Source organism: Eurosta solidaginis, chromosome 5 (assembly GCF_040869045.1).
Source record: "Eurosta solidaginis isolate ZX-2024a chromosome 5, ASM4086904v1, whole genome shotgun sequence".
Classification (NCBI taxonomy): Eukaryota; Metazoa; Arthropoda; class Insecta; order Diptera; family Tephritidae; genus Eurosta; species Eurosta solidaginis.
In genome coordinates, this window is record NC_090323.1 from 50,643,058 (window position 1) to 50,787,236 (window position 144,179).

General features: G+C 37.6%; 1 long non-coding RNA gene across 3 annotated transcripts; it reads right to left on the minus strand.

The window, feature by feature from the left end:
* Nucleotides 1–42,290: 42,290 nt before the first annotated feature.
* Nucleotides 42,291–100,884, minus strand: LOC137234022 (uncharacterized). Of its 3 annotated transcripts, none has more exons than XR_010947659.1 (5): nucleotides 100,660–100,884; nucleotides 43,349–43,490; nucleotides 43,220–43,285; nucleotides 42,498–42,707; nucleotides 42,291–42,413 (listed from the first exon to the last, which is right to left on the minus strand). It is a non-coding gene; the product is annotated as an uncharacterized lncRNA (long non-coding RNA). The 3 variants fall into 3 exon arrangements; XR_010947658.1 differs by having other exon boundaries at nucleotides 42,300–42,438; XR_010947660.1 differs by lacking the exon at nucleotides 100,660–100,884 and adding an exon at nucleotides 75,202–75,331 and having other exon boundaries at nucleotides 42,300–42,438.
* Between the last annotated feature and the right edge of the window lie 43,295 nt (nucleotides 100,885–144,179).

A 144,179-nucleotide genomic window follows, 5' to 3' on the forward strand; every position in this document is an offset into this window, starting at 1 on the left:
ACTTTTTCACATATCACTCGATCATCTACTTGAAAAGTGCCCTGCTTAAATATTTTATAGCGACGAGCTGTTCATGTGTATTAGGCGGACTATTTTGCATCGGTTATGCCGCAGCGTCGGCACGAAGAAAAAGTATTTAAGCAAAGTGTTTGTGAATCACACTTAGTGATGGTCGATACAGCGATTTTGAAGTATCAGTGAAAATAGTGATGGATATTTTTGAATCGCGGCTATTTTTTATAGCTATAGCGATCGCTTCAATTTATTTTTAATAAGCCAATGTGCAATTTTTATTCTTGGATATAAAAAAGGAATGTTTAAGTTTGTTTACCGAAGTAGATTGAATGTTATACATTAATTTAGTTTAGTATACAGAATATATGAACCATATTGGAATAAAAAGACAAAAATATGTACCTTTTATTGTAAACTGATGTAATGTGAAATTCTAATTTTCTGAGATATTACGGTACAATATTATTAACTGGCTGACGACATTATGTTGTCTCGTATTACACTCAATGAGATGAAACTAGCGGAAATAGATGTCTATGAATCTTTGTTTTATAAATTTTGCTAATTGAAAATGCTTTGATTTTTAAATGTAAGATGAATCAACCCGAAATAAATCTGTTTATGTAACACCATAAAAACATGATTTATTACTATTATTTTTATACTACGCCGATGTATTCAGAAATACTCCGTATGAATTTATTCTGAAATTTGTATTTGGCTGCATAATGTTTTTATAGTAAAGTGGATTAATTTTTAATGAAAAATGCAGAGGAAAAATATAACAAATTCTTCAAATTATTTTAAAAATATTCTTTGACAGAAAATTAGCCACCCACTTTATTGCCCTAGAAATGAGCCGGAGAATTCAACCATATAACATGACAAAACTTGAATTGCGTCCTCCCAAAAAACTTAAATTTTAAGTTACATCTGTTTACAATCCGTCCTAAGAGTCATCCTTACATACAGTTTTGTAATAAATTCCATTTAAATATTGGCATCGTAAGAAAATTTTGTCTACGACTGATTCAGACCACGTGTAATGTTTCCACTAAAGAGGGGCGTAATCAGTATATAACTACGCCTCCTTTTTATTTATCAAATATTTCTCATTATAATAAACCCAACGGATTAATACCCTCCAAAGCCCGCCCAACCGATACGAGGGGCGCATCCGCATGACGCATGGATTTTGTTTTTGCCGAGTTGTTGATAGGCGGAGGTTTTTTAAGCGTCGAGATCTAATACTGCACAGCTACAGAATAAAAATCATCAGCTGTGTAATATATATAGATAACAGTTGAAAATTATACATATGTGACCCGGCCTATGACCTTTTTCTTATGACTCAAAAAAGAAATTGCGAGAAACAGCTGTTAAAGATAAACAATGCATTTCTTCAGGACGTTTGTGCTCTTCTTCTTTTTTGAGTCATAAGCTACACTTTCGTAGGCAGGATTGTTAAATAAGTTAACGCTTTTATCATATAGATTTTTTTTTATTTTTTTTTTTTTATTTTGTTACGAGTTAAGACAGGATAGGACAGTTTTCCTTATAGTAAAAAGTGAATCCGTTATATCAAATGAATTCGAATGAGAGTTAAAATCATGACACAAACACCGAAAAGGTTCATTTAATTCGAAATTTGTTCTGCACTGGCTCGAAAGAAGAGGTTTGTAATATCTTGACGCACGTGATGGGACATTGAAGTTTACTTCGTTCAAAATAAAGGGGCTAGAAATTAGTCGATTCAGTAGTTTAGCCATAAATAATACGCCTAGCATTTCTATATGACTAGCCAGAGTTGGAAGATTGACAAGCTTTAACCGACTAGCATAAGGTGGAAGATTATACGCAGAGACCCAATGAAAATTCCTTAAAGAAAAAAGTATTGACTCAAGCCTATCTGCATGAACTTGATATCACGGATTTCAGACTATTGATCCGTAATCTAGTATCGCTCTAACTAATGTGGTAAAAAGGATTTTGGTTACATATGGGTCACTAAATTGTTTAGACCATCTCTTCACGAATGATAGAGCAACTCTAGCCTTATTGGCAGTAGTCATAATATGAAGGTTGAAACTAAATTTAGCATCCATCGTGACTCCCAAGTCAACAAAATAATTTACTGGTACAAGACAAAAATTATCAATGACGTAAAAGGCAGCAAAGATCTCCAAGAGAGGCACATGAATTTACATTTATTGATGTTCAGCGGCATTGAATTCGCGTTGTACCAAGCAACTAAGCAGTTTAAAGCCGCCTGAAGCAAGGGACGTTCTTCAATAGACGCATATGACCTAAAAAGTTTCACATCATCAGCATATATTCACATTTTGGAATATTTTATTGTGGTACATATATCATTAATAAATAGCAGGAGCGGAATTGGACCGAGATGACTGCCCTGTGGGACGCCAGAGGAAATATTAATGACATCTGAAAGAGTATTTTGAAAAATTACTTGTTGCATTCTACCGCAGAGATACGAAGATATCCACTGGGTGAGACCAGGTTGAAAGCCAAGTCGATCCAGCTTGTGGATAAGCAAGGAGTGGGAAACTTTGTCAAATGCTTTACTGAAATGCAGTGTAAATAACATCGGTGTGAAGATTTCCTCTAAATCCATTAGAAACATGAGTTGTGAATTCAAGTAGGTTGGTAATGGTAGATTTGCCTTTACGGAATTCATGTTGAGAATCTGCAATCAATGTAGAATGGAAAATGTTAGCTGATTGGTAACAATTGCTTCAAATACCTTTGGGATGGCAGACAATTTTGCAATTCCTCGATAATTTTCTACACATGACCTACTGCCCTTTTTGTGGGGGGTACTAGAAAAGATTCCTTCTAAGCAGCAGGAAAACACCATGTTTTAGGGACATGTTGAATAAATCAGTTAGGGGCTGATAAATGTGTTCAGAGCATTTTTTTAGAAAACATGTGGGAATCAGAACCGTTTTTATAAGACTCCTTCAAAGACGTTAAATATGTAAGAACCTCCTCTGGAGATATTGCTGGAATATTAATTGCGTTAAGTGAGTTAAGTTGATACGAGTATTCACTAGACAAAGAAATTAATTCAGCGGAATAGTTAGATTTGCAAAATTGTGCAAAGAAGCTAGCAATATCTTGATCGTCGCTAGAGAAATCATCACGGTATTTCATGCCAGAAGGAAAACCTTTAACCCTACGTTTAGAGTTCACGAAATCATAGAAAGCTTCCGGCTTGCAAGTTATTTTCTTTTTCATCGCACAGAGATAGGTATTGTAACACTTTTTATTTAATTCGAAATATTTACGACGCAATTTAGAGTACTTCAAGTAGTCGGGTGTGAACCCGTCTTCTTGTACAGATTGAAGGAACGCGATTTTTTGTTTTTAAAGATTTCAGTTCTTTGGTGTACCATATTTGTACTAGTTCAGTGTAAACACGTTTACGCTTGCCAGAATAGCGTGAATTATGCAATTGAAGTCAGAAACGTTTTTGTCAATATCAGCACCATATTTGGGCGAAAGCACTGTAGATAAAATTTGGTTTAATTTATTAAAATTAGCCTTCGTGACTTCAAATCTAAAATAGAGTCGTTTTCCGTGGTAGTGCAACTCCGAGAACTTTCTTCCAATTCGTAAACTGTTTCCAGCGAAGGATGGTAAGGGTACTCAGGTAAAGTAAGAGGTTCCCCCCTCCTAAGAATGGATTTTGGTGTATCATCAACAAATACCAAATTAAGTACCCTCTCGAACATGTTTGGAACTATATTTATCTGTCTTAGGCAAAGTTCAGTTATTTCGGCTAAAAAGTCGATGCTGGACAATTTTGAAGAAGCCGGTACAATACCATGGTCGGATGTGGTGCATGATTCGTGCGGAAGATTAAAGTCACCCAAGAGAATTATCGAGTCAATAGGCTTCAACATTGAATTGATATCTTTCAGTAACGAAATATGATTCATATACACCGAGGGCTCTGAAGATGGTAGCAATATAGGTAAAACCTATTCCTAGCTGGATTATAATGCACTTAAATTCCGTAGCTTCTATAGTAGGTAAATTAACCTCAGCGGAAGGTATAGAAGAAAGTACCGCGAGCAAAACTCCACCTCCAACTCTGTTCAAGCGATCATTTCTATATATTTGGTAATCATTGCAAAGAATCTCCGAATTAAAAATATGAGGCTTTAACCAAGTTTCAGTTAAAGCGATGATATTGTAATTACAGTTAAATGATTTCAAGTACAGTTCAGTTAGTTTCTTGTTAAGGCCTCTTACATTTTGATAAAATATATTAAGGACAGATCTAATATTTAGTTCTTTGTAGCATTATTGTTATGAGGAACGGTAGCAAAATTACGAATACGCAAAAAGGCTCCGGGTGGCCAAAATGTGTTATTCAAAATTGTTTCAAAATGTTGTGCGGATACCTCAATCATAAATGACGAAATGTCTCTAGGGTAATTAAAATTAAATTTACGAATAGTCACATTTTCAGATTTAAGTTTACTTATAATGTACGACTTCAGGTTCTCTTCTGTAGTGTCTCTCTCGAATCTGGACACGAAAATCTACTTTTTAATTGGGACAGTAATCAATCTACTAGCCGGCGATTCAGATTCAGCAGAGGGGGTTTTTTTAGTGGAGGGTACGGTAGATTCAGCTGAATGAGCCTTCGATGTCTTGAACTGCTAAGGGACTCGGTGAGGACACATTTGTAAATTCACTAGTGGGGGTTGGAAGAACTGGAGGTGGCCTTGGAATCAGCATCCATAGTCGTAAGTGGAAGGGAAACATCGATAGGCTTACGATTATTATCCGGAATTTCAATAAAGTAAATAAAGGTACTCTCTTCAAATTTGGCACATTGCACATTCTCTGTATAGTGCTGACTCAATCTACAAACAAAAAACTTAAAAAATGGGCGCGGCAACGCCCACTTATTGAAAGAGGTTTTGATCGGCTTACGGTATCGATAACTACAAAATGCATACATAAATACATGTTTTTAGCGCACACAAAACGTAAAGTCTGCATAAAGCTATTCTCGTGAAGAAGACTTTAAGTACGTATTAAAAAAATTCGTTGAACTTTCTCGTTAGGACGACTTAAAGTACGTATTAAGCAAATTCAAAAATGGGCATTCCGACTTTTACTTAGGCAGATCAAACATGTTTTGTGCGACTTTCGGTACCGATATCACGAGAACGGTTTAAGCTATGGTGACGAAATTTGGCATGCTATTTTCTTTATGACAGGAGAACCGCCCCACAAAAATCACGAAAATGTGATTATAGCCTCGCCCATTTGCTGTTTAACTAATATACTGCATAAAACTCATAACACAATCTTCTGCAGTACTTGCTCTCGTCAATTCATACGGGTCCATAAATCTTTAATTGAATTTTCCATTCGAGAAACATAACAACCTCTCATCTTATGTTGTCCGTGACTTTTAGAGCTTGCGGAGAAGTGTATTTTCTTTTCAATTCCCTACTTAGTCCAGTACCCAGTTAAAGTCCTTTACTATTTCGAAGTTATGGCAGCCAACATTAACTTGGTTATCAAGCTGATATTTCGACGACTCTTTGCATAACGACTTTACATAACATAACGTAAGCCTTATCTCAGATAGCTTAGCTTATTGCAAAATCTTTGAGAGCATCCGCTATCTTTCTCCCATATTTGATAGATAGCCTGAAAAAGAATTTCTTATAAATCTGTGTACCTTAAGTTGTATAAAAACATAGCCAATGCGAGTTCGCAGGCGTCGCTGTATATGTGATATTGGTACACTCCGGTGGAAGCCTTCACTACATTCGTGTAAGTAGGTCAATAACTCTTTATTTTTGGTCTATTCAATGAATGTCAGCTATTGCTAGGAAGAGGTTTCTGATATGGCTTTTTGTGGACGAACTAAATTGCCTCTACCAGCATTTTAAAGACTTTCACCACTATGTCAAGTCCCTCTGGCGGGTATAAGAATTGCATCTGTACAATATTGACGCCTGTTGTAGTGCCAATGATCTGCCGCCAATTGTTGGTAACTTAGTGCTTTATGTAACTTTCTGCAAATCGCGTGGACTCATACCCACTTCGTATTCTATTTGCGGTACTCGCCTCTCCTCTCTTAACGAGTTAAAGGAATCTGGGGTAGGTTTCGAATCGAAATTTTCTTTCTCGACTCATTTGAACTCTACCATCATATTCCATAATGGCTTTTTCCACTATTATAACTCAGATTTAAGTGATCCTCTTACCTGATGCTGTTGTTAACGGTGCGCAGACTCTTCCGCCATCGATTTTCTCCCACTAAATCCTATTTTCAAGGTAATGCTCACTGATCGGTGAGCACACCACAAATCGGATAGTTCTATACGCTCAACTCAAAATACATCGAATTGCATATAATCCAGTACAGTTCTACAAAAGAAAAGAACATATGTCTTAATTATGTAATTTTATAATGAAACTATATGCCAGCTTATCTGTAACCCTCAGAAATTGTGAAAATACTAATAAATTAAATTTGCAAATTATATAATTTCAAAACCTCACAAATAAATTGCAGCAAAAGCATTTGCACTACAACCCCAGTCACAATTACTTACACCCAATTGAATGAAATTGTACAAAGTGAAAAATGTCAATTTAAATTGTTTAAATTTGGCAATTTCGATGATTCTGAAGTATTGAACATTTAGCAATTTATGCGTTACATGGGTAATAACACGTACGTAGAACATGAGGCACAAATTTGATACGCCTACAGGCAGAGACTTTTTGCGTGTGCAATTTTTTCGCAAATTTTTTATAGTATTTTTTTTTTTTCTAACATAACTTGACATCGATTTTCACGTTTTTTTTTTTTTGTTTGTTACGAAAGGGTTAACACAGGCTTCACGGGTCTTGGCTAATGTCTGTTACGTGCCACATTATCAAGTGCTCTCATTTTATGTAATAATTTCCCTTTTTGATTTTTTTTTTGTTTCGCATCTAAAAACGTGTTTGTGACACGCGCGTGAAAATTTTTAAAGTACTTTCGCGGAAGTGATAATTTGTAATTTATTATTATGGCAAATCAGTGAACTAACATTTGGGTGAACTGTAGTAGTAAAAGAGCGTTTCAATAAGAAAAAGGGTTAAAGTATTTTTTAGTGTAAAATACAGTATGAATATAAACGGATCCTCACAGTTTCGATATGGTAGTGTGTCGTGGCTAAAGAATTTGAAAATTTAGAAAGGACTCTGAATTTCCTAAATATTTCTAAAACGTAGTAGACGCGGCAGACATTGTCCTAGCTGAACATACCTGCTTAATCTGAAAATATTTCAAAAACTTTATATCGCCCACTCTTCCTCGCATATTATCCTTCTCCTGCTACTTCTTCCTCGGCATCTTTATACTTTACTTCTCTTTCTCGTTCGAGCACAACTTCATACCTCCATCCATCTCCACCTGTCAGGAATGATAATGACGACCTGGTATCCGACGTACAGAGCGTGAATAATATAGGGAAGGAACACGGGTTTTAAATCTATAAAGCAAGGAACTAAACAAACCAGAATGCATGCCGGCAGAATATACGGTTCGTTACCCACCTGTGACGACGTAAGTATGGCAATATTTAGGCACTAAACGAAAGACTACCGCTAGTGATTTTCAAGCGCTAAGACGAAGAGTTTGTAGAGAATCAACTCTTAACGGAATATTGCTTGCCACCTCTACGCATAAGCTAGGAGGTTTGCAGGAGAAACCTTTTACCAAATATAAAGGAATTTCTCTGGACAGTAAATTGTCGTGGAAGATGAACGTAGTAGAGAATGTGAAGAAGTCCTCGACTGCACTGTATGCATGTAAAATATTGCCTGGTTATATGGGGGCTCTATCGCCCTCTCTCTCTCTCATTGGATAATTACAGCGATTGTATAGCCTTTCTTATACTTTGTAGTCATTGTCCTTGTTGTTGCAGAAAGAACGTACCTCAAAAAACTATTCCGTTGGCTGAACTATGTGCTATTCTTCACATTTCACATGTAGATCTTGTGACGGAGAACAAAGCGTTAACAACTGAAACGAGACTCAATGCAACGGGGCAGCTTGAGCGCAGACCATGTGGCCATAGTAGTATAGCGTCATCAAATATTGGACGAACTACCTAGTTTCCTACACCCACATCGATGGGCCCCTTAGAGCCACAATAGAGGTGGATGGTTGCCGAAAGGGTAACCAAATGGCAGACGAAACCATTCAAGTGTACCCCGATGGTTCCAAAGTAATGGAAGGAATAGGGTCTGCGGTATACTTTATTGATCCAGAAATAAATAGATATTACAAGCTGTTTTTCATGCTGAAATAATAGCCGTAACCAAATCATTACAAACACTTGAAAAATATATCTTAAACTTCAGCCGCGTCAATTTTTTTATTGAAAGCTGAACTGAAATTGGGGCAATAATCGCGCATAGTAATAATCGGGATAGGGACAAATATACACCTATAATGTTTCGAACACAAACGTCTTAGAGCAAGAGCCCGTGACTGCCAGACCTTCGTCATTTTTTTAAAAGCCGAAATGTAGTTGTTGTTGATTTAGCGATAAGGACAATTTCGTCAGCGCATACTTAAAACTGAAGTAGGAATATTGGCGTAGTATGAAGCTTTTGACTAAAGCTGATATCGAGCATAAAATGGCGAGACAATAGAATTAATATAGCTGAGCTCTGCAATCGATTAGCACCAGTTCGGAGATAAATATAAAACCTCTAGGGCAAAACTGTCGCTTTTTGTTACTGTCTCCCATATTTGCTCTGGTAATTTGTTTAATATTTTGAGCTGGATAACAAAAGCGGTCTTATTACCTACAAAAACGGCCATTTCGCATAGCGCCTTATAATTAAGTTTAAAAGTTAGATTTTAAGAGGGCAGCATGAGGGTAGAAGCATGGACCATGACAACATCAGATGAAGCGACTCTGGGAGTGTTCGAGAGAAAAGTTCTTCGAAAGATTTATTGACCTCTACGCGTTGGCGATGGCGAGTACCGAAGAAGATTTAACGATGAGCTGTACGAGCTTTACGCAGACATCAACATTGTCCAGCGAATTAAAATGCAGCGGCTGCGGTGGCTAGCCATGTAATTCGAATGAAAGATGGCTCTCCGGCTAAGAAAGTATTTCTATGGGAACCCGCCTATGGAAGCAGAGAAAGAGGGCAGCCCCCACTCCGTTGGAAGGACCAGGTGGAAAACGATTTAAGCTCCCTTGGTATGACCAATTGGCTCCAGGTGGCAGAGAGAAGAAGCGACTGGCGCGCCTTGTTGGACGGCCATAACTGTTTAAACGGTTAAGCGTCAATTATGTAAGTAAGTAAGCATGAGGGTACATGATTTTAACCTGTTTTGTTTCATTCATTAAGTGAGGCCGAAATTAAACCAGAATAATATGTACATTAACCTGGGTCGATTTGTATGGCCGAAAGTTAACCGATATCGCTCCAAAGATTTTTCGATAGGATTTGGGATCAGGAAAAAAAGTTCCACTACGCATATCCAAAAAATAATTTTCGAGCCTGCAAAAAAAAAATTACGAAAGAGTAAATTTTTCGACCAAAACACTCCCCAAAACCCAAAAAATATTTTTTTTCTTCAAAAAACAGTTGTAAAAACATTGGCGATAACAGTGTTTTGAAAAAAAAATATTTTTTGGGTTTTGGCGAGTGTTTTAGTCGAAAAATTTACCCTTTCGTCATTTTTTTTTGCAGGCTCGAAAATTAAATTTGGGTATGCGTAGTGGAACTTTTTTTTTCCTGAGCCCAAATCCTATCGTAAAATCAATGGCGCGATATCGGTTAATAAATCGACCCAGTGTAATGTACATGCATATATACATACGCGTGCTAACCAATTCTGAAATTTTCCAACATTTGATCGAACTCAACATGTGATGTGGTGGAATGCTGGTTTGAGTGTTTGTTTCACAGCGAACAGACACACAAATAGTTTTTTTTTTAGATGTAACTTTTGTTTAGTCAATAGTTTAGCATCAAAAATTTTAAAAATAGTTGATTCATTTCTAGTATGTACAGGCAAAGTTTGATTACTTACTTAATTGGCGCTTAATCGTTTAAACGGTTTGATTGCATAAAAGAAATATTTCAATCGATTGAAGCGATTTTGATTAACTGTTTTGTAGACAACAATTTTATGATTTTTACCTCACTTTGAGGGAAGGGGATAAAGGAATTGCCAGTGTTGAAGGCAGCACACCTTAGGCGCAAACAAAGAGAAAATTTGAAAATTTTCAACTAATAAAGCTTAGCGATAGTGAAAGAGTACCATGGGCTGCGCAATATCAAATGCCACATCGCCAGACTACATATATATATGGCGAGAACGCAGCAGAGCAGTACACTATGCCAAAAACGAACTATTCTAGCTCTCTTTGAATGCAAAAAGCATAGCAAACATATCAGTTATATCAAATTGACTTAAATTTCGATTTGTCATACTTTTATGAACAAATGTAGATACTTATTTGCATAACCGTATGACCACCCCTTATGAAAATTTAGCTTTGAATTAAAGCTTCATTCCCACCTTAGAATGCTAATTTCTTCATACTCGAACATATGAGTCAAATCGAACATTCAATCAAAACCTGAATTTGAATATATTTAATGTTATTAAACCAAAAAAAAAAAATACAAAAAAACAAATAAAACGATATGAAATTTAAATAGCGTCAAAGCTATGAAACAACAGAAAGGCAATTGCAAGGCAACAGCTTGAGCCAAGCAAAAAATTAGTTCTCTTTTTTGAAATCGGAGGAAATAGAAATTTCATTGGAAAAAATGCTGTTGAATAATTCAAAGCACTATGATAGAGGTGTGAATATCCATCACGTAACGGTATCTAAAGGTATGAGCATGGACGAAAAAGAAAAAAGAAGATAAACATTTTTTAAGTACTTCCTTTATATCATTAGACCAAAAGAAACGAAAAATGTATGTTTAAACAAAGACGTAATCTTGGTAAACTTCGATATTCTTATTTTAACATAACCACTTAAAAAATTTTTATTAGGAACAAAAATACGAAGGTTGAGGGCACATTGCCGGACTCAGGTGAAGACTAAATCCAAAGGCTATTTATTACACTCCACCCTTATATTTTTGCTCCTCATATAAATTTGCACAGTGGTTATATAAAACTTGAATACCAGAGATATCTCATTTATTTTGGTCCATTTATATAAAGGAAGTACTTGAAAATTGTTTATCTCTTTTTCATTTTCTCCTTTTGTTGCATTTCCAAGGTGACCTAAACTATATGTTAGGTTTCCTGTTTGTAGCTCAGTTTCTAGAATTATGGATGGACTTTTAAGTACCTCTTAATATCTCAATCACTGTCCCATCTAGACAGTTCTTTTATCGTAAATGTTACAAGGTCACAGGGAACAAGGTTTCGTTTAAAGTTCAGGTCTCTGGGTTGACGGGAATTTCTTTAAAACGCAAAAGCGAAATTTCCAAGTTCGGACGAGTTTTTTGAATTCTGGTCCACCCAACGAAAATTTGTTTCCTCATGTTGCATTGTCATGGGTTTCTGAAATAGGTTTTTGGTTTCAATATGTCGATGCCTGTCCCATGGAGAAAACTTTTTATACTCAGTTGAGCAGAGCTCACAGAGTATATTAAGTTTGATTGGATAACGGTTGGTTGTACATATATAAAGGAATCGAGATAGATATAGACTTCCATATATAAAAATAATCAGGATCGAAAAAAAATTTGATTGAGCCATGTCCGTCCGTCCGTCCGTCCGTCCGTTGACACGATAACTTGAGTAAATTTTGAGGTATCTTGATGAAATTTGGTATGTGGGTTTCTGAGCACTCATCTCAGATCGCTATTTAAAATGAACGATATCGGACTATAACCACGCCCACTTTTTCGATATCGAAAATTTCGAAAAATCGAAAAAGTGCGATAATTCATTACAAAACAGAGATAAAGCGAAGAAACTTGGTAGATGAGTTGAAATTATGACGCAGAATAGATAATTAGTAAAATTTTGGACAATGGGCATGGCACCGCCCACTGTTAAAAGAAGGAAATTTAAAATTTTTGCAAGCTGTAATTTGGCAGTCGTTGAAGATATCATGATGAAATTTGGCAGGAACGTTACTCCTATTACTATATGTACGCTTAATAAAAATTAGCAAAATCGGAGAAGGAACACACCCACTTTTAAAAAAAAAATTTTTTTTAAAGTAAAATTTTAACAAAAAATTTAATATCTTTACAGTATATAAGTAAATTATGTCAACATTCAACTCCAGTAATGATATGGTGCAACAAAATACAAAAATAAAAGAAAATTTCAAAATGGGCGTGGCTCCGCCCTTTTTCATTCAATTTGTCTAGGATACTTTTAACGCCATAAGTCGAACAAAAATTAACCAATACTTTTGAAATTTGGTAGGGGCATAGATTTTATGACGTTAACTGTTATCTGTGAAAATGGGCGAAATTGGTTAATGCCACGCCCAGTTTTTATACACAGTCGTCCGTCTGTCCTTCCGCATGGCCGTTAGAACGATAACTTGAGCATAAATCGACATATCTTTAACGAACTTAGTTCACGTGCTTACTTGAACTCACTTTATCTTGGTATGAAAAATGAACGAATCCGACTATGACCACGCCCACTTTTTCGATATCGAAAATTACGAAAAATGAAAAAATGCCATAATTCTATACCAAATACGAAAAAAGGGATGGTAAAGTAATTGGATTGTTTTATTGACGCGAAATATAACTTTAGAAAAAACTTTATAAAATGGTTGTGACGCCTACCATATTAAGTAGAAGAAAATGAAAAAGTTCTGCAGAACGAAATAAAAAACCCTTAAAATCTTGGCAGGTATTACATATATAAATAAATTAGCGGTATCCAACAGATGATGTTCTGGGTCACTCTGGTCCACATTTTGGTCGTTATCTGGAAAACGCCTTCACATATACAACTAAGGGCAAATCCCTTTTAAACCCTCATTAATACCTTTAATTTGATACCCATATCGTACAAACTCATTCTAGAGTCACCCCTGGTCCACCTTTATGGCGATATCTCGAAAAGGCGTCCGCCTATAGAACTAAGCCCCACGCCCTTTTACAATACTCATTAACACCTTTCATTTGATACCCATATGGTACAAACATATTCTAAAGTCACCCCTGGTCCACCTTTATGGCGATATCTCGAAAAGGCGAACACCTATAGAACGAGGACCCACTCCCTTTTAAAAATACTCATTAACACCTTTCATTTGATACCCATATCGTACAAACAAAGTCTAGAGTCACCCCTGGTCCACCTTTATTGCGATACCTCGAAAAGGCGCCCACCTATAGAACTAAGGCCCACTCCCTTTTAAAATACTCATTAACTCCTTTCGTTTGATACCCATATTGCACAAACGAATTCTAGAGTCACCCCTGGCCCACCTTTATGGCGATATCTCGAAACGGCGTCCACCTATGGAACTAAGGATTACTCCCTTTTAAAATACTCATTAACACCTTTCTTTTGATACCCATATGGTACAAACATATTCTAAAGTCACCCCTGGTCCACCTTTATGGCGATATCTCGAAAAGGGAACACCTATAGAACGAGGACCCACTCCCTTTTAAAAATACTCATTAACACCTTTCATTTGATACCCATATGGTACAAACATATTCTAAAGTCACCCCTGGTCCACCTTTATGGCGATATCTCGAAAAGGCGAACACCTATAGAACGAGGACCCACTCCCTTTTAAAAATACTCATTAACACCTTTCATTTGATACCCATATGGTACAAACATATTCTAAAGTCACCCCTGGTCCACCTTTATGGCGATATCTCGAAAAGGCGAACACCTATAGAACGAGGACCCACTCCCTTTTAAAAATACTCATTAACACCTTTCATTTGATACCCATATCGTACAAACAAAGTCTAGAGTCACCCCTGGTCCACCTTTATTGCGATACCTCGAAAAGGCGCCCACCTATAGAACTAAGGCCCACTCCCTTTTAAAATACTCATTAACTCCTTTCGTTTGATACCCATATTGTACAAACAAATTCTAGGGTCACCCCTGCTCCACCTTTATGGCGATATCTCGAAAATGCGACTACCTATTCAACAACCACCACTTCCTTTTAAAACCCTCATTAATACCTTTAGTTTGATACCCATATTGTACAAACACATTTTAGAGTCACCCCTGGTCCACTTTTATGGCGATATTTCGAAACGGGGTCCACCTATAGAACTAAGGCCTACTCCCTTTTAAAATACTCATTAACGCCTTTCGTTTGATGCCCATATTGTACAAACAAATTCTAGGGTCACCCCTGGTCCACCTATGTGGTGATATCTCGAAACGGCGCCCACCTATGAAACTAAGGATTACTCCCTTTTAAAATACTTATTAACACCTTTCATTTGATACTCATATCGTACAAACGCATTCTAGAGTCACCCCTGGTCCACCTTTATGGCGATATCTCGAAAAGGCGACCACCTATACAACAACCACCACTCCCTTTTAAAACCCTTATTAATACTTTTAATTTGATACCCATATCGTACAAACACATTCTAGAGTCACCCTGGTCCACCTTTATGGCTATATCCCTAAATGGCGTCCACCTATAGAACTATGGCCCACTCCCTCATAAAATACTCTTTAATGCCTTTCATTTGATACAAATGTCATGCAAACACATTCCAGGGTTTCCCTCGGTTCATTTTTCTACATGGTGATTTTCCCTTATTTTGTCCCCAAAGCTCTCAACTGACTATGTAATGTTCGGTTACACCCGAACTTAACCTTCCTTACTTGTTTATTCTAAATATAATAATGTATATAGAGCCCGAAGCTAAGTTCATCGGGAAGTTACTTAAAACTCGAAAGCAAAACTTCCAAACTAGGATTTTTTTTTTGAATTTTCACGATCTTTGGACCATCAGCAAAAATTTGTTTCGCAATACATTTTGTGGAAGTGGAGTTTCTAAATATCTCAAAATATCTCGATCACTGTCTCATCTAGAAAACTCTTTTATCCTAAATATTACAAGCTAATAAAGGCAAAATCTTTGTTCAAAATTTCAGATTTCTGAGTTATCGGGAAGTTCCTTAAAAATCGAAAGCAAAATTTCGAAGTCCGTACGTTTTTTAAAATTTTTAATTTCCCTGTACCAACTAGCAAAGTTTTTTCCCTCACAATAAATTTTCATCGGGTTCCGATGGGTTCCGAGTTTCAAAAATCTATATCTCCGGGAAAAATGGATTGGAAAAGTCTCCAATGGAAATTGGCGGAAAACATCAAACGAAACTAATATAAAGGAAGTAAAATGCTGCATGCCACAAGTCAGAGGCCACAACAAATATTCATTCACAAAATTCTCCGTAAAAAGTGAGAATTACATCAAACGAAGGTAGAAAGTAGAATTCACATGCCTCTGCTCTATTACCCAGATGAAGGGGTAGTTTTGTAATGATTTTTTTAGTCTATCGTAGCGGAATTTCGAATATTTTTTTGAAATATTTTTTGTTGGTTTTTTTCCTTGTTGAAGACAATCGATTTGAATTTGAATTTTACCAACGCGGTTTTGACTGTGGCTTAAATGCTTAATTTAAATGCATAAGTTTGTGATTGGTTTTAGATGAGTTGAATTGGTTGATGTTTGGCTGGTTGGGTCTGGTTAGATTGGCTGCTTGCATTCGTTACGCAACTTGTTGGCTTTTTTGTTTGTAGATATGGAGGCACATTTGTTGATGACAGAGATTGATGATGCGACTGATGCAAATGAACACGTGTTTCCGTTTTATTTTAAGTGAAACACAACAAAACATATTTGCTAGATTTGAAAATTAAAACGATAATAGAAACAGTTGAAGTTGGCGCAAAACGAAGATCAAGACTCACAAAATTAAAGGCGTAAGAAGTGCGGTGGAGATATTGATTTTGAATTAAGTAACTTAACATCGTTCTTATTAACCATGAGATATCAGCTGAGTTGAGGGGAGCGAGAATCTGTAAGCAGGTATGTAGAGGCTCACCACCACGTGGGGTGCTCTCACCTCTACTATGGCTCATTATCATAAACGATATTCTAGCAAAACTCGACACAAATAGTATGAAGTTTGTGGCGTACGCTGACTATGTGGCTATTCTAATTTCGGGTCCATTCCCATCAGCATGGAGTGAAAATATGGAAACAATGTTTGCAAAACTAAGTAGCTGAGCACAGTTTAATTTTAGGCTAAATTCAGAGAAGTCTAATACTCTTCACGTGGAAGTACAAACCACCCAACTTTGCATTACCAAGGCTAAGTCGCTATTAAATAACCCTATCAAGTAGTACGAAAAGTCTGGAACTAACAATGGATTTTAAACTCAACTTGAAAACGTGCATCCAGAAAGAGGTGCGAAAGGTCTGCATCGCTTTCTACTCCTGTAAAGCGATGTTTGGTAATAAATGGAGTATCAGGCCAAAGATGGTGCTATAGCTCTACACGGCAGTGTTGCGACCAGTGTTGACGTATGTCTATATAGTGTGGTGGGAAGCTCTTAGTAAGAACTACTGCATGTGTTGATGCCACCGGAGCCTGCTGCACCTACCATAAGACAGCTTTGGACCACTTGTTAAACCTGCTTCGTATTGACATAACCGCATACAGAGTCTGATAATCTGGTTATCAACGATACTCAGAAAGGGTGTAGCGGTATCTTTAATTTACCTCCACGGGGAACTTTAAATTCCGAAATAGATTATTATCTCGTAAGTAGGAATATTTGGAAGAGGGACACGGTTCCAGTTAATAACAGCATACTAATCTAAACCAATGACTTCAACATGGACTAAGTGGACTCAGGTATTGGGCTGGAATCGATTCGTATTCTGTAGAGATTTCTACGTTTCTCAAACTGCGTCATACTGTAATTTTTTTCAAGCAGTAGTCCTCCCGATTTGGCAGGCTTGTAAAACACTCGAAATCCGGAACCTAACTGGTGAAGTATTTTCCTTTTGTGGCAGCCAAGCAAAAATAAAGTCGCAAGCAGGACCATACACTAGTTCAAACCTAGTAAGGGCATGCAAGCATCTTAAAGCTGCATTAGGCGACACTCGGGAAATATCCATTACCTCGGTTCCGGTTCTTAGAAGAATCGAGGGAAATGAGATGACTGATGATATGGCACGTCGGTTCTCAGCGGAACGAGGAAAAGTTGTATAGCCTTCCCAATTAGCTTCTTTGAAATTAATAAAAGTCCGCCTTTCAGACGTGATGATATTAGCTGATCGCTGTATTGAAAGTAGTATGGGCAAGCATCGGCTGCTATTTAAAGTAGTTTATAAGTCGTCCGTTATAGATGGAAATGTTTGCCGATCTGTGACAGCTACTTGGGATTCTGCTGAGGACATGGGGCCGGCAGTTTTGCTGCTGGCATGTCCGTTGTTGATAGCTTGGGACTTGTGTTTTGGCAGCACTGTGCAACGAATGGATGCGTCGTAGAGTTGGCCAGGCATGAGCTACATTGGACTGATGCCTCAGTCATAAATATACTTAGCTGGCTTGCTGCGCAGCGCTGCCATTAGATGATGGCAAAGAAATGCTTGAGCGTGAACCTCGACGTCCTTGTGCGCGAATAGCAGGGAGCCACACAATTTTTGTAAAAATTTCGGAGCGAAAAAAAATTTCGAACGATGCAACCATCCTTTCCACGTGATACACTGACAGAAGTATGACCGTCTGAGATAAATTCTGTTCGAAAATATGCGGCAGAAAGACTTCCTAGGACCGGGGTCGGGTTCACTACCTTCCAGAAGCAAGAAAGTATGTATCAGTTCAGCTGTAAGGAATGATAATTTGTGGGAAGGATGCAAGAAATTAAATGGGGTAGCACTGAAAAATAAAGCCTTTCGTCGGGAAAGAAACATCTCGAGTCACTACGATACATGGTTAGATTAAGTTAGAGTGGCCATCGGTGCAAGCACCAGTGCATTTAAGCCCAAAAATGTCCGATTGTGACACCATGTGGATCTCTTCCCTACTCAAACCAACAGGTCGATTCAGCAAATGTCAGGAATTTCGTAGGTTCCAACTTAGCCAGATCACAAAGATCATCAAAGAAGGGAGATACATAGAATCGGCTGTCTTAGGAAGCGATACGAGAACGTTTTTCTTCTAATCATAGATGGGTAGAACACTCTTCCCCTTCTGACGAACCTATGATTAGTTATACATACATGTATCCTTTTGTGTGCGTTGTTTTTTAAAAAAATTCCCATAAACTCAAATATTCATGGGATTTTCAGGGTAAACGCAGTGGTCGTCATTTGGTTAAGCTTACGAAGTTGGCACAATTTGGGAAAAAACCACAACCAACAAGGAAATGCAGCCATAAATCGATTATCACTGCATATTGATGGAATAGAAAAGTGGCTGTGGATCCACAATAACTTGGGATGAATAAAGTAAAATAAATGAAGTACAAAGTTCATTCTACATACACACTACAAAAAAAAAAAATAATAAATGATTTAAATGGCGAATCACAATTGAAAATAAAGAAACAAATCAAATACACCAAAACAAATTGCATATTTGTGGTGGGAAACAAAAAACAATGCGATAGAGGTGAAAGTAATCTTAATATACATGAGCTAAAAAAATTTATATATTTTAGAAAATTTATTTATCGAAACACCAATAAAATTTTCATATACTTAAGTAGTAAGAGTAGGAATCATTTCTCACACCGATTCCAGACGAAACTTAATTGGCTGCGCATTGTGGTGTGGTAAATATCGAACTAATTTGCATATTTTATTACTTTGGAGTAGGGTTGCCGTTTTGTTGTGATTAGACAAAAATTGATATTTTTATTGGCTGATTTATACTAGGTTCAAACACACACCAAATTGGCAATTTATACTGTTTGGGCAATTTATTACGCAATTTGTCATATAATAAATTGTAATAATAAATTGCCAATTTAAAAAAAATTGCGTAATAAATTGTTTCAACCTGCAAATGCAACATTGTAAAGTGTGTTTATTGAGTATATTTAAACGTCACTTACGCATGGCTGAACTATATGGTTGGCTCATTTCATCAGCTGATTTTATGTCTTTCATTTCACTGGAGTAGAGACTGTCAAAAGAAGATGGCAAAATCAAAATGAAACCAAAACATTGAACACATTTTCTTACAACACACAAAAATTTCAAAGTTTTATGTTTTCATTCCATTCCATTCACCTAATACCAACACGCACATTTTGACAGTCTCAACAGAGATATGTTGTTACTGTAGAGATGAGCCAACCAGCTATCAAACTACTATTGTGTAAGCTAAATAGAGTTGTATGAACACCACTCAATTTAAATCGAAATAGCCTCAATTTATTTTTCTGTTTGAACATAGTATTATGGGCTGAGAGTAATTTAGACCGAGCATATTTTAAAAATACTATAGAGGTCTTTATTGAATTCTAACTCTATTTGAAAAGTTAAATGATGCTGACTGCGGATCGATTTCCGGATAGTGGCTCTCAATATCGATTTATTCGAATCAATTTGAAATAGTTTTTGAGTCGCTGTCATTGCGAATAGTTTTTATACTCAGCTGAGCAGAGCTCACAGAGTATATTAACTTTGTTCGCATAACGGTAACCCGTAACGGCATAGACTAATCGAGATAGATATAGACTTCTATATATCAAAATTATCTGGGGGAAAAAAGAAATTAATTTAGCCGTCCGTCCGTCTGTCCGTGCGACTGTAAACACGATAACTTGAGTAAATTTTGAGGTATCTTGATGAAATTTGGTATGTATGTTCCTGGGTGCTCATCTCACTATTTAAAATGAACGAAATCGGACTACAACCACGCCCACTTTTTCGATATCGAAAATTTCGAAAAACCGAAAAATTGCGATAATTCATTACCAAAGTCGGATAAAGCGATGAAACTTGGTAGGTGCGTTGACCTTATGACGCAAAAGAGAAAATTAGAAAAATGTTGGACAATGGGCGTGGCACTGCCCACTTTTAAAATAAGGTCATTTAAAAGTTTTGCAAGCTGTAATTTGGCAGTCGTTGAAGATATCGTAATGAAATTCGGTAGGCACGTTACTCCTATTGCTATATGTACGCTTAATAAAAATTAGCAAAATCGGAGAAGGACCACGCCCACTTTTAAAAAAAAATTTTTTTTAAAGTAAAATTTAGCAAAAAATTTAATATCTTTGCAGTATAAAAGTAAATTATGTCAACATTCGACTCCAGTAATGATACCAAATACAAAGATAAAAGAAAATTTCGTCTAGAATACTTTTAATGCCATAAGTCGAACAAAAATTTACCAATCCTTGTGAAATTTGGGACATAGATTTTATGACGATAACTGTTTTCTATGAAAATGGGCGAAAGTGGTTGAAGCCACGCCCAGTTTTTATACACAGTCGACCGTCTGTCCTTCCGCTAGGCCGTTAATACCATAACTTTAGCAAAAATCGATATATCTTAACTAAACTCAGTTCTCATACTTATCTGAACTCACTTTGTATTGGTGTAAAAAATGGACGAAATCCGACAATGACCACGCCCACTTTTTCGATATCGAAAATTACGAAAAATGAAAAAAGTTCCATAATTCTGTACCAAATATGAAAAACAGAGATGAAACATGATAACTGGATTGGATTTTTGACGCAAAATATAACTTTAGAAAAAACTTTGTAAAATGGGTGTGACGCCTACCATTTTAAGTAGAAGAAAATAAAAGTTCTGCAGGGCGAAATCAAAAGCCCTTGAAATCTTGGCAGGAATACTGTTCGTGGTATGACATATATAAATAAATTAGCGGAACCCGACAGAAGATGTTCTGGGTCACCCTGTTCCACATTTTGGTCGATATCTCGAAAACGCCTTCACATATACAACTAAGGGCTACTCCATTTTAAAACCCTCATTAATACTTTTAATTTGATACCCATATCGTACAAACACATTCTAGAGTCACCCCTGGTCCACCCTTATTGCGATATCTCGATAAGGCGTCCACCTATAGAACTAAGGCCCACTACGTTTTAAATAATCATTTGATACACATGTCATACAAACACATTCCAGGGTTATCCTAGGTTCATTTTGCTAAATGGTGATTTGCCCTTATATTGTCTCCAAAGCTCTCAGCTGAGTATGTAATGTTCGGTTACACCCGAACTTAGCTTTCCTTACTTGTTATTTCTATGGTCTAAAGGTTAGAGTTCTCAAACTGAAATCGCGAGATTGGCGGTTCGAATCTGTCCAGAACTTATTTTTATAAATGTTAAAAAAAAAATATACGTATCCCTTTGAGAGTTGTGGCGAATACTAGCAGTTTCGACATGCCACCCTTCCGCAAGTAATAATTGCTGGACAACATAAACAACAAGGCATATACACACATATACATACATAGAAGACAACAGAGAATATTTCAAATACATGTATGCAGCAGCTAAGAGTGTAGAGAATGCTTCACACGCATGTAGACATCAGTAAAGAGCGCATATGACCTCACATAAACAAGAGATATATGCACATTAGCCAAAGCCAACATGAGAAACAGAAACGAGAAATGAAAAAACGACTATGATATGCACAAACGAGAAATTAATAACCAACTATTCGAGATGGCTGTCCGCGAAAATCTAGAGCCTGGGAGAGGTTGATGAACGGAGAAAATTAGAGCAGCGCAAGCTAAGGATTAGCCAATAAGTTTGATTTTAAAACGTTTTAAGTAAAGTATGGCAGTAATTTGATTGTAAATTACTACTGCCATAGTAGTTTTGTAAATAAAAAACATTTTACTATACTGAGTAATCCAGTTTTTTATTCGATAGTTCAGCGATTCGAAAGATAACAGAGGGTACAGAATAACTAAGAATTTACCGAAATTCTATACTATGAGTCAGGTTGTGGAGCATGACGTCAAGGACCTGGTAGATTTCATCAGGTCCTCAAAATGGTTCGAAGAGGAGAGGTAACGGTGTTTTTCGTGGTATCACAACGGGCCTAGTACTACTGGCCTAAGTGTGCCCTCGGGCAGCCACCCCAACCTAACCTAACCTACCGAAATTTCCTACAGTAATTGTCCCTAACTGCAAACCCTGCTACACGAGTACATGATTGAGTAACTTAGTATAATGGGAGAGAAGGGTGCGAAGAACAGATTAAGTAAATCCTCTCACAATATATGACAGAATTAAGATTTCCCCGCTCTTGAGAGCCTTGGTCAATATAACCAACTGTAAGACCGAACCATCTATTTGAATAGTGGAGATCAGTAAAAGGAAATTCTTAGCTTCATGATCGCGATTTTGAAGCAGATATCGAGTGAAACGTTTCCATCCTTTGATTCAGCAGGGTGTTACTATGGGATCAAGTTGTTGGCATGCATGGGAGTTGTTCCTCAACGCAGGGCAAGAGAGCTCGGTTTGAGATGGTAGAAAGTGCGCAAACCCCAAAATATGAGAAATCAATGGCATGCGTGGTGAAGTTGGAGGATGCGATGAGCTATAACCCTAATAAATCGACCGATATCGATTTACGAAGGAGGGTCACCACCACATCATTGAAATAAAAGAACAATAGTGCAGTCAGTATTTATTTAGAATACCCCTAATGAGTCTACAGTTCTCTCTTTTTAATGATAATGGTAACTTTTTTAGTCTAAGGTTGTAAGAGCTAGACATGATCTTCCACACTTTACAGCACCGCGTTTGGGTCCACGGCTTTCCGGCTTGTGCAGTTCTTGCCTTCTCTCAATCTCGCCCAATCTAGTGTGGACGACCACGGGGCAAGCTTCAAGGGATACGCCCTTTTTAGCTACTTCTTCCGCTTTTTCATTCCCATCTATTCTCATGTACCCTAGGATCCAATATATATGCATGCTTGTCCTGTCTTTCCAGGAATTTTTTCCACTCTAACACACATATAGATGCTGTGCTATGCGAGATTATTGCCGTAATTGTTGCTTGGCTGTTAATATAAAAGTTGAAACGGCTGCAGTTTAAGTTATTGTCTTTTAGAGTTTCTACTGCTTTGTTTGCGGCTATCACTTCTGCCTGAAAAAGGATAAAGTGATCTGCCAGCTTGTAGCATATGTTTATCTCCGAAAAAGCACAGTATGCCGCAGACCCTACTCATTCCACTACTTTGGAACCATCCGTGTAGACATGTATCGGCTCATCCCCCATTTGGGCTCCCTCGCGCCAACCATATCTCTATTGTGGATCTAAAAGCTCCCTAAAAGTGCGGATATGGAATCTGGTAGTATGTTCGTCTTGTATTTGATGACGCTATACCACTATGGATGCATGGTCTGCGCTTAAGCTGCCCGAGGCTCTGAGCCTCGTTGCAGTTCTTAATACTATGTTCTTTGCTATCATATAGGTGGAATGGGCGTTGTTTTTAGGGCTTCCGTAATGCCCAGCATTGATAGCCATGCAGGTCTCTCTAATTTTCTGAGGTAGGTTCTTGTATCTGTCCACCAAACAGTGTATGATAAATGTTCTTCGAAGCTAGCAAAATCCGTAGAATGCGAATGTTAAGGTAGAGCAAAGAAAGTGTCGTAGAAAAGTTTATGTGAATAGAATTCTCTGTCCAAACGGCGAACTTAAGTAAAATCGTATCCATGGGTAAAATAGTCCAGAGTGTGACAAAGAACGAGAGCGGGAAATCGGCACGTGGGGATAAATTGATAATATTTTTGGCACTAAAAAACCAAAAAGGATGGCAACACTAATTGATGGCTACTACTTGAATCAGAATAAAATTAAATTTGCATAAAAGACTGAGTCATTGGAAAATTCCGAAAGCAAAAAAATGATTGCGCAATTTGTTATGGCCATGCAGGAAACATTCTAAAATAGTTAGAAGGTAAAAAATGGGCCTCCATAAATATGTGAAAACAAACATTTGTTGCACGCTAAATCATGATACAATACCATTCAGCAATAGTTATCGATATATAGTACGTGTGTTTGTGTGTTCGTGATAATGAAAGTGCAGATGATTTGCATCCCCTGAGAGCGCCTATAGGTACATATGTATGCAACTCTTCTTCAACTTGCAGCTCATTAATTTTCAACGGGCAAAGTGACAAGTCAGACGCTTCTGCAACCAGCCAGCATCAGGAGAAAATCATCATCAACGATGCGCTGATTGATGATGTGTCGCTGAGGGAATCCCTCCATAAGCGCGATACACTTACACATACACGCTCGTTTTAAATGTCATTTCAATGAATTTATAATTGGAAATTATGTGATTTTTCTTACATAATATTCATAGGATCGAGTTTTTTTATTGCTTCTATTGCGTAGCTTGTTGACACCTCTCAGTCTATGACGTTATTTTGAAAATGCTCTTTGTTGTTGACTTTGACTGTTTACATTTTGTATGCTTCGGCGCTAAATTGGCCGTTTGTTGTTTGCGCTACTTTTTTCGCCAACAAATTTGCATATTCTCATTAAAGTCGTTATATGTTTACGGAAACAACGGGTAATTTTTTTAATTACTATTTATTCAATATACCCAGTTGCACTGGTAACACATAAAGATGTATTACGGATTTGTTCCTGTATAGAGTATCTGCGACTACAGATTCCAATACCGGCATCTGGAGACTTGATCTCTCGTTAAAGGAATTGCAAGTTCTTATGTGAAAGCAAAGGTTCAACATAGATTAGAAAAGAAATAAGGACATTCGCAATGGTCGCAAAGACTTCCAAGTGGCAGCCGGACAGTTTTTTAACGGAGCTTTTCAGTTTGATTAGGGTTGTGAAATTATTTATTGTTAACGTTCAGCATGACTATTGTAAGGGCAGATCAACGGTATCGGCTCTGCACTCGATTGCAAATCAAAGACAATTTAGTCGAGGGGCTCTGCTTGAATTCATTAACAAACGTGTTTGCAACAGAATTGTTGAAGCCAGTGAAGAGAAGTCACATTCCAGGGAAATGTACGCAGAGGTACACCACAGGCGGTGTCATATTTCATATTATACCTTAGCTCTGCGTTGTGGTAGTAAACGATCTTATAGATGGAGCTAGAAGACAATGGCTGCCGTGTGGCGGCCTATGCAGATGATCTGACAATCATTGTCAGAGGAAAATTCTCGGACAGGACAGATAAGGACTCGGTGACTAGGTCAGTTGAGTCATGTGGGCTGACAATGCTTACTTACTTACTTAATTGGCGCTTAACCGTCTAAACGGTTATGGCCGTCCAACAAGGCGCGCCAGTCGCTCCTTCGCTCCGCCAACCGGCGCCAATTGGTCACACCAAGGGATTTTAAATCGTTTTCCACCTGGTCCTTCCAACGGAGTGAGGGCCGCCCTCTACTTCTGCTTCCATAGGCGGGTTCCGATAGAAACACTTTCTTGGCCGGAGTATCATCATTCATTCTCATAACATGGCCTAGCTAGCGCAGCCGCTGCATTTTAATTCACTGGACTATGTTGATGTCTGCGTACAGCTCGTACAGCTCATCATTAAATCTTCTTCGGTACTTGCCATCGCCAACGCGTTGGGCTGACAATGAACCCTGAAAAAATGGAGATGATTCTTTATAAGAGGAGATAAAAGCTCTCCGCTTTTGAAACAAAAACGAATGGGGCATACCGTTGGTACTTCTGATGGGTTTAATGGACTGGAGGATAGAGCTAGGAAGGCGTCGGTTGCCGTTTGGTGCCCAAAAGAGCCATCGATGAAAGACACTCACTCACTGGAGACACTAGCTAAAATTAGTACACTAGTTTTGTGAAATGGTAGTATACCGCTCTTGCTCTATGGCATAGTGGACCGGTAGAACGCAATTAGCAAGGCGAGTATTACAAAAATGTTAGTGTCAAGTACATCGTTTAACGCTCGTTGGTATCAGAGTTGAACAACAACTACCTTGGTATTTAATGTCATACTGAACACACATCCGGTGGATGGTTGGTTGGTCGCTGTGCCGCCCGTATACCAAAGATCCGGAACCAAAGTGGCGCCTCACTTTAATGCACATTCTCCTGAAACCAATTACTGCGGTTTAAGTATGGATAGTCGATGCTCGGTTCAGACAATTTGATACGGACAATGAATCTACGACATCTTTTGTAGAGTATTTAGCTACTTTTTGAAGTTCTGACAGTATATAACTGCCCATAGTAAGAAACGTAGTGTTTGCTAGAGCTGGGCTTTTACACTGGTATTGTGCAACAGTTTCTTTGCTTCCCCCCATGCTGCAACTCCTTCCTTTAAAAGGTATCTCCATTTTCTCAGCATGCAGGCCATGTAGCCAGGATCCCATGATTGTGGCAGTCAGGCTAAAGATTTCTTTCATCACCTTATGTAATAGGTCCTTTGTTCTCCTACTTTCGCAAGTCGTCCAGGTTTTCTAATTTATTTTGCAGGTGTCCGATGAGTACCAGTAGGATACCGATAATTTCTTGAATTTGATTTGAATGTTTCGTTTGATTGATGTAAGTGGATGATGCAACTCACCCGCCTCCGCATCATGCAGTAGAGCCCCTGCCTTTGCAGATCGTCTGCCTTCTCACTGCCCTTAATTTTACTGTGATTTGGTATCCATATCACAGTTATGTTTGTGAAATTATAGCTGCAGCTTGAAGCGAACTCTTGAAACTGCTTAAGATCTTAGACCAAGTGAGTTACACACCATGACGGCTGCTTGGCTATCTGAGTAAATGCATAACATCAGAAGAGTTGTCCCCTTGAGAGAGCAGTGGGAAATCGAATTGATATGGGACAGTGGATTGGCTAACATGTGGATCGATCGAAGTTGGGCGGGAAGGTTGGAGGAAGGGATCTCTGCCAGGAGCTAGATGTAAATATAAAGTTTAAATGTAATGATAACTGCAGCGTCTTTCAATCGACATTCTCACAAGAAGTCATATATTTACTCCGATAGCCAGGCGGCTACTAAAGCCTTAAGATCAACTGTAGTTAGGTCGAGTGTTTTATGGGATTGGATGCTAGCGGTTGCTTCGAACTTTTTTAATATTAATATCATCTGGAGTCCGGGTCATACCAATATACCTGGCAATTATCAGATGATTCTCCTAGCGCGCATGTAGGCATCTGAACTGGATATAGACGACTGATGGGAATACGGAGTACCCCTAGACAACAGTGTTATGCTCTTGAAGGTAAGGAAAAGCTGGGCGGACACTGATTCTTGCGAGGTGGCGAGGTACTTTCGGCCGAAAGTGTATAGTAAACAGTTTCCTGAAATTATTGAATTCGCCGAGGTTCAGCTATCAGTGGTGATTACGGTTTTGACGAGTCACTGTGCAATGGAAATCCATGTGGTACATCTCGTCATACTGGAAAAAACTTCTTGGCGCAGATATAGGAAGGATGACGAAGTGGAATCATAAGGACACTTCATGCTTTACTACCCAGCTTTAGCCATAACTAGGCAACTTGGCTCAGTACGATCTCCGAAGAACTTATCCAGTGTCGAGATCGGTCTAATTGGAAACAATATCCACCGTTGTCACGCAACGGTTTTGTTGTTTATCTGTTACTCAATGAGTGCGACCACTTAAAAATTGTCATCAAAATCTTTTAACAGAAGTCCGAGGAAACTAGCAGTTTCAATAAGAGTGGACCGTAGAAAAGCTGCTATTAGAGGATTACGTTTCACATTGCAATTGAAAAAGTAGTTGGTGTCACGTGGGGACACATCGCATGCAGCACAAACATACATTACATATGTCGGGGTTATTTCTGGATAAGCGAGAGTTTAACCTGTTACATTATCCAGAACAAAGTTTGGCCAAGGTGACTTTTGCCTCCCTTATTAGTTTGCTTTCTTCTGCAAGATCAGGATGGTTAGGGTTCACCGGGCGTGACCTAACTAAAGTGTTTACCAATACTGCGTGGATTTTGGTTAGGGCCTCGTTATGCTTAACTGGAACAAACGGCTGCGTCGGCTGGTCCCTGATCTCATCATAATGCTAACGGGGATTCTTATCTTTACTACGTCACAGTTGTCTTATGAGGTAAAACAACGAACCTTGTTGTCCAAGTGAGCTTCCCTCGCCGGGGTGGCCACCACTCATCCTAACCTTACCTTACATCTGGGTATATAAAACCCATTACCCGTCGAACTTTGCGTCGAACTTTGACTTGTTAAATGTTTTATATATCGTTTTTTTCTGTGTCTATTTTGCATATTGCTCGCGTATCCTTTTTGTCACTGTTGCTTTGATGTTCTTGCGTTAATTAATGATGTGTAGTGTAACTCTTTTTTTAATTTTTTTGTTGCTTGCTTCTTATTTGTTTATTTATTTTTTTGACTGCTTCAATCTGAGCTACTTTGCATACCTTAGCAGTAAGCAATTTTTTTCTCATGATCCAAACGCATTTACATATCATTAATCAGTTTTACTTATTTTCTCAATTTATATTGGTTTCGTATTTTCGCGCCACATTGGTTTCTAATTGTTTTTTATATTTTTGATTTCAATTAATTTAAAGATTCTTGCCACTGTTGTCATTTCGTCTTATTAACCCTTTTGTTCAAACTTGACTTTTGTTGCTTCTTTTTTTTTTTGTTTCCTGCAATAAAGGATTATATAAATATTTGCTTTACCACTTCCATGTCTGACTCTCACTTTCTTCCTTTATATATCACATTTGATATTCACCTTTTGTTATGTGAGAATTTTGCCATTTCCACAATTCTTAACGTTTTGTTTTTCTCTAATCATAAATCCGCTAATTAATGATGTTTTTACTGGCTTGACATTTGGTGGCAACTTCCAGTTGTGTTTAATCCTTTTAATTAGATTTAATAATTAATTTAAAATTTTTTCTAGCCAAAGACTAAATGGAGTATATTTCTATGTATCATTCTTGGTATGCATTTGCATATTGATTAAAAGTGATTTTATGCTTCGCAGAACTTCGTGCGCTGCGCGTATGTTTTTTAGTGCAGGATATTGCGCTGTGTAAAATGGGTGCAATTAATATCGCTGGGAGAAAAAATTTTGAGTTTTTTTTAAACTTAAATAAAGATATTAAATTTACGGTATTATTATTTAGCATACCGTCGTCAAGTAGCATTCATTATCATCAAAAATTGGCGCCTAACCGCCAAAGAGAATTTGCCAATTTTGTAACAAGTCACTTTAGCTTTCCATGAGCACCAAGAGAGGTAAGTTTTCCTGCTTCTACTACGGTATCAACTGAAATACTTTCTTGGTCAGTTCGGATTCGTCCATTCGCATAAATTGGCCTAGCTACCTTTTACTCGCTGCACTATCGTCTTCTCTGCGTAAAGCCCATACAACTCATTATTATATCTACTTCGATACTCTCCGGACAGGACAATAAATCTCACGGAGAACTTTTCTTTCGACAACACCAAGATCCATTTCATCTTCTCCCGTCGTAGACGATAATTGCGAGCCATACATCAGGGCAGGTATGATGGGCGTCTTGTGCCATGTGATTTTTATTTTACTCAATCCAAAGTAGCACTTACTGGCAAGGACTATTTGCTTCTTTATTTAATCCGAAACTCAGTTTACGCCAGGTTTTGTATGCTCATATAAGACACCAGCATATCCGGCAGACGTTGTCTTGCCATGTATTTAAAAAGTGGGAAATCCACTCTCACTCCCTATATCACTCTCTATATAATCCAATAGACTACTACTTTTTCGAACATTTCTAATTCTTATTCCTGTTCTTTCTTTTTGACGTTATGCCTACTTTCTTTTCATTCTAAATCTCCCTCTCAATTCACACAATCATTCCCACTCCATCTCTCATTCCCATTCCATCTTTTACTCCCTCTTCCACTCTCTATTCCTTCCTTTTTAAATGCTTCATATATGGAATTCGGTATATGAATATAAAATACCCCATTCAAATAAGTACTGAGATATCGCGAATTAACTTATTTGTTCCACCCTCACTCCTGTTGCCACTCCTGTTGCCTCTACCCATCCTAAATTACTCCATATATAGAATCTACATATACACCAAATATTGTATACCCCTTCAAATATTTACTTAGGTATAGCGAATTTAGATATTTGTTTCACTCGTACTCCCGTTCCCCCGACCAATCGCGGTTTCACTCCCAAGACCTGTACCTCATTCACTTGAATAACCTCATATATAGAAATTAATATCAAATATCGTAGAGCATCTACTCCGAATTTCATTCTCATTTTCACATCCACCCTCACTCCCACGTTCACTCCTTCTACCTCTCCCACCTACATAACCTCATATACGGAAAATATATCTATATATATAAAAAGAAGTGTATATTTTGATTGTCACTCCATAACTCGAGAACGGATAGAAAGATTGCCATGAAATTTTTAGAAAAGATACAGGAAAGCGAGATGATGGTTAGTTGATTTTGAAATCCCAAATCGGTTTAGCCATTCTTGATTTATGATTTTTTTTTAGAAAAAATTCAAAATCTATATATATAAAAGAAAGTGGTGTTAGTTACACGACGCATAACTCAAGAACGGATGAACCGATTTGGCTGAAAATTGGTGGAGAGGTAGCATAGAACCAGAGAACGGACATACGATACTTTCTGTCCCGTTCTGGCTAGGGTCTTGAGATCAAAACGTGGACCTGGGTAATCCTCAGATGTGTTTGTACAAAATGGATATCAAATGGAAGCTGTTTATTAGTACTTTGTTACTGGGTATTTTTCGTACCCCTGGGTGACTGGGGTCTCATATGTAAGCCAAAACGTGGACCCGGGCACCCCTAGAATGTGTTTATACAATATGGATATCAAATGAAAGCTGTTGATGAGTGCTTTAGTACAGGGTAGTTTTCATACCAATTGGTGACTAGGGTCGCGATATATAGGCCAAAACGTGCATCAGGGTAACACTAGGATCTGTTTTTAAATTATGGATATCAAATTGAAGCTGTTGATGTGTGCTTTAGTAAAGAGAAAGTTTTACATCGCTTTGTTAATAGGGTTTGGAGATATAGGCCAAAACATGGACCCGCATACCCCTAGAATGTGTGTGTATTATGGATATCAAATGAAAGCTGTTGCTGAGAGCTTTAAAGTAATTTTCATTGTGATATTCGATTTAGTCGCATCAACCTGGCAAAACTGATAAATATGCATGCGAAGCCGAAATAAAGAAATGAGTTAATAATACCCACATACCTATTTACATACGTCCTATTCGATTTGCCTAATATTTGGTATATAAATTTGCCTATATTGGTAATTACGATGCGTTTTTACACGAAGTAGACCAGAGACGGACAGGGACTGTGATTAGGACTAGGACTGGGACTGAGACTGAGACTCGGAGTGGGACTGGGATTGAGATTCGGAATGGGACTGGAACAAAATAAATACCACCCTCTGGGACTGGTAAAAAGATATTAAGAAGAATGAGATAATCTTGAGAGAAGAGAAAAGAGAGAAGGAGACTGCGAAAGAGATATAATGAGACGAAGATGGAGATAGATGAAGCGAAATATACGGAGGGAGGAGTGAATACAAAGATTACGAAAAAGTGTAGAGGGGTGAGGGCAGAGTTAGATGGAAAAAGCTTATTAAAATGTATGCAGATAGACCAAATTTAGGGCAGAACAACGTCTGCCTGATCTGCTAGTACCAGATAAATCTAACGAGCTTAACATTTTTGTTCCACTCCCACTCAGTCTAACCACCACTTTCACTCTTGCTCCTACTTTGAATTGTATATAATCAGAAAAGTATCGGGTGACCACGTAAACCTACTGTGAAAATTTTGCCAAGATCGGTTGAGTAATTTGGAAAGTCATATGTCACACACAAATACATATTAATTTTTAGTTATTATAGGGAAAATACTTGCTTTTCATTTATTTGCAAAATACATGTATATTTTACAACGGTGCTACCGTGCGATCATCTGCGAGGCTCCAAACAGATATAAATTACAAATGCATATTGTTCGCACTCTAATAAAATATGATTTGATAAACAAAACTTATGGTAAAAGAGGGTTTATGGCTTAAAGCTTATTATTCCTCATAATCATCATTAATTGGCATTTTACCGTCTAAGCGGTTTTGACCGTTTCGTAACAACTCACGTCAGCTTTCTCAGTGTAAGATTTCTGCCATTTTGACATTACAGAGATACATATATAGCTTTGTCGGGAAAGGCGTAAAATAATTTTTGCCTTTCCTCTCCCGCTGCATTTACTACAGAAAAGTGCAACCGGTAATTTCCCAACAGTATGGCAAATTTGACATTAAAACTTAATTTGCTGACGTGTTGGCAATTTATTTTCGTTTGCCAACTGGCGCCCCATAAATTAATAATAATTAATAATTAGATACGGCAACAGCGGGATTTGGTTTACACAACAAACATGTAAAAAATATTTCTCCAGCCTTAGAGAAATATATATCTAGTTTCGGAGCTGATATCCAACATCATGTTCTAATTATTCTTAGTTATCAAGCTGATATCCAACTGATATCCAATCACTATCCAACCTTTGAGAAATTTTGTAAAATGTATAGTTCTCGAGTATATCTTCAACACCATTCTCAAATTATTTTCCGATCTTTGAAATATTTTGAGAAATGTACAGCCCTCAAATGCATATTCAACACATTTCTCCAGTTTATATCCTAAATTGGATATAGAGTTGAGGTGGGCTGAAAAAAATTTTCCTCGAGGTGGCACCACCAAGCCAACAGCTGTTAATTGTGAGAAATAAACACCTGGTTGAAACGGTAGAGATAAGTTGTTAAATAAAAATAAAAATAAGTTGTACATGTTTTATTTTATTTTCGTAAAAATACTGTGGCATTGGAATCATACAACAGATTTCAGTTAGAGAACCACACATAAGTACAAGTTGGTACCTATCTTTTTACCTATCCTAATAGCATTTTTTGCTTTATTAAAAATTTCCTTTTTTACTGGAAACATTATGATTCTCAAGTTGAGTCACTGTTTTGAACAACTTTTAAAAGTATGCCTTGTTATCAACGCCATTGCCAACGAACGCTGATAACTGATAGCTTAACTAGAGTTTAACCCTGCCAGATCGCGCCCTTAAGCTCACCGTTAACTTTAGTTAAAATAGACTGAAAGACTGCAGAATAAGTTTAAGCGTAGTTGAACTGCCAAACTGACTTGAACTTGTGCTGAAAAACCAGGCCATGTGACATTATGGAAACGCTGTTGATTCCAACTGCCCAGCCAGTCGGCTTGAGCAGCTTTCAATGGTTGTCATTTTGACCTAATGAACCAAATATTCTTCCGTTAGATTTATTGCAGAACACTGAGTATGTACTTGCGATACCAGCAACTATCTGGAGAGTAATAATGTAAAACTAACAAATTTCAATAAAGCACTCAGCTAGTGTTGGTATAGAGGCTTCCTTCCTTCGAAAATTCATGATTATAGTCAATTTACACAAACAAAGTAAGATTTGATATCCGGTGGCGTAGTGACGTTTTCTTGCGCCAGGTGAAAAATATATTTTTGACACCCAAAAAAAAAAAAGTTCTGTTCCATCGAAATCTGTATTATAAAATTCACCCAAGTTCTTACAATTTCTTTCTAAGTCATTATTATCCTTGTTTAACAAATCTCCAACGTCTAAGAGAAATCCAAATTTAAAATTAAGTTCATTTAGTCGTGTCATTCTTTTTGGGGAAGACCGAGAACACTTTTCATAACGGCAGAAATTGCACATTCTGCGGAAAGACGAACATCTCTACTATATCAATATCCGATTTTTCACAAAGAGACTTCGCATTTTCTTTGGCTTCTTCACAGAGAGTGTCTCGAATTTCGGATAGTTCAGTCGCTAATTATTTAAGATCAGGATACGCTTCTCTAAAATTCATCCTCGGATTTTGTAAACAGAGCTGCACACGATCAATCCTCCTTAAGATTTCATACCGGAAATGAACTAATGTTATGAAACTAAAATTTCGTATATTTTGCAACAGAATTTTAGTTTCGCTTCTGGTGTCACTTGTGGTGTTATTGTCCTCTGCTAATGGTTCTAAGTGTTCTACTACATTCTCTAGCCCATCGACGATAACGCGAACCGCTTGTATTCTGGTAACGCTAAACGTGAGAAAAAAGGTATATGCTTTCAATTATTCCACAATCTGTCGCAAGTATTCCTGATATATGCATGCATTTTTTAGTATGGAAAATATTTTCCAGAAATCAGTTATAATAAAAATACAAATTATACACGAAGTTCTGTTTTGCGGACCATTTGGCGCCATCTGTAAGTAGCGCCCAATACAAGATGCCCCCGCTCCCCCTCACTTCACCACTGTTAATATCACATCACAAGATATCGGTTCAGGGTTTCCCCGAGCATTAGCAAGCACACTGACCTATTATGTGCACGTCATTGCTGCATGTCAATTCGCTACACATTTGCCTCACAGACACAAAATTTGCATTTATTTGTTATGTAATTTTGATGCAATGGCAACTTTTCGACTTTTCTATATACTATTAATCCTTTTTTGCTTTGAGAGAAAAATACATTTTAACTAAAAAATGTGTCACAGCATTTCCACCCTCTTAAAAGTCTACATTTGCCTGTCTTGCTCTCACATTTTCAATTTGATTCAATATTGTACTAACGATGTATTTTTATTATGTTCGTATGTTTAGCTATTTATATTATCCACATCCTTTTTGTCTATGATTAATCCATATGCGCTTGAATGACATGAACTAATCACAAAACGTGACGTCATTCGTTATACCCCTTTATTATGATTTTTATTAATGATTCAACAAAGATTCACTTTGCTTTTAAATACGTAAATGTGAAGAAAAACTTGTAGTTAATTCATGTTATGAAAATGTCAAAATTCATTAATAATTTTTTTCTCCTTTTGAAGAGTTAGAGCTACTTTTCATTGCTGCCACTCTAACCATGCATGTTTGTAGTTGCTGTACACTATTAATTTATTTTATTACATTGCCTGACCACAAGACGTACTGTCACTTAATTTTTTGTCTGCCAGTTTCGTCACCACCATTATGACCAGAGCTTTTCAATTTTTCTAAACCAATTTTATTAGATTTGCAGTCAATTACAAGTTGTAATCGTATCGACCGTTGTAATTGACCCCTTTCATTGACAAGGGAAGATGTTCCTTTTTGTTACGTGTCACTCTTTACAGCTACTTACCCTTTTTAATCTTTCAAATTTTTTTTTTTTTTCGTTATTTTTTTTAACTTCGGCAATTTAGATTAATGGCATTGAAGAAGTCCAATTTAGAACTTTTCTTTTTTATCATCTAGCAATATTGAGATAAGCACTTTTGCTCTTTGCCCTTTATATTGAAGTTGCTTTCCAAAAACTTAAACCTGACAGCCGATTCACTGTTCGATTTATATTATGACTACGAAAGTTCTTTAAAATATAATTATCAGAAACCATACCGTAGTGTTTTGCAAACGAGTTTGCCAGTTGAAGTGAACCCTGTGGGTGAACGGACTGCAGGTATGCCTGTCGTAAAGGCCGACTGAAATTCATATTCCAATGCAGGGTTATGCGCTAGCCTTTGCACCCAATAACTAAAAACGCCTTGCTGTGAAACATAAAAATAACAAGCGTCCGATGAGATCTGTTTCTTCCGATGACGAGAAAGGCAAACGATTCACATGATATGAACAAACGCGGAATTCGCAAATACTTACAATGACTGCCCCCGCAATGACATTAAAATCATGCTGGCCGACTTTAACGCCCTTACGAGCAAGGAAAGAGTCTTTAGTTATACAGTAGATAAATTTAGCGTCCATGATGTTCTATATCCTAACGGAGTGAGGCTGACTGACTTCGTTGCGACTCGACATAAATTATATGGGTTTCATGGTTATACCAGGTTCCAGCATAAAAAAAAGATACATCAAGCTACTTGGCTGTCCTCTTGCCGAAGTTAACGAAACCAAATCTACTACGTTGTGATCGACGGCAGTCATAGTTCCAGTGTGCAGGATGTACAACTCTACGAGGTTCAAACATCGACTCCCACCATTGATCAGACCTCGAGGCAACCAAAATACGTACAACTCCCCAAGGCAGTGGAGAAAATGCGCGCAGTGACACAAGGATAGTTTTCTGTTTTATAGCTGCTCACAGACAGCTGATGACTACTCGCAGAGAACCATTTTTGGCCTCATAATGTAGCCTTGCAGTGGCAACAGAACTTTATAAAATAGAACCGTCGCTGCTGACATCTTAGATTGCTAGCAAGCGCACAAAAATAACTGGTACAATGGGAAAGGACGCGTTGCTTCGAAAAAGAAGGGCGCTGTTTAAAGGGCTACGCGGACGTGCGCTGCAACAAGCGGTTTAGTGGAGCATTCCCGTGACGAGAAATATGAAAGGATTCGCCACGGCAAGGCAGAGACTCTCCCATCTAGTAGTGTGACTCTTAATCCCTATGTGATATGGAGTAAAAAGCCTGAAGAGGTACTGAGAGATATTAAAAGCCAGCACATACAAAATTTGGCTGAAAGACTGGGAAAAATTTAGCGAAATAATTAGAGCTCATCTTAGCGGCTTCCTACCTGATAAATCTCCAATCAATCAGATCTTCACGATACGACAGATCCTGAAGAAGACTCGCGATAAGAGAATAATCAAAGCAGCCTTTGATGGATAGAGAAGTGGTTATTCGTACGCTAGTATGTCTGAATTTGGGTTTCCCGCAAAGCTACTAAGGCTTACCAAATGACACTGACCTCTGTGACATTTTCGAAATCAAACAAGGGACTCTCTATCATACGATTTCTTTACTGCAATGTTGAAGAAGATAATTCTGGCAGCAGATTGAAACCGTCATGCTACAATCTATTGCCCTCAACAAATGCGCCGCACGTTTTACACTCTGAGGCAAATTGGATCCTGCAGTAAATGACGTTGGCTTCTAAGCTGGGGGAGGTAGTTGTAGGAAAACTTGATCTGTTATTGCCAAACAAGGATTGGTGACGTGCCTTGGTACGAAATAGCGAAAATCGCTTAGGATTATGATCATGAAGACATTATAACTTTTCAATAGGACCTACTTTCGAATGGTAAACAATTTATTACTGCTCTCTTTGTTTATTATTATGGCTATTAGATTTCATTTGAACTTCGAAGAATGCGCAAACCCATAACACTGGTATTTTTTTCTGCCGTCGATCACCACTTGGCAACTTGGGTTCCGTATTTTCTGATCAAAAGACAGCCACGTTGATTAAAAAAAAATTTATTGGTGCGGATTTTTATGCTCAGACTCGGTAGTGCAAAATACCATATGTCGAAGTCTAATTGCCTCAACCCAAATTTTTTGGTATTTCGAACTTAATCGAAAAGTTTTAATGAATGAGATAGTTCGAAATATAACCAACTTTACACTTATTTCACCGCTAAGAAACCCGAGAAGACATTGCCGCTTTTTTTTTGCTATTCTTGTAGACACGACCAAAAATACGCGGCTTTCACAAATCATTAAACCGAGTTAAGCCAGCGAGGCCAGAGGGAAAGAACTGGTTTAAAAGCACCAAAACGTGAACAGTTGTTGAGACAAGATATGAATCTTAGCAAAAAAAAAGAATATTAACATTAAATAAATTTTAATAATTTCCGAGCAATATGACCGTTGGTCATAAATATTCAAATTATACGCAATGAATATATTGCAAGAAGCAGCAATTAAAGGAAGCATCACAGCAAAGGGGGACGAACTTGCAGAGGAATTGCTTTGGTGTGAACGCATCAATCAAAATATTTTCCGCACTTCCTTCATAATTTTTTTCATTTTTTATGTCTCATTAATAGAGCAGGCTTTTGTTTTGCGGAGATATATATACAGAGAAACCACTCCTAACGGACATCTCTATTAGGCGGACATCTCTCTTGGCTGGACAGTTTTTCATTCACCAACGTTTCTTCCCTGCTTCCCTTCCTCTTGCATGCGCTCTCTATCGTTCTAGTTTGTTTTATTCATAACCTTCTTCTTTACAGCGCTAGTAGTTTGATTCGGATTGTTTCGCTAACCACTTGTATGGCTGGTCCTGACTACTCTCAGAGCTGATGTTCGCTGTACAGCTGTTAAAAGCTTAAAAAGATTCTTCTTACGAAATGTGTTTGCCACCCCAGTGGGTTAGGAGGCTTAGAATATACCCGCGCAGGTGTGCCTGTCGTAAGAGGCCTGTCCACCGGCTTATACGAGGATGGCATCTTCCGATATTTCCGCTTCCTTGCCCCATCCTTTCTTTTTTTTGTTCTAAGATCTCAACCGAAACACAAATTTACGTAATTTTTAAAGCAGTTTAATATAAAACATTAGTTGGGCAATTCACTAGAGTGTCATATTCATGTAAAATTTTAAGATATGAGTTGTTTTCATGGCTTCCAATATACAATTTGGTTGAAGCATACTACTTGTGGCGAATAGGAGACCTTGTGAATTGCTTAAGTGTTTGAAATAGAAGGTTTTGGGAACTACATATGTAAATCTATCAAATAATTAATACATTTTAAAATAGCTACTCACTCCTAAAAATTCTATAAAAAAGGAGCAAGAAATCCAGAGTGCCGATATTGACCTTTGGGAATTGCCTTTTAGAATAGTAATGCCTACAATTAAAGAGCAGAAATCTCAGCAACCTACATGCGCGACAACAATGAGAATAAGGGCCGATACACTTTTTCCGGAACAAGATTACCGAACTTATCAAAGCGAGGACCTAAAAGGTATAGAAATCCCACAAACAACAGAACAGGAGGTACTGGATGCAACACAAAGAGTTGCCGCTAATAAGTCCCAAGGTCCCTATGAAGTGCCAAATATTACCTTAAAGCAGCAAAAAGGTCTAAAATATAAATATTGACGAATATTTTCAACGCCTGTAACCAGGAAGATGTATCTTTCCGGTCATTGAAACGTCAAAAGTTGGTACTTTTGCTGAAACGTAGTAAGATGACCAGCAAACCATCCTCATGCAGGCCGCTTTGTATGCTGAATTCGTTAGGAAAAATTATTGAGCGTATTATTAGTGAGCAGCTACAGCCCAGGTGTGCTACAAATCGACCTTCCCGGAGGCACACAAATTTTCGGCTCCACCTAATGTTTCATTACCCTCAATTTCACGACAAAATATACTCTGTTTACCAAATTTTTGGAGAGGTACCTTCAACAAGGAATTTAGTTTCCCTAATATGAAGACACATATGTACATTTTTGGACTGCTGTGAGCAAAATGGCCTTTCTGATTATGACACAACTGGTGCAAGCTGAAAGTGAGCGCAGAGAATGCGCATGCGAAGCAGTTGCGATTAAATCGGCAATTCCACCCCGTGACGTTATGCCTAATGGCGGTCCCATGGGGTGTGGGCACGTGAGATGAATTAGCCTGGCTTCATTGGACCACTTGAGTGTTGTGCGCTATCCCAAGGTCCAAAAAATAAAAAATAGCTTTCCACTTCCTTGAGCGGACACCACTCTTAGGCGGACAAAAGGTTGGTTGACGCTTAGTGTCCGCTCAAAGAGGCTTCACTGTATCGATATGTATTAGTGTGCCTTTTAAGCACAATTAAACACATTTTTTTATAAGATGTCCTTTATTTGGTTAACTGTTTCGTTCTTTTGCTCAATGCCTTGACAACTTCCTGCGCTTTTTAAAGAAAACATTTGCATACGAAAGACATTGAATGCTGTTGAATTGACTGAGCAATCTGCTTAAGCACTTCTTATGCATACTTAAGTAATGCTCAATTGTTACTCCTTTTTTCTTACTTCAAGTTAATGCTCTAAAGATGCGCGTTAGGTCCTTTTTGCTACTGACGCTGGCCATGTGACCATGTGTGGCAAGCATACATAAATCGCCGATATGTGTCCCATTAGAGTTGTTTATTGCATTTTACATGTGACAAAGGATGTAGCGTAAATAACACTGCTTATATGCTTATTTGCTTCTTTGGCGCGCATCCACAATTATACCCTCCAACTTTTTTTTGCTTCTGTGGACTACTAATCGCTTATCATCTACAGCTATCCGCTGGCTACTTTTGAATTCAGAGAGCTTGGACAGATACACAATCTATATCGCAGCTTCATGTACAACAACTCTGCAGCATCACTTTCTCATACCCTCTTCCAGCTTCATAATCATTTTATCCTGCTCGTAGCTATAACATGTTTAACAAGGTGTTAATATACTCGAGGATACGCGCATATTAAATACATTCGCATACATACAAATACTATACCCCATGTCAGTATATTGTCAGGGTTGACACTAATGGGCCGCATTACAAAATGCTAAGCAATTTAGTTTAATGTGTCTACTTTTGTCAGCTTTACTTGCTAGTTCAACAACTTTGCCGACAACTTACATCCTTAAAGCGTTCAAAAAACATCTCACCGCCATCTCCTAGCTTTCATTCTTCTCGGCTGTACACTCTTCATTGCTGCTTAGATTTATATAAATTTGCATACACTGTTTTATTTTATTTTTTTAAAAACTCATCAATTGCAAAAGGGTTAAAGTCTGCACCCTTCAGTGGTTGCTGTTGTTCTTAGTGTTGTTAACAAGTTGATTCTTACTTGCAACGTTTTCATTTTTTCGACTCTCTAGCGTGTGAAAAGGCTTTGTTGTGGCTGTTGTTGCTTCTTCCACTTTTTTTTTGTCGAAAATTCCAATACAGGACTATCGAGTCGTTGAAAAAGAGGGTTGATCGCACGCTGGGGAAAAATAACAATTTAATTTTTTTGTAAATTTTATTTTTATTTTGTACATTTTTCCTGTGGTTTTCAGCTCATTTAATTTTGGTTTTATGCCAATTGATTGTATTAAAAATTTTAACATAATTTGCTTTCGTAATGAGTGGCCTTTTTTGCGGTTTTGGTGAAATTTTTGATAACATTTTTTTTACCATACAATTTTAATAATTTTTTTTTCTTTGATGATGTGAAAGGGGTTTTGGAGGTAATGAGATATATGTTTGTGTTTATAATTATTTAAGTAGAGTCAGTATGCCTAAATGAAGATTTTCGAAACATTACGATTCACTCTTTAGAGGCGCACTTGAGGTACTTAGATACATCGATTGAAGCTCAGAATTTGTTGCTGCGTATATCATAAAGCTATTTCTAGAATCTGCAATAGTGGGCTTTACTAAATGTTTCTTGTTCGTTTGCTTGCTCCCTTTATATTTTCGGCTGGCTGGAACTAAAACTGAGAATCCGTTGCGCCTGAAATTAATAATTTGATCAATAAAATAATTAAACTCATTATTCCATTTTAATACCTTGGTTAATTTGTTATTCCTTAAAAAGCTTCCAGGTTTCTAAACTGTGCGAGTCTTTTATATAAATGTTAAATAGATGGCGTAGTGCTTGCGTAAAATGGATCAATTTTTCAAACAACAAATTCTTCTTTCCTGGATACAATTTGTTAAAATCAGCCTCAATCTATAATTCAAATATGAAAGTAATATAACTTTACTCTTATGACTTACATTCAAACACATTGGGCCTCATGCCATAAAGACGAGTATTTGGTCAGATTCGACTTGGCTTATTTTTGGTAAAACGTGGACTTTAAAATACATAATCTCTTTTTAAGCATGAGGCCCAATATATTATGAGTTATACCAATAAATGTCCAAAACTCTGCTTATATATGGGCCATTCTTGCAAAATAAAATCAAGGGTTGTATCAGCCTCCATCATTTGATTTCTCTCCTCAAAAGTCAATATCCATTTGGTTTCCACTTCATCAAATGGCTCGACGTAGTATTTAAGCCACGATTTTTCTTCAGTGTGGTATGTTAATGGAATAGTTTAATTTAATTTATTATAAGCGGTTTTTTTCTACGAGTATATGTATATTAATGTTGAAATGAACAGTTTTGTTGCAGTCTCACCCGATCAAATGGTAATAAAATGGTGAAAGATATTACATATAAATTTTGGTCTTCATTGAAGACACTCCTTTACCGTCTCTAATCAATGCAAAAATTTATATGTTATATTTCTCACCATTTTATTACCGCTGGGACGGGTGAGGCTGAAAAATTCGTTTATCTAATTTTTAAAGATCACCTTCCACACCCACTCTGAATCCCTCTAACACTCCCCGTTCCTAGTTACATGTACAGGAGTTCCTTGCCTTTGAGGGTTGTTCCTTTTCATTGGGCTTTTTAGAAATAACCCCATCAAGCCGGAGTTTTGATAAGGAATTGTGATATTTGGTACATAAATACCCGCCTGGCTTCTGGCCTTTTTTATGTATGTAATATATATCCTGATAAAGGCAAGAAAATTACATAAATTTTTAAAATATTACGGATTTTTATTGTATACCTTCGATTCGCTTAAAAATAAAGATGCGATCTGATTAGCAAGTGACTCAAATGTTTTTGGATTTGTGTTTACACCGGAGGATATCAAATAGGCTGCAATAGTAGCTGCAAGCAATTTCCTATATTTCGGATTGAGAACTTGTTGCTTACTGTAGTACTCCAAAATATGTTTTCCGTCGACCGATTTATTCAAAATGTCTTCCAGTGTTTTCTAAATGTATGTATGTAAATAAAAAAAAAATAGTCCTAGTTATGACGAGATGCAACAAGTGATGGAGAATGTCGAAAACCATCCAGAAATTATGCTGGGATGGACTCCAAATGATCCCGCAAAAGTCCCGAAATGACCCGGACGGCATCCCGGACTGATCCCGAAAACCATTCAGAAATGATGCCGAAAGGGTCCCCAAATGATCCCGTATCAGTGGAGAAAAAGTCCCAAAATGACCACGACGGGATCCCGGACGGATCTCGAAAACCATCCAGAAATGATACCGGAAGATACCCCTAATGATCCCATAATACATACATAGACCATTCTCCACTTAATGTTCCGCCAGAAAATAGTGCATCAATAACCGCAAAAGGGCCAGAAAAAGTGGCTAATACAAATTCCTTTCTTAACGATACATCGTTTCAATCTGATGACAATGACGAAGCAATACCATATTTATGAATGCAATCTAGCACTTGAATTAGTTGTAGATACATACAAGTACATACCTCTGTAATAATCGAATCCCCCAATAATGCGGCCCCTCCACATACAGTTGTCTGCAAATTAACACCCTAGTCAAAAGAAAAAAATATAAGAATCTAAAGTATAAGTAAAATGCATTATATGTATATTACATTTTCGTTTTGCCAATTTAGAAGATTATGTTCAAAAATTACCCTTTGTCCATAATTTGCTGTTCCGAGAAGGGTATCCAAATGGCTTGACTTCAACAGCAACAAAGATTCCTTGGTAAAGCCGGCGTCTATATGTATGTACCTAAATGTAAATGAAATAATAAAACCATTTAATAAACCAATTAATTACCACGGATAACGTCAATGAACAAGTCTCCACGTAATTGTTTTACGATTTTGTCCAATTCGTCCATTTCTTTATTAATTTTTGATAATTTGCACAATTTTTTTACCAGCTGCAACAACTTCTTACGCCAAAAATTATAGAGTTGAGTAACACATTCACATGGCATGGGGCATGGGGGATTATCCCCGGACCCGGGGTTTCTGAGGGGGCCTACGATTTAGAAGTACTAAGACATTTTTTTTAATTCAGGAGAGTCTTTAGTTGTTCCATGTGCAATTTTTAAGCCGAATTTCAAAAGCAACGAATATCTGCATTTCGTTTTAATATTATAGTGAAGTGTGAAAAATAAAAATCTATATATATAAACGGAAAGGCTAAAATGTGTGTTAGTTGGTCGCCGGTGTTTGAAGAGATGCGTAGGTCGATTTTGTTCAAACGTGGACCCGGGCACCCCTAGAATGTGTATATATTATATGGATATCAAATGAAAGCTGTTGATGAGTGCTTTAGTACAGAGCAATATATTATACCGCTTGGTTACTAGGGTCTAAAGGTATAAGCCAAAACGTGGACCCGGATACCCCTAGAATGTGTATGTAATATGGATATGAAATGAAAGCTGTTGCTGAGAGCTCCAAAGTAATTTTCATTGTGATATTCGATTTAGTCGCATTAACCTGGCAAAACTGATAAATATGCATGCGAAGCCGAAATAGATATATGAATTAATAATACCCACATACCTATTTACATACGTCCTATTCGATTTGCCTGAAATTTGGTTTATACATTTGCCTCTATTAGTATTTACGACCTTTGTTTTCCGGGAAGTAGACCAGAGACGGACTGGGACTGGGATTAGGACTAGGACTGGGACTGAGACTCGGAGTGGGATTGGGACTGGAACAAAATACATACCACCCTCTGGGACAGGCAATAAGGGCGAGAGAAGAAAAAAGAAAGAAGGGAAAGGAGACTGAGAGAGAAATAGAATGAGACGAATATGGAGATGGATGAATCGAAAAAAATGAAGGGGAGAGTGAATTAGAGGATCAGGAAAAAGTGAAGAGGGTGGGGGGAGGGTAGAGTTAGATGGAAAAAGCTTATTTAAATGTATACAGATAGGCCAAATTAGGGCAGAAAAACGTCTGTCGGGTCAGCTACCATATATATAACATCTCAATATCGATTCAGTTATGTCGGTGTAAAGTACTCTTAGCCGAATAAAAAAAATATATAGTCTGCCAGCTTTGCTCAGCTCAGTATAAAAATTTGGTAGCTCAAAACGATGTTGCCGCCAAGTACTGGTAGTCTGAGCTATGAGCAAACTTTCCGCTGCGTTCCGCATCAAAGTAAGTTTCTACAACATTACACTCGCTCTCCCACGTACGAAAAGTGGAGTCACGGGGCGGAATTTTGTGGTTAGAGCCCAGCACTGACTTTGATGTTTTCGATGCTTCCTTCTCTGAAAAAAAGAATGCGCCAAGTAGTTGATCTTTTCCATAGAAATAAATAATAATTTCGGAACTTGCGATGTGTTGATTCCCCGCCAATGAAAGTTTTCTCAAAAGCTCTGTGTGGCATATGTATAACGAAACCCGTTATGTTTGAAACTTTTTTGATAATGTCTAAATTAGAAAGGGTAATTATTTCGGTTGTCTCTGATGGTAATACATAAAGGTAATAGCAGGAATAGTAAGTCGTAAGCAAACACGAAAATTTTCTACTGCCTAATCCGAAGTGTTTAAGGGCAAGATTATGAATGATGAAGTGAGACTTTGAGTCAAAGTCAATCGTATTCACCATTCAAAAAGGCATCCAAGTTTACCGTCCCTCACTGAAGTGAGTGAAGGCTCATATATAATACAAATTTTGGCTAACATGAATGATAATTGGCGCCGCGTTATACATAATTTGTACCTAAAACTGGGGACACGTCAAAACCTTTCGTCTCCAAACGCATTCAATAATTAATTTGTTTATTTTTTACCATAAATACTGGGAAAATAAGGAAAAACAAAGAGAAATGTGTGAAATGAAAAATGAAATGCATAATTCTCGCTAAAAGCCTTTAATAAACTTATAAACATGCAATCATTGCACATTGGTATTTATGAACTTATGTACATATCCGAATATATGTGAGCGTTAAAAGATCAGAAGCTGTTATAGACAACCGATTATGATTGAAAAGTAATCTATCAACGCTGTGAAGATGGCTGTAAATATGCATAAACATACCCAGCATAAGTGGTGTAAGCGATTGTAAGCAGTAAAGAATAATACAGTAGTGCTACATGCTCTAATGAGCGATATCCCAGCGATGTTGTGGCAAGGTCTCTTGCCTTGGTACATTCGGGTAAGAAGTTCCATTAAGGTGCAATCACGGCTATTTCGGAAACGATTTATTAAGACCACATTGAAGCTTCTAGACCATTTTTCCCTTAGTCGCCAGAGCCTCGGCTGCTAAAGAAACACGATTTCCTACGGGTAAGTGAAGCTGAAAATTAGGTTGACGAAGCCGGGTATATTCGAAGCTTTCAAACCTGCTGAGAGTACAATTGGGTTAATCTTTACTATATGCTTTTAATGCAAATTGTTGGGATAACTTTTGACTCGTTCAACAGAACTTGATCAGTGACACTGGATTTATTATTGCCAATGTGGGAGTCCTGAATGTAAGCGTAAGCTATTATCGCAAGCGTGGTCTTTGGAGGAGCTTATATGACCTGAATTTCATAGCAACGTCACCAACGTACGTATAAATTAAAGTCTCTGTGCACATACCAGAAAATTTTGGTGCATGCAACTGCAAGAAGAATTGTATACATTACTGTTTTATTGGAAATACTTAGCCAGAGATACAATTCACAAAATGTTTACAAAAACAAAAACAAGTTTACCGATTCTGAAATACACTAAACCGCGTTCTTTATCTACAACATAAGATGCATCTTTTGATTCTACGTCAAGTCTGTTTATAAACCGACAAATGAAACTGCAGCTTTATGATATATTGCGCGATCCTATCGGTCTGTACGGGAATATTCCCTTCCATTCTAGGATGACTGCTAGATTTCAAAAAATGCGCATAGAACTTCGCCGGCTCAGAGAACCATCCCTGGCGTTTCTGAGAGTAACGTTATGACATGTTTTCAATTTTGTGACTTCGTTTTACTCGAACCCGGAAACTATAAAAGCAACGAATGGTTTAAAGGCCTACGTAATTGTTGTAATTAAATAATTAGTTTGCTTTTCTTGAAGAACTCCGGGCTGGAAACATAAAAAAAAAAACATAAAAAACTATGGAAAATCAATTCAAAACAAATTCAATGGACTGCCGTTAGTTTGCCAACATCAATTGCATGAATGTCGATCGATTTCTATACCGTTTGTTTTGAATGTACGCCAGGGCTTCAGTAAAAAATTTATGATTGTTGTGAGCTATACAGACATTATTTTTAGAAAAAGTAATTAAGACCGACGTAAAAAATATTTACTTTATCAATGTTATAACATTTTGAGACATTAAATTTTTAAGAGATTTGAAAATGGAGAACTTTTTTGTAAGTCATTTTTAAAGTAGTCATCATAATTTAGCATAATGCAGGAACATGCAAGACAAGGAAAGGTGAGCTTTGTTGTGTGTTATCGTTGAGGTGCTAACGAGCTATCGATTTGTTTCCGATCGATCAGTCAGCGATTTGTTATTAAAAAGTTATCGAATATTTATCAAAAAGTTATCGATATGTTATCAAAAGGTAAAATAAAAGTTACGTGTCATCAAAAAGTTATCGATTTGTTATTAAATTTTATCGATTTACTATTTACTAAAATTTATTGGCCATGAACGAAAATCATAAAAATATTGTAACGAATTTACTGCAATTTCCCTTATTTGAAATCTTCTGCCAACGTTCGTATCGCTAAACTGTTGGATAAATAACTCCAATGTTTCATAATGCAAATGGCCTTTATTAAAGTACTTCACAATAACACTTAAACTTTGCAACGAATAGCTTGCTTAATAACCAAACTGATTGATAGCTCAAATGAAACTTTACTATTCAAAATAATGCTGCACTTGCTCGCTAGATAGCGTCTTAATCGAAATCTCAAATCAAACTGAATTCCAGCGCCTCTAAAATTGCCGCCTTTTATACTCTCGGATTTCAACATTCGCATCTTCTAGGCGCTTCCAGAATCTAATAGTCCAGCAGCTCTCAAACTTCTCAGCTGTAACTACAATTGCATGATTCTATAGTTTTTCTAATCGCATACTTTCAGGAGTATCTCAGATATATGCACGTGTTTGTGCATTGACTCTCCGCTGCTCGTATACGCACATGGTACATATGTGTAGACGCAATTATTGTTTCGTTTAAGTAGATACATAATGATTGATCTATAGATGTGAATTCACGTCACTGCTTAGCATCGGCTTAGAGACGATAGCATCGCTCAGTGCTGCTAACATTCGTTACAAAAAAAAATTAAAAAAAAATGTATCGATTTTAATGATAATTTTTCGATTTTCTATCGAACATTTATCGATTTTTTATTGATTACAAATTTGTTATCGACGTGTTATAGAATTTTTTATCGAAGAGTTATCGGTTTGCTATCGGTGTGCTATCATTTTGTTATCAGCGTATTATCGACTTGTTATCGGTTTGTAATGTAAAAGTTGTCGATTTGTATTCAAACTCTTTGAAATGCCGATTTTTTAATGAAACGTTATCGATTTCCTATCAAAAGTTTACCGATTTGCTATCGAAAAGATATCGATTTTTGTATGCGTATTTCCAAGAGTTATCGATTTTTTATCAATTCATAGATTTTTCATCAAAAATTTTCGATTTTCTATCGGAGTGTCACCAATTTGCTATCAGAATATTAACAATGACTTTTCGGATTCAATAAAAAATCTATGAAACTTCTTCAAACCGTTGATAAAAACCCAATAAGAAGCCGATGCCTCGGAGATAATAATTGGCTATCGATAAAGGGATATCGATAATAGGCCGATATTAATAGAATGACTTGTAGGTGTCGCTAGTTACCAATATTATAATATTATTAATTTCTGTTAAAGTTGCCCCTGTTTAGTATTGACATTAGTTTTTTAGACGTATGTTGGCACATCGAACTTCATGAGTATTTGGTACTTACGCCTTTTTCCTGGTGGGTATCAGCATAAAAGGTGCATAGCTTTTGTAAGACTACTGTTTGCTGCCACACCAACAAAAACGCCTATAGATGGCTGTAAATTTCCACTAAAGTAGCTTAAAGACACTTGAAAGTTAAGGAAAAGAGGCGAAAAATGGAAATTAGCTTAGAAGAGTTTATTGCCCAAGTAGGCGCATATTGTAGTCTATGCATATTATGCGTTATGCTTCACAATGTTGCACGCAAACATTAAATGTTTATGTATACAATCATAAGAAGAGTAGCAGGCGGCATTGGTGGCAATTACAATTAGACGGTAAACAATAAACTGCCATGCAGCATTCGTGGGCATTCGGTTGTATGTGGAAAATTCATGCTAATTATAAGCTGAAGATTATAAGAAATTCTTTTTTTTTTTTTTTGCCACGCTTTTTTCTATGAAAATAAGAATTTAATTTAAACTTTGTGGGGGACATAATAGACCCCCTGCGGTGCACTTAAACACATGTGCATACTTATGTATGTACATATTCACCCACTAATCGTACGCCTACTAAATGAGAAGGTACATTGACTTATTGAAGTGAATTGTTGGAAAAATGTATGCGCTTTGATGTGCCATAAAATCAAATAAAGCCAAGTGTGCTGGCATAAACAAAGCTGTGAAATAAGTGATGCAGTGTAAGGGGCAGATAGAGTTAAAAAAAAGGAGAAACAACAAAAATAATCAAACAATGTTGTTGAACAATTTTTGTTAGCTGGTGTTGCTGCTAGAAATTTGTTGAGGCAATATATTTAATGAATTATATCGATTCGATACTTCTTTTCATATTCGGCTCAAATATATCATCATCATTAATTGGCGCTTAATCGCTACGGCGGATTTTGGCGGTTCCGTAACGAGTTACGCCAGCTATCCCTATTTTGCGATAACTGACGTCGATTGGGAGCACTAAGGGAGGTCTAGTCTTCCCTCACCTGCCTCTCCCAACTCACTGGAGGTCTCCGCCTTCCTCAGCTTTCAAACTATTGAAAGTCTTGGACGTAGCGTCATCGTCTGTTCGTGAGAAAAGTTCTCAGGAAGATTTATGGTCCTGTCTGTGATGCCGACATCGAGTTGCGAAGGAGATATAATGATGAGCTGAATGAGCTTTACGCAGATATGACTATAGTCATGGACAGGACCATAAATCGTTATGAGAACTTTTCTCTCGTACACTCCCAGATCCATCTCATCTTCTCTTGACAACGTAGATGAGTCCGCGCCATAAATCAGAACAGGAATCATGAGCGACCTGTAGAGCGTGATTTTTGCTCGTCGGGAGAAAACTTTGCTTTTCAATTGCGAACTCAGTCCAAAGTAGCACTTGTTGGCAAGAGTTATTCTCCGTTTGATTTCTAAGCAGACATTGATTTTGCTGGTAATGCTGGTTCCCAAATTGACGAAATCCTTCAGAGTCTCGAGTTTATATCCGCCAACAGTGACGTTGCTGTCAAGACGAGAACGCTCTTATTCTTTCTTGGATGACAGCAAGTATTTCGTTCTGTTCTCATTTACCGCAAGAAAAACGTATTTGCTTATTTATCTTATCCCGAGAAAGCAGAATCATTAGCCCAAATATATTGGCACACGATAATATCAAAGCGAAAATTGTGGATAGTCAGTCCCAACTCAGTGAACGTCTCCTCTTCCTCTACTTCCAAATACGTGTGTCGATAGAAGTTCTTTGTTGACTCAAGCGCCGTCCGTTTGCATAACATGACCTAGACACCGAAGCCTTATATATGTAAAGCTCATACAGCTCATCATTACACCTCCTCGATACTAGCTGTAAGCATCATATACAAAAATTTTCCGGAGAGCTTTTCTGTCGAACATTTCAGGTGCCATCTTATTATCTTTCTATGATTCCGAACCATACACTTTAGGATAGATCAGATGAGCGACTTGCTGTCGAAAAATGTTTTTACTTATTCATTTTCCTACGCAGTACAAAGTAGCACTTGTTGACAGGCGTTATTCTCTGCTTGCTTTTTAAGCTGATATTGTTTTCGTATTTAATGCTGTTTGCCAGATAGACGAGGCCCCCCACAGTCTCGAATTTATATTCGCCAACAGTGACGTGGCTAACGTGCTTCGGGTAAGGGGACTTAAAATATAGCCACGGTTGTGTTGTCTTAGTAAAAAGTGACTAAAATCCAAATCCCGTATCTGGGACGCAAGTTAGGCCTTGGAATGTGTCATGGTAAAACGCCTTCCAATGAAAAATGTAACCTAAAACCTTGGGGATTATATCATACTCACGGCAGGCGTGCTGTGTACTCGATTCGAATGAGGTGGAAGATTGAACTGGTAGTAAAGTCTGTCTCTTAATTTTTCAAGAAGAGTGAGAATGTTGAGCTTTTTTCATCTTCTCCGCACCTGCATCACTTTTAATATCAGCGGAATGCTGAATTTATGACAGATGATTTAAAAAACGAACACCTGAGCTACTTGACTGAAAAACAGTGCATTGTGAGAGTACAAGTGTTTCACACAAGATTTTCAATGCTTCTTATCCAATTTTCCTAAAGGATAAAATTGCATTCATTACTCCTTTGATTTGCTCAATAGGTGTGACATATTCGTGGTAAGTTTGGGAATTTGTCAATTTCATTATACAAAATGAGATTTTCAGCTTTCCCAAAAAGCTTGTGTGAATTTTTACACCAGCAACTGAGTAAAAATCATTTTATTTTAGCTTGTCTTGACACATTCCACATTATTTTAGTTTCCCCTCTACTACCTATGAATTTATCTTAGAATGCATTGAAAAATTCCTTTGTGTCGCCACAAGAAATCGTTTCACATTTCGCTCTTTGACAGCTGTCAATAGTTGCAGCCAAAGCATATTTTTACACCAGCACCAATGTCATGGCAACATGCCGTCGACACAAGTCATTTGAGTGGCGCAAAAAAAAGAAGAAACAACAAATTTAAGGTGTGGTGAGGGTGAAGGCCCCGCAAGCTTGCACACATGTCTAGCATCAATGGTAGGTGTACTTACAAGTGTTTTATTTGATTGCATATGTTTGTAAATAGTTGATGACGTCTTGCTCACAAATGAAATCACTCGCTTGAGCTGTTGACATTTAGCTGTTGCCACGCTTAAACTTTTCAATGTCATCAAAAATATTTTTTATCGTCTTAATTTTTTATCATTCACCCTCAACATTGCTCATCTTTCTAAAATAGCGTTTATTCCACTTTAAACACATATGTGGTGTCTTCATAATCTTGTAAGATCACTAAGAACGCGAAAAAACATTGAAACGCGTTTGTTATGGTGTAACCAGATCCAATACGTCACTTACTTGGCGAACAAGAAAGAAACTGACTGCAGAGTGGGCTGTGTTTATTTTAAGCTGGAGTCATTGGTGTCGTTTGTCGTATCGCTGTAGTCGTATTCCTAACGTAATCACCTGTTTATCGTTACGACGGTAAACTAAAACCTAATTGGTTGGCTACGATACGGTTACGACCTTAGCGGCACCAATAATCGATTGCATTGATTCTCATAAGGTTGGTCGAATCAGCTGTTAAAAGGTTACCGATACGGTTACCGATAAAGCACCAATGTCTCCAGCTTTAATGGTAAACGCCAAATAGACAAACTATCAGTAATCACATCCGTCATACTTTGCCAATTTCTAAAACATTTATAGTTTTACGTCAGCGATAGCGTGCATCACTCTACGCAACGTATTACGTTCTGTCAGTGGAAAACGGCGTACGTCGTGACGGTGACGGACGGATTGTATCTGCGGAGCTCATTAGTGCTTGTGGTGCATGCGATACAACATTAGCTTTGATTCATATAAAAACATCGTGTTTGTCAAATTGAGCTTAAAATATTTATTTATACTTTCTCAATAGTTGCCATATGTTCCATAAAATAAAATTTAGTTTTCATCTGTCAAATAATTTTCAACTGTGCCCCACTTGATGTTTTTTATGCGAATATAAAACTTTTCAAGTCTCTTCTTGTTATTGGTTCAAAGTCATATTCTCGCCGTCAATCGATGGGACAATTGACAATAGCGCTTCAAAGTTTCTAAATACTTGAAAGTCAGTTTTTTGTAGAACTTTTATTTCAGCGGCCACATCGTCATTGGATTAGCAAAAATATATTAATCTGAATTTTATGTCATTTATACTTGACTTAATTTCATTTCTGACATTGAATTCACAAGTGTCAAACTCTTGACAGATTTAAAAAAAATTATGAATTTGACACTGGCATTGAATTAAGAATTCAGATGTTTCAGACGTTTTTATTGACCTTGATACAAATATATTACAGACCAGCAATTTACGCCGTAGTGCATATTATACAGTGCGGCCAGACGTGTCGCATTCCATGCCATGATATGTCATAGTCTGGAAACATTTTGTTGGATATCACTGAGGACCCCCTTGTTGATGTTATTGGTAAAGATGGCCTGTACAATCCAGCTTTGATTTCTGCCTTCTCGGGATTAGATACAGAAGCGCAAAAAGTGGGTCTTGTCTTAAATGGGGACTAGATGAAATATTTGATGTCTTCTAAGAAAGAATCGGCACATGCGCAACTTGGCAGCGAAGTCCCTCTTGATAAATATAAACTCGAAACTGTGAAGGATTTCGTCCATTTGGGAACCAGCAAAAAAAAATGTCAGCGTAGAAATCAAACGAAGAAGAAATTTTGTCAATAAGTGCTACTTTAGACTAAGTAGGCAATTGAAGAGAAAAGTACTCTCTCGACGAAAACAAATCACGCTCTTCTAGTCAGTCATCATACCTATCTTGATGTATGGATCGGAATCATGAACAGTGTCGAGAGATATGGGATGGCTTTTGGAGTGTTCGAGATAAAATATACCCGGAAGATTTATGGCCCTGTCTGTGACGCCAACGGCGAGTATCGTGGGAGGTATAACGATGAGCTCGTTAAACTTTACGTAGATATGACGATGGTGAATCGAATATTAACCCAAAAACTTCGCTGGCTAGATCGTATTATGCGAATGAACTAAGGTCTTCGGCCAAGAAAGTATTTCCGTCAACACCGCAGGCCGTCAATTGGTTTGTAAGTGGTAATGAGTATTCCTTCATCTTTACCTAATATGCTGCCAACAAGAGATTATAGGAGTTTTTTACTGGTCTGGATTTAAGGTACAATTACAGATGCATACTCGCCAAAATTTAGATCTTAATCTTAATCCTATAAATATAATATAGTTGACATTTCTTTTGTCAACGTTTTTAATCCACCGATGATTTGGTCGGTGACAGTGTCAGGTTTCGCGATCTAAATATGCTAGAAAGGCTAATAAGAAAGTTATGTATTTTACTGCATAGCTCATGAATGGGTGACCGGGACCTGTTTTTATTATCGTGTAGTCATCGGCATAGGTTACAATACACGTGATGCAAGGAGCTTTGATGCACAGAAAGCTAACTAAAGCAGGGATGTGAAACCACCCATTGGCACCCCTTGTTCAATTCTTTTACGTTAGGTGTTATATTCCTGAATTGCACCTACGCCTTTCCTCCAGACAGATAATTTGCAGTGCACCTTTTGAGTCTCGGAGGAAGGATGTATCCTTCCTTCGTTCTTGATTCAACCCGTAATTTATCTTTGTGCTGATGGCATTTAGTGCGTTGATGGTGCTATGTTGCTGACGATTGGCAAGTCGCATGTTTGCGGGGAAAAGATGGGCTTCCCGCGGCAATCAGTTGTATGTAGTGGAGCGGGTCGGGATATTTCTCGACGAAGGGCTGCCATTTCAGTGTAACCCGAAGAGTTACTCTCCAAGTCTGTTGGGTTGACCTGGTTCTATACGCCAGCTAATTCTTAATGCTGTGCGGTATTATCGAAGGGGTCCTTTACTCCAGCTAATCTGTACTCTTCTCCATTCTCGTTCTTCATTCTGCCGTACTATCACGGAGGTCGTTGAATTCTCACTAATTTGGCCCTCCAAGTCCAACGCATCGTTTGTAACGCTTTTGTTTTATTTCGTTTTTGACTCTATTCGCCCTTTCTACTTCCTGTTTCCAAGACAGGATATCGATAAGGTTTGCATTGAAATACCAACGGGTATACCCTCTGACTGCCAATCATGCAATACACACAGTCCTTGATCGCCGAAATCCTGTCGCTTTCCTATGAAGCAGAACGGCGAAAATTAAACTCCCTAAAGCAATCAGACATAGTCGAGAGCTATGGAGTTCGGCTTAGCATTCACACATCGACAAGGTGCCTACCCTAGTGAAAGACTTCAGTAAGTTAAGAGTAATAACAGATGAAAAAATGTGTTTCGACAAGTTGAAGTGAATAGGATGATAAAATTTTCCACATATTTTATATGATGTCGGCAAACATAGCCTACGGGCTGAATGGTGGTGTCTTTTCAAGTAGGGTCTGAGGGTCAGCAAATAATAGAGGGTAAGGCAAATGCTAGTTTAAATGATTTTGTACACTCAATCGAATTAGAATTGATAAATAAGGAGCAACTGATATCTTGGGGCCTGCTGTTTAGGTAATTTTTATTTTATTGGACTTTTTTTTGGCTAATTTGCTACAAATGTAGACTAGCGGTTACACAAAGGTTAACTTATACCTCTCGACTAAATTTGGCAGCACTCAGCGATTTTATCTGTTAAATCTCTTTCATTACTTTTCTTCAGCGAGTACTCATAAACGAAAACCCAAGCGCATAACCGAGTCTGAGTTCATTTAAGGGGCGCTATATCATACGTGCTCAGCCTGTTAATCAAGTTTTCTGTCCCATGAAATATAATTGATTACTTTATTTTAAAATAACTTATTTGCAGACAGTTACTTTTAACAGCTTTGTACAGTTGACGACCTTTGCAACTTTCAAAAGTTTACATCCCATGTGTCCCTTAAGCAAATAGCAACTCTCAAGTTGACCACAGCTGCAGCTATGAATATTTCAGAAAAATTAGTATGAATAAACAAGAAATCTTATCAAAAACTTTCTTGAATAAATAAACTGGAAATGCAAAGTGACCACTACCACTTACACTCATATCGACATAGCACAGCATCTTTAAGCAGATGCGTTTTATAATAATTTAATTTAATGATTAATCACGCAACAGACGTAAGCGTAAGTAAGAAGTTTCAAAATTATTTACGACAAAGAAAGTGACCACATCAAAGTTTTTTAACAAAATCTCAGCAGAAAAAATTTCTAGGTACAATTACAGTTAAAACGTTAAAAAAAAAACTGCTCGATGCACCATAGAAATTGCTTGACATTTTTCAGCACAAATTCACATGCATTAATTAAATAAAATCACAATGAAAATGTAGAGAAACCCATTTGCTATTTTTTCACATAAAAATGTTGTTGATTAATGATGAAATGTCGCCGCAGGCATGTAATGAGCAGTTTGCAATGTTGAGTGTTGCTGCAGTCGGGTTGGATGCTGAGGTGCCTCCACTCACACATGCACGCGCACATATCAGCCATTCACAACTGGTCAAAAAGTTGACATGTGAAAACAAATATGCGCCCAAAAGTATGCATCGTTTTGAAAAGCTTTCAGTTGCGGATTTAAGGAGAGACCACATAGGCGGTGACTTAGGGGCGGCGGATATCCAAGTCGAAAAATTTACTTTTTAATCAAACTACATGCGCCCTGATTCAGTTACTTTTGAATACTGTTTCAATCGCTCTGTGCCTCTATCACACCCGTATTGCGTTTTACGGTTCGTGACAGAGACAAATATTTTAAGCCATAATAGCTCTGAAATGGTAGATCTGATTAATGGCATATACGAACTAGCGTAATATGGAATTCGCTAGATCCATGTCGCCTGAGATGCCCTGGCATGCTACCCAACCCTTTGTTGATTACTCTGTCTAGCGTATTCCACCAGAAAAGAGCTCCAAACGTTAGTATCTCTCGAATGAAAGGATGATATGCAGGGACAGTCCCCCCCCCCCCCCCCCCCACCACAAAAATCCCATGTGCAGGTGTAGTGTGCTGCCGTACTTTGATCTTACCTGAAGGTCCTTTGTCCAGTTTAATTTGGAGAAAGTCGAGTATCATACGAAGATATCTGACTTCAGACGGGTTATTTACTATTGTGCCGTTTAGCCTTCGTAAGTTAAAAGAGAGAAACATTTTTAAAAACGCACAGGTCACCATATAAAAATGTGTTGAATAGAACAACAAAATATGAAAGCTCCACCAATATGCAAAATGAATGCGGCATATTAGTCAGACAATTAATCACCATCACTGCGAGATTCTTCGAATGTAGAGCTCCGTTCTTCTATGAAAGGCTACTCACTAAATCCTAGCCTACCACGGAACGCACAATTCTCCGCACCTGGGACTCCATTTAGCATCAATTTTCTCGTTTGTTGTGAAGTATATATGTGCTGACCGTATTCCATCTGTTGCTTCGGCAGGTCATGCAATTTATGACACTTCCCAGGGATAGGTCGCAAAGTATCTCTTCTATTCTCCCTCGCTGTTCGGCGAAGTGCTCGCATTCGAAGAAGGGCTGGCGTACATCGTAAAATGTTTCACAGTACAGGCAGTTTGGGTTTTCATCTTTGCTGCGTCAGCTAAAAGTCGTCCCCTCGGTGTTGTTGGATCAACCACCAGTTCAGTTCAGGAATCACCTCTCTAGTTCACTTGCCTACGGTGCTGTTGCTTCACTGCATCGGAGTGATTCTTCTCGCACCTGTATGGCAACAGCAACTCTAATTGCTTCCGATCCACTGTCGTGTATTGCCCTTTTTCATCTGCGAGAAAATATATCGACCAGGACGGCTTAATCCGAAGTTTTTGTAGCGCTTCTTTGCTTTGGACTGAGATGAGGGCTATTCAATTATTCCGGTATTTCGTTGCATTTGCCCAGTTCTCCGCACAGTATAAGAGTGGCGGCCGCCGTGATGTGGTGGTAGCGGGCTCTGCCGACCACACCGAAAATCCTAGATTTAAAAGGAGCACAACATAAATTGGAAGAAGTTTGGCCTAAAATCTCTTCGGAGGTTATCGCGCCTTACATATATTTTGCATAAGAGTGTAAAATCTGAGGTTGATGCAAGTAGCTTTTTTGTACATGGCCTTGGACCGCCTATGTTTTCCATTAATCTACTCAAATTCGCGATTGTGTGCGCAGATCTTTCGCAGGCTCTTTGTTTGTGCTCCGTGAAGGTGAGCTTACTATCTAGCTTCAACCCCAGATATTTCGCTGAAACACCAGTTTGTATTGGCTAGTCCTCCACCGTCATATTCCTGATATTGGAAATCTGCATTTTTGTGAGTATGACGATCTTTGTTTTTGCTGTTGCTGGCGGAGACCGTAATCAGCCATCCACATATTTACACTACACTTGCCTGGATTCAGTTTCAGCTGTGTCAGCTCGCAGCCTGGTGATGTTATCATAGCTGTCACCTCGTCTGCATATTCGACGAGGAATGTGCTTTCTGGCATGTCCAATCGAAGAAGACTGCCACAAGTTATATTCCAGCGATCGGGCCTAGTGCCGACCCCTGGGCTGCTCCGCCTGTTATTTTTACGTTTTTTTTTAAACGTGAGTGGTTTCTTACATTAGATACCTATATTTTAGGTAGCTCCTGAAGATTTATAGGAAATACGGCGTTACCTCGACAGAGTACTTCACTTTTCAGTTGCCTGTTTAGTTCAAAGTAGCCTTTATTCTCCTAACATTAAAAAAAGGTGATAAAAAAATGTACTCCTTATCGAAATGCTGCAATAAGATGGAGAGAATTTTGAATTAGTAGTTCGCCCCTAACACTTCCATTTTTTTTTACCAATTGCAGATAAAATTGCTGGCTAAAATGTTCTCTTCCAAATATTAATGGTTACAAATTTGTAAAGTCAAATACCAAAACAGACAGTTCGAAAGTTTGGACATGTAAGATATTAGAAAAGCCTTGTGAAGCGCATTGACAAAACTCCAGTGCATTTTAGCGACAAACGTGTAAATCCGTCACTGGTAACTTCTCCTCTCATATTATTTACAAACGGTTTTGTATTGTCGCTTGGTTCTTTGATGCTGACAAAAACGCATTCAAGTTGTCTGACCAGCCGCTTCAACAAAAAAAAAGGACTAAAATTCATTCATCTTCAACGACGAGTGAAGAAGGATCACATCAAAGGGTCGCTACGTATTTATTGAAGATCTTTTGTAATTTTATTCATGATTTTTATTTACCTACATATGTTAAGTGTGTATGCGTTTGTATTTGTGTTGGCTGCTGCGCATAATTCATGTTTCAATTAATTGAAATTTTGTAATTTTTAACACGCTCATTGAGGTATGACCAAGTCTGGCTGACCATTGTCCTTGCGCATACTTCGTTCCCTACATTTCGTTTTTTTTTTGTCGTTTTATTGTTTTTTATTTCAAGTGCATTTGAAAGGATTACTTTGTAAGCATGGCCGCTTTTACGGCGTTTGACATATTTACCTTTGGCTGTGATTTTTAAGGATCTTCTCCTACTATTTGTATATGAGTTGCTGTGACGACACTTTTTACTGTTCAACATTATGTGTGTGTGTGTATGCCTATTGTTTCACAAACTTCCACATGGAAATTCTTTGAAAAGACGGTTGAAAAAAAATTTGTTTAAGTAAAAAAAGCAAAGCTTTGAATGAAGCTGTCTTTTGTAGTGGCGTTGCTAATTTTTTGACTTTTTAATTCATTTTATTCTTTGCTTCATATCACTTTCGACATCTTCAATCCATCTGACAACTATTTGACGTTTTGATAAATTTACATGCCACAAACTCTGATAAGCTTTTGACAGTTTGTTGATTTTTACGCGACTTTTGATAAATTTATCTTAATGGTGTTTTGTGGCTCTGCATTATAAGAATGGATTGGTAATATAGAGCTTGCAGATGCTATACTCTGTATTAATAGCTATATGACATTGTACATGAGAGCATTAAAAACTGTGTTTAGATGCCAAAATATGCTTCTAAAAGTATCAGGGCTTAATTTCATTATTACGGTGGTCGCAATGTTCCAAACAAATTGCAAGGAAAAAATCAGTTTCATATTAAGACTGTGTCCCCACCTAAAAACTGTTTTTGTTATAATTGTATAAATCATGGAATCAAGAACGCAAAGAGCTGTTCTTGTAGTTGTAGCCGTGCTTTGTCCCATCCAATATGTGTGGCCACTGTCATCATTGTCATGAATGTCCTCTAAGTCCGTAGAAACTTGCAATTTCAACAGGATTTAACCAGTAACCCGGTTGAAGTTGAGTTAGAGCGACGCGCGTCATCCCTTGGAGGTTGCTTTCCTCAACTAGAATTTTATGATTTATGTCTTTAATAGCGAGGTACACCGTGCATCTTCTGGCATAATAAGCCGACGAATTTTTGTGGATTCTCTGTAGGGGTTTTCCTGCTTCTTTACCTCATACCGCTGAATTTAAGTGCCGCATTTTATTAAATTGCTTACGGAGATGACTTCTTAAGATCGGGATTCAAGCGGTTGATAAGCGCAATACAAAGCTTTATAGCTTGAAAGATTCCGCAACACAATTTTCAACCTCACCTACGCGAGGGAATCCTGTTACAAATATGAACGTATCATACACATATTTAGCAGGCGAGGCTCTGGTAACCCCAAGTTCCTCATGGAACTAGGGGAGCGGGATGGCCCAGAAGTTTTAATGTGGTCATATTAATCGTTCCCGAGATGGTCGGGCTTGTACCTTAATAGTGCTTTGTTACCGTAACGTACCGGATCTATATCCGGCAAAGAACCATCAACATCGATATCACTCCTCAAAACTTACGGGGAGTATCTTTGTCGCTAATACAGCAACAACAACTTCTTAAGCTCCTGGGAGGTAAGGCCTTTTCAAACAGGTGCTTTTTTTGATGCACCCAGGTTTCTGGGTATTCAGCAGAAACTGTTTACTCAGTATTTAATTTCTCTCCTCTATGGGAAGCGTTCTCTCCTCACTGAGTAGATGATATTCCGAAGACATAAGAGGTCAACCCTGTGACAGTTCTGATCGCGGTGTTTTGACAAGCCTGCAGTTTTCTCCAGTTTGTTTCTTTTAGTGTCGGCTACTATATTGAAGACGTGTAGCATACAAGCGGCTGTGCAATTGCTTTATAAGTGGGTAGAAGCGTTCCGCTATCTTTGCCTCAAGTGTTGCCGGCAAGAGATTTGACGATTTTGTTGCGGCTCCAAATTTAAGGTACAATTACGGCTGCAAAAAAATGTAGGTCCTAAGCGAACATCATACCCTGTATTTTTGGGTGTAGGACAGCGGATAGCGTAATGACATCAATTTGGAAGTAAGGTTGCCGAGAAGTTGGGCGGTAGCAGCACCAGATTGTGCGAGGCGTACAAAATGTAAATACTAGGGGGTAGTCGCTAGTTTTATTACGTAGCTCATCAATGGATGGGTCGTGGCCTGTTGCCATTATCGTGCAGTCATCCTCGTAGCACAAGCCCCGGCCAATCCATTGATGAGTTACGTAATAAAACTAATGACTATTCCAGTGAAAACTTCTTTTGGTGGGAAGGGGAACTTAGATATGAAAAGTTACACAAAAGTGGGGATAGGACAACGCCATGAAGTAGCCCTTGTTTAATTCGTCAGAGTTTTGATGTTACGTTCTTGAATTGCACCCAAACCTGCCGACTAGAAAGATAATTTGGAAACCGCCTTTTAAGGCTGGAATGAAAGCTCGACCCATCCAAATTTTGCAGTAACGTGCTAGGATTGCCGTTGTCAAAAACTTTTGCTAGGAACATCGCTGGTGGGTGTGTAAATTATATTTGGTGGAAAAATTATATCTTGTTATTTTGGTATCGATACTTTATGTACCGAGTATTTCTGTTTGGTATTATCGGGTACACCATAGTTCTAAAGCGACACTTGAAATGAGCGCTGTATAGATACTTTCCATTCGATATCGTGTACCTACTTCAACTCGTTTGATGGAACGTGCTACACTTTCACGCGAATATTTAAACAAAAAATATATACATAAATATAGTTACATGGATATGTAACTAGAAAGAACTTTCAGAAATATTTTTAAAAAAGTTGCCGCCTCTATCCCGCCTTTATCCCACCCATCATTTGTCGCCAAACACATGGTCAATGAAAAATTTAGGGGACTTTGTGACAGTTCAATTTACCAAAGACATTGAGCGCATGCCATTTTTCAGAAGTGATATTCAAAGATAAATTTTGGAATACCCAAGCATGCCACAAATGTATAAAAGTCTTAGATGAACGACTAAGAGCTGTGGGCGATCTAACACTAATTCTATAAACAATTCATGCGTAAAATAATTTTTTGTTGTTCCTAATTAATAACATGGTATTTTGACTTGTAGTGTGACCCCCTCCAAAAATCACATACAAAGGGCAATAGTTACACTAGTCTACATATCTAGCGTAATATTATGCATAAATATACATACGAACAACTTAATCAGACACATGTGGCACGCGTTGCAAGTAGTAGTACATATGCATATGGGAATGTATAATTATTTCAATGATGCCAATGCAAGTCTCAAGATATAGTTGACATTTTAATTAAATGACAGCGTTAAAACTCTGCGACAGTGATCCCCAACTAAATAAGCAATGTAAACGAAAAGAGGAAGAAGTGTTAGGAAAACACACCAAATACGCAATATGTAGAGGGAAAACAAGTTAAAGGGTAACGATGTGTATATATGCAGTATGTTTGTCAATGTTGCATCTCATGCTCGGATCGTTTTTAGGGGCCTACCAATGTAATCCATTGCGCTCTTATTGTCGCTGGGATTGCATTTTAAATGAAAACATGCGTTCATGTATGTAAAACACCAATATATTCATTAATTGAAATTATTAGTGAAAAATTGCATTGGATCTGACATCATTTTTAGAAGCACGCTTGACTACGACTTTATTTTTATAGCTGTCAATGAAAAATGTTAAGACGATTTATTGGTGGAAAATCTGTGGCATTAATTGATTTATTGCTTCGGAAAATTGATCACAAATGAGTTATGTTTAAACAAATAATAAAGCTGCGTATTATTAATTATTTTGGGTTATGTGTTCTTTCAGGGGTCTGTTTCATAGAACTGACAGCGGAAATTTTGTCACGACAGAATATCGTCAATTTTCAGAGCCAGTTCAAACGCTTTTTGAAAAATTTGTGTCACAGAAAAATTTTAAAAGTAAATTTTTTTCTTTGTCAAATTTTTTTCAAAATATAAAATAAATAATTTGATAATTTTAATTGAGCTTTAGGCCAGATTATTGAATAAAACTATTTTGTTTTTTTTAGTAGTATTCAAAATATATTTATTTGTTCGATATTTCGACTTACAAATAAATATATTTTGAATACAACTAAAAAAAAAAAGAAGTTTTATTCAATAATCTGGCCTAAAGCTCAATTAAAATTATAAAATTATATTAAACAAGGCTATGAAATTTACCAATAAAATATAAAGTAAATCAAACAAAATTTTAAGTTAAACGGTTTTATTGAAACCAATACTTACATTAAGTAATAATAATACTAAAAGCTAGAAAATAATTAGGTAGATCCTATGTACTAGTCATCACACTCCTCATCAATCTAGGGCATTGAAAGCGTTGGACGCATCAAATTTTTATTGATAGTCATAAGTAAGACCAACTGAACCTTAACCGTCCGTTGTGTGAAAGTTTTATAACCTTTCGTTGTTTAAAATGGCCTGGCCAGGCCAACTATGAGAAAGCGTGCTTTGTTTATAGCGTGGTGTGAAAATTATGTCCGTAATCAATATAAGTGTAATACTGATATAAAAAACAGAAATTTGTTGAAGAATCGCAGACCCACCAAATTTTTATTCCGTATTTTGCCGGCTTAGACGGAATAAACTGCGCAAACCTAGTTCGCCCACGGTAAGGAAATAGCTGCTAATCTGCTGTTATTGCTGCGTTAGGAGTATATGCTTCTTGAAGATTGTGATTCATCATAGGCAAAATGTCGGCAATTGGTGCAGATTTACTCAACAGCATACGTCCAGTACGAGTGTTAGCTCCATCAAAACGAACAAACCGAAGCACCATTTTGAATCGATCTAACGTTGCATTATAAATATCAAATTGCCGAGAATGCCATAGACCCATTGCTTGCATATTATTACCAAGCATACGTTTCCATTTCTTCAGTGGGCTTACACTCTTTTAGCTTACATGTTGGATTAGCCTTATTCCAGGCCTTGATCACTTCTATTGCTTTCCAATTCGTCTGACGGACAATTACATATATCCACTATTTCAGGTGACATTATGTCACGAAAAATAGACACTGCAATCGGTAATAATCTATGAGCAGGCCCCACTGGTCTGGTGCGTGTACTGGTAAACCGGTTCCAATGGCGTGCTCTAGGTGCTGGCGGTTCCTTCTTCCAAAACATATTGTCAATCTTCACTCGTCATAGTGCTCTTTTTCACCTAGTAATCGATTCACTCCACTGGCAAAATTGGAGACAATATGCTCTCTTTCGACTACTTCATCCCATCCAACGTCACAAATGTCTTCGTTTAGGCAATTCTTCTTTGACCTCAAGTTCATTCTCAATATCAGACACCTCTGCGTCATCAACAGGAACATAATCCTCATCATCATCGTCGTCGGTGACATACGGATTATCTTTCTCATCCTCCGCTGCAGTAAATTTGCTCAGCACTTCTCGTCATGGCGCACTTGCTCACTTGATAGATGATTACTACTTCTACATATAGCTAATAGGGCCCTACCTACTTCGTCTAAAAGTGATATTTCTGTTGCGGTACAACATAAAAGAAAACACTTAATAAATAATGCAGGTCATTATTTCAATTGTAAATAAATACAAACTTGTCTCCACTCAAACAAGAATGATTGCAAAAAGCGAAATCAATCATACACAACGAAAATTTGGAACCAAATTCAATTTTAATATAACTGCATCTATCTGGCGCCTGTTCTCGTTCTTTTTTACTAAATCTAGTAAAACTGTCGAAAATTGCGGTACATGACTACACCAAAATTGCACTGGTGGCCTGTGCAGGCCATTTACCCTAGCATATGAAGTTTTTGTGTAAAATATATTTTTGTCATAATAACTTCTCTAGAAATGGTTACAAAATTCTCAGAAGCTTCAGATAACAGATCTGTATGGTATATTGGTGCCGTTTTTTTGAAAAATTAACGAAACAAAAAGATGTACCCCTTTAAAAGTCGAAATGGCCACATCACACAACGGAGGCTAATCAGGGTATGGTACGCCTCACATTTTTTAAAATTTCAAGCGCCTAATGCTTTTTGTAATTGTCTGATCAACAACATAGGTTGATGAGGAGTGTGACGACTAGTATCTAGGACCTACCTAATTATATTCTAGTTTTAGTATTATTATTATTTAAAGTATTGTTTTCAGTAAAACCGTTTAACCTAAAACTTTTTTTTTAACTATTTTATTTTCAAGTTTTTAGTCTTTGTTTAATTGCTATTATTTCTCATTCTATTTGGTTCATTTAGTGCCTCATTAGCCGTGCTTTTTTTACACGTATATACGTCTACGTTTGCGCGTAAAAAAAATGCTTATCCTCACTTAGATAATGCTTAGGAGACCCATCTAGCGGCAACTAGCTACAGAACATGTTGTACCGAAAAGCGGAGACACAAGCCTCTGTTGTATGGCTGTGTATAACCTATAGCTGAATGGTTTGCGGTGAATAGTGGGCACACACCATTTGTAGAGGTGAACATAGAATTAGTGTAGAGGTGAAACATAGACACATATTTCAGTTGCATTTGAGTATAATGTGTACTGAAATTTACGAGTACTAATTTTCTGCGCAGCAATTTCAGAAGAGTAGATCAAGTTTAACGCTTAGGAGTCCATATAAAGTTTAAGCGTAAACGTATATAGATGTAAAAAAAACACATCTTCAAGGACTCTTTACTGATCATTTTTTTACAATCTAAGTCCTCAATACACAATCCCTCCAAAGACTTTACTCGACTCAGCGCCACGTATGCTTGTCCCTCCTCGAACTCCAAAGTGTTTTCATGTGACTTCTACCGGATTGTGTGTAATATTTGTTCCAAATACGAGCTAAATCGGACCACAAATACGATTTTTTTAATATCTCGAGCATTGCGCCACCTGGCGGCAAGTTTTTTTCATATGTCGCTTTCTATTCATGTATGCATTATGTGTTCCAAATATGAACCAAATCGGACCACAACTGCGATTTTTTTGAATACCTCGATCTTTGCGCCACCCAGTGAGAGCTTTTTTCACAAAGCGATTTATATTCCCGTATATAATATGTGTCTCAAATATGAGCCAAATCAAACCACAAATACGATTTTTTGAATATCTCGATCCTTGCGCCACTTAGCCGCGATTTTTTTCTTGACCGCTTTCTATTCATGTATGATTATGTGTTCCAAATATGAGCCAAATCTGACCACAAATACGATCTTTTGAAATATCTCGATCCATGCGCCACCTATCGGAGTTTTGTTTTCTATAATGGCATTGTCATCGGGTTCTGAACTATGTCCCTACTTTCAAGCTCGTAGCTTATCGGAAAGTTACTTGAATATCAATTACAAAATTCTGTTCGCTACACAGAGTCAAACTAAATAAAACCGTTTAAAAAAATATAAAATCTCACCACTTAATCGATCTTTGCCAATGCAGTATCGCATTTATTCCAATTTCAAAATGTCGATATCGGTATCTTTTTAAGTCGGCTTTAGCTCCCACCGATTTTGTTAATTTTCATCAAGTCTATGTATAGTGGCAAGGATAACTCCCATGCCAATTTTCAACACGATATCTTCAGCGGCTTTTGATTTACGGCTTGACAACATGAAAACTTTCTGCTTCTCAATGGGGCAGCACAGCGCCTATTTTGAAAAACTTTTCCGAATTTCTATATCGCGCAATAAAAGCAAGTTTCGTGATCCGTCTTTGAAGAAGAATTATCCCTGTTTTCCATTTTTAGAAATTCTTGATATCGAAAAAAATCGTTCGATTTAGCCCATTTTCAATACCAATCTATTCTGCGACAAGATGAGCTAGCGTAATTTATTTCGTTAAGATATCTCAATATATCTGGCGGCCGCCGCAGTGTGGTGGTAGCGCGCTCCACCTACTACACCGAAGGTTCTGGGCTCCCCACTCCTGAGCAAACAACATCAACACTTTGGGAACAAGTTTTCTCAATTAGAAACAATGATTTCTAAGTGGGGCGCCCTTCGGCAGTGATTTGGCAAACACTCCGAGTGAATTTCTGCCATGAAAAACTTCTTAGTGAAAACTCATCTGCTTTGCAGATGCCGTTCGGAGTCGACGTAAAACATGTATTTAGGTACCGCCCCTCCGATTTGTAGAAAAAATTTAAAAAAGAAGAGCACGACGCAAATGGGAAAAGTAGCTCGGCCTAAATTCTACTCGGAGATATATTGCGCTTCGTATTTTTTTTTTTTATATAAATTTTTGCTCAAGATATCATGCTAGTGGAGAGACATGGCTCAGTCAAAATTTATTTCGATGCTGATAATTTTGATAAATGGAAATCTATATGTATCTCGCTTCCCTTAAGCTATTACGTACTAACGTTGTTTAATCAAAGTTATAATACCCTTTTGTAAACGTAAGTGCTGGGTATAACAAAAAGGGACGTCTAAGCAAGGGCGAAACCGAACATTATTAACCCAGCTGTTTGCTCTCACATATATATTAGGGATACATTTAAAGAGTACTATCACGAATATTATTCGAAATGAAACTCAAAGTATACTACTCACACAACAAGGTTAGGGTGGGTTCCCGGGCATCAGGGACATAAAGGTTATAAACAGGCAGACTACCTGACCAAGCAGGGTGCTATAGGAGAATTCTGTGGCCCAAAGCCCCTCAGTGGACCCACAAAGGCACACACTAGGGAAACCATAAAAAACTGGGAAACATAGCAGTTCAGACAATATTGGTTTGAATGCTCAAGGAAAATACAGTCCAAATTTGTTATAATCCCAGAAACGAGAGTATCAGCCAAATTAAATGGGGTTACACTAACCAAACAGTTTCTGTTGAATACCCAAAAATCTGGGCATCCCAACGGACATCTAATTGATGAGGCTACACCGCCAAGGGGCTTAAGGGAGAACACAGCCATATGAAGCTAAAAAGCACAAGCAGGCCCTCAGTGAAATACACAAACAGGCGTCGGGCCTTTATGCCAGGAATCGCCCGTTGAATCCAGTACTTAAAGAACAATAACCAAACCTAGCAGAGGAGGAACGTACTCTCCCTAGGAAACCGCGCGTCAATCTAGCTCAACTTCTATCTGGATGCTGTAACAAGTGAACTTCTTACCTATCCAGAATCAACCTCGATATACAAAATATATGTCCTGCTTGTAATGTGTCCCCACATGACACCTACCATTTTCCCTACCAACCTTCAACTGTATTGTGGATCCAACGCCTCTAACACCTCTCTCATTATGGTCCACCCCTGTTGAAACAGCAGGTTTTCTTGGACTCACGTTAGAGGAAATTGATGACAATTTGTGATTGGTGGAACCTCTTGGATGGGGCGAAACACTTCTACAACAACAACAACAACAGAATATCAGCCAAGCTCATTAATCTAATCAGAGAAAACCTACGAACGCTCACTGGTTACTGCACAGGACACTATAGTTTACGATATCACCTAAGTTAGTTATATCTATACACAAACCTTTCGCTTTTGCACGGATGAAACGGCGGCTCACATTTTCTGCGATTGCGTCACTATGGCAAGGCAGAGACTCTCCTATCTTGGTGGCGTGGCTCCTAATACCTTTGTAAAATGGTTTAAAAAGCCTAAAGAGGTACTTAAATACATTTAAAGGCTGAACATACAACAATAGTATAAAAGGTCAAGCACAATAAATAAGAATAAAGGTCGCAGTGCATCGAGGCCTAATAAAAATAGTAACAATATCTTTACACATGTGGCCATTTTTTCTGCGACTATGGTATTGACTCGAGAATCATTTTAAGTATTGTAACGATTTTTGGAAAATTTCTGATAATTATGCGTTTTTTGCTAACGTTCGAATCGCTGAACTGTCGAATAAAAAACTCCAATATTCAGTATTGCAAAATGGTCTTTATTTGGACTACTTTGGGCGTAGTACAATTATACTTCGATATCACGTACTCCACAAAAGCGTGTTTAAATCCAGCTGATTAGTTATTCTTAAGCTTGCGCTGCTTTTATACTCTTACGGCAGCTTTCTTTCCAAAATTTCGATGACTTAGAGATAGATAAGTGACTAACTAAAGTTAGTATATCCTTAGTATATTTTTTAACTTGACAGTTAACTATGGAACAATTTGGGTAGTGGTAGCGTGCTTCGCCTACCACACCGGAGATTCTGGGTTCACGCCCCGGTCAAAGCAACATCAAAATTTTAGATAAAAATTTTTGTAATTGGGAGTCAGCCAATTTTTAGGAAAAATTAAAAGGGACAGGATGCAAGTTGGAAGAAAAGATCTACCTAAAATCTCTTCGGAGGCTATCGCGCCATACATTTTTTCTTTTTTTTTTATCGTTTCAATCGCGTCTTTGTTGAGTTGACTCGTGACAATTGGCAACATCAAGTCCTTATCAGTTAGTTAATTGAAAGTTACCCTTGCTCTGTATAAGTTCGAAGAATAACTGCATTGCTGTTAAGTATGTCGCTTAATCGTAAATAAAAGGAAATATTTTTTAATTATATAAAGTTTTATGTTAAAACATGTAAGGCATTAAAAATTTCACAAGTAAAATATTAAATTCGGCACTAAAGCATGTAATTATTTTATTTATAGAGTTCATCAAAGTCATTAATTTCGCGCTTTTAGTAAAATTAACTTGAATTTATGAGCTCACTGCAAATTTTTACTACCCAGGAAAATAGTGAATTTTATAATATGCAAGAAAAATGGCACTCACAAAAAAAAAAAAAAACTTAAAAGTAACTCCTACTTTTCTTAATCAACTCGACGCTTAGCATTAATTTTAGTGTCACGCAAGTCATTTTTCGGTGCTACGCTAAATGCAGTCAACCTTTTCGAAGGAACTTTATTATAAAGTACTTTTTATACTTATGCATATTATAAAATAAGTTGTTATGTACACAAAAAATAATTTGTCTGTCCAAACTGCACTTTTTTATACTTAGAAAATAATTCAAATTATAATAATAATAAAAAACAAGTAAGGAAGGCTAAGTTCGGGTGTAACCGAACATTAAATACTAAGCGGCCAAATTACAGCTTTTAAAACTTTTAAATTACCTTCTTTTAAATGTGGGCGGTGCCATGCCCATTGTACAAAATTTTACTAATTTTCTATTCTGCGTCATAAGGCCAACCCACCTACCAAGTTTCATCGCTTTATCCGTCTTTGGTAATGCATTATCGCACTTTTTCGGGTTTTCGAAATTTTTGGATGCGACCACCCACATTTTGTCATCAAGATCTTCTAACGGGAGTCCAAGGAAACTAGCAGTTTCAACAGTTGCTGCTAAAGGTGTAGGTTCCACAGTACAGTTGAAAATATTTTTGATGTCATGTGGAAACACATCGCATGCAGGAGATACATTACATAAGTCAGGGTTGATTCTGGAACATTGAGAATTTAAGCTGTTTCAGTATCCAAAACGAAGTTGGGCCAGGGTGACTTGTGTCTCCTTTCGTAGTGTTCTGCAAGGGTAGGATAGTGTATATTAATACAGGGTTCACCGAGCGCAACCTAGTAAAGGTGTTTAAAGGTTCTCTGTGGATTTTGTTAAGCACCTCCTTATGCTTATCTGGATCAAATGGCTGCGTAGGCAGGCACCGGATCTCTTCATAGATGTTTCCATATCCCTCTTACAGGCGGTGCTAAATCAAACAGTTTTTTTGCCAGGCTGTCCGGCTTTATGACAATTGAGCAAAAACTGTATGTTCAGCATTTTGTTATGCTCTTTAATGTTAAGCTCTTTTGCCTCACTATGTAGATGATATTCAGGGGTTATAAAAACACATTCTGCAGCAGTTCTGAGTGCAGTATTTTGGCAGGCCTGCAGCCTTTCCCAGTGTGTGTGCTTAAGACCAGGCCACCAGACTACAGACGCGTAGCACATGGGCGCCAGATCAATTGCTTTGTAAGATGTTAGCAACGTTTCTTTATCTTTTCCTTTTCCTTTCCTTGCTTGCTGCCAGCAAGCAACTTGCAGCTTTGTACTTTGCATAAAATTTCGGTGGCTAGCGCCTTGAAGCTGAGAGTGTTACCGAAAGTTACCCCTAAGATCTTTGGTGGCGGGCGACCAATATTTGCTTCATCTGTTCTTTATTCTAGAAACTGGTTTGTCAGGTGCTGCGGGAAAAACTTGAGCATTTTGTTGCATCTTTGTACTTTGGATACAATTTCGGTGGATAGCGCATTGAAGGTGAAGGTGTTATCAAACGTTACGCCTAAAATCTTTGGTGGCTGGCAGTCGGTAGCGTAACGTCATCGACGTGAACGTCCAATATTTGCTTCATCTGTTCCTTCTGTATCGTAAATAGAGTGGCCGTGGATTTGGTCGGTGATAGTGTCAGGTCGTGCGAGGTGTAGAAACCAGCAAGACTAGGGAGATAGCGGTTTATTCTAGAAAATAGTTGCTCTATCTGAGAGCCAAGTCTCCTAGGTTTCGTTCCTTAACGACGTTCCCAAACGTACACTTCCCGACTACTAAGAAAATTTGCACCACAGCAACTTGGTGTTCTCATCTACCATTACTCTGTACGACGAGCAACAGCGTTTACTCCAAAATTAGTTTTGATATTACTCCGAAAAGTGTTAAGACTGCACTAAATTTTTTGGGTGTACATTATGCAATTTATATAGTGCTTGATTCCACCTTTTGGGTGTGTGTGTGTGTTTTAGAAGAATGCACTTTGCGGAATTATCCAATCATGCATTGCTTCCTGTCGCTGCTGTTGTGCACTTCCTAACTTAATCTTAATTTTATCTGGCACTATCGGTGACGTCGATGCAACCCTGCACCAAAATTAAGCTAGCGCCTTCTGCACTGCTTTTTTAGTGTATCATCATTATGCCAAAGTCAAATGAAGCAATTAAATTAAAGCGTACTAAAGCAAATTTACGACACCTTAATTTCATGTATTAAGCTTTTATTACTTGCTGTGCTATAGAGCACGTGTGTGTTTTCTTTGATAGGTCTTAGGGTAATACAGTGGTGGAATATAGAAGAAAATATTTTTTGATAGGTAGATATGTGTGTATGTAAACTAAGCCCCATAGCGGGCGTTGTATTAACATTTTTGCTATAAAACTAAATCCAGATGAAGAAACGCGCGCTCAGGTGGGCGGAGTATTGACGTTCCCCTGGCTATTTTTCTTAACAAATACTCCTTCGTAAATTGATAATGAAAAGCTTAAAGCGAATTGGTGATATAGATAGATAATCTACCAACTAACAGAAGAGCTTTGCTTAGCAGACCACTGCGTCGTCAAAATGAAAATTTATCAAACGTTCGGCAATGCTATAGGATTTTATTTTTAAAGCTTATTTGGTAAAAATTTAAGAAATAGTTCAACTTCTAATACGCGTACAAAAAGGTTGGGAGAGGTGTCGAACGAGTTGTTCAAAAGATATCAACAAAAAATCGAAAATACTTCAGCATTAGGTTAACGAAATCACGAGAACGGAAGTCGCATAATCGGTGGGTCCCAATCCTTATGGAGCTGGTGATGCTTCTCACCATTAATTGGCAGAGCTTTATTAATTTTGCAGTGAACTTCAATTTGGACATAGCAGCATACCAGCAATTTCTTTTCGCGCTGTCAAGGGTTGATTTGAAGTCGACGAAAAGATGGTGTATGTCGATTCCTTTATCGTGAGTCTTCTCCAGGATCTGGGGTATAGTGAAAATCTGATCGATGGTAGATTAACCAGGTGCACAGAGCGCTAAAGCGAGTATAATAGGCGATAGTAAGCAGGCTGATCCAGCGATAATAAGCGCGGTTTGTTGGAACGTCTTTCTTGTTATGTGCATAGGAGTTGATGTTATTTAAGACACTTCGCTTCCATGTTTGAACAGCTCGGCGGGTAGACCGTTGTTAGCCGGACTTTTGCCATTCCCACTTCGTTATAGTCGCGCGTCTGAAAACACGTCATCAGCGATTATGGTATCGAGTTCATCTTTTTCCGCGATAGCAAGCAACGAGGTGAAATACTAGCGCCACAACTTAAAAATGCTCTTTTTATCTTTCAAGGATGTGAATAAAGAGGTAATACCTATATTGTGAAAAAAAAAATAGTTGATTTAGGGTGAGTTCCTTCACTATTTTATTATTTGAGAAACTTTTCTTTCCGCAAAGTGGACCAGTGCACGACCTATTGTATTTAATCTTATTAATGGGGTGAAATCTTTTTTACGGGAAGATTGGCTTGATATTTGGTAAAGTGGTACCTCTTTACAATTTAAAAGTTAAGACACTTTTCCTTTCTGGAAGCGAATTAGTGGTCGACCTTTTCGAAAAAAATATTATTTTGGTACGACTTTCTTGAAATTTAGTGCATCTGTTCCGCTTCGACAGATTTTTCTATTTGACTCTTACTTCTGGCAAGAGGACCAGGGACCAACCTTTTCCAAAAAAAATATAGAAACAATGCATGCGATGATGGATAATAAGAAGCAAGAGTAGAGGAGGAGAAAGAAAACAAATAAAGGGAGGTTGCAGCAGAGGAAAGAAAGTGGGATTAAAGGAGAGAAAAATTGAGGAAAAGAGGGGAAGATACTGATAGGAGACGAGGATCAAATATTGAGGAGAGGAGGGTAGGCAAAACGAAACAAATATATTTGATTCTTTTTACAAATACATATATCAAATGCCTTTGTTGACTGGGAGAGTATGTATAACGCAGGGAGGAATATTATTGGGCAGGATAACGGGCCAATTAAAAAATAATAATAATAACTAAATAAAAACAAAGCGCCATGTCCTCCGAAGAGACTTATGCCGAGCTTCTCTGCCAATTTGGGCCGTGCTTTTTTGACGCCTCAATTTTCTCTTATTTATAGAAAATAATGCTATTTTGAAAACTTTAGGTGCATTTTTGTTCATATTGAAGTCGGACGGTGCTTAGTAAAGAGGTTCCATATATGTGACCCGGCCTATGAAAAGGTTGCTGATGACTCAAAAAAAAGAAAAACTATTAAGAAACTGAAGAAATACATTGTTTATCTTTAACAGCTATTACTCGCAATTTCTTTTTTGAGTCATAAGTCACCTTTTCATAGGCCGGGTCACATATGAGGAAATTGAGGTGACAGAGGTATAGGGAGTAGGATTTGCAAGTGAGAGTGGGACTAGGAAAGAAAGTGGGAGTGGGAATGGCAATGGGAGTTCTAGTAAGAAAAGGAGTGGGTGTGGGGGAGAGTGGTAGTTTTAATGGGAGTGGGATTGAGTATGTAAATTGCAGGGAGGAATATTATCGGCCAGGATAACATTCCAATAAAAAAAAAATAATGATAAAAACAGTACGTCTCCGATGAGATTTTAGGCCGAGTTTCACTTCCAATTTGCACCATGCCCTTTTGACGTCTCAATTTTCTCTTAATTATAGAAAATAATACGATTTTGAAAATTTTTGCTGCATTTTTTTCATATTGAAGTCAGACGGTGCTTAGTAAAGAGATTCCATATATGAGGAAATTGAGGTGAGAGAGGTACAGGGAGTAGGATTGCAAGTGGAAGTGGGACTAGGAAAGAAAGTGGGATTGGGAATGGCAATGGGAGTGCTAGTGGGAAAAGGAGTGGGTGGGTGTGGGTGAGAGTGGTAGTGGTAATGGGAGTGGGATTGGGAATCGAATGGAGATGAATGGAATAAGGGATGGACGAAATAAGAAGAAAAATGCAAGATAGAGTAGAAGAGAATGGAATAGAGAGTGAAGAGAAGAAGCGACGCTCACTTTTTAAATGTAGGCAAACACATTATCCGACAGAACAGAGTTTTCTGGGTACTATAGTTTAAAATGAACTTTGGAGTGAATTTTCAGAGAAAGAAAACCTCGATACTGTGCACACAAACTCGATATATAAGAAAGAACTTGTACGAAGCAATCGGCTTTGAAAAATCTTCCGTACTTGAGGAAAGCGCAACATTAGTTTAAAAGAACAAAGAACAAGTCGAGTAAATTGCATCTTTTTATTTGCGATTTCCATTTTTCCCTCATGGTGCGAAAAGCAAAGCAAAATTTATTGTAAGTAGGTAAGTTAGTAAATAGTGAGAAAGTTAATTCTTCATATCTTTCTTGACACTAGCACTTTTTATAAGCCACCTTTTTTTATAGTCCTGACGAACTCAGGTTTTACAGTGAGACGATCTATTTTTAGCGCTTACCGTTTTTCATTACAGCGCGCCGATTTTACAGCAAATCAGTACTGACTGCGTTGATAGACTTTACGACAGGTAAAGTTCCCCACGTTGTCTATGTTTTTCTAATGAAAGTAATAAATCTTTGATAACATTGTAAAAAACTACTTAAAACTACAAATCAGTGAAAAAAAAAAAAAATCCAAACACAGCGGTTAAGTCCAGAAGCTAATTACGTTAATGATATTGCCAACACCGCTGTAGTCGAAGCACATAAAATCGACCCAAATGATTAACTTTGCGTTGAGCGATTGCGAAATCTCATTAAGCTGTAACGGACGAAGCGATGTGAGCAGCAATGAAATTATGTGAATAGTGACTAATAAAATTGTCAAACTACCGCGCAATAAAAAAAATGTATCACGAAAGAAAAAAATTGGCCAAACTGCCAACAGGTGGATGATATTTGGGGCTCGCTTCTGAGCCAAATACTGGAATGAGCAATGCAACGATTGCGCCAATTTAATGGCAGACATTTTGACGGCTATGACGTTTGTAACGTTTTGTTTTTTCTTTGTTTGCCGATGAGGTGGCAACAAGCGCATGGAAGGTTGCCGGTCGTACATCTAACCAATATTTGGCGCACTCATACAGATGAGGCATGTGAGACTTTGCGACAAACATTAGCAATGATTTTGCCATTGACAGTCATGATTTTATTTTACTGCATATTTGTTTTTCTCTTTCTTGCTAATTATATCATAACATTTTTTTGTTGTGTTTTGTTCTTTGTCTCTAATGTTCCGATTTTGTTGATGCCGATGCTGCTCCGCTGTTATGCACTTTTTGCATTTGATTTTCTGACATTGATGTCAAGCGTCATTAGCGTGAGCGCGCGCGTGCAACACAAATGTCACGGCTTGTCAGTCGCTTGCATGTTCCATGATGAGGCGAGACCAACTATGACGGGTGTAGGAAATAAAATTTCCATTGAAATGCATTCGCTACGACTAAGGCTGAATTAGATAATTACAATTGACCAAGAACAAAGACACATATTAAAGTGAAAAAGCTGTACTGAACTGTAATTAATATAAGTGTTTTTATACTCAGCTGAGCAGAGCTCACAGAGTATATTAATTTTGTTAGCATAATGTTAATCCGTAACGGCATAAACTAATCGAGATAGATATAGACTTCTATATATATGAAAATGATCTGGGCGAAAAAAGAAATTCATTTAGCCATGTCCGTCCGTCCGTAAACACGATAACTTGAGTAAATTTTGAGGTATCTTGATGAAATTTGGTGTGTAGATTCCCGGGCACTCATCTCAGATCGCTATTTAAAATGAACGAAATGGGACCATAACCACGCCCACTTTTTCGATATCGAAAATTTCGAAAAACCGAACAAGTACGATAATTCACTTGGTAGGTGGGTTGATCTTATGACGCAGAATAGAAAATTAGCAAAATTTTGGACAATGGGCGTGGCACCACCCACTTTTGAAAGAAGGTAATTTCAAAGTTTTACAAGCTGTAATTTGGCAGGAACGTTACTCCTATTACTATATGTGTGCTAAATAAAAATTTGAAAAATCGGATTACGAACACGCCCACTTTAAAAACAAATTTTTTTGAATTTAAATTTTAACAAAAAATTGAATATCTTTACAGTATATGTATAAGTAAATTATGTCAACATTCAACTCCAGTAATGATATGGTGCAACAAAATACAAAAATAAAATTTCAAAACGGGCGTGGCTCCGCCCTTTTTCATTTAATTTGTCTAGAATACTTTTAATGCCATAAGTCGAACAAAAATTTACCAATCCTTGTGAAATTTGGAAGGGGCATAGATTCTATGACGATAACTGTTCTGTGAAAATGGGCGAAATCGGTGGAAGCCACGCCCAGTTTTTATACACAGTCGACCGTCTGTCCTTCCGATCGGCCGTTAACACAATAACTTGAGCAAAAATCGATATGTCTTTACTAAACTTAGTTCACGTACTTATCTCAACTCACCTTATCTTGGTATAAAAAATGGCCGAAATTTGACTATGACCACGCTCACTTTTTTGATATCGAAAATTACGAAAAATTAAAAAAATTCCATAATTCTATACCAAATATGAAAAAAAGGATGAAACATGGTAATTGGATTGGTTTATTGACGTAAAAAATAACTTTGGAAAAAACTTTGTAAAATGGGTGTCACACCTACCATATTAATTAGAAGAAAATGAAAAAGTTCTGCAGGGCTAAATCAAAAGCCCTTGGAATCTTGGCAAGAACGGTATCGTGGTATCTATATATGTATATAAAAATGAATGTCTGTATGTATGTGATCGATGAACTCAAAAACTACTGGACCGATTATTATGAAAATTGGTATGTATATGTATTTTTCCACGGGGAAGGTTTGTATGATGAGTACTTTGATACCGGGTGACTAGAGTCTCGAGATATAGGACAAAACATGGACCCGGGTAACTACAGGAAGTGTTTCTACAATATCGGTATCAAATGGAAGCTTTTTATGACTTTGACACTTTATTTTCGTACCCCTGGGTGAATAGATTCTCGAGATATAGGCCAAAAAGTGGACCCGGGCACCCCTAGAATGTGTTTATACAATATGGATAGCAAATGAAAGCTGTTGATGAGTGCTTTAGTGCAGGGTAGTTTTCGTACCTATTGGTGACTACGGTCTCGAGATATAGGTCAAAGCGTTGACCCCGGCACCCCTAGAATGTGTTTATACAATATAGATATCAAATGAAAGCTGTTGATGAGTGCTTTCTACAGGGTAGTTTTTATACCTATTGTGTCTCGAGATATAGGCCAAAACATGGACCCGGATACCCCTAGAAATTGTGTGTGTTTTAGATATCAAATGAAAGCTGTTGCTGAGGGGTTTTAAGTAATTTTCATTGTGATATTCGATTTAGTCGCATCAACCTGGCAAAACTGATAAATATGCATGCGAAGCCGAAACAAAGACATGAATTAATAATACCCACATACCTATTTACATACGTCCTATTCGATTTTCCTGAAATTTGGTATATAAATTTGCCTATATTAATATTTACGATGCTTTTTTCCGGGAAGTAGACAAGAAACGGACTGGGACTGAGATTAGGACTGGGACTGAGACTGAGACTCGGAGTGGGACTGTGATTGAGACTCGGAATGGGTGTGGAACAAAATACATACCTCCCTCTGGGACTGGCAATGAGATATGAAGAAGAATGAGAAAAACTTGAGAGAAGAGAAAAGAGAGAAGGAGACTGAGAAAGAGATAGAATGAGACGAAGATGGAGATAGCGAAAAATACGGAGGTAGGAGTGAATACAAAGATTAGGAAAAAGTGTAGAGGGGCGAGGGCAGAGTTAGACGGAAAAAGCTTATTAAAATGTATGCAGATATACCAGAACAACGTCTGCCAGGTCTGCTAGTTACATATATAAATAAATTAGCGGTTCCCGACAGATGATGTTCTGGGTCAACCTGGTCCACATTTTGGACGATATCTCGAAAACGCCTTAACATATACAACTAAGGGCCACTCCCTTTTAAGAGCCTCAATAGTACTTTTATTTGATACCCATATCGTACAAAACGTTATAGAGTCATCACTGGTCCAGCTATAGAATTATGGCCCACTCCCTTTTAAAATACTCTTTAGTACCTTTCATTTGATACCCATGTCATACAAACACATTTCAGGGTTACCCTAGGTTCATTTTCCTACATGGTAAATTTCCCTTATTTTGTCTCCAAAGCTCCCAGCTGAGTATGTAATGTTCGGTTACACCCGAACCTAGCCTTCCTTACTTGTTTTTTTTTCATCTTTTCTATAACAACGCTAAACTTGTGACAGTCTTTATGTCACATATGTTGTGGTTAGCCAGGTATGTGGAAAATTTAATGGAGATCTACATGATCTGGAAAAGGCCGGTGTATCGTTGAACACTTCAAAGGCAGTCACGGTGCACCGACCACTTTCATCAATATAGAGTGACATTCTTATCAACCTCAAGAAAACCGTGATATGCAATTTGTTGCGAACTCACCAAGCAAATATGTTCGGATATGTCTAGGAAAGAGATATTGATGATCACATCTACCATTATAGGTCACTCTAAAGAATGGGATTCCCAATAGGTGCAGAAGCTGTAGCATGAACGGTTGTAAGGAAACAGTCACCCATTTCCTGTGCAGGTGTCCAGCCCTAGCGAACATGAGCTTTCCGACACTAGGCAGTTTTGTGTGCCCGACCTAGGGGCGGTGTCAAAATGCTTCAAAAAGATTTTAGAAGGTTTATTGATCTTAATTGTGTGAGTATACATACAAGGTACATTATGCAGTAAGTTCCAGGAGAATGTGCATCAAAATGCAGGGCCGCCGGGCCCGGGGGCAAAAAAAACACGGGCCCCCATACTAAAATGAACAAATTCTCAAAATCAAAATTACCATCTTTTACATATTTATATGCATTTGTATATACATGTATATTTAAGCATATATATGCATACATGTATATTATATTCAATGAATATATAGTTACGAACTTTAATTTATCTACACATTCATACAGGTCAACATATGAGTAAATATGTTTACATAGAAATATACATATTCTTCATAAATTATTAATATACACATTAATAGACACGTTCACAGATTTATAAAATTTGTTGAAATTTGAACCGATTGCAATCTACGAAAGGTGATTAAAGGTGTGGTTTTTTTATTTTCAGCTTGGATAGCATTTTGAGATTCCCGGGTGGGTTGCGATAAAATTATTTTCTTAGCCGTCATCTTTCATTCGCTTTTGTGTTATTACATTATAAAATATTATTCCATAGCGGTTAAGTCCTGCAGCTAGTACAATTTTTTACAACATCAAATCGCACGATAGGGGGCCACCCTGTCTGAAACCTCGTTTAGCTTCGAACAGCTCGGAGAGGCCTTTCCAGTTCTGACTGATCTAAAAGTGTTGCTCAACGTCATTTTGCACTGCCTTATAGTTTTGTTGGGAAAAAGAGTTCAGACATAGACAAAAAGGTGAGGTGTGTCAATTCTTTCTTTTTGGTTTTTTTTTTTTCAAGATTTGGCGCATTTTGAAAATCTGGTCGATGGTAGATTTACCTGGTCTGAAGCCGCACTGATAAAGTCCCATCAGCCGATTCACGGTGGTCTTCAATCTTTCGCACAATACATTTGACAGAACACTTAGATTTCAATAATTAGATATACACTCATCCGAACATATTTTGTAAAGAAGCTGATGCCTGCGCCTAACCAACTTCTCGCCGCCGTGATAAATCGTAAGTTCAAGAGTATACCTCAGTTTACAGACTCTAATCCAAAAATAAAACTGTGTCAGTAGGCTAACAGGGGCTCACATCTGGGTGCTAAATTGTCCTTTGCGGAAAGTTAGGATAAATGCCATTAGTACTGCAAGATCTTAAGCCCCTTATTGAGCTGTGCTGCTTTTGTTAGGAAGAAAAACTCTCGGATATCTCAATTCCAGTCAAGTCTTAAAGGGAAGTTTCTCTCTGCTCCGCACGACGTACGTACTTATAGCCTTGAAAAGATGGACTACTACAGAGCATAAAGGTGCTTACATGGAAATTTTCATAAGGACTTTGCGTGATCTGGCTACCAATTTTTTGTTTTATTTGTCCTTTTTCAGCTAAAGGATTTCTTTTCCTATGTTTGGCTCGATTCTGTACATTAAGACGAACTCTAGCCGCAGGCTTTCCTCCAACGTTATATCCCAGTAATGGTTCTACAATTTCGTTTAAATCTAGCTTTATACGAAAGTGCAGTTCAATTTCGCCATCTTCGGTTTCGGCTAATCTATTATAAATGTCAACTAAATGTGCAACAAATGTCATTACAGTCCATCAAACAGTTCCTGCAATTGTTATCTTCTTTTACTTCGCTTTTATGTTACCCTGTCACAATTGGCACAATCATTCATTTTAATGGTTCATTTGGTGTGCAATGGACTCGTCAGCAATTCGTGGGCACTGAAATGTTCTGTTCATTGCACACAGATCCTTAGCTTCAGTTTTCTTGGCTTCTCTTCCTTTTATATCATTTTCAACATCAAGTTGCTACTACTGCATTGCTCTATGATGCATGCCACATTACACATCACCTTAGGCACCTGTCGTCGTTTGTATCACATAACTGTACGTTCCATACTAACTCAATTCGCAAAAGGCGACATTCATTTTGATGGTCAATAAAAATTGTAAGTCAATTTATTGCAAGTCGTATTTATTGTGTATCGCGTGACTTGCCGTGCATCCCCAACTCTATTTGCTGTAAACTGCATATCTCACTCAATACTAAAGAACATAATGTTTGATTTATACTATATTTATTTTTTTTTCTACTGGCATTTTTTTGCCTTTGGCCGATACAGTTTATTTTGTATTTTATTCAGGTAGTCAATGTCCTTTCGGGTAACTTAACTAGCTAGTATTGAATTAATTCATTGATTGCAGACAAACGATAAGAACCGCTAATGGGTATTATTACTCATAGAAGAATTGTTTGGTATGACGACAAAGGAATGGTTACTTTAATTTTTCCCTTTCAATAAAAATATTTCCCGGCACAATGAACTTCATGTAACTTATAACAAAAAGCTATTTTACCATAATTACCTATTTTTTGCTGAACTAGTTATGACAACGCAGCTCTGGATGATGTAACGTTCACACATTTCCCCTACCAAATTTGATCTCTGATGCTCAATATGTGTACTGGCCATGAGCTCTTCAAGCTTCAAGGGATGCATCCGTTTTAGCTAGTTCATCTACTTTTTCATTCTCACCTATTCCCACATGCCCTGGGATCCAATACAGATTTACGCTTCTCCCTGTCCCGAATCTTTCCAGAGACTGCTCACACTCTAACACACTTTTAGATGCTGTGCTATGCGAGATTATTGCCTTAATTGTTGCTTGGCGGTCAATATAAAAGTCGCATTTAACTCTGAATTGAATTATTTTGTTGATAACATAAACTTTACTATTGACTTCAATGGGAAACCGAGTAAAAGAGTATTTTCAAATTAAGTTAAAAATTTATCTTGTGGAGCTTGTTTGCTTTTGTGTTCGTCTCACTTTAGTAAAAATATGATAATGGTCTTTTTTCCGAAATAGTCATATGGTCAAACGGAAGTTTCCTAAATTGTCACTACAGGAGTTGTCAAGGGCCCTTAAGTTAGTTGGCCAATTTAAATGTGCATGGTCTTGTGACCCTTTGAAAGTGGTCATAAGGTTAACTGACCTTATGTCCGTTGACCTTTGGTAACGCCACCATTAAATAATTGCATTGTCATAGGTCCTTGATTCGTATGCATAGTTACAATATACCTAATGGCTAATCTAAATAAAATCAATTGACCTTCTGTACGCTGACCTTATGTCACTTCACCTTCAAATTATTGCATTGTCATCGGTTGTTGTTGTAGCAATAACGACATACCCCGAATTTTTTGGGGAGTGTTATCGATGTTTATGGTCATTTCATTTGTATTCTAAGCCCCGTAACCCGCTGGGGAAACCTGTCATCGATCCTTGATACGGTTGCACGGTTTCAATGAAGCTTATGACCATTTAAAGTGCGAACGTCAAGCTGTGAAGTTGTGTTTTGATTTCTACTGTGCCTTATTTTGTCTTAAATAAATAAATTTGTTTGTTTAAATAATTATTGTGCTAAAAATAAGTGTAAACACGTTGTGTACTGCATTCGCAATTTAAAGTTCTGCTTTTCTTTACTAAAATAAATTGTATCTTAACAAGTAAGGAAGGTTAAGTTCGGGTGTAACCGAACATTACATACTCAGTTGAGAGCTATGGTGACAACATAAGGGAAAATAACCATGTAGGAAAATGAACCGAGGGAAACCCTGGAATGTGTTTGTATGACATGTGTATCAAATGAAAGGCATTAAAGAGTATTTTATGAGGGAGTGGGCCATAGTTCTATAGGTGGACGCCATTTAGGGATATAGCCATAAAGGTGGATCAGGGTTGACTCTAGAATGCGTTTGTACGATATGGGTATCAAATGAAAGGTATTAATGAGTATTTTAAAAGGGAGTGGACCTAAGTTCTATAGATGGACGCCTTTTCGAGATATCGCCGTAAAGATGGACCAGGGGTAACTCTAGAATGCGTTTGTACGATATGGGTATCAAATGAAAGGTGTTAATGAGCATTTTAAAAGGGAGTAATACTTAGTTCCATAGGTGGACGCCGTTTCGAGATATCGCCATAAAGGTGGACCAGGGGTGACGCTAGAATTTGTTTGTGCAATATGGGTATCAAACGAAAGGAGTTAATGAGTATTTTAAGAGGGAGTGGGCCAAGTTCTATAGATGGACGCCGCCTTTTCGAGATATCGCCGTAAAGATGGACCAGGGGTAACTCTAGAATGCGTTTGTGCAATATGGGTATCAAATGAAAGGTATTAGTGAGTATTTTAAAAGGGAGTGGACCTAAGTTCTATAGATGGACGCCTTTTCGAGATATCGCCGTAAAGATGGACCAGGGGTAACTCTAGAATGCGTTTGTACGATATGGGTATCAAACGAAAGGAGTTAATGAGTATTTTAAGAGGGAGTGGGCCTTAGGTCTATAGGTGGACGCCGTTTCGAGATATCGCCATAAAGGTGGGCCAGGGGTGACGCTAGAATTTGTTTGTGCAATATGGGTATCAAATGAAAGGTATTAGTGAGTATTTTAAAAGGGAGTGGACCTAAGTTCTATAGATGGACGCCTTTTCGAGATATCGCCGTAAAGATGGACCAGGGGTAACTCTAGAATGCGTTTGTACGATATGGGTATCAAACGAAAGGAGTTAATGAGTATTTTAAGAGGGAGTGGGCCTAAGTTCTATAGATGGACGCCGCCTTTTCGAGATATCGCCGTAAAGATGGACCAGGGGTAACTCTAGAATGCGTTTGTACGATATGGGTATCAAATGAAAGGTGTTAATGAGCATTTTAAAAGGGAGTAATCCTTAGTTCCATAGGTGGACGCCGTTTCGAGATATCGCCATAAAGGTGGACCAGGGGTGACGCTAAAATTTGTTTGTGCAGTATGGGTATTAAATGAAAGGTATTAATGAGTATTTTAAAAGGGAGTGGACCTAAGTTCTATAGATGGACGCCTTTTCGAGATATCGCCGTAAAGATGGACCACGGGTAACTCTAGAATGCGTTTGTACGATATGGGTATCAAACGAAAGGAGTTAATGAGTATTTTAAGAGGGAGTGGGCCTTAGTTCTATAGGTGGACGCCGTTTCGAGATATCGCCATAAAGGTGGGCCAGGGGTAACTCTAGAATTCGTTTGTGCAATATGGGTATCAAACGAAAGGAGTTAATGAGTATTTTAAGAGGGAGTGGGCCTTTCTGGACCAGGGGTGACTCTAGACTTTGTTTGTACGATATGGGTATCAAATGAAAGGTGTTAATGAGTATTTTTAAAAGGGAGTGGGCCTTCGTTCTATAGGTGTTCGCCTTTTCGAAATATCGCCATAAAGGTGGACCAGGGGTGACCCTAGAGTGAGTTTGTACGATATGGGTATCAAATTAAAGGTATTAATGAGAGTTTTAAAAGAGAGTGGTGGTAGTTGTATATGTGAAGGCGTTTTCCAGATATCGACCAAAATGTTGACCAGGGTGACCCAGAACATCATCTGTTGTATACCGCTAATTTATTTATATATGTAATACCTGCCAAGATTTTAAGGGTTTTTTATTTCGCCCTGCAGAACTTTTTCATTTTCTTCTACTTAATATGGTAGGTGTCACAACCATTTTATAAAGTTTTTTCTAAAGTTATATTTCGCGTCAATAAAACAATCCAATTACCTTACCATATTTCATCCCTTTTTTCGTATTTGGTATAGAATTATGGCATTTTTTTCATTTTTCGTAATTTTCGATATCGAAAAAGTGGGCGTGGTCATAGTCGGATTTAGTTCATTTTTCATACCAAGATAAAGTGAGTTCAGATAAGTACGTGAACTGAGTTTAGTAAAGATATATCGATTTTTGCTCAAGTTATCGTGTTAACGGCCATGCGGAAGGGCAGACGGACGACTGTGTATAAAAACTGGGCGTGACATCAACCGATTTCGCCCATTTTCACAGAAAACAGTTAACGCCATAAAATATATGCCCCTACCAAATTTCAAAAGGATTGGTTAATTTTTGTTTGACTTATGGCGTTAAAAGTATCCTAGACAAATTAAATGAAAAAAGGCGGAGCCACGCCCATTTTTAAATTTTCTTTTGTTTTTGTATTTTGTTGCACCATATCATTACTGGAGTTGAATCTTGACATAATTTACATACATACTGTAAAGATATTAAATTTTTTGTTAAAATTTTACTTTAAAAAAATTTTTTTTTTAAAAGTGGGCGTGGTCCTTCTCCGATTTTGCTAATTTTTATTAAGCGTATATATAGTAATAAGAGTAACGTTCGTGCCAAATTTCATCATGATATCTTCAACGACTGCCAAATTACAGCTTGCAAAATTTTAAATTACCTTCTTTTAAAAGTGGGCGGTGCCACGCCCATTGTCCAAAATTTTACTAATTTTCTATTTTGCGTCATAAGTTCAACTCATCTACCAAATTTCGTCGCTTTATCGGTCTTTTGTAATGAATTATCGCACTTTTTCGGTTTTTCGAAATTTTCGATATCGAAAAAGTGGGCGTGGTTATAGTCCGATATCGTTCATTTTAAATAGCGATCTGAGATGAGTGCTCAGGAACCTACATACCAAATTTCATCAAGATACCTCAAAATTTACTCAAGTTATCGTGTTAACGGACGGACGGACGGACGGACGGACGGACATGGCTCAATCAAATTTTTTTTCGATCCTGATTATTTTGATATATGAAAGTCTATATCTATCTCGATTCCTTTATATATGTACAACCAACCGTTATCCAATCAAACTTAATATACTCTGTGAGCTCTGCTCAACTGAGTATAAAAATAATTGATAAAGTGTGTATATCCATACATACATACATATTTGCCGAGTCACTTTGCATATTTGTTGTTGCATTTGATTGGCATTTACATATTTTCAGTTTTCAATTGTTATTTGCTCGTGCACATTTACTTCATTTTCTTTTCACTGCCACAGCTGTTTGCATTGTGTGTTGTTAAGCGTCAGTTAATAGCGATCTTAAACTGCACATACAGTGATCTTCAAACTGCTCAAACAGTGATTTTCTTACTGTGATCTCCAAACTATTTTCACTGCCTCCGTCTGTTTAATCAATTTTACTTTAACTTATAATGTCTTGCAATTTTGTTAACTGCCAATTGAAAGGTGATACCGAGCGTTTCGTGTCGTGCTGGCTTTGTGATGAGCTTGTCATATGAAGTGCGCTAGTTTGACAGCAAGGGTGTGTGATGCGATCAACGATAACAAGGGTGTGCGTTGGTCGTGCTTGAAATGCAGATCCACCGAAGTGGATCTTTTTAAGCTTTTCAAACATACCCGAAACGCATTCTCCGAAATCGGTAAGGAACTTTCTACATTAGGGGATAAATTCAAGTATTATGAAAACTTGTTTAAAACTTTCAAATGTATTACCGATTCAGCTGTTAATGCTAACAGCGACAGTCGTGACAGCAAACGAAAACGAACTGATGTCTCGGCTGGCGTATTGACCCTAGACCCCGTTCAAAACATCCAGAACCCAATCGTTCCTACACCTAGCACGATAGAATTAATAAACTTAGCATCTCCAAGTCCTCTTACAGTAGAGCCTTCAACATCAAAGGCACCTTCAACAAAACTAGCAGCTAGAAAAAATATTGAACCTGCAAACCGTTCTCAGGCGACTGAGCCTGGAACTAGGAAGTTGGTTGTAGTCCCTCCTAAAAAATCGATATTCGTGTCAAGATTCGACAGGGATACTACTGAGGAGGATCTGAAATCGTATATCTTCTCAAAAAGGAAAACCCATGACGTAACAATTCGGAAATTTAATTTTAGTTATGAAAGAAACGTATCTTCCTTTAGATTAGATGTACATATTGATCATTTTGACACTATCTTGAGTAACGATTTTTGGCCCTCTGGGGCACTTGTGCGGGAATTTGAATATAGGCGGAATAAGAGTGTTCCAAACTTGGCAAAGATCCCTGTTAATAACACTGAGTCAAAAAACTGAACGAAAAATCTGCTTTAGATATACTTTACCAAAATGTTAGAGGCTTAAACACCAAGTTAACAGAACTATTTTTAAAATCATTTAACTCAAGCTACGATATAATTGCTTTAACCGAAACCTGGCTGAAACCTCATGTTTTTAACTCAGAGATCCTCTGTAATGACTACCATATATATCGAAATGACCGCCTGAACAGGGTTGGAGGTGGGGTTCTGCTTGCTGTACACTCTTCAATACCATCTGAAGAGATTTGCGTAACCGCCACCGATACAACTGAGTTCTTGTGCATACGCACACAACTAGCAAATATCCACATTTATTTGGCCATCTGTTATATCCCGCCATCTTCTGAACTGTCCGTTTATATGAATCACATTTCCTTGCTAAGAACTGTTAATTCGATGCTAAAGCCTTCCGATTCCATTATTGCCTTGGGTGACTTCAATATGCCACACATATCATGGTGCATCTCTGACTTTAATATCGTACCAGTTTCGTCAAAGTCTTCCAACAATGAATTTCTAGACGGAATGTCTGAGCTGTGCCTTCAACAAATCAACATCCAATCGAATAAATTCGGAAGAGTGTTGGATTTAGCCTTTGTGGATGATGAATCTAAATATTCCATTAGTCGATGCGAACCCATTATTGAACCTGAAGATGCTTACCACCCTTCCCTCAAAATAGTTTACGAAGTTGTAAATTATGCTTGTAACAGCGGAAATAAACGATACGACTCCAGTTATCGCTTCGACTTTGCGAAGGCCAATTTTAAAAAATTAAATCGTGATCTATCTCGAATAGTGTGGCCAACATTTAATGCTGATGTGGAGCAAAGCGTTTCTCACTTTTACAATACCATTTACTGTCTTTTTGAAAAATACGTACCTAAGCGGATTTGTGTACTTTCCGATACAAGCCAAGTATGGTTCACTAAAGAGCTGAAAATTTTAAAGAATAAAAAGTATCGATCTTTCAAGCTGTTCAAAAAGACGGGTTTACATAACCATTACTTACAGTACTCGATTCTACGCTGCAAGTATTTTCAATTGAACAAAAAGTGTTACAAAGCTTATCTTTGTAAAATGAAAAGAAATATAACTTGCAACCCGAAGGCATTTTACGGATTCGTAAACTCTAAACGCAGGGTGAAAGGGTTTCCATCATCCATGAAATTCCAAGATAATATTTCCAGCGATGATCAAGAGATCGCCGACTTCTTTGCGAAATTTTTCAAATCAAATTACTCTATTGAGACCAACGTTCCACCTAATGAATACCCATACCATATTGATTCATGTTATTCAATCAGAGCTCCATTTATATCTTCAGAAGATGTATTATCTTATTTAAAAACTTTAAAAGTATCATATTCATACGGCCCCGACAGGATCCCGACACACTTTCTTAAAAAATGTTCCGCAAACATCTATCAGCCGCTAACAGATTTATTTAATTTATCTTTAATTTATGGTGTTTTCCCAACAATATGGAAGGAATCTTTTCTTATTCCGCTTCATAAAAATGGAAGCAGGTCTTCAATAGAAAACTACCGGGGCATAGCAAAGTTATCCGCTATCCCAAAGTTATTTGAGGCTATTGTTACCCACCACCTAACATTCCCTATTTCCCCCATAATTGCAAGCTCGCAGCATGGGTTCTGTAAGGGCAAATCACCTATCACCAATTTACTAGAATTTACCACCCACGTTTCTAATGGATTTAGAAAAGGCCTTCACACTGATGTAATTTACACCGATTTCAGTAAAGCTTTCGACAAAGTATCACACCCATTACTTATTCATAAGCTCAGTCAACTCGGTCTTCAACCCCGTCTTATATGTTGGATTTCTTCGTATCTTGGTTATCGTACGCAAAAATAATCTTTAAAAATACACTTTCTGGGGTCATCAATGTTTCTTCTGGTGTTCCTCAGGGCAGCCATCTTGGTCCGATTCTGTTCTTGTTGTTCATAAACGATATATCTGGTACAATTAAATACTCAAAAATCTTGATGTACGCAGACGATGTAAAACTTTTCAAATCATGTGCCTCGGTTGAGGAACATTCCTTGCTTCAAATGGATTTAAATCACTTGGTTACCTGGTGCAATGTAAATTATATGCCGCTCAATCTCAAAAAATGTAAATTCATGTGTTTTTATCGGAGAGTTTCGCCACCAGCTTCATATACAATTAACAACTATAGTCTAGAAACTGTAAATAATTTTATTGACTTGGGAGTCATGATGGATTCCAAACTTCGTTTCAATCTTCATATTAATGCTACAGTGAATAAAGGCAAAGGTGTTTTTGCATTTGTTAAACGGTGGTCAAAAGAATTTAACGACCCTTACATAACTAAAGCACTTTTTACAACATTAGTTAGGCCAATATTAGAATACGGCTCGATAATTTGGAATCCGCGTTATCAAGTCCATGCAGACAGTCTCGAATCAATACAAAAACAATTTTTACTATTTGCCTTAAGAAATTTCCAATGGGACTCTTTAACTAATCTTCCACCTTATACTAATCGATTAAAGCTTATCAATCTTCCAACTCTTGCTAGTCGAAGGGAAATGCTTGGTGTGATATTTATGACAAAACTTTTAAATGGATCAATTTCGAGCCCATTCCTTCTGAATGAAGTGAACTTTTGCGTTCCCTCTCGGACATCGAGACACTTCAAACCTCTTCTGCTGAAACAATGTAGAACGAATTTCGAACAAAATGAACCTTTTCGGCGTTTATGCCAAGATTATAACTCTCACTCAAACACATTTGATAGCTCGGACTCCCTTTTTTCTATAAAAGAGATTGTTCTCACCTCTCTAAATTAATGTATAATACGTTTGCTTCTGTTCTCTTTAAGTATTACGCTTGGCTGATGAAATTTCTTCTGTAGCTGAGCAGTCTCAGATCGTGACGCTTGACAAACCGCTGCCCATCAAAGACTCGGCAAAATAAAAAAAAAAAAAAAAAAAAAAAAAAAAAAAAAAGTTATTATATATATATATAAATCGATCGCGTGAACAGGATTAGCCTGGTTTCATTGGGCCACTTGAGGGCAGCGCGCTGCCACAACGTCCATTAACAAAAAAAAAAAAAAAAAAAAAAAAAGTGGTTATACGGTCCATTGACTGTATGTCTCGTGAGGTTATGTCCCTCCACCATCAAATTATTGCATTGTCATTGATGCTTAACACGTGTGCAAAGTTTCTAATTAATCAAGCTTCTGGAAGTTGGTGAAAATTATGCTTAAGTATTCCGTTACATACTCACATATGTACACACAGTGGAGGATCCACAGGGGGGAGAGGGGGGGGGGGACTTCCGGGTAGAGGAACATCAAAAAATAGACGGACGAATAAACCGATGTATTGACGAGCATTGCTATCATAAACTTTTTATACTCAGCTGAGAAGAGCTCACAGAGTATATTAACTTTGTTCGCATAATGGCAGTCCGTAATGGCATAAACTAATCGAGATAGATATAGACTTCCATATATCAAAATTATCTGGGCGAAAAATAAATTAATTTAGCCATGTCCGTCCGTCTGTCCGTAAACACGATAACTTGAGTAAATTTTGAGGTATCTTGATGAAATTTGGTATGCAGGTTTCTGGGCGCACATCTCAGATTGCTATTTAAAACGAACGAAATCGGACTACAACCACGCTCACTTTTTCGATATCGAAAATTTCGAAACACCGAAAAAGTGCGATAATTCTTTACCAAAGACGGATAAAGCGACGAACCTTGGTAACTGCATTGACCTTATGACGCAAAATATAAAATTAGTAAAATTCTGGGCAATGGGCGTGGCACCGCCCTTTTAAAAGAAGATAATTTAAAAGTTTTGCGAGCTGTAATTTGGCAGTCGTTGAAGATATCATGATGAAATTTGGCAGGCACGTTACTCCTATTGCTATATATGTGCTAAATAAAAATTAGCAATATCGGATGACGAACACGCCCACTTTAAACAAAAAAATGTTTAAGTAAAATTTTAACAACAAATGTAATATCCTTACAGTATATACGTAAATTATGTCAAAATTCAACTCCAGTAATGATATGGTGCTACAAAATACAATAATAAAAGAAAATTTCAAAATGGGCGTGGCTCCGCCCTTTTTCATTTAATTCGTCTAGAATACTTTTAATGCCATAAATCGAACAAAAATTTACCAATCCTTTTGAAATTTGGTGGAGGCATAGCTTTTATGGCGCTAACTGTTGTCTGTGAAAATGGGCGAAATCGGTTGAAACCACGCCCAGTTTTTATACACAGTGGACTTTCTGTCCTTCCGCTCAGCCGTTAACACGATAACTTTAGCAAAAATCGATATATCTTTACTAAAATTATTTCACGTACTTATCTGAACTCACTTTATCTTGTATAAAAAATGGCCGAAATCCGACTATGACCACACCCACTTTTCCGATATCGAAAATTACGAATAATGAAAAAAAAATCATAATTCTATACCAAATATGAAAAAAGGGATGAAACATAGTAATTTGATTGGTTTATTGACGCAAAATATAACTTTAGAAAATACTTTGTAAAATGAGTGTGACACCTACCATATTAAGTAGAATGAAATGAAAAAGTTCGGCAGGGCGAAATCAAAATCCATTGGAATCTTGGCCGGAATACTATTCGTGATATTACATATACAAATAAATTAGCGGAACCCGACAGATGATGTTCTGGGTCACCCTGGTCCACATTTTGGTCGATATCTCGAAAACGCCTTCACATATACAACTAAGGACCACTTCCTTTTAAAACCCTCATTAATACCTTTAATTTGATACCCATATCGTACAAACACATTCTAGAGTCCCCCTGGTCAACCTTTACGACGATATCTCGAAAAGGCGCCCACCTATAGAACTAAGGCCCTTTTCCTTTTAAAATACTCTTTAATACCTTCCATTTGAAACCCTTGTCATACAAACACATTGCACGGTTACCCTTGGTTCATTTTGCTAAATGGTGATTTTCCCTTATTTTGTCTCCAAAGCTCTCAGCTGAGTATGTAATGTTCGGTTACATCCGAACTTAGCCTTCCTTACTTGTTTTCAGTTGATTTAAGTACGATGTCAAAAAAATCGTTGTGCGCTACCACCGATCAGGTCGATAATGGCTACCTGAAAATGTTTTTTTTTTCGTGAAGGAATGTAGAACAAAGGATGGGCTATAACAATAATAAATTTATGTATCATTAATAAATTGTATGAAAGGAAACTATTTGTTTAAACTACGAATCGGGAAGTTACTTTTGATAACACAAAAATATGTATATATTAAAACTATAATTTCTTTTATACGATTTATGTATGGATCATTTACAATATAAATTTCAGGTTTATTATTTTTCTTTTTAAATGTATAGGGCATACGATACTAAAGTAATTTCTTATTTTCTCATAAAATATCATTACTTGAAAAGTGCTTAATTTAAAGTGCTTATAATTCTAAGTTAGGTTGGGCTCATAATTCTTATTTTCAATAAATTTTCAATTTATTATTTATACAAAAATTCAATAAATTTTTTATGTTAATATATTAACGCTTAATTGAATAATAGTGTATAAGAAAATTTAAATTAAAAAATCTGTAACAAATTGATGACAGGAAATATTAATTTTTCGAATCAAACATACATACATTGAACTCAAAATTTATTGCAGAAACACATTTTAAAAATGCTTTCAAAGCTCAATAAAAAATATGGAGCCGCATAATATGCACTGATCAATATATGTATTTAAAAAAAAATTGTAGGAAATCCACACACACATACCTATGAATTGATATGGAAGGAGAACAAAACCAGAAAAATGGGTAATTTAATGTGCGCCACACCCATTTAATTACGCACAACATACAACGTAATAATCCACTTGAAACCCACTTAAAACAATAAATTAGTGGCAACATAAAAACAAAACTAGCAACAGGAGAAAATAAATGCCTAAGAAGGGATATAAATGTAGATAAAAGAGATACAAATAAATAAATAGTATTAAGAGTGTATAAACAACCGAATGTGAATAGAATAATAGATTGTGCTGAAAGAAAATGTCAAAGTGCAACTCGGATGAACTAGGAGAGACCTAGAAAACCGGCTGAATGCCAAACGCAACAAATTTTTTTCACATAAAAATCAAATATATTTCCACAAATATATCCTGTGCAGATATGTTGGTATATATTTGTAATTAGAAGTGCAGGTATACAGGGTTCTTCAAAAGTTTACTGCAGCTAAGCCAACTATATGTGAACTTCCTCTTTACTAGTATGAAACCAAATCAACTAGTTGGCCGGCTGGCTGACTTATGCTCCGCATAAGTAACTGTTTTTTTTTTTTTTACTGAGATGTTATTGCCAGACTTTGGACAGTTATAATCTAGTTTAAAACAAACAAGTTGATTTTTAAATTATGGTAATGAATATCGCTTGGAATCGTGGTTTATTATTGTTTAGAATTTATATCCGCGATAATTCTGCACCTTCTGTTATCGTCGAATAAAAGATAACTCAAATATTCAGTATAGCAAAATGTTCTTTATTTACAACACTTCTATTAATGTAAGAAGTACTTCACAATTATATTACTCGCATACTTCACTTACAAGGTATACAAATCAAACGGATTGACTATTCCTTAGCTTGCGCTGCTTTTTTCTCTCAGTTGCCTTGTTCGCCTGTTTCTCCCAAAGTTTAAACAATTCACAAGCAGCCTCTCGAATAGTTGCTTACTTATTTCTTGTTGCTGCATCTCATATTTGATCTGGCCATCATATTTACTATTGCCTTTTAGGAATATGTATGTAAATGCCTGAGTAATATACGATCGTTATTACTGGTTTTCATTTCATACGCTTGTCTTGTTGTTGTTGTTGTCCTGCATTAATTACTAGCAACATTATGACAAAACTGCTAATATTATTACATTATATTATCGACTCACATGGTTGAGGTTATGGGTACGTTCCATAATTTCTCTAAATCTGAACGCTGTATTAGCCAAATCTTATTTTAATCTTTTTTGAACTATTTTAATATCAGCCAAGCAGGTCGAGATGTAAACTAGTATTTTTTCCTGCAAAGTTGTTATGGGGATGGTTGAGTTTATCCATAAATAAAATAATTTTCAAGAAAGTTTCCGGCAGACTTTGTTCTGCCCGAAAATCGGTTTGCCTTCATTTAAAAAGTCAGCCTCGCTTCCGTTCTGCACTCTCCTTCCATTTCTCTTCCATTTGTCTTCCTCATACATGAAATCTCTATACTATGGGTTCAAGCGCGGGGCTGTAAAGTGTCGAAGATTATGTGTAGGTCTTACAACCTTAGACTAACAAAGTTGCTTCTATCATTAAAAAGAGAGGACTGTAAACTCATGACGAGTATTCTGGCTGGACACTGCCTTCTGGCTTCACATGCCTTCAAATTAGGCTTGGTCAGTGATAGCAGATGTAGGAAGTGCGGGTTGGGGGAGGAAACGTTCGAGCAGGTTCTGTGCTCGTGCCCTGCACTTGCCAGGCTAAGATTCCAGCTATTAGGAGTGATACAGCTGTCAGATCTAGAAGCAGCAAGTGGCTTACGTCCTAGGAAGCTTCTAGTATTTGCCAAGAGGACAGAGTTATTTTATAACATAGGTCCTGGTTTTTGATAAGGTTTTTCAGTTTGGTCGTCAAAACAAACTTCTGGTAATACTACGGACTCAATCAGTCTATGTGAGGTCCTCATGGACCGGGCAGTTCAACCTAACCTAACCTAGGGCAGGTACAATTTTTAAAATCGCATTCATTTTTATATATGTTTGTATAAAATATAGATAGGTAATTAAGACCTTATCCTGCCCAATAATTGTCCTTCCTTGGAATTTGTCACATCGTATTTTCTGCGAAAAAAAAACTTCATCTTGCTTCTTTCTCCTCCTATCCATGTTTGATTACTGGTTTTCCTTCAAATCTTCTCGCTGCCATTTTATCGATATTTTGGTTCATTTACTCCCACTCCCAAATGCGAGCTGCAGGAAGAAACAACTGAACACGTTTCTGCACTCGCGATGTTAAGGCTCCAGATACTGGGGCTGCAGAGTTGCCAGATTTACTCCCACTCTCACTCCCACTGAGCGGAACAATTGACAGAAAACCATTATTAGTGCCGCTATAAAACTTCTATTATTTGGCAAGAGGAGGGAGTTATTCAATGACTTAAGTCCTAGTAAGAGTTTTTTCCGTTCGGTCGTCAAACAAATTCTGGTAAAACTAAGGACACATTCAGTCTATGTGAGGTCTTGCTTTGCAAGTTCAACCTAACTTAACCTAGCAGACCACCCATTGTGCCCCCTCCTAAGTACTACTTTCGCTATGATAGTGGCAACAAAATTCAATTAATTGAAAGTACTTCGAAAATATGTCGCCTTAAATATTCAGCTATCCCAATAATTTTTTCACACCCTGTAAAAAAACTAGCTTCGATATTACAGGAGCGACTAACCAAAACCCAAAAAACCGAAAAAATCCACTTAACAAAATTTATGGCATTTCCGGCTGCATGGGAAAGCGAACGATTAATGAGCGATAAGAATGTAGCGTTAAATGTGAGTGGATAAGGGCAAAGGTGTAGGCAAAATAAGAAATAAAATATGTACATAGAGAAAATCCAAAATTTCAGCAGGGGGAAATGTACTCACATACATTCATACACAATCTTAGTAAGTACACCTCTAAGGTGAAGGTGTAAGCCGAAAGAGTAATAATTATATTTTATTGGACATTTATTGCTTGCGCTGCGGTGTGGCCATCGCTAAGCTGAGAGGATTGTTCGCAAAACATTTTAATCAAGTGTGCGATGGCCAACAACAACAATAACATAGCGATCCTGACAATACTAAGTTTTTGTCAGTTTAGATAAATATAAACCAACAGTAGAATAAATATGTTAAACAGAGAGGAAATTTTAAGGTGTGGCTGGAGGCATTCGCATTTGTTCGTTTTCGTGTAGGAGAGCGCATAAAAACGCGCAGGATTTCACCTAAGCACTATTTATTTATGATCCAAAATAACGCGAACGCCGCTAAAGAATCAACCTGTGAGCAGCTGTTAAAAGTGCCACTTTCCTATTAATTAGTGCAAGGGAATTTTAGTCTTAATCAAATATGCTTTGTAACATAACCAAAAAAAATGTAAGCTTATAGCCTGTCACATCCATCATATTTTTGATATTTCGTTTTGTTCTCAGACGTTTCAAACTCCGGCAGATGTCAAAGCTGATAAGCCGGAAAAGCTGGCAGAATGAAATAAACCTAAGATAGGTGCAATTTGTTTTAAAAAAAATTATATCTCTGTTTAACCTAAGTCCCCACACTGCGAACCAACTGGCCTGATTAGTTCGCTTTGAAAAAATGCTTCAAATGAAGATAGCACGAAAACCTGTTTAGGGTACGCGGTTGTGTTCTTTACGTCAGGATAGAAGGGCGCACTTAGAGGTCGCAATACTTGAAATAAGATGGCTACCTATCAGGCGATTTCTTTATCTCAAAGCTGTTTCAAGTGAGATGTTAACGTTCTTAACATTGGTGATGTAATTTTTGTTTTTGGAATAGTTTATAGGAGCCAAGGGTGAGGTTTATGCATCGTGAGAGGGCAGGTGTGGTCAAGGAGAAGACCAAGTCTTTGAGATCATCACTTATGTTTCGCTTGGGCTAGATGGTACAGTTTCAAATACAACATACAATTTTCATATTAAAACAATCTCGCAATGAATACGAAAATGAAATGGTCCCTGAAAATAATCCAAAATGCTCCAAGGTAGTTCGAAATGATTAAAAAGTTTTATCAGAATGATCGCGAAAACAACCCTGCAATTATTTGCATTTATTTCCGATATGGCCTGAAACTATTCAGATATAGCTCCGAAATTATCACAGAGATAATCGCGGAATTGAAAAAAAAAAAAAAAAAAAAAAACGAATGGATTCCCCACCGAAACGATTCCCATATAAACTTTAATAAATATCCAAGAATAGTACCAAAAAGCCCCGAAAACTACAGCGAGTAGATTGAGTTGGTTTCCACTGGACAACTTTCTCAACAGCTGAAAAATAAACGCATTAGACCTCCTTCGATGATTGCCGTCGGCATCAGGGACAGGACCGTAAATCTTCAAAAGAACTTTTGTATCTGGCAGTTATCTAGCACTGTGTTCATCTTCTCTCGACACCATCTATGATTCCGAGCCATACATCAGGACAGATTTTGTGAGTGACTTGTAGAGCTTAACTTTTCAATTGCTTACCCAGTCTACATTAGTACTTGTGGGCAAGAGTTACTTTCCGTTTGATTTCTAAGCTGATGTTCTTATCGCTGTTCATGCTGGTTCCCTAATATGCGAAATTCTTTACAGTTTCGAATTCATATCTGTCAAACAGTGACGTGGCTGCTTAGGTGCGAATGGGCCGATTCTTTCTTTGGTGACAGCAAATACTTCGCTTTGTCCTTAACCAAGATCCACTTTTTTTTTGCTTCTTTATCCAATCCAGATATGCACAGCTCACAGCTCGTTTGTTAAGGCCAACAATATCAGTATAATCAGCATACGACAGTAATTGCATTGTATTCAGAATATACCAACACGGTTTAGTTCTACTGAAAGAATTATATTTCTCCTTCATTAGGCAACAGAAATTGCGCTAAAAGGAGGCGACTTGTCTTAAGCCTCCTTTGGTTTCATACAAGAGCTTACTAATATTTTAAATTCACGAAAAGGTAGCAGCATACAAGGAACTGATTTGATATGCCAGGTTTGAAGCCGCACTGATTAGGTCCAATCAGTTCGATGATTTCAGTCAGTCGCAAAATTCGTTTGATAAATTACGCGATATTAATCAAGCTGATTTCGCAGTAGGTGGCGTGGTTTGCGCGAGCACCGTTCTTGCTGATTGAGCAGATTTTAAATCTTGAGGAATGCGCTGATCTGACCATATTTTGCATAAAATTTGTTGCATGCTCTCAACCAACTCTTCGCCTCCTGTTTGAACAACTCGGCGAGTATTCTGCCATTACCCGACGCCTTTTTATATGATCTATATACTAAAAATCATTGTTCTAAGTCTAGTACGCTCAGAGTAATAACGATTTTAAGAACTCGTTATCAAAGAAGGAGGCGAGAGCGCCGACACTACATACCCTTCCATTATTGATTAGACCTCGATCTAAGTGATATTTCTGGTCTTCGTCAAATCGGTACTGAGCTATTTTTCAATATATTTCCAAAGCATTTGTGATCTGTCTATCAAATCCGCCGTGCCATTCTGGGCAGATAAAACGTCCCCTCTTTAACCTTGGCTCTTTATGAATATCGGTTACCAATACGCCACTTTCAGTTCTAAGTAACCTGCTATAGTGGATGAGTCATGTGTCATATCAAGGGAGTCGTGAGTAATTAAAATTCGTTATTTATACTGTAAAGGGCTAAGCTCTTACCTAATTATGCTCAGGATACAGAGCGTCCCTAAACAACGCAAACCATATTTTAAATTGTTCAGCGCAACAACTAGATCATCCCATTGATCCATAAATCATTACTACTGATGGAAATTTACTGGGACTTTCGTCAGAAGATTTTTAATGTAATTGTAATTTCATAAGATAGATAATTGTTGCGGATAGCACTGCACTCATCCAACCCGACTTCCTTGATGAATCCTAGTAGTTCCCTTGGCTGGGGTTTGTATATGCGAGCGCTCTGGTCATGTCGGGCCCGAAACCGTAGCGCTTCGCCTTTAGATTGCCTCGCATGTTCCACCGTCTCTGCTGAAAAATCACAGATCCGACAGTTGTCACTTGATTTTATGCCCAATTTACGCATAGGGCTGTTGAGTCTGCAATTTCATGTAAGAATGCCAATTATAAATCTGAGTTTATTTTTTTGAAAGGTCTCTGATTGCCCCATAGCGATTTGTACTATATACTTCTAACAGTAGCCTAGATTGTCTTAAACTTAGCCGATTTCGCTACTGATCTTCTTTATTCTTGCTCTCTTCTAACAATAAATGCCCCTTAATTTCCTGTTGGACGACTGACAGAAGCGGCTCAGGCCTAATGGGTCGTGCGGTCACTGCCTCTCTTGCCAGGCTATCTGCCCGCTGTTACGTCAAAGCAGTAAGGGGTATAAGTGATTTTGAGATGTTTTGAGAAAAAAACTGTATTTATTAATTGCGGTTATCAACAAATCAAATCAAAGTCCAAACAAAAATGACTTCAACTGAATTAAAATGCAAATAACAAACCGCAACAACATAAACTGCTACTGGACCAAAATGCGGTTAGCAATTGTAATTTCAGAAGGTGTTCAGTTTAGCATATATAAAAAATACAAATTTCTTTTCGTTTTGCTATAGCGTGAAAATTATTTATTGTGATTGAGAAACTGTTATGAAGTATTAAATATTTAACACAAAATGTGGATTAAAAAATATCAGAATGACAATGACTGTTGAAACCAACAAAAGTAGAATCAGCATTAACCTATGCAGCTTTAGATATGACAACTGTCACATTAGGGAGGAGTTAATGTACCACGATTTGAAAAAGAAGTCCAGGAGGTGTGTTGATTGATAGATAATAAGGGTACGCATGATGCCTTCTAAATTGTAGCTTTGCACATTAAAATGCTTTTGTAAGAACTCACTGAAATATTTTGTAACCTTCGACAAAGCCAACTTTATTGAGCAGAGGTATCAAGCTTCGCTGACGACTTTTGGTTATCTTAAAGTTTGCTTTTTTTGGTTTCGCGAGCAAAACGAAATTGAAAGGGATGTTAAAGGGATAAAGTTTGCCTTAAACATGACCCTACAAGGTTCCATAGATATAAACGTTTCAAGTAAATACACGATTAACCAAAGAACGCGCTTCGTATGAACCGAGATGTCTGCGAGCCCTGGAGGTTATTATGGAAATGTTTGGATAGGAAAGTAATCTTCTATATTATTATTCTAAAACACGGCGCTTAGCTAGGCTAAACTACAATAAGTACATAAATGAAATATATATCAAATGAAAGCTTTTCATGAGCATGTTTGCACAAAATTATAAAAATTTAATTTGGTTAATTTCTTCATGAAATATTAGCGTTTAAAGTTTACTTCTTTACCCCTGCATTGTTTTTGTAGAGTCAAATTCTAATTAGCACAAAATCATATGTACTTACATACATACATATTCATTTTATAATGTCCAATTCACAGAAACGCTTTGGTAGCTTCAAAGCGAAAAAAGGCAAGGCGTTTCTTTGTTACCCGATTATCGGTGGTTACATACTACTAATTTTATTCTCAAATTATATAAAACTGCAACAACGCTTTCATTATGATGTATACTGACCAGCTCAGTCTGCACAAGCATTCAACTCAGTTATTTTTTTTGGACTGGATGCTACCGCTTAATCTTCGATTCTGTCAACACATTAAAAATTGGTACATCAGCGACCAATTTTTAAGCAACTACTCGTAAATTAACGCTACCAAACCTCCTTCGTTCAACCTTCGTTATTGTTGTCGTTATTAAAACTTTCCTTCCAGTTTAAACGAGTACACTCAAGTGCTAGCACTGATGACCTGATACGAAACTTTTATTCTCTCTCAATTCGTTTCCAGGAATGGGGCTCGAAATCAGCTGTCTGTTCATTCAATTGTAAACAAACGTTCGTTCGTTGTAAACAAAAGTTCATTCGTTTCCAAGGATAGGGTCTGAAGTCAGATGGCTATAGAGTTGCCTAAAATACGCAAAAAATATTCTCCAAGAAATCCGTTCGGTTTCATTATTTTCAAATAAATCAGCAAGTAAGCTGATAAAAACTTATTAAAATTTATAAAAAAGGTAAAGTTTTGTAGAAATATTTTGTGGTAGATAAGTGAAAAAATATGAAATAATATATTTCAATTGCGTTGCTTTGCTTTGTTGCTCTGGCACCGCCATAAGATAACAATAAGCGGCTAGTCCCTTTTTTCACTTTGATGCGACCAAAACGTTTATGTACATACATATGTATATCCACATACAAAAAAAAACGCAAAAACTGTATAAGAAATTACGAAATTATATCACTTGGTGAAGTATCTGCGCTGTCGTCCGCAAAAGGCTGTTAATTAAACATGTTGCGTTAACCTATACGTATACCTACAATTTATCTCAGCTGTCAAAAATGGAATGTCGCAACGCTCCACAAAAACATAGCCTTTATGCATCCATTTACATCAATGCGAAGACTACGAAGCTGACTTTTATATCAATCGAAAGTTGCTACCAAAACTCGTTTCGTGTGCAGCCCTTCGATGAAAGGTATTGTCACTGACAAATTTTCCACAGGTGAAAAAGAGTTATTTTTTTCTTCGGATTCGTAATTCTGGCAAAATTCGAGTTTTTTGATATCCCATTTGACAATCTTGAGTAAATTTTCGGTGAATATCATAAATTAAACCTTTACCATGTAAAATACCCAAAAGTTATTCTGAAATGCCCAAATTTGGTTTTGAGCATGATGGCATCTATGGCAAATGTTATAAAAAATGCACATTTTCACGCGCTCTCAGAGAGCGAGAAGTTTCATATCAGGTCATCAGTGAGTGCTAGCACGTTTAGCTAATATCCCTATTGTTGTGCGTCGATTTAATTAAACCGCGTTCTATAAATGGTCCTGTTTCACTTAATTGCGACAACTAAAGTCTATTAGAAATCGATCGCAAGATTACCCATCTTCCGTACGACTTTGCTAAATACATCGATCCGTGCGCCCTCTAAAAGAATATTTTGTAATAGGTATTGGGAAAGCATCAGACTCTGAAATAAATTGCAAATTCCATGTCTCTAGCTTACCAAAAAAACTACTTTAGAATCGATCGCAATTTTCCCAATCTCGTATGAATTTTCTGATAATTCCGATCCGCGACCCACTTAGTGGAATTTTTGTCTCTTTTTTGATGCATTGTCTTTATGCCCCGATCCTAGTGAGATGGTACAAGCTGGTACCTCAATTTCTTAAAATCGTATCGCAATATTCTATCCGTTCCGTAACACGCATAGTGGTTAGGAAGGTTTCCCATGTATTCCGTATTAATTTTTTAAAGATCCCTTAATATCTCGATTCATAGGCTCCAAGCAATATTCAAAATTTCAGGTCTCTGGTTGTAGGAAAGTTTTACTGTCACAGCCCGTTCGCCACCCCGTTTTAGCTGCTTTGTCACGGTAAGAGCTCTAAGAGTAAAGTTTTCTAAAAATCGATCCCAATTTTATCGATTTCACAAAATTCCACTTGCTCTGTACGCTCTTTCAAAAGATCTGTTCTGCGATTCACACGGAATGCTTCGCTATTTTGTTTCTTGCATGTGTTATTCGTTGCTGAACAATCGGAGTAGCAACATCGGAGGATATAATTGTTTATTTACGCATTTCAACATAACATATTTTGCAAATAAAATAATGACAACAAAAATGTTTAAGTTACACGGTTTAATTGAACACAACACTTACATTAAGTATTAACACCACTAAAAGCTAGAAAATAATTAGGTAAGTCCTAGGCACTAGTCATAAAACTCCTCATCAATCTAGGGCGTTGATCAGAAAAATAAATAAAAGCGTTGGGCGCGTGGAATTTCTAAGAACGTGAGACGTAGAATAACCTAATTGAGGTTCAGTTTGTCTTACTTATGCATATATGAAAATATCATTTGGTTGACTATCAATAGAAATTTAACGTGGCCCACGCTTTCATTTATTTGTCTGATCAACGCCCTAGAGTGATGAGGAGTGTTATGACTAGTACCTAGGACCCACCAACTATGTTCTAGCTTTTATTATTATTATTACTTAATGTAAGTATTGTTTTCAATAAAACCGCTTAACTAAACATTTTTTATACTCAGCGTGCTTTGCACAGAGAGTATATTAATTTTGATTGGATAACGGTTGGTTGTAGAGGTATAAAGGAATCGAGATATATATATACTTCCATATATCAAAATCTTCAGTGTCGAAAAAAAATTTGATTGAGAATGTCCGTCCGTCCGCCCGTCTGCCTGTTAACACGATAACTTGAGTAAATATTGAGATATCTTCACAAAATTTGGAGCACGAGCTTATATGGACCCAGGATATCGGATGATAACCACGACCACTTTTTATATATATAACATTTTGACGTGTGGACTGACATTGAGACTCTTGATAAAAATTTGAAAAAAAATTTTAGTTGGGCGCCGCCCACTTGTGTTAATATCAATTTTGCAAATATTATTAATCATAAATCAAAAATCGTTAAACCTATCGTAATAAAATTCGGCAGAGAGTTTGCCTTTACTATAAGGAATGTTTTAAAGAAAAATTAACGAGACGACGAAAGATTTTTAAAAGGGTTGTGGACGAATAAAATAAGCTATATCTTAGGAAAAAAGAGCTTCATATCAATGGTATTTCATTTCCCAAGTGGATTTATAACAATAAATAGGAAAAACTTCGCAGACTAGAATAATAAGCTATAACTTAACAAAAAATAGTTTTGAATCAATGATATTTCACTTATCAAGTTTTATTGTAAGAGGAAATGGGGAAAAATTTTTTTTTAACGGGCGGTACCACGTGTTATGTATAACAGTAATTTATCTGAAATGAAATGTGCAATTGAAGCTCACGCTGAGTATATAATGTTCGGTTACACCCAAACTTAGACACCTTTACTTGTTTTCTAATTATTTTATTTACTTAAATTCCACTTACAAAATTTGAACTTATGTGCTCCAAAGTATTTTGATGTCACTTCTACCGGACTGTATGTAATATTTGTTCAATGAGCCAAATCGATCTCGATTTTTGCGCTTTCTATTCATGTATGTAATGCGTGTTCCAAATATGACCCAAATCAGACCACAAATACTACTTTTTTGAATATCTCAATACTTGCGTCACCTGGCAGCGATTTGTTTCTTTTTATTGCATTGTCATCTGATTCTGAACTATATTCCATGTTTCGGGAAGTTACTTAAATTTCAACTAAAAAATTCGTAAACAACGCTACATAGAGTCATGCTAAATTAAACCTGCGAACTTTTAAACAGGTAAGTTTATAAGTTACAGATGGGTAGAATAGTGAGGAAGACTGCATCGCATAGCAAGACCCCCAAAGCAAAGAGCAGAAACTGTGCATGATGTGAGTTTTGTGTATGGCTGGAGTCCCTGAGTGACTTTTTAAGTCCCGATGCTCCTTGTCGTAAGTAAATTATATTAAATATATAAGAACACCCCGAATGTGAAGATGTCTAAATAAATGTTAAACCAAAAAAAAGGTGTTAATCACACTAATTTGCATGCGGTTAGCGGCTAATTTACGGCTTCAGATTATATTTAACTGCTTCAAAAATTTACATCTGAATTAAACTTGAATTCAGAAAAAAGGACTTACCCAAAATCGGCTAACAAATTCTATTTGCAGTCACAATGGTGTTGACTGACCACAAAATGCATTTTAAATTGTATGCACCGTTGCTGACCACAAGCAAAAAAAAAAAAAAACACAGCAAATGAGGGTAAGCACGGAACAAAAACAACAAGCTCTAGTCAGTGCCACATAACAAGCCGTTGAGAATTAAAAAAAGAGAACCAAGAAGTTTCAGCGATTATGTAAATTTCCAAAAATATGTACTTTTATATCTAAGTGGGGTGTCAAAACTATTTGTACAACTGACACCTGAGTTTTACGATAAAATGTAAATAAGAAAGTGACATTTAGGCCATAAAGTGAATATGACGTTTTACTCTTAATTAATTGCGCTCATATATTCACATGACAGTTAAATGATCATTTCAATTAAGTGAACAAACAAAATGTTTCAAATACGCAATTTGTGGTTTGAAGTAGACCCTGGAGACGCACGTTGACATACCCAAATTTAAAGGCGATCTCCTGTTTACGTACATACCTAGAATATCTAACCTGTTTCGAAGGGTAAGACGACAGAGCATATAAATTTGTTTGACAAAAAAATAAAAAAATGTGGTCAAGCAAAATTAACGTGATTACTTATCACTTGAATGGAGCGTTACAACGGTTGGAAGAAAGTTACAGAAAATGCTATTAGATAAGTACTTAATTCACAGGGTAGAAAGGGACTGATGATTCTTAGCAGCGTAGCGCATTCAAATTTACAAAGCAGTTTTTTCAAGTCTCAAAGGCATTTTTCATTTCTCATTTTTCGGTTAACTCATTTACATTTTGTTGTTTTTCAAATTTGTTGCGGTTGCGTATGTTTTCAAATTCTATCATCGCATGAGAAAGTTGTTGTTAAAAAAGTCACCACCTTAAGTTTGCACTTGACCACCGATTGTCAGAAGAAGTACAAACAAGATAAATGGCAAAAACAAAAAAATAAAAATTGAAATGTTTATCCAATTGGATTTCCACACAAAAAAAAACTTTGCACAGGACCGGATTGACCAGTCAGGCACTCTAGGTAATACCATTTATAGAAGTTTGCTCAACGACCAAACTGAAAACCCTATCAGAAACCAGGACTTATGTTATAAAATAACTCAGTCTTTACACTAGAAGCTTTCTAGGACTTATGCTAATTGCTCCTAATGCTATCACTCATAATAACAAAAGTCTTAGGCTGGCAAGCGCAGGGCGCCAGCAAAAAACGTGCACGATCGTTTCCTCCTCAACCCGCACTTCCTAGTTTTTTAATCACTGACTAGGCCTAATTTAAAAGCATGTGACGCCAAAAGGCAGTATACAGTCAGAATACCAATCATGAGTCTACAGTTCTCTCTTTTTATTGATAAGAGTAACATTGTTTCTTTAAGATTATAGGATGTACACATAATCTTCGACACTTTACAGCCACGCGCTCGGGTTCACGCCTCTTGTTGCTCTTGTAGCGATAAAGACACTCCCAGATGGTTTTGGGGAATAGTATCGATGCTAATGGTCCTTTAATGGATATAGATCCGGTACATTCCGGTAACAAGCATAATTACGGTACTAGCGCGACTATCTCGGGAACGATTTAAAATGACCACATTGAGCCTTCTAAGCCATACCGCACCCGCTTCTAATTCCAGGAGTAACTTGGATTAGCCAGAGGCTCGCCTGGCATAGGTAATGTTAATAATTGTGTTGTGAAAGCTGTGAGTTGCGCTTATCAACCCCTTAATTCCCTGAGTCCAGGCTTCTCCCCTATGTCGATCGTGTGCAACTCTGGCCTTCTTTTAATCTCGTATAATCTTACTGGAACGCCTTCGGTATAAGATTGGGCTGATGCGATCTTTTTGGCCGGATCATACGCTTTTTCATTCCCATTTATTACCATATGCACTGGGACCCAATTTAAACCGACTCTTTCCTGGGACTGTATACACAATAGCAAACTCTTAAATGTTTTGCTATCCGAGATTATTGCTTCAATTGCTGCTTGGCTGTCAATGTAAAAATTGACGCTGCTTCAGCTGAAGCTATTTTCTTCCAGTGTTTCTACTGCTTTGGTTATTGACAGCATGAGTATGAAGGATTCCTCATCAGACCAACTAATCAACTAAAGTGACACACGCTTTAATATAGGTTTAATTGGATAGTGCCCAACAGAATTAAATACAATTTATTTACACCAATAAACAACTTCCGTAAGAGGTGTACAATTTAGGTGTTTATTGATGACAAAGAAAGAAAAAAGGACCCTGCCTTTATATTGACTTATCGATAACACAGGTCAACAAAAAAAAACATTTTTTTTGTACATGGGTTTTGCTCTATAAATTCCGATTCTATGTTCAATTCTATACAAACAATGTAATTACGAATCAAAAATATTTGGTTTTGTAGAAGTTATAGCGATTTGAAAATGTTTCATTTTTGCACCAGGCTAATGTAGGTCCTTTCGCGCTATTCCGGTCGATAAAGGGCGGCGGGTAGCTACCTGATACAGCGATGCATCGAAAAAAGATCTACTTAAAGCAAAACATACTCATCTTAAAAAAAAAAAAACCAAAAATGTGGCTGAGAAACAGTAAAAAGGAGATAAAATGTCCCAGATACACATGATTTTAGGTAGATTTGGCAATTCGTTAAGTACATATTAAGAAACTCATCGAAACTTTTACTGACGGATTGGCAGGCCTAGCAATAGAGCATGCCAGCTACCTGATAGCGTTTTTGTAAGTATAATTTTTTTTAATAAGTTGTAGTTTCTTGGGTCACTCGTTGTGGGCGACACTATGTTTTTGCATATCACAGAGGAATGATGTCTTCGATAAGTTGTAAACGAGCGGCTAATTCGGTTTGCTATATATGTGGCGAATGTATTAAAAGAAGACAAAAAAGTTTGATTTAACTAAAAACACAAGGATTTGCGAGACCTACTTCAGTCTTCTACCTTTTAAAAACCAGGACAAAAAATGGGCTCCACATGTTTCATGTAACTCTTGCAGAAGCACTCTGGAGCGTAAGTTTATTTTCCTTTATTTATTGTACTAACTGTTTCATATATATATACATTAGGCCGGGTCGATTTGTGGGGAGGATAAAAAATCGCCCATTGCTCTATGAAAGTCATATTCTAGGGATCAAAATAAGAAATTTTGCCGAAGGAACCATACCCCTAAAACGAATTCTGAATGCCCCCCTTTGGGTCGTAGGAGCAAATATTGAAAAATCCCACTTTGAAATGCTTATGTTTTTTCTTTTTGGAGTTTATTTTTCTCTTTAGAAATTTATTTAGTCAGAACATATGTAAATGAAAAAATTAATTTAACTTAGTAATAGAAAGGAAATAAAAAAAAAATTATTAGAAATTAGCGTTTTTAAAACCCCCTTTTAAAACCAAGGCATCACTGTGATGCATTTGCATCTCGTAAACATAGTGGTGTGGGTTTTTTATTCAACCGTTTTAAAAAATGAAGGTATCACTGTCACACAATTGCAGATCGTAAAATTGCTTGTGTTGTTTTTTTTAAGCCACCACAAGACACAGCAGGTAGAATTGAAATTGCCCCTACCCAAAACTTCGACCCAAGGGGGGGGGGGGGGGGCATCAGAATTCGTTTTAGAGGTATGGTTCCTTCGGCATAGTTTCTTATTTTGATCCCTAGAATATGATTTTCATAGAGCAATGAGCGATTTTTAAATCGACCCGCCCTGATTTACATATATCTACATATATATAATTGCATAATAACTGAAATTTTTATGAAATGCTTTAGGTTTTATTATAGTTTGGTATCAGGGTGAGAAAAGAGCCATGAAGTTCGCAGTGCCGAGGATTTGGAGGGAACCGAGTAATCATGACACTGATTGCTATTTTTGTTTAGTGAAACCACTGAAAGAGAAACGTTTAAGGAAAACAATATATCCGGAACTACCATCGACACCTGCTCCAGTACCACATTCGAAACAAAATCCTGTACCTGATCCACCTGTGTTGGAAAAGCAACTATTCCCTCAAGGCAGCTTTCAAACACCGAGTTCATCTGCATCTATACATTCCGAATTTGTTCCTCAATTTGAACCAGGAATACCACATCTCATCAACTCTGAAGATCTAAGTGACTTTATAAGAGACTTAAATCTATCAAAAGACAAAGCAGAGTTATTAGCATCGCGGCTCAAACAATACAAATGAATAGCGCCTCTTTACACAATGGGAACAAATTTCCATCTATTCCACTGGCACATTCCATACATCTCAAAAAAAATTATGACAGTATTAAAATGCTATTAACTGCAATCAAATATACGGAATACAAGTGGGAAGTTGTTGGAGACTTCAAGATGGTTTGTTTTTTTTACTGGATTGCAAGGTGGATATACCAAACACTCCTGTTATCTTTGCCTATGTGATAGCAGAAATGATGCCGCCCACTATCGCCAAAAACATTGGCCTGAACGTACTGAGTATGGAGTGGGAAAATTTAATATTAAACATGAAGCAATTGTCCATCCTAAAAATATATTGATGCCGCCATTGCATGTTAAATTGGGCCTTATTAAACAATTTGTGAAGGCTCTTAATATTGAGTCTAAATTTTCAAATATTTGCAGACATTATTTCTAAAGCTGTCAGAGGCGAAAATTAAAGCTGGGTCTTTGTTGGCCCTCAAATAAAAAAATTATGAACTCGATATTTTCCCGGACCTACTTAGAAACTAGCATGGAACAGTTTTAAGGCAGTAGTTCATGGCTTTCTTGGAAATCATAGGGATGAAAATTATGATGAGCTAACAACTGGCATGATTACGAATTTTTCCGCCATCGAATGTAGAATGTCGCTAAAGTTGCACATGTTACATTCACATCTGGATAAATTCAAATATAATATGGGAGCTTATTCAGAAGAACACGGGGAGCGATTCCATCAAGATATAATGGAGTTTGAGAAACGCTACAAAAGGCCAGTATACGAAAAGCATGATGGGGGACTATATTTGGACGTTACTAAGAGAAAATGTTACCGAACATTTAAACTGTATTCTAAAACTATATTTATAATAATAAATTTTAAATTGATTTTTACTATACTATAATAAATCAAATCTATGTCAAATTTTGATGATTTTTCATGTTTTTTTCGCTTTTTTTAATTTTTTCGAACAAAACCAAATCAAAAGCTTTTTTATGTTCATATTCTTTTTTCTGGCTGCAAAAGCAATAAAGAAAATATATGCATGACCCATGTAAAAAAATGTTGTTGACCAGTGTAATATGTACATGTAAATATAGATATTATAAAATGTATATGTGAATATGAAGATGACAAAAGAATGGTGTGTTCCCGTACTGGTCACTTATATCAACTGAGTTATGTTATGTGGCGTCCATACTGATCGGTTGTAACATCCAGCAGGCTGCTTTGCTCCTCCTCTGAATCTAATTAGAGGGAAACCTTAGCCATTATCGTATTTGATAGGAATTTACTGATTTATCCCACCACATTGGCAACCTCTTTGGTTTGCCCCAGTTTTGTTTCTTCATATTTCTTTAATTCGGTCCAGTTTGTTGACCTAGGATTTCCTAAGATTCCTTTTGCTCTACCCTCTGCTGAAGCTGATACATGCATGGAGAAGTATGGTCCAGCAAAACACTATCCAATCATACTGGAAGTTAGGACATTATGTATCATTATGTGGGGGTTATTCAAAAACAATTCATTAATTTGCTTACATAGAGACCTACATATGAGCACTTTTCTACACTAACTTATGTGTGTATAAATCGGCTCTGGTTGAGAATAAAGAAAAGATGTGTCTGTTACTTAAACTTACGAATTGATACCCCTAGGCATTTAATAAAAAGCCAATCATTCATCGAATAAAATACCAAAATGTTTCTTTTGCTGTTGTTGACAGTTCAACTGCCCACCAGAGGCAAATATCTGTCTTCGAAATTTTATTTTATTTTATTTCAAGTTTATTGTTAACTTTTTTTCGTTATGCACCACTTCCACTTTTTCGTTTTCTTAATTTCCCTGATTTTTCCACGTTTTGCATTCTTTGTTTGAATCGCAAATTTTTATCCTTTTCCTACATGCAGGCGCGCTTCTCACATCCTTATACAATGTTTTCGTATTTTTTTGTTACTCAATATTTACAAATTACTTACGGTTAATAAATCATTCCAGTTGTCAAAATAAATGCATACATTTCGTGCTGTATTTGTAATCTATTCTTGTGTAGGTATTTTGTTGGTAAATAGTCTGCATGTCCTTTTAAAGTTTGTATGTCCTTTACTCTTCGTTTAACTAGTATTTGAAAGGCGCAGTGCCAATGTCGTGTTGCATATTAATAAGGATGTTTGTTGTTCTTTCTTTCACTTGTTATTAAGTTAGTTACAAAGTATACTTACTCGATCGGTTACGAATAAATACATTGTACATAATAAATAGTTACGCGAAGTAGACCGGTAACCGTTTGCACTTTGGAAAATATAAAAAATGTGGAAAATTACAAGCATACAGTAGGGAAAACGAAAACAGCAGTTGTAATTTTAATCAAACTTTCTCAAATAAGTTGTTTTTTTATCTTCGATAATTTCAGAAAAATATTTGGAGTTTTGTAACTGAAACCATTGTGGATAAAAAAGTGCGAAATCTTATCCGTCAACTGCCTGAAAGGATGTTCAAGATGGCTACTTTTAAGCATTTTGGCAGCATTTTGATCGGATGCTCCCTATGGCGAAGCACACGGTCGGTTATCTTCAGCGAGGGATAGAAAGATGATATCACGTTAGTCACTTCAAAAATCAGGGGCCGAATCATAACATACGATCCGTAATCGAATGAGTTTTTTTTTAGCACAATAGCTCCGAAATGGTGTATCGGATTATTGAAATATATGATCTAGGGACAATGTATTCTAACTAGATCCGTATTATTATTTTTTTAAATAGTCGGATAGCCTAATTTTTATCGCTTGAATGAAAATAGTTTTCGATCTGTGATCGTATGTTACGATTCCATAGCAGGTGATCATTTTGACGTCTATGCAGAAGATATCACACTTGTTTTATCCACAATGGTGCGATATCTTAAGCATGGACGTCAAAATAACATGTGGAAAGGATCACCTGATTTTTAAAGATACTATCGTGGTCTCACCCTGCGTCTCTTTCTATCAGCCGCTGAAGATAGTCGGCCGTATACGCCGCCATATTGAAAATCCTGTCAAAAATGCTAGAAAGTAGCCATCTTGAACATCCTGTCAAGCAGTTGACAAATAAGATATCACAATTTTTTGAGTGCACAATGACTAGGTTAGGTTGAAAACAATGTAAACTAATCTCAAACAGATTAGAAAATTAAAGAAAATTTTACGAAATTCTCATTTTATTTATTTAGTGTTTCTGAATGTTTTTCGCATACAATTTCATAGCCCCATCAAATATGGTATAACAGAGTATAATATAGGTCTCAAAATTGTTGATCATATGTTATGCTTTCTTTGCCTTGGAAAAAAATCAAAAATTGCTGCGAATTTTAATAGAATTATAACTCGTACTTTTTTCGACCAAAATGATGGGGCTACGAATAGGCATGCTCAAAAATATTCAAAGAACTCTTAATAAAAAGTTCGGAATTTCCGTAAAATTTCACGAATTTTTTCGAAAATATTTTTCAATATAAGCTTGCATAAATTCAGCTGCCAAATTCCCCGAAAATTTTTACTTAAAATATCGAAAATAAAAAGAACGAGAAATTTAATCGAGAGCACTGAAAGAAAAACACTAGTAAAATCAACCGAAAAACGGGGCAATTCAACCAATCTTTTAGTAAATGTTTATGTTCGTTTTTGTTGTTGTAGCGATAAAGACACCCCCCCAGGTTTTGTGGATTATTTTCAATGTTGATCTTATGCCGGGTACAGACCCGGTACTTTTCGGTAACAAGCACATTTGAAGTACTAGGTCGACCATGTTGACCACACTGGGCCTTCTAACCATACCGCCTACACACCCTTAGTTCCCTGAAGAACTATGCCCGCTTAATATGAGTATCGCACATTCATATGTGTAAGCGGATTTGCCTCGTGTAGGTGAGGTTGTCTGCTGGGTTGCGGAAGCTGTGAAGTGTGCTTATCAACCACTTGAATCCCCAACAGCAAATAGCTGTTGAATAAATTTTGCACAAATTATTAATTCTAAATTAACCGTTCAAAAGTAAAATCAACAAAAAAAAGTTCTTCAAATATAAACCATAGCTGTATTAAAATAATTTCAAAAGATTTTGATGGTGCTTATTCCAGGCCACGCTGGTGTGTTAGCAAAAAATTAGTAATGTTACTCTAAAAGTACCAATGGAAACTGATTTTGGCGATATTCCTCTTTAAACTGAATATTTAGTTAGATTGATTGAGAATCCGTAAATTTTACAGAATAGAAAAAAGGTAGACAACGCACCAGTAAAAGCGGGTATGTCTGTGGTAAGAGGCGACTAAAATACAAAATTGATTCAAGGAGTTGTGTAACGCAGCCCTTTCGAGGGGTTGCCAGCGCAATTTAAGTGTTTCTCCCACACAATTGTCAACTTCACCAGACGTGGGGAATCCTGTTTCTTTAGCAGCCGAGGCTCTGGCTACCCCAAGTTGCTCATGGATCTAGGGGTGGATGGCGGGATGGCCTGGAAGGTTTCACGTGGTCATACCAAATCGTTCCCGAGATGGTCGGACTAGTACCTTAATGGTGCTTGTTACCGGAACGTACTGGATCTGGAACCCGTCAAACGATCATCAGCATTGATAACACTCCACAAAACTTTCAATGAGCGTCCTTATCGTTACAAAAACAACAACAAAAACAAGCTAGTATTTTTATACTCAGTTGAGCAGAGCTCACAGAGTATATTACCTTTGATTTGATAACGGTTGGTTCTAATGTTATAAAGGAATCGAGATAGATATAGACTTCCATATATCAAAATCATCAGTATCGAAAAAAGTTGATTGAGCCATGTTCGTCCGTCCGTCCGTCGAACCAAAAAGTGCGATAATTCATTACCAAAGACGGATAAAGCGATGCAACTTGGTAGGTGAGTTGAACTTATGACGCAGAATAGAAAATTAGTAAAACTTTGGACAATGGGCGTGGCACCGCCACTTTTAAAAGAAGGTAATTTAGAAGTTTTGCAAGCTGTAATTTGGCAGTCGTTGAAGATATCATAATGAAATTTGGCAGGAACGTTACCCCTACTACTATATATGTGCCTAAGAAAAATTAGCAAAATCGGAGAACAACCACTCCCACTTTGAAAAAAAAAAATTTTTTAAGTCAAATTAAAAAAAAAAAGTTAATGTTTTTACAGTATATAAGTAAATTATGTCAACATTCAACTCCAGTAATGATATGGTGCAACGAAATACAAAAATAAAAGAAATTTTCAAAATGGGCGTGGCTCCGCCCTTTTTCATTTAATTTGTCTAGGATACTTTAAATGCCATAAGTCGAACAAAAATTTACCAATCCTTGTGAAATTTGGTAGGCTTAGACTCTAGGACGGTAAAAGTTTTCTGTGAAAAAGGGCGAAATGGGTTGAAGCCACGCCCAGTTTTTATACACAGTCGACCGTCTGTCCTTCCGCTCGGCCGTTAACACGATAACTTGAGCAAAAATCGATATATATTTACTAAACTCAGTTCACGTAATTATCTGAACTCACTTTCTATTGGTATAAAAAATGGCCGAAATCCGGCTATGACCACGCCCACTTTTTCGATATCGAAAATTACGAAACATGAAAAAAAAGCTATAATTCTATACCAAATACGAAAAAAGGGATGAAACATGGTAATTGGATCGGTTTATTGACGCAAAATATAACTTTAGGAAAAAACTTTGTAAAATAGGTGTGAGACCTCCCATATTAAGTAAAATAAAATGAAAAAGTTCTACAGGGCCAGATCAAAAGCCTTTGGAATCTTGGCAGGAATACTGTTCGTGGTATTACATATATAAATAAATTAACGGTAGCCGACAGATGATGGTCTGGGTCACCCTGGTCCACATTTTGGTCGATATCTCGAAAACGCCTTCACCTATACAGCTACCACCCCTCCTTTTTAAAACCCTCATTAATACCTTTGATTTGATACCCATATCGTACAAACACATTATAAAGTCACCCCTGGTCCACCTTTATTGCGATATCTCCAAAAGGCGTCCACCTATGGATCTAAGGCCCACTCCCTTTTAAAATACTCATTATCACCTTTCGTTTGATATCCATATTGTACCAACGCATTCTAGAGTCAACCCTGGTCCACCTTTATAACGATATCCCGAAGAGACACCCACCTATAGAACTAAGGCCCACTCCCTTTTAAAATTCTCATTAACACCTTTCATTTGATATCCATATCGTACAAACAAATTCTAGAGTCTCCCCTGGTCCACCTTTATGGCGATATTTCGAGAAGGCGTCCGCCTATAGAACTAAGGCCCACTCCCTTTTAAAATACTCATTAACAGCTTTCATTTGATACCCATATCGTACAAACAAATTCTAGAGTCACCCCTGGTCCACCTTTATGGCGATATATCGAAAAGGCGTCCACCCATAGAACTAAGACCCGCTCCCTTTTAGAATACTCATTAACACCTTTCGGTTGATACCCATATTGTACAAACGCATTCTAGAGTCACCCCTGGTCCACCTTTATGGCGATATCTCGAAAGACCACCTATACAACTACCACCACTCCCTTTTAAAACCTTCATTAATACCTTTAATTTGATTCCCATATCGTACAAACACATTCTAGAGTCAACCCTGGTCCACCTTTATAGCGATATCCCGAAAAGACACCCACTTATAGAACTAAGGCCCACTCCCTTTTAAAATTCTCATTAACACCTTTCATTTGATACCCATATCGTACAAACAAATTCTAGAGTTTCCCCTGGTCCACCTTTATGGCGATATTTCCAGAAGGCGTCCGCCTATAGAACTAAGGCCCACTCCCTTTTAAAATACTCATTAACACCTTTCGGTTGATACCCATATTGTACAAACGCATTCTAGAGTCACCCCTGGTCCACCTTTATGGCGATATCTCGAAAGACCACCTATACAACTACCACCACTCCCTTTTAAAACCTTCATTAATACCTTTAATTTGATTCCCATATCGTACAAACACATTCTAGAGTCAACCCTGGTCCACCTTTATAGCGATATCCCGAAAAGACACCCACTTATAGAACTAAGGCCCACTCCCTTTTAAAATTCTCATTAACACCTTTCATTTGATACCCATATCGTACAAACAAATTCTAGAGTCACCCCTGGTCCACCTTTATGGCGATATATCGAAAAGGCGTCCACCCATAGAACTAAGACCCGCTCCCTTTTAGAATAGTCATTAACACCTTTCGGTTGATACCCATATCGTACAAACAAATTCTAGGGTCAACCAACCCTGATCCACCTTTATGGCGATGTCCCGAAATGGCGACCACGTATAGAACTATGGCCCACTCCCTCATAAAATACTCTTTAATGCCTTTCATTTGATACACATGTCATACAAACACACTCCAGGGTTTCCCTCGGTTCATTTTCCTACATGGTTATTTTCCCTTATGTTGTCACCATAGCTCTCAACTGAGTATGTAATGTTCGGTTACACCCGAACTTAACCTTCCTTACTTGTTTTTTGTTCTTTTAAGATAAAAATATTTTTCATCAGGGTTTGAATGCTAAAACATGTTCAAACATGTCGAAAAGTATTAAAAGTCACATTTTGAGCTCGATATCAATAACCGGAAGGAGGAAATCATAAAATTAGCTTCTTTCAAAATAAATTCACAAATAAGCAAAAATAGCTAAAACTCGTCATAATCTTGAAATTTGTGAACAACCTAAATAATATAATAAAATATTCTTTAATGAAAGGATTATTTTATTATTTTTCACTAGTTATATTTCCATTTATTGTATTTATAATTCCATTTAAGGTTCTCTGAAAAGCTTAAGGAATACAACCTGCACAATCCATCAATAACTGGCACAATCTGGCAGTCTCTGATTTTGACAACAAACCCAATTTTGACAGCTTTTTGTCTAAGCCTAGGCTTCTTGCATTTTAGAATGGATATTTAGCGAAAATTCAGAAGGTTAATTTGGCTAAGTATAATTTAGCATTTGGGCGATGGAGATTACTAAAATCCGGCTACATTATTGAGCATGGCCGCGCGACTGCTTTCTCAGCTGTACAACCACGTCCCATTACACTCTTAATACCCCTGCTTTTTTAAGTCTTACCCACTTATATCTGCAACAAAAAAATAAAAGAAACATCAATCTTATAATATTTCGATTTATAATCACCACAAAATAACATTTATTTGCCTAAATGCATTACACTGACCAACACTGAAATGCCAATAAAACCCCAAAGGGACATTTCAACTGACCGTATAAATAACACAAAATTATGCATTGAATACGAAAAAAATGGAGTGGGAATGGGTTAAATGATGTGTCCATACACCCGCCAAACAGTAGCCTTAAACTTTTACAAAATACTGCAAAATCCAATAAGAGAATAAGTCAAGAAAATGATTGATTACCAGATGCTTAACAAATGCAGACAAGAATGTAGCCAATGGAATAAATAGTCATATAGACACATTTATCCCAAAGGACAACAAAAGAAAGGAAGATCGAATCGAAGTCAAACAAAAGGGATAAACATTTAAGCACAAAAGTAAAGAAAGGGAAACCAAAGTAGGCAGTTACTTAGTCAACCAAGCAATGGGTCAGCACAGTTAAGCGGACAAGCGAAACTAAAGTGAATGTTAGCGAAAATCGACTCAAAGGGTTAAAGCAATTTGTAGCGATAAAGCGTGAAGTTACAAAACATGAATAATGCTTTCTATACATACAAACAACAACAAAAAAAAGTCGGCTCAAAAAGGCAAAAAGAAATTCGCAATGCCCTTTTGGGAACAGCCAAACCGATATAATTTAAGTCAATCAGCACGGCTGGTCGTGTTTGGTCGATTGCTGATTTGATAAAATTGATGAGATTTGCGGCGAAGATGTTGAATGGGTTAAATAGTTTATTTGGTGCGAATTTGCGCTGCGTTGAGTTTTGCGAGAAAAATTGTGTACTTGTACGAGGGTTGCTTAATAAGTGCGAGTTTCTAAGTAAATGGTCCGATTTATTTAATTTTAAAATATGTTGCCAAGACACGCATCCGCTCAGCCCTTTTTCGATAACAACCATTATTTCGTACGTCAACAGACTCTTTTTTTTTTACCCAGTCCTTGTAAGACGAGAATTATATCGCATTAAAACCGGACAATATATTGGATCAGTTCGTGTTTGAATGGAAACTGTAACTCTTGATTTTATTCTGGGAACTACCCTACTTTGAATCTTCGTGGGCAGTATCAAATTAGATTATTAGTCATCACCTAATTTATCTATGGCCACACCAAAAATCATGGGTGATCTATTCATAATAATAAACAAAGACGTATAAGCTGGTTCGTCACCCCATTGCAGAGGTTTGTAATCATCATTGTATAGGTTTAAAAATAAGATAACTATCAGCTCATTGGTGAAAGCCACGCCCACCTGATCAAAATGCTTGTTCAAATTGGCAGCTTAGTGAAGTATTGTGTGTAGTACTGTCTTTCGCAGATAACTTTTGAACGGGTGAAAAAACTTTACTTCCATGTTTGGATACTCAAGCGAGGTTAATTATAGCATCCCTTCGTATATCCCAATGCCAGCAAACCCCGGTCCTTTTTGACACTTCGTTCAGTGTCAAACTCTTTTTCCACACTGGTTTGACACTTCGGTCAGTGTCAAAGGGCAGTGTGTCAGAAAGAGAAGGAAACGCACTTATGTTACTTGTAAGCCTTTACAATGGCAATCACTCCGATTGTACTTCTGTCAGGAAAAGCTTCTCAGCGAAAATTCATATGTAGCTCCTCTCCCGTCAATTTTTAGTAAAAATTTAAGAGTAAATAAAAAAATAAATATAAGGCGCGATAACCTCCGAAGAGATCTAAGGCCAAGCTTCTCTTCCAATTTGCGTCGTGCTCCTCTACATGTACACCTACATGTTTTATGCCGACTCCGAATGGCATCTGCAAGGCAGATGAGTTTTCACTGAGAGCTTTTCATGGCAGAAATACACCCGGAGCGCTTGCCAGACACTGCCGAGTAGCAAGAGTAGCAAAACGCAAATTGGAAGAGAACCCGGCCTCGTTTTCCTCGGAGGTATATCGAGCACTGTGTGTTTTGTTCTAGCTGATTTATTTAGAAGTCATTGAAAACACTGATTCTTGTCATGCCGAACAAAATTTTAAGACCAGTGTAGTGCCAATTTCAGTAGCATTGCAAGTAAGCATCCCCATCGCCGCACGGTGGGGTGTTTGATCAATCTAGCTGGCCAATACTAAAACAGCAGTATTTGTTCAAAAAGTGGTTGTCTCACTTCATTGTTATGAGAGGAAATATTTGACAGTAAATTCAAGGTGTTCCGCGCAGAACCCGGAGTAATTTTTTTCATTACATGAGATACATATGTCAATATGAGTATCAAAGGAAAAGTATTTTACTCCGCATTTCTATTGACATTTTTAAGAAGGGTTGCCGATTAGGATTGCCACCTCACCTTCTTTTTTATGTTTCTTTGTATAACCACTACCATCTCGGAAACGGCTTAACCGATTTGAATCAAATTCGCACATCGATTTAGTATTACATTTTAAGACTTTTCACTAAGGTGTTGCCACTGAGGATGTTTTCACAAGTTTCCACGTTTTTTCAATAAGGGTATCGGTCTCTTACAAAATTAATCACCACTCAAAAAATCGCGGGTATGCGCAGCCGTTTTTGTTATTAATGCGGTATAAATGCGGTATAAAAACCCTTACATATGAATTAAAAACACATTTGTCCGTCCTAAAACAAAATGCACATAATTTTTATACAACTTTAAATGTGCACGGTTAGCTCCGTTGACGTTGCAGCTGGGATTTGGGGTATGTATACTATTCAGTGGACATCTAGGAATGCCATGGAGAATATTAAAAAAAAAATTGGAATATTTTGAAAAATCGACTTTTGGCCAGCTAGGTTGATCAAATACCCCAGCGTGCGCCGCTACACCACATCAACTAAACTGCTTCAGCATTCCAAATCCGCATACATTTATTTACCACTACAAAAGTTCCTATTGTAAACGCGATAAGCCAGTTAGCATAGAGACAGTGATCACTTGAAATCTTTTCATTCGTGACACAACCCATATTCACAAACTGCTTAAATTGTTTATGCTACCTAAGTTTTAAAGGTTAATATTTTGCGCTCAATAACCTCAACCTTATCTCACAAAACCCTCTGCTTTTGATAATCGTGTTGGTGAATTTGGTTTCCAACTATTTTTGGTGTATCCGGGTACTGGATGTGTATAATCCTACTTTATAACTCCATTTTCTCTATTACACTGGTAAATCCCTCGACAGCACTCCGTCGAAGTTGTGTCAACGAAAAAATTACTTCTTTATGTATTCGTGAATATCGTTTCACTAATATATTAATCCACCGGTTATTGAATTTCAGTTGCTTTGAATCGGCTCAACATAGACTCAATCACTGATTATTTGACGTCGGCTTATCATCCACCATCCAGAATCTTTCAGCCATCCCTTCAACGATTCTCTGTTTACTCTTCGCCGTCCCCGAATCGTCTAATGAATTTGGGTGTACGGAAACCGAATCACCGTGCACCTACTTCATCGGCCGTTCTAAGCTATCTCGAAGGGTAAGTAATTGCTTTTTAATAAATTTCAAAAGTCATTCCGTGGCGGATCTATTCCCTGCTCCCCTGTCCGGAATTTTGATTATATTTTGGCTTTCATTGAGCAAAAAACATAACTTAGAACCTTCTAGGTATCGCATTAATTAGAAGCCACCATCTCTGAATCCTAGGTTAAGGCATTTAAGTAAAAAATGAAAAAAATTATTTTAAGCACAATACAAAGTTTTAAAGCTTCACAGCTTCTCCAACCCAATTCGGAAGGAACCCTTCTATAAATATATATTGTTCAAGCTAGGTAACGATGACGGATTGAGAAGGCGTAGAAGGTTCAACATAGTCATATCAGAATATTCTCAAGATGGTCGCGCTAGGCATTGACCATTTTTTATCAGAACACCACCGATAAAACTCCCCAAAACTCGTCGGGAGTGTCCTTAAAGCAACAATAAAACGCATTTTTATGTAAATCGTTTCTCTAAAGATCTGCTCCAGTGCGCTATACAAAAAATCAGGAATCCAAACCTCGTATTAAATGATATTGCGTCGGAGCATGGCGTTATGTAACTAGCTTAAATGTAGGTTGTCCATTCCAATCTGACCCAAGCTGGACGAAAAGAAATCGCAATGGGTCATACTTCAGACTCGCCTCTAAATTAGCTAATGAGTGTATTTTCTAACAGGTCCGTGTCTTATGGGCACCCATGGGGTTCATATGGGCCTACAAACAAGTTACTTTTGTCGCAGCTGCAGGGATTAGGAAGAGATAGAAAGCGTAAAGCATTATCTATGCGATTGTCCCACCTTGTCGAAATCCAGATACCGATGTATCCAAAGGCTTTTCTTTGGGTACATTTCGGAGCTAAAGTCCGCAAATATAAACGAAATTCTATGCTACATTTGGCAAACGCCCTGGTTTAGCTTTATGGGTGTATGAACCACATTCTACAGAAAGGAAATAAGGGCACTTTTGCGGTATCGCAGCGGGCCAAAATCGCCTACGAGAGTCTCTGCTCGGGCAGCGGAGGCGGTCACTTTAACGTAACCTATGTAACGAATTTCCGAGCTACTGTAAGGGTTCCCAAGATTGGAGTATTTCGAATTATATTTTCGAAATTGTAGTAGTTCATACTAGCTAACACGAGACAATAGCTATGGAATTTAAAATTTTCCCGAACGAATTTCATAATCAGTGACTTATCAAGCGGCGCCAGTTAAGCATTGTATAGAACAAAAGAAATAAAATGAAACAAATTGCCTTAACAAAAGCTGTGTGTGGGAAATTCAAAAAAGATGAATTGGAAAAAAATCTTATAAATTTAAGGGAACTATAGATCAATGCTAGACATTAGGCGAACGAAATGGAGTCAGTCGTCTCAGCTCGAAATGATTATTGATTGGCATACAGTTATTGATTGTACTCAAATCAACTAAATCATCAAGCAACTATCTTCTCGTTTAAATTACTCAATTAGCAGGCAAACGACGATGACGAAGTAGAAGGATTAATTTGCGCTACAATGCAGGCAATCAGGAGTACGAACTCAAAGCCTAATGTGTCAGATGGTATTGCGGCAGAGAGTAATTCATTGCAACAATGTTGCATGCAGCAGGCAATACGAGTATGTATTAGCAATTAATTATAATTTTCGTTGGTTACTTGGCTTGGATAAGTAAAATGAAAATAATAGTTTTTAAGTCCAATTAGCGGCTAGAAGCACTTAGGATAATTATCTGGCTAGACCTTACACCAAAAAAGGTTACGCGCAAAACCATTGCAAGGCCACAACTTAAATCTGTTGAATACATTTCAAAGCGTAAGCCTAGTGGCATAGCCTTAAATGAGTTGAGCAATCAAGTCAAGCAGAAAGATAAAGAAATGAAAAATTAACACAACAATAAATTGAGGAAGTACGAAAGACGAAAGGTTTGCATCATCCAACTGTCGCTAGACGCCTTGCGTTCAAGAACTGGAGTCTGCGAGACCATGTAAGCAACCACAAAGTCATTATAATTACATTGCAATTGGTTTGTTTGGGTTTTTTAAATTACCAAAATGGTGCAGTGTTTGACGATGAAGATTATTATTGCTGCTATTAAGCTGTGTGTGCTGTTATAATTGCATTTGTCTGTTGAGCCAGAACAGTGTACTGCAGCGGGACCTAAAATAACAAAATGTTTACTTGTAAAGGTACACAGTGGGCAAAAATCAAGGAATGGCTTGGAAAAAATTATATCGTTTACGAGCCAGGTTATGTCGTAACTCTGCAGAGTAAAAGGACCAATGGATTCAATATCAACAACTGGGTTGCTTTTATCCTGCCGATAAAATTTAGAAATTGATAGCAAAGTGAATGTAGATAAATTTTGCCGTAATTCAGAAAGCAATTTAAAATAAACGAGCTGGACCCATGCGCATCTTTCGCAACAAATATAAAAGTATCATATCAAATATCGACAGACATCAGCTGTTTTATCAATCAAATTGCGCTGCCATCTGGCGAATTTTAGCAACAGCCGGTTATCAATCAAACATCTATAAACTTACATGCACTTGCGCTGCCATCTGGCGAATGTTAGCAACAGTACAGTGTTAGTTCTAATCAAATATTCACAATAGTGCCATAATAAAAATAGATTTCTTTTTATGCTCACAATCGCTTATCTTTAACAAATAGTTTTAATAAAATGTAGCTAAACAAAAGCACCACGACTAATAATTTCCAAAGCTCGCTAATAGCACGAATCCCCATCTTTACAAGCAAAACTTTATTTATAGATTTGGATTCGAAATAAGAGCGAAAGAGGGACCTGCACCTAAAAACAGCAATTAGAAATATTATATAAGATATGAGTTCTTGCGTTTTTGTTTCATTTTACTTATATAGATAGGAATTTGTTAGCAGCAGGGCTCTTATTTGTATACTGAATTGCGAATCACAATACATATACAAAATAATATGTATCGGACCACCTCAGACGTGGAGGAATCATCAAAAAGATCACAGAGTTCGAGTCCAGAGGCAAAAATAGCATTATAACACTGGTGATAAAATATATAGGCTGTGGAACAATACTCCGATAAATTGCCGCCTAAACGAATAGCGCTTTCCTAACTGGGTCGCCCAAATGCAGTTTGACCTTCTGTAAGCATTTGGCACCGTTAACCTTACCAAGTCTGAAGAGGAACTCAATTCCCAGGTAGTGGGGTTTGCCCGATCCACGCAAAAAGAAATTCCAAATTCAAACGAGGAAGATATTAGCTGCTTAAAATGCCTGTAGCGTAACTTATTCAAGCGGTTTACAGTACAATGTATAGCTTCTGTAACCCAATTGTCAACTTCCACTATCCGTGGCGAGTCCAGTTTAATTAGTAAACGAGGCACTGGTGTCCCAAGTTCCTCACGGAAAGAGGGGATAGGTTGACCTAGAAGGTCCAACTTGGTCATATCAAATCGTTCCCGAAAATCGGGCTAACCTTAATGATTTCTCTATTCCAGAAAGTATACACTTAATATCCGTAAAAGGACTATCACCATCGATAAAACTTCCCAAAAATTTCGCAGGGTCTCCTTAGGGCTCCAAGAAGGAGAATAAGAAGAAACGTGTACGCTGTAAAGTATAAATTTCGAACTTTAAGAAGGACAATGAGATGCTTAACAAGTAATTTATGAAAGATCACATATACAAGGGCAAATGCTTCAAGCAAATCCGCTTTCTAAGTATATTGTGAGTACTTTGTGAGCATAAAAATTCACACATTCACTCAGAATTTATTTGAAGAACGTCCTAGCCCAAAACTCTTCACAAACGCTGCATTTCAGAATTCATTAAATAAAACCCCCTATAAATTCAATATATTCTAAGATGATAAAGGGCACTTTCAGAAAAATAGAAAGGTTTGAAACTAATTCTGAGATAGGATGTTCTTTAATCAAATCCTGATAAAGGAGTAAGATGCATTGCGCATGATATAGAGAGGAAGCAAGAAAGGGGGAGGTTGAGATATGTATTTGGAAGAGAGTTAGGGAAGATGATGAGGGATGCCTCCAGTGGCTACTATCTACGTAGCCTATCTGGTGTAATACCAAGCACCAACCACTGTCCCCGTTTTCCCCTCTCCTTGTCGGCGCAAATACAACAGTAGAACTTGGAAAAAGACTCCAACCTCCTTACACTCTGTGCACCGTTTGCCAATAAAAAATATATATGCCCAATGCAATTCCTCTCATGGTCGATTCCATTTTTCTAGATGCTCTGAACTCAACACCCCCCAACCATACTGCCATGCTACCAAGTCGCACAAACCACAACACCGTGCTCCCCGGCACTCTAAAAGGAAAACCCAGGACCACAACAGTACACGCGACTCATCCTTATACCACCAAGGCGCACTCTCATAGTGACGACGTCTGCGACGTTTCACTTCAGAATACTGAAGCTAAGGTAAAGTGGGTTATCGAGGAAAATTACGAAGATAGTCGACTTCACGATCCGACACAACATCCGCTTATTACAAAATCTGGTTTGCAGACTTGCTCCACCTACAACGTTCGTAGAAATGATCGCGTGAGAGGAATAGGAGTCGGACTCGCATTTATCATCCAGCACTCTGTACAAGATAGTACATTCAGTTGATTGATCGAAGACAGCGGCTTTTATAGTACCACCTACGACTAAATATGTTAATAATGCATTAAAAAAGTCTGCACGGAAGGGAAATTCATTTCTTAGGACGTTTTAATATTTTAAATGACAATTCTGCGCTATGTAGCATGTTACGCATATTACACCGAAAGACCTGAGTTCAAGTCGCGAGCAGAGAGACATCAAAAATTTAGAAAAAAAAAGTTTTCTTTTTTTTTTGAAATATAAAGAGTATTTCTAAGCGGTGTCGCCCCCCGCAGTGGATTGGAAAGTAATTCGAGTGTATTTCTGTAATGTGAGGCTTCTCAGTGAAAAATCGGATGCCTTACAGATACCGACTCTAGTCATCAAAAAACATCAAGATTCCGTCCCACCAACTTGTGGGAAAAACTAAAAACGACGTGAACTTGAAGAATTGATCGGTCTAACCGACCGAAGGTATATTGAAACATTTATTTCATAGTGCTTCATAAATACATCATAATAAATTTAATATATGGGCCACCCTTGCTGTTTTTAGCCCACTGTAACACTGTACATGGAAAAATCTTGAATAAATAAATATCAGGTGTGGTCAGGATAAGTGTGGTACAAAAATAGTTGATGCGCAATGTGAAAAAATTATGCTAAAGAATATGACGAAGTAAATTAGTTTTAACATTAGAACCTTAGCAGACACTTTAGAAAATTACAAAAGTCACGTAAAGGTTGTAAGGAAATTATGAAACCGAAGCGAAGGGATAAAAATGAGTGAATAATGACAAAAAGAAAATTATTTTCAATGAAATGGAAAATGAGTTCGGAAAAATTATAATTAGAAATATATAATTGCGCTGATTATTTAGAAACTAACAATAACAACATTCGGTGATAAGTAAAACCTACTTAAAATTTAAAAATGAAAGAGTAAAAAGTAAAAGAAAGCAAATCAATTTCATATCCCAAATGCACTGGAAAATCAACATACATCAATGAGCGAAGAAATCCCGGACAAAGGCTCAATAACTACTGCACCAAATACTTACATATATACTCGTACTTGACTTTTCTATCTCTTAAAACAAAAAAGACGCAACGCCAAATTCCATAGTTCAATAGATGACAACATTTCACGATTCAAAACCTAGCTATAACTTTCATGCTGAATTCAGCGTTGCGTCACGTTTGTTCTTGAAATAATAGCTTTTAAATACTTCCCTCGCGAAGGGCAGACATCTTGCCGCGATGCGAGGGCTTAGTCGCTGACCACGGGACTATGCCACCCAGTAGGATGCAGGTTCACATGGATCTCCATGGCTGCGGTGGCCTAGTCCTGGGGTGAGCGATGACCAAGATCTGTCCCCTCCCAATCCAGGGTGTTATGCGGCACCGTGCCCATTGGATGGTTTGCAGCCGGGAGGTTAATCTGGCTGTATTTGTACGGAGCCTCTCTGACACCGGGCCGCCTCAGAGAGTAAAAATGGTCTTACCGCGGTAAGGGGCTCTGCCGCGGCGGACGACACTTTCCCCCCTTTCAATAAGGTGACCCTAAGCTGGCCTCGTCTAGCAAGGGGTCGTACGAACAAGATGAACAACAAAAATAAAAAAAAAACAAGCAAATGATAATCCTTTCTCCTCCACAGGGAGAAGGACAACAGCATTGGCATCCATACGCCCTAGTGAACGGGGGAGGGCTACCAATGCTACCAACGCTAAAGTGAAGAGCGACTTGGTGGGGGGCGGCAATAGTATGGCGGCGAAGGGAGTTGCGCTGGTAACGGCGAACCCTGACGCGCCTGCTGTTGTCGGACACCGACCAAGCGCCGGAACGGCAACCTTTTTTCCCACGGCTGTGGCAGGGGTCTCTGGACCTGGCCACTCCGAGCCAAGGGAAAACGGGGCCGCAACAGCTACTTTAACCGGGGGAGCGACTGCGTTGGAAACGACGGGTCGGTTCCCCATGGACGACAAGAGGGCAACCTCAGTCAACACAGTCTTAGGTGATCGGACGGGGGCAAGCACCAGTATGGCGGCGAAGGTAGTTGCGCTGGCAACGGCGAACACTGACGCGCCTGCTGATGCTGGGCGCCCGTCTGACGCCGGTATGGCGACTGTTCTCCCCACGGCTGTGACAGGGGTCCCACGATCTGGTCACACTGAGCCAAAGGAGAAAGGAGCCATAATGAAGACATCATCCGGGGGTACGACCGCGAGGGCAACTACGGGTCGGACCCCTTCTCAAGAAGATTCCCACAAGGGATCGTTCCACAGGAACAAAAGAAGGGCTGCAAAAGTCCTGTCAAGGTATGAGGGTGTTCCGCTGGAAACGCTGTCAGAGAGCGCCAGGAATTCGGTGGAAAGGGCGCGAGCTCTACTGCCGAATTTTCGGGGTTCTCTGCCAACAAGCGCAACCCCATATAAACGTCAAAGGTCCGATGAGGATATCAAACCACCGCCGAAAAGGCACCAGAATCACCCCGCGGTAGCCAAACCCAGCTTTGCCGAGGTAGCCAAGGGCCGGATCCTTATAGGAATCCTGGACCGAGGGAATGACCGTGGTGCAATCCCTAAAGACCAGTGGCCGTACGTCCGGAATGAAATCGGCAACGCCGTTCTCGACGTGCTGATGGAGTCTCCGGGTAGTCCGCCGCGAGGTTCTGATGCAGGATGGTACCAGGGCCAAATCAAGGTACTCGCTTGCGAGGACGCAAGGTCTGTTGCGCTGTACAAGGCAGCAGCCGCAAAGCTGGGACAAGTCTATCCCGGGGCGATTATCGAGGTCGTTGACTGGAAGGACATTCCGGCTCGGCCAAGGGCCAGGGCATGGGTTCCAGCGGTTCCAGCAGAACCTGAGAGAATTCTCAGGATGCTGCAACTGATGAACCCGGCTCTCCCAACGCAGGACTGGAGTGTCATCCAAGTCGAGGACGCTGAAGGACCTAGGAGACAGGTCGTGTTAGCCCTGATGCAGATGAAGGTAAAGTGAGAACATGCATTTTAGTAAAGTCTGAGCTAAATATCTTTCTCTTGCCTAATTATAGCAATGGTGACGTCACAGCGGCCAGTTTGTCAAGCGGAGGCACCCAATTAACGCTAGCCTCCGTTTATATGCCGTACGACGCAGAGGAACCTCCTCCGCAAAAGACGGTAAAGGATCTGGTGGCCGACTCAAGCCATCTGTTAATTGGGACAGACGCAAACGCCCACCACGTGCAGTGGGGTAGTTCCGACATAAACACTCGGGGTGAGTCACTTTTTGAGTACCTTTTAACAACTAACCTTGTAGTTTGCAATGTAGGTAATGAACCAACTTTTATTACTAAAAACCGTAGAGAGGTTATTGACCTCACTATTTGTAGCGAAAGCGTTTATGGGTGGGTTAAAAAATGGCGTGTTCTTGAGGAACATTCCTTTTCAGACCACCGCTATATTGAAGTAATGTTAGAGTTCTTCGTCGATCAGCCCATTGCGAGACGTAACCCACGTAATACAAACTGGGAACTACATAATGAGCTGTTAGCAAGAGAACTACCAGAACTGCCCCCACAAAGCCTCTCATCAACGATGGAGCTAGAGGGTCTGGTAGAAACCTGCACATCGGCTTTCTCAAAAGCCTTAGAACAGGCCTGTCCATTGCCAAAACCGTGCGGTAAGCGTAAACCTCACTGGTGGTCCCATGATATGGACCTACTTCGTAAATCCTGTAGAGAACAGTTTAACAAAGCCAAATTCCTTGATAACGGGTCACAATGGCTAGAATACAAGGACAAACTAAGAACCTACAAAAAAGTCCTGAGACAAGCGAAGAGAACTTCATGGAGAAACTTCTGCACTGGAGTCGAAAGTGTCGTGGACACATCCAGGCTACGGTGCATGCTTTCTAAGACGCAAACAGCTATTAGCTTTCTGCGGAGACCGAATGGTACCTGGACCAGCACAGAAGGGGAAACTCTAGAGCTGCTCCTGGACACACATTTCCAGGGAAATATGACAAACGCACCGGAAGTACCTGCAGCAAACCAAGCTGTGAATATACCCATCACTGAGGAGAGAGTGAGGAGGGCAGTCAAAAGTTTTAAACCTTTTAAGGCTGCTGGACCAGACGGGATTGTACCCGCTCAACTTATCTACTCCTTGGAGGTATCAGCCAACTGGCTGCGGCACATATATACCGCTTGTTTGGCTATGAACTATATTCCGTGTGCATGGAGGAGCGCCACGGTCATATTCATTCCTAAGGCAGGCAAAGCCTCTCATTACGAGCCGAAGGACTATAGACCTATCAGTCTTTCATCCTTCGTACTCAAGACCCTAGAGAGAATAGTTAGCGATTTTCTCACTACAAGCATTGATAGGAATCTCATTTCGGACTATCAACACGCGTACACCAAAGGTAAATCTACGGAGACTGCGCTACACAGCCTAGTCTCTACTATAGAAACATCCTTGTTCGAAAAGGATTATTGTCTTGTGGCCTTCCTAGACATTGAAGGAGCATTCAACAACATAAGTCCAGACGCCGTTAACATTGCTTTAACTGATCTGGACGTAAATAGACCCCTAGTGGGACTAATTGATCAACTGCTCAGGGGAAGGAAAGTGCTCTCCTCACTGGGGAAGGTTGAGGTAACACGATTTGTCGCAAGGGGCACGCCCCAGGGTGGTGTCCTTTCCCCCTTACTATGGAACCCAACGGTAAACTCGCTATTAAGAGATACTAGTTGGGGGAGCGGGAAGGTCGTGGCATATGCTGATGACCTAGCGATTATCTACAGAGGCAAGTTTCCTCAAACTTTGTGCGACTTGATGCAGGTAGCATTGCGAGAGGTTTCCTTGTGGGCTTCCCGATGTGGACTCAGCGTCAACTCCGATAAAGTAGAGCTTGTCTTATATACCAAACGATACAAAATACCATCGTTGAACCTACCTGAACTAAATGGGGTGCGCCTAAGCCTGGCAGATAAAGCCAAATTTTTAGGCGTAGTTTTAGACAAAAAGCTGAACTGGAAGGACAACGTTATCCAGCGACAAAAGAAAGCGTACATTGCATTATATACGTGTAAAAGAGCCATTGGCAAAAAATGGGGACTCACCCCCAACATATGCAGATGGATTTATACCGCGATTATCAGACCCATACTGCTGTATGGGGTAGTCGTATGGTGGCCAGCCTTGAGCAAGGCGTCAAACCTAAACTTGTTGGGTAAAGTCCACAGATCCAGCATGATAAGCATAAGCGGGGCTCTAAGAACAACGCCTAGCGAAGCTCTTCAGGTCATTCTTGACATCTTTCCACTGGATCTGGCTGGTCATCGAGCAGCGGCAATGTCAGCCCTGCGTCTAAGGGAGTTGTCGTGCTGGAACAACAGTACCACAGGACACTCAAGTATACTAAACAAATACAGTTTTCTCCCTCCTAGCACGGATCGCTGTGCGACCACAACAGTTGCGGAAACCAACTTTAAGATAAACATACCCAGCAGGGATGACTGGACGGAGTCGGACAAGTGCCTTGCTATGGGCAACAGCATTTCCATATACACGGACGGCTCCAAGCTAAACGGGAGAGTTGGGGGTGGAGTATACTCAAGGGACCTTGACCTCCAGCTCTCATTCAGACTACCCGACCACTGCAGTGTATTCCAGGCAGAAGTTGCAGCCATAATGGAAGCCGCAGCTAGGATAGGGACATACATTGTCGGCAAAGAAATTTTTATCTTCAGCGATAGCCAAGCTGCCATAAAATCTCTGGGCTCCCACTCGTTCAATTCTGAACTAGCACTAAACTGTCGCCGATCTCTTCAAGAGATGGCTCAACAGAACCGTGTACACCTCACATGGGTCCCTGGACATAGGGATATCGAGGGAAACTGTATTGCAGATGAACTCGCTAGGCAGGGTACAACCGAGCAGGTTCTTCCTGGACAAGAACGCTTAGGTATGCCCCTGTCCACATGCAAGCTAATGCTAAAAGAGCACATCTACCGTCAAGCCGACGAAAGATGGCTACAAACACCGGGATGTCGAACGTCGAAAGAAACCTGGCCTAAATGGGATCCTAAAAGGTCCCGTCACGTTTACAACCTAAGAAGGGATACAATTTCCACACTTGTAGGGGCACTAACGGCTCATTGCCTCATAGGTAGGCATGCAGAAAGGCTAGGAGCGCCTTATCGTCGTTGCTGTGGGAGTTGTAAAGAAGATGAGGAGGAGGAAACGGTGGTTCACCTCATTTGCAACTGCCCAGCGCTAAGCGGAGCACGGCAGCGCTTTCTGGGAGCTCCATTTCTTGATACTATGAGTCAGGTTGTGGAGCGTGACGTCAAGGACCTGGTAGATTTCATCAGGTCCTCAAAATGGTTCGAAGAGGAGAGGTAACGGTGTTTTTCGTGGTATCACAACGGGCCTAGTACTACTGGCCTAAGTGTGCCCTCGGGCAGCCACCCCAACCTAACCTAACCTAACCTAATACTTAAAATATTAAAAAATTGCAATAAAAATGCTAAATAAACGAAAACTTTATGTTTAGAGTATAGAGTGATTATTTTAAGAGTGCACATAGCATGTATTGATATGATGTGATATCGCGGAAATAAAATATGATATGATGGTCACATCAACATAACAAAATCTTAGTTCAAACACATATATGTTAATCGATCTGCCATAAGAAAACTAGCACTGGAATTTTAGTATCTCATCAAAACTATATATTTCAATTTATGTCTGAGGAGCATGAAATTGCTACTTTTCATCAGACATCAAACGAAATTGCATATTTTCATTAGATAAAAGCCGAAAGTGTCAGATATTGTAAGATATTTTTATGTGTTAGTTTTCATATGACACGTCGATTAGACATCGAAGCGAGATGCCTTTACGTAAACAGAGACAGAATGACGTGAGTGCAGGAACTTCAGCTGCTTGCCACCAGGAAAAACGCCCGAAATTTTCAGCAAAAAAAAACGAGAGACGGAAGGTTTTTAGTTCGAACGAACTTCTGTAAGAACGAAAACGGCACCATGTAACCGATGTACAAATACTACTTAGTTTATGAAGGAAACATATCTCTACCCTCCTCAATGGATACAGCGATGTGCGACATAGGTAAGATGAACCTGAGGGGGCAAGAAGTGTCCTGGAATGCAAAGAAGCATTGGAGAGACTTCGTTCAGTTTGGACCATACATCTATTCTTGCTTCCCGCTAATAAAGGGATAGGCCCGTGAGTTGAAAAAAGAAGGATAGAGCACTAGGTCGATGGTAGACGTCGCAATCCGTTTAGTATAAATTAAAAGGATACAGGGAGTGCATATGATCCATCAGGCAGGTAAGGCGTGGGCAGAAGAGCTGAACCGCAAAATTTCTAAGATCATGTGAAAAAACCCACCACGTTATACTCACAAAATTGTTCATACCTCTAACGAGAGAAGACTTAAGGCTCACTACAAATGCTTATAAGTTAGGCCACAACAGCAAGAGCAGATGTAGGAAGTGGGAGCTGCAGGAAGAAACGGTTGAGCACGTTTTGTGTTCGTGTCCAGTTCTCTTAAGGTCAAAGCAATTATTGGTGGTAGAGTTGCCAGATTTCAAATCTAGGTCCTAGAAAAATTCTAGTATTTGCCAAGAGGAAGGAGTTATTCTATTTCCGTTTAGTTCTAAAACAAATTCTGGCAACACTATGGACACATTTACTCTTTGCGGGGTATTTTTTGGTAGACCAGTTCCACATAGCCTAACCACTTTTTTACCCCTAATATAATTAGTAAGAAATGTTTAGCTCCAGGAGTGTTATGGTTCGTACATTAACTGAAGTGATATTGTGTACTGCATACATGTTTAAATTTCCCTTAAAGCAGTATTAGTGAAGTGCAATAAATCTAAAGTCTAGTTTTTAATGCATCTCAAATTAAATAAATAATAAGTAATCTATATTATCTTAGCTGATTTTGAGGCCACATCACGACATCTTACCGTTGACCGCAAAACATCTGTGCTAATGTTCATTACTGACGTAGACAGTTCACGGCTGTGTCACGTCATTGAATCATGTCACATCACTCTGGTCAAGTATTTCTTGTAAGTCAAATACTAGATATTTGTCGTTACATACAAATCTCGATTATTTAACTGGCGTTTGGCGCTAGCTGGGCTAATTTGTTCTCATCATTACGCTTGTACTTCACGACAGCTGTACACAAGTGCTTCGCTGCTCTAAAATACATACATACAATGGTAATAGGGTTACTAACTATATATATTTACGTGTGGCTTAAATAATTCACTCCCATTCAAACACTGAAGTTCATGCGATCGTTAATTTCGGCGTCGATTTGACTTAACTCGCAATTGACTTTGTACAAGATCATGGCCAAGCAGGTCATATAGCTGTTACATGCAACAGAATTGCATCGAATGGCTTCATATTTGTGGTTATATTCCATCGAATACTTAACAATGCAGAGAATTCATTTCAAGTAAGCTAATTTTATAAGCGATACCGGCTGTTTAAGTTCACTATAATTTGTTGGGTTCCTCACAAAATCACTCAGCTAACTGACCATGTATCAAAAGCTTTGGATTTTGAATTATTTTTCATTTGGTATAACTTTACCCCTTTTTATCGAAAATATTTCAAAAGCTTTCAATGAAATGAGTAGCTAGCAATAGCTTATTGTACCTTTTCTCAATTTTGTTCGATGTATTTGGATTAAAATCGACGGAATGTTTGAAGGTGAGATCAGCAACCACGGGTCATTTTTGATACAGACAATATCCTGCTTTTCTAGGCAGATAGAAACGACCCTTAATCTCTTACCCGCTAACACTCCAACTCGCATTCCTCTTCATCGTCCAACCTCTTACTCTCACTGCCATATCACTCCTTCTCGCTTTTACTGCCCCTCCCTCTTCCTCTTTCACCTTAACTTCTTAACATAGAATTTCTATATCAAATATCGGATATCTGCTTCAAATAATATCGGAGACATAGCGGAATAAAATTTTTCCTAATAGGGGACGTCGCGCTGCTCACTTTTCGAAAATTCTATTCGTATCACATTTGCTCAAATACCAATAGTTTGTGCCAAAAAAGCTTGGATTTTAGGTAAAACTAAAAATATATTGGCTAAGAAGCTGCTCTCATATTAGACTTCGGTGCACCCATTAAGGGCCAGATCGTGCTTATGAATTTGCAAAATTAGCAAATTCGTTCAGCATTGAACACTTATAAAGAAAAAATTTACATTTTTATTCCAGCTTAATGTTGTGAAGTCTAAGCAAAATAAAAACGAGCCGAGCTAAACGTGGTCACCCGTAGTACATGAATTTAAATTAACAGTCAAAGACGGCGACGACCTTGCAGCTACACTAACGATTGAATCAGTTATGAACGCGCTCTAAATTCTTAAGTGGGGGTAATTGCCACTTCTTAGAGGGACAATTTTCCCTTACTAGGGTAGGCACCTTGTCGATAGTGTGAAGGCTTAATCGGGCATCTCGGGTTGACCTGCAATGTTGGGAAGATGGATATCACCTTGTTTACTACGAGAAATTGGACTAGACTAACCCTAAAAAACTATCTAGGAATAGTTCTAACAGATAGATGTCGTTGAAGCTCGACGTGGAGGAGAGGGGGAGGAACATTTTAATGTTGCTTTTCGTGCCGGTTAGTACCGGCGCTTATTGCGATACCTGATAGTGTGTAACTAGCGCTATTTTTTTGCAGAATTGTGATTATTAGTTACAAAAAGTTCAAGGGAAATTTTAAAGAAAATAAAGTGTACTTAATAGTCTTTCTTAGCTTTTCGCATTAAATTTATCTATGCCATTATTTGATAGAATGAGTTTAGAAGAACTCTTCGAACTTCTTCTAGATCAACTTTCATACTACTTTAATATTTTAGAGTGGACAACCGCAGGAATTTTCTTATTTGCCAATAGTATGTACAGAGAAACCCCCTCAAACGGACAACCCTATTAGATGAACATCTCCATTCGCCGTAAAGTTTCCATGTACAAAGTTTTAGGTAAAATGGTTAGAACAAATTGCCTTCCGTTAGGTCGACACCCTCTTGGCCGTATGCGGACAGTTCCTTGCTATAAAATAGGATTCAAAACCTCTTGCTGAGCGGACACGAACCTCAGGTGACATGACACCATGCAGCTCTACGCTTGTGTTCACAACTTTCCTTCTTGATTGATCATTTGCAGCGTTTGTCTTTTTTCCAGCTCACCCACCTTTTTGTTACATTCTATGCCTATATCGCCGGAGCCCTCTAATGATTGAAGGCTTCTTCCTGTTCCAATTGCTCCAGGTCCTTAACTACATACTAGCAAATTTCTATTTGTTATGCTGTGCGAGATTATTACCCCAATTACCGCCTGGTTGTAAATACAAAAGTTAACACAACTGCAATCCCTTTTATGGACTTTTCTGAGTGCCTTATCATGCTTCATTTTCATGCAGCATTTCTAAGTAGTGGATTTTTCTTGGGATGCGGGGCCTATTCAATCAGATGTCCGTTGGGATGCCCAGGTTTTTGGGTATTCAGCACAAACTCTTGGGTAAGATATGGAAAGATAAAAAGGAATCCCGTGGCAGTTCTGAGCGCGGAGTTTTGACAGGCCTGCAGTTTTTTTTTCTATCCCGGTTCCGTTAGTTTGTCTTTATTTTCGTAGAGGGTAACGTTTCTTTCGTCTTTCAGTACCCTTGCCAACTTTTCCAACTCTCTTAAGGCTCTATGATATCAACCGCAGAACGGGCTTAAATAATTTTTAAAATAGACTAATATAAAAATAAATCTTTTAACGAGTTAAAAAAAGTATATAAAATAACTACCTACTCCGTTGAGCTGAATCCTCTAGACGGACAAATGTTGGATACTGTGAGAGTCCAGCCAAGTGAGGTTTCACTGTAGCAAACAAGAATACACGCTTCAGTGAAAGTTGGCTTCATCGAGTTATTGTAAGGATAGACTGCTGCTAAATGCTTGACTTGTTTTATAAAAATTATTTTACTTTTTTGTTTGTTTATTATTCGCATTACTCCTTTTCGCTTTTGCGGGCAGGTAGAAATACGCAAAAAAGATTCTCTCGCATTTCAATAGTTGAATTACTTGGAAACTGACTTTGTCTCCCACGCTTGACAAACATAAATATTGTTGTAAAAGATACAAACAACTTCGTTGCATTCAGCTGCGTTTCGCATATTATTTTGCTGTAGGTATTAACCTATCCCACAGTGCTTAGCTGCATTTCATAGCAACCCCGTTAGTGGATATTCACCTATCATTAGTTGCTTGGATACCTTTAGAGGAAATACGCCACGGCTAACACTGAAATTTTGTAGTGCAAATATCAAGCAACTGATTCTATTTCCCTTCGAATATTTCTACTTCTCATTGCAAACCGCTGGCTTCATGGGTGACCCCACTTGTTGTAGATATTATTCTTTACCTAGCGTAAATGTCTTCGTTTTTGCTCTGTTGATTTTTCTAGGATTTTTTGTTTATTTTTAGCATTCCATTTTTTCTTTTCAATTCTTTTTATAATACATGAGTATCCATATATCCAGTGTATAAATGTTGGTAAATTCTCTTTTTCATGGTTTTGATTTTCATTTTCATTTGATGATTTTCCTTTCACAAAAGTGTGTTCACTGGCATTCTCTTTCGTTTTTATGTTTGTTGTCAAATGGTAATAGGATCCTTTTTTCTTACCTTAACTCGTTGCTTGGGGTTATATCGCTTTGTTGTTGTTGCTTCTTACTATATATACTTTAGTTGTTGTTGTAATTTTGTTTCTTTTCATCATCTTCATCTTTTACTCTGAATCATTGTTTTTCTTATCGCTTAAGGACTCACTTGATTTCCGCTAAATTGACTCGATTTGTTATTTTATAGTCTCGAATTCAACTTACAACTCGAGTGTGTGCATATGACAAGTTACGTAGTCCTTTGATGGAGTGCATTGAACTTGCTATAAAGCGTAAAGTAAATGAGTCTAATGTAATGGCCTTTAAGTTAAATTGAATAGTGCAAATAAATTGGAAAACAATGAAGCGCGTTCAGATATTTACATTTTAAAGAGATCATTTTTTAGAGTGTACCACTGCTCTCTAATTTACTTCAGATAGATAATTTGGAATACTCGTAAAACCCAAACAGGTACGGCATAACACTCAGTATTTTTATATTCAACAGTTGCTTGAAAGCAGAGCTACATTATATCACCGCCAACTCCCCAATATAAGTAACTGGGGAAAGTAAACAATTCCTTTCCTCCACAGCATAAGAATTGATTACATTACAATTCCTGAAAATATAAAATACCAAAAACGTTTTAATTTTTTTGAAGCGCGAGTACCCTGCAGTCAAACCAACTAGTTGTATACTAGAAGAATACTAGTTTCCAAAAATTCGAACTAGTATGAGTTCTGTCTTTTTTCCATATTAGCTACTGGTATTTTTAACACGGCGATGTCCTACGAAATATCCATTGCCAGCTTCTGCATCAGCATCATACCAATTGACAAACTAGTCATTATATACACCAATATCATACCAATTGGCATACTAGTCAGTGTATTCAACATCAACCTACCAGTTGGCATACTACTCAGTCTATGCATTATTGTAGTACCAGTTGACATACTAGTCGATATTTGCATCATCATCCTACTAGTTAATACACTAGTCCTAGTTGGGTTGAAAAATTATTTGAAAATTGATAAATTAGCTCAAATTCATTTTAATCATTATATTTCATATATATAAAAAGTATGTATATTGGACTGTGTCGATTTATCAACCGATATCGCGCCATTGATTTTTACAACTATTTTTTGAAAAAAAAAAAAATATTTTTTGGGTTTTGGGAAGTCTTTTGGTCGAAAAATTTACCCTTTCGCCATTATTTTTTTCGCGGGCTCGAAAATTATTTTTTTTGGGTATGTGTAGCGGAGCTTTTTTTTCTTAAGTCCAAATCCTATTGAAAAATCGATGGCGCTTTATTGGTTAACTTTCGTCCATACAAATCGACCCAAGTTAATATAAATACATATATCACTTTAAAATTTACCTCTTCAATATATTATACTTTGGAATAAATTTTGATAAAAATACATACATATATATAAAACCTAAAAAGTAACGGAATAACACATGCCGATTTTGTGATCGATCAGCGGAGCCGGCGAACCATATCCTGTGACGCAATCTCAAGATACAGGGCTAAGTTTACAGGCTCATCATGGCCAGAACATTCCCACATTAAATCCCTCAAGCCAAGAGAACGGCTAGGGTTCATCAAGGAAGTCAGCTTGGATGATGTGCTGTGAAGGAGGTGAGGGCACAATAGACCAATGGTCGCAGTGGAATCTTCAATAAATTATCTATGTATCTAACGGAGAAGGACGAACCAGTCGTGGTTGACTACGTCAAAATAGGCCAAGCTGCAGTAGCACCGTCCTATGATTAGTGCTAATGGAGTTCAGAAAGTTGCTAGTGATATGCACTTTACGGAAATCATGCTGATGGCTGGATAACCGAAAAATGTCATTTAGTTGAGGGAATCGTAACGGCTTCTAATGTTTTCTTTACTGACCAAAGGCATAATATCGTTAGGTACTGGCAGGGTTTCCGGTCTTTGGTAGTGGTTTTATCCTTGCCATTCTCCGTTATTCTGGAATGGCAAAGGCTTTTAACGCCAAGTAGAAAAAATGTGCTAGGCTGCTGATGCCCTCAACTTGTTATGGCATCGGCATAGGTTATCCGTCTGGGACTATTGATATGGAAGGCTTAGCGTTTTCGATATCTTCTTTAACCTGTGTTGAGGTAACGGTGAGGGTCGACTCGTCATGCTTGTGTTTATGTGCCTGTTGATTTGGACGATATATAGCATTGTCAATTGAAGTATGGATTGCAAACTGGCACTCGCGCATTTCCTCGAGTCCGATAGACGAAATTCTAGTCGAATAAATTATTCAAATACTAACTACTATGAATAATACCACAAAATCATATTCAATGAACCATTCTAAAACTGACTGGTATGATGAACGCCTCAAAATTCTAGTCAAATAACTACTCATACACTAACTAGTATGAATAACCCTACAAAATTCTAGTCAATGAACTAGAATGTTTGCTGACTACTTTGGCTTTTGAGTGCAGGAAACGAATGTTTCTGAATAGAGCTCACCCAGGGGTTGAAGTTAAACCACAACAGAGCTACTTTTACCAGAAAAAAAAAGTTTTGAGCTTTTTGAAAGCAGCTTCGTCGGTTTATTACCTGTAACAACCAATACCGACCATATTTTGTTTGATTATCGGCTCATTATTGATTGCGAACTATTATCGTCGAGTTTCCGATAAGTTCCCGGGAACAAAATTCATGTATTTTTAATAATGTATCGCCATTTTTTTCAGATAAATTTATAGTTTTTCTATAACAGACTGATAGTTCGTCGATTAAAAATCGATTTTTTAACTTAATTTAATTTTATTTTATTTATTCTTAATTTCATTTTACTTCATTTTAATTTATTTATTCAATTTTATTTTATTTATTATACTCAGCGTGCTTTGCACACATAGATGGTAGGCCTGCGGTGTTAGAAATTTAACGACTCCAGTTCGAATCTCACTCGGGGAGAATATAATTTCCAATTTAAAAATACAAAGATATCTGAAGAGATTTTCGCTAGGATCGAAATATATAACATCAGCAAATATGTTTAATTCCTCTCAGTTTTTCCATTATAATAAAATTACAATAATTAAATAAGAGATTTATTGTGAACACGTCTCAGACTCATTAAATTTACGAAAGGAAATATTTCTAGTAAAAATGGGCGCAATAGGTTAAAGACCACGCCCACTTTTTATAAAAGATGTTTAAAAGGGTCGTAAACTGGAATAACCATCTATATTTTAGCGAAAAATTGTTTTGTATCAATGATACTTTACTTAGGAAATTTTATTTTAAGAGGAAATTCGGATCGTTTTTTAATGGGTGGTTCCATGCCCCTTTTTTTTATCAAGCGATATTTCTAAAGCCTCAAAAAAACTAAATCCCTCGTAGCAAAATTCGAAAAATTAATTTATCTGAAATGAACTGTACGATTGAAACCCACCCTGAGTGCATAATGTTCGGTTACACCCGAACTAAGACATCCTTACTTGTATTTTAATTTAATTTAATTTTATTTCATTTTAATTTATTTTATTCGATTTTATTTTATTTCATAATACCTTATATTATTTTATTTTATTTTACTTTTTTTATTTTATTTTTTTATTTTCTTAAATTTTTTTTTAATTTTAATTTTTTGCATTTTTTTTTTGTTTTAATTTATTTTATTTTATTTTATATTATTTTATTTTAATTTATTTTATTTTATTGAATTTGATTTTATATTTTTGTTTTATATTATTTTTTAAATTTTATTTTATTTTAGTTTATTTTATTTTATTTAATCATATTTTATTCAACTTTTTTAGTTTTATTTTATTTGTTGTATATTTTTCTTTTTCAACTTAATCTTATTTTATTTTATTTTATTCTACCTTTTTTTTACAAAAATTTTTTTTTTTTTAGAAGATGTTACAACTAACAAATTCCTTTAACAAAACAATTTTAAACTTAAGCCTGAATACCTAAGCATGTGCTTTGTTTTTGCAAACACTCTTTGGCTCTTTATTTCCAACAAAACAGCAGTGTATACATCTCGTCGTGCACTTGCATGCATTAAAATTATGTGTTTTTATTGTTTGATCTGAGTTGCTGTGTGATTTCTCTACCATGTACTTTTTTCCCACATTACGCTATAGTGTAGGGACAACACTTACGCCTACATTCTCTTTCATTAATAATGCATACATTAAACCAATATTCCACACTGTGCCTGCATTTACATTGTACATATGTCCGCCGCACATATATAGGTAGATTTTCAAGTTTTAGGCGGCCAAAAATATTTTATTGCCTATATCTTCTTAAAACTGTTTAATGAATGAAAAATTATATTAACTTGTGTAATAAATCGGTTATATTAAAAAAATAAATATTACACTGTGTAACACTAAAAAATTTTTGCGCAGTGAGGCTATTTTTCTTGTTTTACAGCAAGAAGTGTAATAACTTAGTTCTGTCTTTATCTAGGGTAAAGTTTTAATTGGTTTTATGAAAAATTATAATAATTTTTGTAACTAATCGGTTATATTAGAATAGATATTACACTGTGTAACACCAAAAAATACCTGCGCAATTAAGCTATTTTTCATGTTGTACAGCAACAAGGGTGTATCAAACTCTCTATCTATCCCCCTATCGGCAGCTAAATTTAATGCAGTTGGCAAGCTAATTGTGCCAAGTACCATGTTCAAAATTAATTTTCACTTGGACGGACTTGGAAATATAGCAAAAATGGTTTTGAACACCAAAAATAAAACAATTAAAAACATTTTTTTAACATCCCAAATAAAATAGGTTCTTTATCAATTTATAAATTTTAAAAATCACAAACACCATTAATAATGTTAGTAAAGTACGCGGCCACCGTGGTGTGATTGTAGCATGCTCCGCCTATCACACCGTATGCCCTGCGTTCGCACCCCGGGCAGCAACATCAAAATTTTAGAAATAAGGTTTTTCAATTAGAAGAAAATTTTTCTAGGCGGGGTCGCCCCTCGGTGGTGTAATAATGTTAGTATTTACCTGAAATATCAGAATACATCACAATTACTCAATTCAATTTTCTTAAAACTTAAAATATTCACGTTAAAACATGCGATTTCACATAGGTTAAAAAAACCATAACACGTGTTTCAGAAATTGCTAACTTCCGATTACTTGACAGCTAACGCCAGGTATGCGATGGATGGAAAGGGGCAGAATTATTGTTCCCCTGTCTATTCTTAAGCTGTGTTAGTGCTTTTTTTGTAATTGTGGCAACTTTCAGGAATTCAATTATGGCCGCCTAAATGTCTAAAATCTACCTATGTGCGCTGTATAGCATAAAACTTACAAAGACTGCGCTTACGCTTACACCCAACGCTAACATTCAGGATTCCCCCATACGGGGGGAAAATATGTTTACACATCAAAAAGGAAAAATTATACTAAATAGACATTTTCACAAATATTCTCTGTGTGTATCTAGCTGTAGCTCAAGGCTTTCGACAGTTTCGTGCTTATGAACCTGAAAGAAGTAAGGCAACATTGCGTAAATTACACAAATTGAATCATTGCCCAAACAAAACGGTTTGAGCTAAACGTTGATCAACAGCATACCCAGGAAAGTTTCAGAAAAATTTTAATTTTTTACCGAACGGCACACAGCAACCAACTAACCAAGCTCATAGAGTTCGCTATTATTTACCGCGCTTGCTTTCCATGACCACGCTGTGGCGAAATTTAAATGTTATGAATGTTGAAAACGAAACCAGTAACCGTATGCTGAAAAAATAGATAACCCGTTACTTTTAAGTGTATTTGACAGCTGTAAATACCATATAGCATGACGCAGCAAATTAAATTACTCTAAACAATCCTTATCCGGCATAAGTCCTTCTTGCTTACAGAATATCATAGCCAGCATATTTCAAACGTGCCTACCTGCATGATTGGTATGCCATTTTAATAACTTAGCACAGCATATCTGAAATTCCATAGGATAATTAGCGTGTTACTAGAAATTTCCTATACGCGTACCCTATTTGCAAATAATGTGCAGCCGCCTCAAACGGAATTCTAAAGTAATGCCGAAGCGCATTCTTCAGCTGTTTAGTCATCATTATTCAACAATGGTATTATTTTCAATTTCAATACGTAATAAGGACTAACAGCAGGCTGAACTAGGCGATAGTTGACTAAAAAATATTTTCGCTATAATTATCTAGCAATTATATGCGAATAGATCACACAAACTCATACAAATAAAATTAGCCGCCTCTATCATGCCTATTATTTCTAGGAAACTAATTTAAATATTAACGGTCATCATAGACAAGTTAGGTGACTCAAGTTACAAGAAAAATAGTTCAGAGCACAAAAAATAACAACAACATTAATACAACAAAGTGAAAGGTGTCATATACAAAATGCTATGCTTATTGCATAAGTGGTGTCAATTTCCTAGTCACAACTAGTTCTAGCCATAATTGTTTTAGTTTGTCTAGTTTCAATTAAGCAGCTTTAAAGACTGTTGGTCCTTTTTAAATAGCATTTCAGCATGCAAAGCAATTTCGCGCCATAGAAGTGTAATATATGACTTACCAATTAACTGCTAAAGGCGACATATTTTTCGATATCATTTTTTTCGCTATCGCTTTTTTGTTGTAAGGCTAGTAATACTGATATGGCTGTAGCGTTTTTGTCTAGGCAATCTTAAAAGTGTCTCTAAATGCTAATGTCAAGCATATTAAGCATCGACAAGCGCATAATGGGATAATATGTGTATATGTAGCCTAGAATAAAAAAGCATAAAAAAGTAATTTACTTACAATATACTGCACTTAACAATATCCATGGTTTTCGTAGTCAGAGCTATGTATGTAGTTATTATCACAAACACGCAGATGTTCTTGAAATTAGGTAACCAATGGTTAAATAAGTTAGTTCGAGCTCCTTATCTAGTACGTTTCAAAGATAGAGCTACAACATAAGTGGGCTTTTCACGTCAAGCAATCTATCTTGAAATATTATCATTATAAGTTACATTAAGTGTATAAAAGGTTGAACCGAATGAAGAACGGGTTGCCATAATAATTTTATAATAATTTCAAGGCACGACAT